The sequence below is a fragment of the Pituophis catenifer genome, unplaced genomic scaffold (genome assembly GCF_029215685.1).
Source record: "Pituophis catenifer annectens isolate HBS135680 unplaced genomic scaffold, rPitCat1.0.hap2 SCAF_2, whole genome shotgun sequence".
Taxonomy (NCBI): Eukaryota; Metazoa; Chordata; class Lepidosauria; order Squamata; family Colubridae; genus Pituophis; species Pituophis catenifer.
Genome location: NW_027256882.1, coordinates 131024621 through 131145094, shown reverse-complemented (window position 1 = coordinate 131145094; position 120474 = coordinate 131024621). Strand labels below are relative to the sequence as shown.

The 120474-nt window shown below is 41.7% G+C and overlaps 1 protein-coding gene, 1 long non-coding RNA gene and 1 other non-coding gene across 4 annotated transcripts; 2 read left to right on the top strand and 1 right to left on the bottom strand.

The window, feature by feature from the left end:
- Positions 1 to 54656: 54656 nt before the first annotated feature.
- LOC139310447 (uncharacterized) lies at positions 54657 to 59805 on the top strand. Its single transcript, XR_011599880.1, has 4 exons — positions 54657 to 54734; positions 54989 to 55137; positions 56516 to 56632; positions 58098 to 59805. It is a non-coding gene; the product is annotated as an uncharacterized lncRNA (long non-coding RNA).
- LOC139313481 (small nucleolar RNA R38) lies at positions 54835 to 54917 on the top strand. Its single transcript, XR_011600092.1, has one exon. It is a non-coding gene; the product is annotated as a small nucleolar RNA R38 (small nucleolar RNA).
- A 4477-nt stretch (positions 59806 to 64282) lies between the features above and the next one.
- ST6GALNAC2 (ST6 N-acetylgalactosaminide alpha-2,6-sialyltransferase 2) lies at positions 64283 to 120063 on the bottom strand. Of its 2 annotated transcripts, XM_070934602.1 has the most exons (10): positions 119865 to 120063; positions 78814 to 78906; positions 77027 to 77066; positions 74691 to 74865; positions 68914 to 69079; positions 68589 to 68727; positions 67724 to 67827; positions 66673 to 66756; positions 65372 to 65471; positions 64283 to 64988 (listed from the first exon to the last, which is right to left on the bottom strand). In XM_070934602.1, the coding sequence occupies exons 1-10, from the start codon at positions 119984 to 119986 to the stop codon at positions 64821 to 64823; spliced, it is 1191 nt and encodes a 396-aa protein (XP_070790703.1). In that variant the 5' UTR covers positions 119987 to 120063; the 3' UTR covers positions 64283 to 64820. The 2 variants fall into 2 exon arrangements, with proteins under 2 accessions (XP_070790703.1, XP_070790704.1); XM_070934603.1 differs by lacking the exon at positions 119865 to 120063 and having other exon boundaries at positions 74691 to 74860; positions 78814 to 78840.
- Between the last annotated feature and the right edge of the window lie 411 nt (positions 120064 to 120474).

The window sequence follows — 120474 nt, the reverse complement described above, 5'->3', positions numbered from 1 at the left end:
AGTCTCCATACAGGACATGCAACAAGATTTGTTGTTCCTTTCTTATCTTTGAATTCTACCACATCACTGCTGATTCCACTTGCAGGCCACACCCAAACTATATCTCTCGGTGTTTTTTCCTCCCTGTAACTTGGCCTAAGAAAATAACATATACCCTACTCCCCAGACTGAAGGGACTTCAGCATAACACTTCTACAGAGAAAACGGAGCAGTGAGAAGAAACGGTAAATTGTAGTGGACCCTTTCTCAGAAATTCTCTTCATCCACAAGCAAGATTTCCAGGCCACCAGCAAAAAGAGGACTTCTCCTCCTTTCTGTCCTCATTTCCTCCCATCTGGCAAGCATAGTCTTAACATCAAATCTTGTCTGGCTTTTTGCGTATCTACAAACGAACCTCTTCCTGAGCAGCTGTTCTCCACTGCTCAGGGCTTCCCTAATAAGGACTAACTGCTAATTAACAAGCTCTACTGGGTGACCTTGATTAGTACCCTGTCTGAAATTGACACAATCTTAATTAGTTACACTCTGAAGGCTTTTGCCTTCTAACTGCTGTAGCACATTCCTGTGATTGAAAAACCAATCTTTCTGATGCTGGAAAAAATAATTTCATATACATGTAGGGCCTATGTACTTTTTTTGCAATTTTTCACGGTAATTTATTACTTGCTGTTTATATGTACAGTGTGAGCTTATGCACCGGAGACAAATTCCTTGTGTGTCCGATCACTCATGGCTAATAAAGAATTCTATTCTATTCTATTCTATTCTATTCTATTCTATTCTATTCTATTCTATTCTATTCTATTCCATTCCATTCCATTCCATTCCATTCCATTCCATTCATTTTTATCGTGGATGCCAAGAAAGTTAAACAATTAGTGTGGCCTCCTTATCATACACACACACCCAAATTTGTACTCCTTTCCATGTCCTCCTTTGCCTGTCCAACTACCTGGTAATCCTATCCACAAGCTTTTTTAGCCAGCCAATTTACCTCACTTCAAGATACCAAGGATTGAAGTGCTTCTTGCTGAAAAGCAGAGGTTTAGAGCCCAGACTAAGGCCTTGAGTCCAGGACTGGAATCCTGGATGTCTGGTTTGCCTGGAGCATCAATCCATCAGCCAGACCATATTTGCTTTCTCTTCTATGAATAGAAGAATGTATGTTCGAGAGATATACTGAGATAACATTTTCTGTTTGCAATTATATTACATTTTCTTATATCTTCTTATTTTTGTTATCTTCTTTTAGTTATCATTTTGGTTTAATACAATATATTGCATCAGAAAAGATGAAATTACAAAGCTTTTGCCTAGAAATACATAATGTGATTTGCCAATTGAACTAGCAATTGCGAAGTCAAACAATATCCTTTAATAATTATCCTATGAGGGTATTTTTCAATGTCCAAAATAACTTAGTATTTAAAAACAACTCTGATAATGGAATGGACTTATCCTGGAACTATTTATGGGTTGTAACTCTGCACATTCTGTGAAATTACAGCTGAAATGAGCTTCTCTTAATATAAGGCTTTTAAATGTTAAATCTTGCTGATTGTTCATAATAAAGATAGACTTTCTTAAATTAGGTAAAAATTTATATGAATGAATTTGTTTATTCTGATTTGTGATGCTTGCTATATTTGTGGCTATTATTAACAGTAGACTTTAATAAAAAAATTGAACTAGGAGTATCTTTATATGTAGAATTAATCTAATATTACTTTGAAAACATGTATTTTTAGTTTATTCCTCTTTTTTCTTAGTTGCACTTTTAAAAAATTCTGTAAAATTGAAAAAAAAAAAGTCTATTCCATACAGTTGCATGCTAATAGCCTTCTATACAGGGGTGAAATCCAGCAGATTCTGACAGGTTCTGGAGAACTGGTAGTGGAAATTTTGAGCAGTTCTGAGAACCAGCAGCAGAAATTTTGAGTAGTTTGGAGAACTGGCAAATGCCAACTCTGGATGGCCCCAGAGTGGGGTGGGAATGGAGATTTTGTGATATCCTTCCCCCAGGAGTGGGGAGGGAATGGGGATTTTGCAGTATCCTTCCCCTGAAGTTGGATGGGAATGGAGATTTTGCAGTATCCTTCCCCTGCCACACCCACCAAGCCACACCATACCCACCAAGCCATGCCCACAGAACTGGTAGTAAAAAAATTTGGATTTCACCACTGCTTCTATATGATCAGTAGGATCATATGTTAAGATAGCCACATTTGGTATTTGACGAAACTCAACCAGTGTTGGTTTTATTTGTCAGATTTAGATCCTACTTTTCCTCCAGGAGCAAAAAGTGTCTTGTATAACACTACATTCTCCTGCTTTTCTGACAACAAGAACAACAAACACCCTTTGGACTGAGGCCCTGACCTGGCCCCACATTATCCAACCAAGCCTGCAGAGCTGACATTGCATTTGAGCCTGGGTTTCCTCAGACTCTACTCTAACCCTTTTACCACAATACCACACTCGGAAGGAATCTGCAGACAGAAAAAGTGAGGTAGATTAATCTACCAAGAGAGTTCCCTATCAAAAGAATGACTTTCACCAAAAACAACACGATAACGGACTTCATTTATATTACCTACGTAGGACTTTGACTTCAATTTTTTTAGCAAACGTTTTTTATTATTTTCAATGTGCAGTTCCAAAGAGAGAGGCTGCAAATTCAAAGCCACAATCTCATTTATCATGCTGGTGATTATACCTTGATCAGATGCTCAGTAGAGCACATTAATCCTCCCAGCGAGCTGTATGCAAAGGGCAAAGGTGAATTGTCCTGCCTTCCCACTTAACTTGTGGTGGGAGGGAAGGGGAGAGAACTGCCACAAAGCTTGAAGATTCAGCTTCATTTTTTAAGTTCACTGACGCAGGGGACAAATAAAAAGACTCCTCTGATTGAAGGTCACAGATATTGTCAGGTCTGATTCATCAGCCATTCCTTGAATGGGAAATTATGCAGAATATATGAGAAGACAATTGATCCAGCATTTGGAGTAAATGTTGTGAGGCTAGTAATATTCGATTTGTTGCTTGCTTTTTCTCCAAGAGTTCAATGCTGCTTCCATGGAAAGCATCTTTTGTTAATCCTCGCAACAACAACCCTAATGGGTAAATTGGCCAAGAGAGAGTAGTGTAAATTCATACTGGACTAAGCCTTTTTTTCTAGTTTCCTGGGTGGAGAGGAGGATGGGAAAGGTAATTAATTGCATGCCTTCCCTTTTAGTTGCTCAGAAAAAAACACAGGCAGGACCAAAAAGGATGAAATGCAACTGTGGGCGGAAGAAAACCAGCCATTGTAGACTAACACCAGGCTTCCAAACATTTTAACTATCCCATTTAATGCTATTTGTGCTTTAGTGGAGATGAACATGTTTATAGTAAATGAGAAACTCTAAATATTTAAGGATCATAGGACAACGTAAGGTTTATACGAGCTCTCATTTATGAGGATAGTTGGAGAAGCACAACCATGGACTCCAACAGCCATTAATGTCTTTTTTTTTCCTTTGCTCCAATTCCCATAAAAGTGTGAGTGGTCAGTGTTGATACAAAATCCCTAATGGATAGAATTACTGACAAGGCCTGGCAAGACAGGAAAGGAAATTGTTTCTGGGGAGGGATTATCTGAGGCTAGAAGTAAGACCAGAAAAACAAGACAGAATACGGATGTAGTTTAAGGGCTAAAGGGCAGGAATGAAGCAGAACAGACGGGGAAATTGCATTTGAATGAAAAGCATGCCCAGTCTATTGGAAATTGAGAGCCAGGAAGAATAAAGTTGTAGTCTACTCTGTGGCACGGGTCGATGTTGGCTATGATGAACAAGGTTTATTAAAATGAAGGACCTGCAGTGTGTTAGGGGAAAGAACATATAAATTCTGCCAAGGCTGAACATTACTGATGCAAATGATGCGCATAGTTCTTTGGAGAGAACTTTTAATGAGAAATCAGGGTAACAGTTACCTGTTCTCCTGCTCACTCAGCAATCCAGTGTAACGTTATAGACTACAGCCGTGATGGCGAATCTATGGCATGCGTGCCAGATGTGGCATTAAGAGCCCTCTCTGTGGGCATGCATACTATCGCCAGCTGCTCTTCTGGTTTCTGGTGCATGCACACCAGCCAGTTGGTCTTTGCAGGAGCCGGAGTGCCTGAAAATGCCCCAAAACCAGGCCATTTTTGGGGTCATTTTCAGGCCGTTTTTGGCCCGAAAAATGGCCTGAAAAACAGCCAGAAAAACAGGCATGTACACACCAGCCAGCTGGTCTTCGTGTTTCCAGTGCTCCGGCGTGCACTCATGTATGCACATGCACGTGCATTCTGATTTGGGCACTTGGTACCAAAAAGGTTTGCTATCACTGGACTAGAGAATAACCTTGGAAGATGGTGGGAAGAGATGCACACTGGGCAACCAGCGGATAAAAGATGTCTCGGTTCACAGAATGAGTGAGGGCATGGGGAATGTTTCAGAATGGACCCTCCCTAGTTTACCAGAGAATAAAAGAAGAGGGGGATACATACAGTCTTGCAAGATTCGGTTAATGTAATCTTAAAATAAAGATAGAGCAGAGTACACCTAGTTATGCTTCTTGTCTGGACTACCTTGTGGGGATAACATTCATTTAGAGCAGGGGTGTCAAACTCACGTCATCATGGCGGTATCACGTATCGGGACTTTTCCCCCCTTCGCTAAACCAGGCGTGGGTGTGGCCAGCACGTGATGCATCTGGTCCGTGGGCCACGAGTTTGACAGCCCCGATCTAGAGATACTTGTGCACTCCAACTGGCCACTGATGGTATTGCTTGTTATCCAGGGACTGAAGAAAGAGTTCTTTGGCCAGTTTGCTCCATTCACACAAAGTTTGTAAATGGAATAGGAAGATAGGGGCTTCCTTGCAAGATTGTATTGAGCACTGATTCCTGCAAACAGAGGATTTAACACATTAACATCCATTTCATGTAAAACATTACCCTGCAAATGAACTCTCATAAAATGAATCTGTACTAATAAGCCACCCAGGGCAGAATGTTAACCAGTGATGTCAGGAAGGATACAAAACTTGGGGAATTAGAGAGATTAGAGATATTGATGGAAGCTTCCATCAATTAAAATGAATATAACTGGATGTACTTTCCTGAAATGGAGGCTTATAAGAGCCAAGGGAGTAGCTCAAAGTGGAGGCTGTTGGATTTAGAGATCATTTAATAAAAATATTGATTTTGGCTGATACTTTACTTGGATATATTAATAAAACCAGAAGAACAATTTATGGGAAATGATTTTATATAAATTCCCAATGAAATGAAAAAGAGGAGCCCATAACACAGTATTTAGCCTCCTGTTTGAGAGACCCCTTACTTTGAAGGGTTATCCAAATCTGACTTAAACACAAAGTAAAGATAAAGAGAGCCAATTTGGTCGTTGTAAAGGCATCAAGCTAGAAACCAGGAAATGGTGAATTCAAATCCTGCCTTATGTACAAACTAGCTGGACGACCTTGGGTCAGTTACTGTCTTTCAGCCCCAGGAAGAAGATAATGGCAAGGCACTTCTGAAAAGCATTGCCAAGGAAACTGCAGGGACTTATCCAGACAGTCTTCAGGAGTCAACCCTGATTCAAAGGCACACATACACAAAGTAACCCTCAGGTCAAGCTTGACTCTTGGTAGTCATCTGAACACGTGCATATTTTTTAAAGTAACAATGTAGAGATTTTCTATTGCTTTCTTCCAGGATGTTTGTTGGATTTCATCTTGTCTAAGGCCTGAATTTCCCAGAGATCTTCCACGCAAACTATCCAGTTCCAACCTTGTTTAGCTTTTTTTTTGAACCAGGATCAGGTGGGCACTGCTACTTGCAGTCAGTTTAAATATAATGAAGTATTTAAAATGGAGTGCGAGGGCATTGCATAGTTCATTGTAAATTTGCAACTATTCCTATAAAATATGGGCAGTCCAAATCTTCCCTGCCTCAAGTGAATTGGAGAGGAAGGATGGGCATCCACGCATGAGTCTCACTGTCTAAGTAGGGATTAACTTGTCTCCATTAATTCAGGAAAATCAACAGGAAGAGCCTGGAGTCACTGAGATTGAGAAATCTGGGATCAGTGCCCTAAGAAGAAACACTGTCTTTAACTTGTCCCATTAGGAGTCTAGGCTAAACCACAGCATGGGTGTTCCGTCTGGTCAGCCATCCCAGCTGTTATCCAGAGGTTATTTCACTCACTAAAGAATTTCCCCATCATTCCAATTCACCACCCAAACACAATTCTAGGAACGTCTCCAGCTTGGTTGTTATCAAAAGTCATAACTTCCAATCTAAGCACATCTCGCTGAGCCGTGAGCATTGCATAACCAGGTTCCTTAGCATAATTTCCATTCTTCTGACGTTAGTAGCTGCTGCAAATCACCCTTGCCAGCACTTCATCTTGAGAAGACGCCTCATCGTCTCCTGGTGTTCTAAAAGCAACACAGATGATTACAGTTAACAAAGTTTAAGCAAGTCCCAGAAGTTGTAACAAGTTCTCGTTACAGAACCTGATATGTTCTGGATTACAAGGCCCTTGCCTTGTTCTGGATTGCAGGCCCTTGCCTTTGCTATGTTATCTGAAGCAGATGGGACCTGATACCCAAAATGTCTACGGATTTGTTTTTCAAATGTTAAAAAACAAAACAAAAAGGAACAGATTGAAAGTAGAGCCTTTCTCCACTGCTGAGTTAAAGTTCCATCCACCCATTTCCCACTCAGAAGAAAACGCTATTGGATGAAACTTCCCATTGTTGATTCCTCCTATCCCACATTTATTGGGGATCCCAATTGCTATAGTCACCTGACTTCCCTCTAGGTAGCGCAAGGTAAGGCAGGACAGTCTTCCTTTTTTGCTGTTAGTTGCGAAGTTGTGTCCGACCCATTGCGACCCCATGGACAACGTTCCTTCAGGCCTTCCTGTCCTCTACCATCCTCTGGAGTCCATTTAACCTCACGCCTACTGCTTCGGTGACTCCATCCAGCCACCTCGTTCTCTGTCGTCACCTTTTTCTTTTGCCTTCAATCTTTCCCAGCATTTATGCTCTTCTCCAGTGAGTCTAAGTAAAGTCTTCCTTTAGATGCTACCAAAATAAGAGGCGGGGTGGGCAGGTCAAGGCAGAAACATCACTTTAATCCTGTTTGTTTATTTATATCGAATTTATATACCGCCCTTCTCCCTGAGGACTCAGGGCGGTGTACAGCCAAAGTAAAAACATAAACCACAAACATTAAAATGCAATTAAAAAGATATATATATATTTGGCCCCATTATTAAAAGCAATGACAAACCAATTAAAAACATTTTTAAAAATGTTAGGCCAGCCCGGCTTGCTGAAAAAAGAAAGTTTTAAGGGCACGATGGAAGGCACCGAGGTCTTGGATTCTCCTTATCTCTGCGGGCAGCTGGTTCGAGAGGGTAGGTGCCCCCACAGAGAAGGCCCTCCCCCTGGGGGTCACCAGCCTACACTGTTTGGCTGATGGCACCCCGAGGAGGCCCTCTCTGTGGGAGCGCACAGGTCGATGGGAGGCCGTCGGTAGCAGCAGGCGGTCTCGAAGATATCTAGGTCCTATGCCATGGAGCACTTTAAAGGTGATAACCAACACCTTGAAGCGCACCCGGAAGACCTCTGGGAGCCAGTGCAGCAGGAGAGGTGTTGTATGGGAGCGCCATGCAGCTCCCGTAACTATCCGCGCAGCCGCATTCTGGACCAGTTGGAGCCTCTGGGTGCCCTTCAAGGGGAACCCCATGTAGAGGGCATTGCAGTAGTCCAGGCGAGAGGTGATGAGGGCATGAGTGACTGTGCACAGGGAATCCCGATCAAGAAAGGGCCGCAACTGGCAGATAAGGCGAACCTGACAAAAAGTCCCCCTGGCTACAGCCGTCAGATATTCCTCCTGCTTAAGGAGGAGAACTTGTTTCCCTGAGCTAAGACAGGTTGAAAGGACAAAACAACAAACAAAAGATGTCAGGCTAGGTTTCCATCATGGCTGGGGTCAAGTGGGGAAAGGCCCACCACTTTCATAGAGAACAACTCCCAATATGCCATTCTCAGTTAATTCAGCAATTTGCCTTTTGATCGCTGAGTAAATATTTCCTTTGATTCATACCAGCCTGGCTTTGCATGGAGTGTATTCATTCATCCAAAACTGAATGAAATAGGCTGGGAGGATGAATCAGTTTGCAACGAATGTCTCTTCCCTCCCCTTGTCTATGAGCGTGTCAGGCTCCCGAGTCAATAAAGAAACATCTATTTCATACATATAGATTTTCAGCCATCAAAACTATAATGGCTTAGTGTAATGATCTTTGCTAGCTATTAGAAACCAATTACTTATACAAGTTACCTATTGTCCATAAGGGTAGCAAGTGCATTATGCCATCATAAACTTCAGTGTAACATACCTTCCTGTTATCCTTGGAAGAGTAAGCATTTCATCCATAGATTTCGGATCATAGAATAAATCCCTCCGGATTTATTAGTACTGGTATATATCTAGATATGGCTGGCCTACAACTTCCAGCATCCCCTTAGAAAATGTTATCTTAAAAGGATAGGTAGTCCTTGACTTACAACAGTTCATTTAGTGACTGTTTGAAGTTACAACGGCACTGAAAAAAGTGACTGAAAAAGATCACTTTGGCAAAAAAAAGGTCGTAAAATGGGGCAAAACTCAGTTAACAAATCTCTCACTTAGCAATAGAAATTTTGGCTTCAACTATGGTCGTAAGTCAAGGACTAACTGTACCAGATTGGGGAAAGTGATGTATCTGCACAACAGATTAAATAGCAAAATTATTTGTTCAGGCTTGGCACATGAACCTAGCCATCCTGTTATCGTGTCCTAATATGTACATCCTGGCTTGTTTAGCAAACCATGAATTTAAAAATCATCATTTATCATTATGTGCAAATGAAGCCATAAAGTGAGTCATAATAGTCAGCAAAGAGGGGCAAACTGTGTGACGATGTCATAATGCAATGCTGCGACTTTTGTTTTTGCATTAGACATTGTGACACAAATATTGTTGTGAATATAGCCACATGCCAGGCTTCAAGTTCAGACACATACAAAATATAACCCCACATGGGAGATATAGCTTCTAGGCACAGGTAAAATGAGACTGCCAGGCCTCCCCTTTTGTTAGATACAGAAAAGTAATTCTTTTTTTAAAAAACAAAGGTAGAATTCAGGAGAAGTCTTTAGATGGAGAGCGGGCAAAACTGGATTTTTTCATCTTTACAACAGTCTCTGAATCATAGCTAGAAAATTCCAGGAAACTGTAGAAGTCCAAGATGATTGAAGCACAGGCACATTTGCCTCTGAAAAGAACTGCTCTTTTTGTAGAAAAAAGTATAAAGCTGTATCCATGAGTTTGCACTACATTACTTCTTCTTGTTTTTTACGCTAAATTCTCACAATCTCTCTCTCTCTCTCTGCATATGCTTGTGATGGTATTAAATGTTTGGTATCCCTCTTGTATCTCGAGTTCTGTGCATGAGACCATATAATTTTTAGAGTTTGTATCAATAATGAAAATAATTTGAAAATTTTCCAGTATTTTTATGAATATTTTGGCAGGAAAAAAAACTTCCTCTGTAGCAGACCAACCTTTTCCTGCATTCCTTTTGGAGCATGGTGCTTTCTTCTAAATTTTTTAAAACAAAGTTTGCCAACTGTGTTTGGGGCAGTTCTACAATGTCACTGTTAACTCTGAATGTTAGTCTAATAAGATATAAAGTTGTAAAAGGTGTTCTACCTTGTAACTTTTGAAAAACTAAATTATATTTTATGTCCTGTGAGATACAATAGGTTTAATCTTCTAAGCAGGATAGGAAGGGCAAAATTCCCCAGCTGTTATGCCTGTAAGCTATATAAGCAAGAAGTGATATTACTGAAATATTTCAAAGTATATTGACTTCCCCCTGGAAAATAGATAGTGGCAGCAGAGGAACAATGAGGCCACTAACCCAAACCCAGGGGCGAAATGCTACCAGTTCGCTCCGGTTTGGGCAGACCGGTTGTAGTAAAAAAAAAGCTACTGGTTTGGGCAAACCAGTAGTTTAAAAAAGCTACCGGTTCCTCCGAACTGGTATTTCCGATGATCAGCTGTGAAGCGAGGTTTAGCTTTGCTAGAAAGCAGGAAATCCTGCTTTCTAGCAAAGCTAAATTGCGCACCACAGCTGATCCCACCCCTCACTTCTATTTACCTTCCCAAGCCTCCTTTTGGTACGCACTGTGCATGCGCATGCCGTGCGCGCTTGGCACGCAGGGCACATACACGGCCAGTTGAATCGGTAACAAACTGGATTTCACCACTGCCCAAACCTGACTAGGGTTCAAAAGATGCCCTAGGGCAGGGGTGGGCAAATGTGACCCTTTTACAACCTGTGGACTTCAACTCCCAGAATTCCTGAGACAGACTGGCTTGGCTGTCTCAGGAATTCTGGGAGTTGAAGTCCACAGGTTGTAAAAGGGCCACATTTGCCCACCCCTGCCCTAGGGTTTTTGGGACAGGAGATTTGGGACTTATCAGCTTTCAATCCTATGGCCTTAAGACATATACTTAAATATATAAAATCATGGCATTTGCTAAAAGCATCATTTGCAAGTATGTCATTAAATTGGTACTATAGCAGTTTATTATGCATGCCACCTCAGCAAAAGGAAAAATGAAACTAGGTGGAATATGAGTGGGAATTATTTTCTCAGAAGAACAGCCTCTAAATCTAGATGCTATTAACTAATCCTGATAGGAGACTTACTGCTGCTATAACTATATTATGGTCCATAAAGGCATGACACATGATAAAATTCAGATTTGCTATGGAGGTAGATGCAGAACAGTGCCCTCAGTATACACACTACAAAAAAACTGAAGGAATACTACTTACCAGATTGCTTCCATAATATTTCTTTTCTCATAAATTCTTGTGCTTATTTAATTACTTTTTACAGACAACCCAGACATTGCCAAACCAGTGAGGCTGGATGTTTTCTATGTTACGGTCCTGTTCTTTTTCAAACACGACTGTGGCACTTTTTATGAGAGAAGATAAATAAAACTTTCAGTAACTGAAGACAGGGCCATCGTGATCGCTATGGCCCAAATATGCTATTGAGAGGTTTAAAGGATGATTTCTCTGTATTTTTTTTTTAAAAGGAAGTTAATGATAAAAGAAACCCTCCCTTTCCAGTTTGATGAAGATGGGCTTTTCAATGGTAGTCAGGGGTGTAAGAAGGTCCTGGGCATGGGGTGGGGAGTCTTTTTGCAGGCTATCTGGATGAAGAGTTAGAATAGTGAGTGTTTGTGTCCATGGTGCAAATCATCAATGAAGAAGGCCTTTTTGAATAACTGACTTTGTGTTTCAGGCTGGGACATAATACTGAGATGGCATGGTTCACATTTAGAAGTTACTTTGGTTGGATCAGGATAAAGATAGTGCATTCATCTTAGTTCTCCTTGGTCTCCTGCCAATGGAGATGCACTCTACATGGGATTGCCTTTGATAATAAAAATTTCACAAACTGACTACCTACAAAACCATGACCTTGTTGCTAAGATCATTCACTGGAAATTGTGCCAGAAGTTTGGATTTGAGTACAGCAAAAACCACTGGGAACATCAGGTTGAGAAAGTTTTAGAGAATGAGAAACTCAAGATCTTTGGGACTTTAGGATTCAGACTGACAGGCACTTGGTCCACAACACACCTGACATAACAATAGTTGAAAAGAAAAAAGTATGGTTCATTGACATTGCAATACCTGGTGATGCACGGATTGAAGATCCCGATTGTAATTGGAGCCCTTGGAGCAATACCCAAAGGGCTACCCCGCTATTTAGAAATTCTAAATTTGCTGGACTTGAACATTTTGACTCTACAAAAAACCATCTTACTCAGAACAGCTTACATCCTCCGACGATACCTTAACAGTTCCTAGGTCCTTGGTTAGGACTCGAGCTGCTGAGCTATTAACCAGCCTCAAAGGCTGTGAATCTCACTAAAGATTAACTAATCTTTAATTAGTTATCTTTAATTAATCTTTAATTAACTAATCTTTAATTAAATAATAATAATAATAATAATAACAACAACAACAACAACAACAACTTTATTGTCATTGTACATGTATACACAGTATACCCATACAGCGAAATTCACTTAACACCCACAGACCAAGTCCAACACACAAAAAATCCCCAAATTCCCACCCAGCACAATTCCCAACCCCTAAACCACCCAAACATCCACACAACAGACCAAGTAATGCTATCCAACAGCTCACTGATGGTGGCCCTTTAGTTCATTGTTGAGTGCAATTATAGCTCTGGGATAAAAACTATTCAGAAAATGCATGGTCCGAGTTTTAATTGTTCTGTATCTTCTGCCAGAAGGCAACAGTCCAAAAAGATTGTAAGCAGGATGGGAAGAGTCTCTGAGAATGTTATGCAACTTTCTCAAACAGCGAGATTCGAAGATGTCATCCAGGGCTGGTAGCTGGAGTCCAATGATATTTTGGGCAGTTTTAATGATACTCTGTAGAGCTTTTTTGTCCACTACAGAGCTGCTCCCATACCATGCAAGAATGCCATATGTTAGGACACTCTCAATGGTGCTGCGATAGTAGGACAGAAGTAGATGCTGAGATAGATTTATCTTCCTGCGCATTCTCAAGAAGTACAACCACATGAAAGCTTCAATTGGTTCAGAATGTAGCAGTGCAAGGAGTCGTAGGCATACTGCAGTATGCCCATGTAACACTACTACTTTATGTGGTGCTCTAGCTCCCTGTAAGCTTCTAGATACAATTCAAGGTGCTTGTTAGAAGGCTTTTCATGGCACAGGTCGTAATTAATTGCAGGACCATCTATCTCTAATTATCTGCTCATTCCATAAGATCTGGCAGAGGGGACATGCTGAGGTTCCCTTCTAGAAAACAATGTTACCTGGTAGAATGCAGAAGACATGATTTCTCACCCCTCTGAAAAGCCCTGAAAACCAGGCATTGGGCCATGATATGGGATAAGCCCATCTAGAATGAAAGGTCTTGAATGAGACATGTGTTCGATGGCCTCAGTTACTTTATTATTAAATTATTCTGGATTTTTTTTTTCTGTTCCAGCTATTCATGATATTGTTTACTTCCTTGGGGTTTTTTTTGTTGTTGTTATGCTTCTGCAAACTGTAAGTTGCTCAGAACTGTTTTGCAAATTAGGTGGCTTTATGAATCAGTTGGATGGATAGATAGATAGATAGATAAATAGATAGATAGATAGATAGATAGATAGATAGATAGATAGATAGATAGATAGACCCAAGCAATACTCCCTATAGTTTTATTTACCCTGTGATCTTAATAAACTGCAACAGAATTATATAAGCATATTCCGAACACCTCATTGGGAATGAGGAGCACAGAAAGGGAGATTGGGTGATATTGCACTATTTCCTGTATATTAAGTCACCCTCTTGGTTCTTATAACAAATTGTCCCCAAGACTCCCTCCTGTTGTAATGAGAAACTGCTGTCAAATTCCATCAGTTGTATCTGTGTTTTCATTCCCAAATGGAAATTCTGGAAGGATGTATGGTATCTCCTACAGTTCTTTTAACTGTAGCAAATGCTGATCTGTGCTTTCAGAAGTAATGCCTCCTTGTTTAATGGTGAATAAGACATTATCATTTGTTCTGGTTATGGTGAGCCCCTTAAGAGGATTTTCCTGCCCATTTCCCTTCTTTTTAATTCCCAGGTACTTCAATTCAATGCTCCTTGTAGGAACTGTCTTTAACTTCCTTCAGACTTTCTACCGCTCATTCTTTCCTTATCATTAATTCAGGCACTTCTAATTTACTCATCCTGACAAGGCAGAGGAAATAATGGGCTAAAGTCTAGTACCCAGGGTACTAGACTAATCCTAACCCTAAATCTAACCCTAGAACCCTATATGGGTCATGTTGTCAGATGTATTTTATATACCAGGTAGAAATGGGCCTGTCATACTTGAATTGATAGCAGCTCAAGAGGTAAGAGAAATGCCTCCCTCCCCCATCAGCTATCATGAACCAAATGCCGTGGATGATGGGCAATGTAACCATAATATTTGGATAGGAACAAGTTTCCTTTCCCTGGATTAGATTCCTGGATGAGGATTGCTTGCTTTAAAAAATGATACCGGTAGATGGGAGCAATGGCCCTAATTACAATTCCTGATGTAACTAAAAACATCATTAAATGTTAGTTTAGGCAGGAGACACAGGTCTTCCTTCTGGAGTCATACCCAATGTTGCTTCCAAATAAGCCTACACACAATGTCCATGGAATGCATAACATGGGAACTATAAGGAGAAAGATAAGATGAGAAACCCTGGTAGAAAAGAGGAATGGTGAATACTGGGCAGAAGTTTTCAGATTTATCCTAACGTTTTTGCTGCGTGCATCTCCTTATATACAGAACAGAACAAAATAACAGAGTTGGAAGGGACTTTGGAAGTCTTCTAGTCCCAACCCCCTGCTCTAGAGGCAGAACCTATACCATTTCAGACAGGTGGCTGTCCAGTTTCTTCTTCAAAACCTCCAATCATGGCGCATCCAGACCTTCTGAAGGCAAGCTGCTCTGCTCGTTAATTGTTCTCACTGTTAGGAAAGTTCTCTTAAGAAAAGGAAATTTTATACAATAGATGAGAAAGTCAAATTACGGGGAGCTTCCAGCACTACCACCATTATGCCACTGTATACTTCTGGATTCTCACCTAACCACCCTGAGAGTAGTAAGTGTGGTCTGAACTAGAAAAGGCTGTTGAGAAAACTTTGCCCATGACTTGCCTAACCCTGCCTCCTTGTCCTTTTTTTTAGTGCTAAAGTAGAAGGGGCTCAGTCTGGCATTTGTTTAAGTTAGGCTAGCCAGGATGCTTCTGTTGATGACTCTGTTGTGGTGAATAAGGGATTACGAAAACAGAAAGGTGTATGGACTTCGATAGACAAAAACTGGGGGGCTGTTATCATGAGAAGAAGGGTGGATGATCAGCCTCAGAAAGAGTGATTTATATGATTTAATGATAAACTTAGGAATAGCCACATACTGTACTGTGTATGTGGAAAGTGAGATAGCAAATATCTAATGTTCTTACAAAAAGGTAGCTGTGTTTCCTCTCTCCAGCTGATTTGAACAGCATTGCATTGGTATGAGGTTGGGAGGAAACAACACCCAATATCTCCTCCAAACTGCTAGCAGCAACAGGTTAAGACCTCGCTGGAAGCAACTGTCTGGGATCCATTTATCACCTCCACAATCCCTCACATGCATGGGAAGGCCTTGGTCCCACTCTCCTCCCTTTGGTCCGACTTGTCCTGTGGCCTCTTCCCCTTCTTCCCCTCTTTACCCGCTATGCAGGACTTTGAAATCCTTTGGCTTTCTTTTCCCAGCCTTGCTCTTCAAATAAATAGAAATTGAGAAGCCTCTCAGCATGGTAGCCTATAAATCACAGCTGCCACTTTTGATTTGGGGAGAGATGCAGGGAGAGATGATGCTAGGAACTGAGGTTACTGAGGAGAAGAGGCCGAGTTAGAAGTGAAGAGAAAATGTAGCCTTATGCAGGCTCTCCAAATGTATAAAACTAGGGAGGGTGAGAAGGAAAAGTGAGGAATGAGGGTAAAGCCAGCCAGATTGTCAAAAGCTGCTTGAATAGGTCAAGTCCTACGGATTTTTTTTTTATTATTTGATTTATATGCCGCCCTTCTCTGGAGCCTCAGGGCGGCTTACAGTGCATTAAGCAATAGATTTATAGAGTAGAATAGAATTTTTTATTGGCCAAATGTGATTGGACACACAAGGAATTTGTCTCCGGTTCATAAGCTGTCAGTGTAGTGCATACAAGCAACAAGTGATAAATCATGATCATAATCATCATAAAATATATTCATAATCATAAGTGATAGTCATAGGATATCAAATAAACAATCAACATAAATCATGCTAGGATACTAAATAAAACAATATAAATCATAAGATACAAGCAACAAAGTTACAGTCATAAGAAAATAAAGAAATAAGTAAGAGAAAGAATGAGAAGGATAATAGTAATACAGCTCTACTAGATAGTTTGATAGTGTTGTGAGAATTAGTTTTTTAACAGAGTGTTGGAATGGGGGGGGGACAGTCCTTATTTCTGGTTGTTTTGGTGTGCAATGCCCTATAGCCGTGATGGCGAACCTATGGCACAGGTGCCACAGGTGGCACGCGGAACCATATTGGTGGGCACACGAGTGTTGCCCGAGCTCAGCTCCAGCATGCGTGCGCATACCGGCCAACTGATTTTCAGGCCTTCTGGTCCCACTGGAAGTCGGGAAACTGACTGTTTCCGGCCTCCAGAAAGCCTCCGGGGGGATGGGGAAAGCTGTTTTTGCCCTCCCCAGGCTCCTAGAAAGCCTCTGGAGCCTGGGGAGGTGGAAAAATGGGCCTACCGGGCCCTCTGTGCCATCGCATGCCAAAAGCAGGGGGAAGTGTGGGGGGGGGGTCACGTGTGCATGCGCTGGAGGGTGGGGCGCATTGAATTATGGATGTGGGCACACACACCCATGACCCATCCCGCTCCCCCCGCTTTTGGCACACGACGGCAAAAATAGCGCAGCCCTATAGTGTCGTCTTGAGGGGAGAAGACACAGTTTACGTCCAGAATGTGAGGGGTCTATAGATATTTTCACAGCCCTCTTTCTGGCTCATGCAGGATACAGGCCCTCATTGGAAGACAGGCTGGTTGTGATTGTTTTTCCTGAAGTTCTAACTATCTGTTGAAGTCTGTGTCTGTCTTGTTTGTTATCTAGTAAGCTTGCCCAGTGGGGAAAGATGTGCATCAGACGAACCACAGTAGGCATTGCCCACATCTTGTCAAAGGATGCAAAGGGCAGTTTCTGCAGATTTATCCACATGCCTCTTCTCTAGAGATACCGTAACTTCTAAGCAGTGTTTGTAACTTTGACAACCTTAAGATGTGTGGAGTTCAATTCCCAGGATCCCACAACCAGCATTGAAGTCCACACATCTTAAGGTTGAGGAACACTGTTCTAAGGAGAAAGACAGGTTACAGTGAAGTGGACCAAATCTCACCAGCACAGACCAAATGAACTTGTGCTGACCAGCAATGGTGGGCACTATTCCCACAGGCTGGATATCCTAATTGAAGAGGTTGAATTAGACATCCACTCCTGGCATTTCTTAATTGTGAATGTAATCACAGAGTAGCAAACAAGACTGACGTGAGATGGAACTAAGAAGTAACAATATTATATAAAATAGGAGGAGGAAAAGATTTTGATTATGACTCTGTGAAGCGATTAAGTTTTAGGTTTTGTTAAATTGTAAGTTTTAACTGACAGATCTCCTGGTTGTTCTACTACATTCCTCTTTAGCATCTGGCTCTGGCAATGCCAGTCATAGCTGGATTTAGGAGAATATTTGTAGCTCAGGGTAGAAATGAAGGGTTCTTGGTGCTCTGTGAACTTGGTTGTTTTATTGCAGTTATTTATTTCATTACCAAACGAGGTAACATCATCAGCACTAGTAAGGAGTAGGGTTTGCTAACAGTAAATAGCCAACCAAAGAACCTTCAAGACCACTCCCACCAACACTGATAGGGCAAGCCACTAGAATATAAACTGAGAATAAACCCCACTCCTTACTAGCACGGATGATGAGAGAGTACTAAGGATCCTTCAGAGCTGAAATTAAAGGAAAACAACTTTAATAGCAATAGCACTTAGACTTATATACCGCTTCACAGTGCTTTTACAGCCCTCTCTAAGTGGTTTATAGAGTCAGCATATTGCCCCCAACAATCCGGGTCCTCATTTTATTGACCTCGGAAGGATGGAAGGCTGAGTCAACCTTGAACCAGTGAGAATCAATCTGCTGAACTGTTGGCAGCTGGTAGTCAGCAGAAGTAGCCTGCAGTACTGCATTCTAACCAATGCACCATGGCGGTTCTTAATCATTTTTTTTAAAACAAGTTTTATTGGTTCCCCCCACATTTGCCCACATTTTTTCTGAACAGAGTATTGGCTATATCTTATACAATTAATCAAATTCAAATACATTTTACTCAATTACAGTTTTTGCCAAAATCTCCCCCCCCCTTTTTTTTTATCATGTCTCAATATTTCTATGCTTGCTTACATAAACAACATCTTCATTTGCCCTTAAATTCTAATTATTGCTATTTATTCATATTTGTTCTCTTTTATTCTTTAAACAATTCATTCTTTATCTTAATATCTTTATATTTGTTCGGGATTGCCTTTCTTCCATTTCATCTTTTTTATTGTACAGCAATCTTTCTCCTCAAACCTACCACCTCTCTCTTTTCTTTCCTTCTTACTTTCTTTTCCCCTCCTCTTCTTCTCCTCCCTACTTCCCCTTCCTTTCTCCTTCTCCTCCTCTCTTCCTCCCTCTCTTACCCTCACTCCTACTCTAATTTCCCTTCCCTTCCTTCCTCCCTTCCCTCTCTCTCCTTCCTTCTCTCTTCCATCTCTCTTCTCCTTCCTTCATCCCTCTCTATTGCTGTATTCATTTTCAATTATGAAGGACTTGGTTAGTTCTTGGCATCTCTAGGTAAGGCTGCAAAAGTCCCCATAAAAAATCTGAACTGGTAACTGCCAATCTCTGTTAATAATATTTTGCAGACAGACAATTACAATCAGTATTTGTTTGTTTGTTTCTATTTCATATTTCTTAACCATTCATCTCCCTGGCAGGGAGAGCTTCTCATGTCCTTAATTAGTTCAAAGCAGCTTGACTGTAGAGAGCTTTTGTCTTGTCCTGAGGATTGCACATCAATCTTGAAGGATGCAGGAGTAATCAAGAGCTGTTGTTTGGCTACATGCTTCCTCTAATTCTTCTGTTTCTGTGCCTGTGGTACCTTTTAGCTAAACTACAGTATATAAGAAGAGAGACTGTGAGAGCTGGGCTGGGCGATGTAGCTGGATGGTCCTAGCCAATTTCTTTCCAGCAGATGCAACAGCAGAACTGCTTGAAATACAACTCCTGAGTCAAGTCCCCTTAAAGCTTAATTGGTATGTTCTTAAAAGCAATGATGGGCAGTCAGCAAAATTGCTGTTTCTGGGAAACAACCATGTGTCTGTGTTGGGGGTGGGAAATGAAGCTATCCACTCTTTGAAGCAAGCAGCTGAAACATCAGAAAGTTGCTTTGCTAGCAGACTTCATTTAGCCAAGGCGGTTTTACTAGGAGGGAGAAATTGCAATTACAGAAGACAATGCTGAGCTGATGTATGGAAAAGTAGACCGCTGGCTTAGACTGTGGCCTCCATCATTCATTTTTGCCCTCATTGTGTGTGTTTAAGAGAAGGGGTTATGGAACTCTCTCGAGTGTTGTCAGTTCTGTTTTTGGGATGTGAGCAAAGTTGGAGCTCCACAAAACAATCATCAATTGAATAGTTGTGTGGAACAAGGAAAAGCCTTCTGCTCCATCAGTTTCTCAGAAAGCAGTTGTGTATGATGTAAAACACATGTGTATGATGTAAAACACAAAAAGAGCCTTGGTACTACAGTGGTTTAAAGCACCCTGTTATTAACACAGCTGCCTGCAATTTACTGCTGGTTCGAATCTCTCCAAGGCTCAAGGTTGACTCAGCCTTCCATCCTTTCTAAGGTAGGTTAAATGAGGACCCAGTTTGTGGGGGCAATAAGCTGACTTTGTATAAATATACAAAAGTATGAAGGCTATTGCTTAACGCACTGTAAGCCGCCCTGAGTCTCCGGAGAAGGGCGGCATATAAATCAAATTTAAAAAACAAAACAAAAAAACAAAACAAAATGTTTTTATTGAAGAGAAGGGAAAGCTCAAGAATGTACAAACCCTACGTTCAGAACAGGCCTCTGTTTTCAGATCTCTGAGAAATGGAAATTACATAATTCTAGTTACAAGTTTTAATCATTTGCAGTTGATGGTGGGAAAGGATAGTGGTGAAAACTGAACCTAAGATGTGGCTACCAAATGAATTCCCTGAATACTCACAGAAAGAAGGACAAAAATAACTTAATTTATCTCTCCTTTTAGATCAAGGAATGGGGAATGTATGGTCTACTAGATATTGTTGATCATCAGTTCCATCTTAACAGAATAACAGAGTTGGAAGTGACATTGGAGATTTTCTAGTCCAACCCTCTGCTCAAGCAGGAAACCCCAGACAAATAGTTGTCAACTCTCTTCTTAAAAACTTCCAGTGTTGGAGCATTTATAACTTCTGGAGACAAGTTATTCCACTCATTAATTGTTCTAACTGTCAGGAAATTTCTCCTTAGTTCTAGGTTGCTTCTCTCCTTGATTAGTTTCCATCCATTGCTTCCTGTTCTGCCTTCAGGTGCTTTGGGGAATAGGTTGATTCTTTCTTCTTTGTGGCAGCCCCTTAGATATTAGAACATTGCTATCATGTCACCCCAGTCCTTCTTTTCATTAAAGTAAGCATACCCAATTCCTGCAATCTTTCCTGGTTATGTGCATGCTATGTGGTTGCTGGAAGGTATAGTCTTCTATAGCAATGTTTGCATTATATATGAAAGTACTTTGAAGGCTTTTTGAGAGGAATGGATAGGACTCATCATGAAGCTAGAACTGGGATTACCTCCATGGCCCCATCTCAGCAATCTTACAGGTTATGCATTTGACCAGTTAATTCTTTCCTTTAATCCAATTCCCTCAATTTGCAGCTCTTCAGATGTGTTGAATGTCAGTTTCTACAATACCCCAATCAGCAAAGCCAAAAGTTGAGAAAGTTTCCTTTAATAGTCTCCCAGAAACATTTAAATACAAAGAGCTGAAAGCTCAGAAGCCCCTGCCACCACAATGCTGTCTTTCATGTTTCCTGACACCATCAAGATGTTCCCTTCACTTTTGTTTTCCAAAACTGTCACTGCTTGTCACATTCTCCTGCTCGCACCCTTGATCTAAAAACCTTTCTGAACCTGAAGGAAGACTACGCTGCCTCATTCTTCTGTTAGTTGTCATCTTATCTCTTCAGTTATTAAATTATTGTTATTGTATTCTTACTGCCACAGAGGAAGGAAAACTCTCTGACATAAGGCTAAAACTGAATTCAGAATCCTGAAAACAAAAGGCTTCAGACCACCTGGGATGGTCAGACACAGAAGTCATCTGCTTCCTCTTCCCCAAGGTGCTTTTTTCAAAAGTTCTCCTCCAAGAAGCTTCTTCAATTCAGAAGTGTACTTCTTCAGAACTGAAGAAGCTTCTTGGATGAGAAGCAAAACTTCTCCGGATTTTTCGTCGGGCCCTGAAAACCTATTTATTTCAACTAGCTGGGCTGGCTTGAGTTAAATTTTAAATTGATTTTAAATTGGGTTGTTTTAATTTACGGCCAAAATATCTAATTATTTTAAATTGTTTTTAAATTTTGTATGTCCTGTTTTTTACTTTGGCTGTTCACCGCCCTGAGTCCTATTTGGAGAAGGGCGGTATAGAAATTGAAACAAACAAACAAACAAACAAATAAACAAACAAACAAACAAACAAATAAATAAATAAATAAAAGCAAAGAAAGTCCAGTTGTCTTTTGAAAAAGTACCTTCTGGATAATCATGACCTGGATGACTGAGAATCTCCATAGACATCCACCTCCTGCTTACAGATTTTCCACCATTCCCTCCAGGAATGTGATAAAATTCTGCTCAATTGCTGCTGCCTCAGTAAGTACTGAGTCTGGCCACAATTTACCTTAAGGGTTACCTCCAACAGCTTAACAGTCTGCCTTCAATTTGCCTCGCTATTTGCTTTATACAGGACCTTGTAATACGACTGTATTTTAATTTAGGACTCAGACCAGTGGTGAAATGTAAAATTTGTTACTACCGGTTCTGTGGGCGTGGCTTGGTGGTGGTGGTGGGGTAATGTGACTGAGTGGGCGTGGCCAACTTTTTTAAAAAAAACTTTTAAAACCATTTTTAAATGGTTTGCTCGCGCTGCGAGATGCCCCCCTCTCGCGGCAATGGCCTTCCACTCTATCGAAGGCCTACCTTAAGGACGGGCTTTGGAGCCCCGAGAGGTGGCATGTTTTAAAGCGGGGATTGAGGGGTTTTTTAATTAGGGTTTTTAATAATCTTTTAAGGGGAACTGGGAGGGCGACCAAAGGGGATGGGGGGGGTAATCCACCTAGGTCAGGGCCTAGCCCGGCACAGGGTAACGGCGCAGGACGAGGGATTGGGAATATCATCAGCACGGTGGAGGGGAGGGGCAGATATGGTGGGAGCAGAGGACCTTATCTTGTGCCGGGGGTGCGCACTCGCTACTTGAGAGCGATTGCGCGCCCCGGTCCTCAAGGCTCCCCTCGGATACTAGGTGGCTCAGATACTCAGGACCTGGGCCTCCGGCTGATGCTATGCAACGCTAGGTCCGTGGTAAATAAGGCCCCCCTCATTTGCGATCTTATTCAAGAGGGGGGAGCGGACCTGGTGGGTATCACGGAGACCTGGTTGGGCCCGGAGGGAGGGGTCCCTCTGGTTGAGATGTGCCCACCAGGCTTCAGAGCATTCCATCAGCCGAGGGCCCAGGGGAGGGGCGGGGGGGTGGCGGTTATTCTTAACGAAGGTCTTGGTCCGAGGGAGACCACTGTGCCACAGATTGCCGGATGTGAGTCCCTCTTTGTGAGATGGGGTCATGGGGCTCAGATGGGCTTGCTGCTTACGTACCTGGCTCCCTGCCGCATGGCAACGGCCCTGCCCGAGCTACTCGACGTGATAGCCACGGTGGCAGTTGATACACCCAGGCTTATGGTCATGGGTGATTTCAACCTGCCATCCGTTGGTGAAATGTCGGAGATGGCTCGGGAGTTCATGGATTCCATGACGGCCATGGACCTGACCCAGTTAGTTCATGGCGCCACTCACAGGGGGGGACACACGCTGGACCTGATTTTTGTCTCTGGCCAGTGGTTGAGTGGTCTTATTATAGGGGATATAGACATGAAACCCTTGTCATGGTCAGATCACTCACTCCTTCGTCTGGACCTTCGAACCGCTACACCCCGCCGCAGGGAGGCGGACCCAATTAGATGGGTCCGCCCCAGGCACCTGATGGATCCTGATAGGTTCCAGACGGAGCTTGGGCCAATTCCTGAAGATCTGGCACACGACTCGGCCGAGGACTTGGTAGCTGCCTGGGATCGGGCGGCTGGTGGGGCCTTGGATCGAGTCGTGCCTTTGCGGCCTCTGACCCGGTGTCGATCCCTCGCAGCTCCTTGGTTCACCGAGGAGCTGAGGGAGATGAAACGCCGGAAAAGACGCCTTGAGAGCGGTTGGAGGGCCAGTCTCGCTGAATCTGACCGAACACTGGTAAGGTCGCATATTAAGACCTACCTAGTGGCGATAAAGACGGCAAAGTTTAATTACTTTTCCGCCTCTATTGCGTCATCAGGAAATCGTCCGGCCGCCCTGTTCAGGGTAACCCGCTCCCTGCTCCATCCGGGAGCGCGGGAGGATCCCTTGGAAGGCAGGGCGGAGGATTTCGGATAATACCTGTATGACAAAATCGCTCAGATCCGGGGGGATTTGGACTCTGACTGGGTAGATCGGGGCAGGGTGACGAGGAATAGTCTTGAGAATGTTACCTGGGAGGAGTTTGATGCTATGACTCCCGATGATGTGGACAGGATTTTGGGGAGACTTAGTGCGGCCACATGTTTACTGGACCCGTGTCCCTCCTGGTTGGTACTGGCCTCCCGGGAGGTTACACGAGGCTGGCTCCAGGGTGTTATCAACGCTTCGTTGAGTGAGGGTCACTTCCCCACCGCCTTGAAAGAGGCGGTGGTGAGGCCTCTCCTCAAGAAGCCGTCCCTGGATCCGGCAATATTGGCCAACTATCGTCCTGTCTCCAACCTTCGCTTCTTGGCGAAGGTTGTTGAGAGTGTGGTCGCGCGACAGTTTCCGCAATTCCTGGAGGAAACATCCTATCTAGATCCGTTCCAGTCGGGTTTCAGGCCTGGGCACAGCACGGAAACGGCATTGGTCGCGTTGGTTGATGATCTCTGGAGGGCTCGGGACAGGGGTTGCTCCTCTGTTCTGGTCCTGTTAAACCTCTCAGCGGCTTTTGATACCATCGACCATGGTATCATGCTGCACCGGTTGGAAGAGTTGGGGATGGGGGGCACCGTATTACGGTGGTTCTCCTCCTTTCTCTCCGACCGGTCGCAGTTCGTGTTGGCAGGGGGGCAGAGGTCGACCTCAAGGCCTCTTATATGTGGAGTGCCTCAGGGGTCGGTCCTCTCGCCCCTCCTGTTCAACATTTATGTGAAGCCGCTGGGCGAGATCATCCGTGGCTTTGGGGTGAGATACCACCAGTACGCTGATGACACCCAGCTGTACATCTCCACCCCAGGCCACCCCAACGATGCCCTTGAAGTGATGTCCCAGTGCCTGGAGGCTGTGCGGATTTGGATGGGGAGGAACAAGCTCAGGCTCAACCCTTCCAAGACTGAGTGGCTGTGGCTCCCGGCATCCCGATATAGTCAGTTGACTCCATCACTGACTATTGGGGGCGAGTCGTTGGCCCCCACTGAGAGGGCTCGCAATCTGGGAGTCCTCCTGGATTCGCAGCTGTCCTTGGAGGAACATCTGACGGCTGTAACCAGGGGGACCTTTTGTCAGGTTCGCCTGATTCGCCAGTTGCGGCCCTTTCTTGATCGGGATTCCCTGTGCACAGTCACTCATGCCCTCGTCACCTCTCGCCTTGACTACTGCAACGCTCTCTACATGGGGCTCCCCTTGAAGAGCACCCGGAGGCTCCAACTGGTCCAGAACGCAGCAGCGTGGGTAGTGACGGGAGCAGCATGGCGCTCCCATGTAACACCGCTCCTGCGCGAGCTGCACTGGCTCCCGGTGGTCTTCCGGGTGTGCTTCAAGGTGTTGGTTATCACCTTTAAAGCGCTCCATGGCATAGGGCCTAGCTATCTTCGAGACCGCCTGCTGCCACCGACGACCTCCCATCGACCCGTGCGCTCCCACAGAGAGGGCCTCCTCAGGGTGCCATCAGCCAAACAGTGTAGGCTGGTGACCCCCAGGGGGAGGGCCTTCTCTGTGGGGGCACCTACCCTCTGGAATCAACTGCCTCCAGAGATCAGGGGAATCCAAGACCTCAGTGCCTTCCGCCGTGCCCTTAAAACCTTCCTTTTCCAGCAAGCCGGGCTGGCCTAATTTTTTAAGTGTTTTTAAGTGTTTTGTTTATTGTTTTTAATTAACAGGGCCAAATTTATATATGTATATTTTAACTGTATTTTAATATTTGTATTTGATGTTTTTACTTGGCTGTTCACCGCCCTGAGTCCTCAGGGAGAAGGGCGGTATACAAATTCAAAATAAATTAAATTAAATTAAATTAAATTTTTCTACAACCTCTTCGGCCGAAGAGGTTGTAAAAAAAAAATGCTTTGAAAAGCCTCTGACGATCCCGGCTGAGTTGCCTAATCGGCAGAGGCTTTTCAAAGCATTTTTTTTTTTGCAGAAAAAATGCTTTGAAAAGTTAAAAAAAAAAGTTGGCCACGCCCACCGTCACATTACCACCACCACCACCACCACCAAGCCACGCCCACTGAACCGGTAGTAACAAATTTTACATTTCACCCCTGGATTATAGGGTTGTACAACTGGGACTGTAAACTTAAGTATCTACATGCAAGATCAAGAATGTAGCTTCGGACTTCTAGAACAAATTTTAGGATTTTACAAGAGTCTCTGAACCATATTCAGCAGCAATTACTAGTCCTTATAACACTCAGTAACATTTTAAAGACTAGGCACCAACCTAGAAAAAGAACCTTCCCTTATCAGTAAACCTTAGTGAAATCTAGCTCATGCTCTGTGGCTAAAATAAATAATGCCTTGTTCTCATTCCCTCCCCACTGCTCTCTGTGCTCTGCAGCTGGATGATGTTTTGCAGGATGAAAAGCAGTGGGCTAAAACTGTGTAAATCATGGTTGGGATGAGGCAAGGCCAGTATCCATGTGACAAGGGACAAAAGTGACTTTTTCCAGGGTATTCCACTCATGCTATAAATAACCAATAAACAGAGCTTAATGAATAGTAAATAAATCTTCTTGTGTGGGCTGATGGCAGCACTTCACTTCTGTTTGTTTGGCCCTACGAAGTGTCTCTGTTGACCCTTGTATCCTGGCTAAGACTAATTTTATGTGCACATGCTGTGTAGTAGCCTTTCCCTTCTATCTCTTCATTTTTCTTGTGTAATATTCAAGTCGGCCTATGATTTTTGTTTCAGCTACATTTGGCAACCAGCAGCCCCATTGGTGTGGTTTTTTGTTTTTTTTTTAATTGGAAGCATTGGACTGATTCTACTTTCCTTGCTCATGTTCATACCACATGTAGACCAAACAATATACTGTTTTAATGTCGGCACACATGAGGCCAGGAGAAGCTAGCTCCAGGGAAGACAGTTGAAATTATCAGAAAGAACACCGAATGGGTGCCCAACCTTTTTCTTGCCTGCCTCTTGCCCTCTATAAATTCCCTTCCCTCCAAACAGATTTTCAAACAGAGGGGATAGCCCTTTCTCCCCTTTCCCTGGGGCTCCTTAAGACCCACCTGTCTTGAGAGAAAGCAGCAGAATTACCAGCTCTTAAAGGGACTGTTCTTGTCGTTTGTAACTTGTCTATTTGCTCTAATATTAAATTGTGAACCACAACAAAGGCTTTGACAGAAAGGCAGTATGAAATCTCAGAAATAATGTGAACCAGCAAAAAATTGGTTACACACTAGGCTGTTTTTTGTTTTCAGAGTGACAGTACAGGTGGACAGATAAGGCCAGTGTCAGTGCAAGCTGTTTAAGTTTGGCTTTGGAATTGTTTGTAGTTGCATGCTGCTGCACGGAGATAGGATTATTCATTTGGTCAGTCCAGGCACCTGGTGGACTCTTCAAACTTTAGAGGGAGCATTGTCAGATGTAAATGCCTTGTTCTCTAATGTGTAAATAATGTATATATGGAACATCAGGGGTTAACTTATTCTTTGGACTTTAATGTATTCATAATTTACCACTCCCATTTCTGGCTCCACCCCTTGTATATATAAGGAGCCACCCTCACCTTTTTGCTTTGCTTCTATCTTGAATATTCAGCGAATATAGAATGCCTACTATGATTAAAGAGAAATATATTTAAACCTCTAACTCCTATTATCTTTATTGAGTCTGATCCTAAAAATATTGCAACAAGCTGGTAGCAGAGGATGGTTTATTGACTCAATAAGTAATTAAAAATGTCCAAGAAAGATAGGCCCAACACCAGGGCCTACAGCAAAGAAATAGAAACTGATCAAGAGATGATCAACGAATCCACTAACGCGATTTCGAGAGAATCCGAAGAATACACCACTGAAGAAGAAGAATTGATGAGTGAAAATAATGACCAGGAAGAAATCAAAATAGAAAATAACGAACTCAGGTCAGAGATATTAAAGATATTAAAAAGCCAGAAAAATGATGAAAGCCTCATCGCGGACCTCCAGGAGATGCTGAGGAACAGCGGAGCAGCGAGAGAGAAAAACGTCATTAAAGAAAAACCCAAAGATCAAAAAACTGTGAGTGAAATGACTACTGAGAAAATCGTTGTAAAAAAGAAAAGATATGATCCCGCGCGAAATTTTGAATGGCAGCCATCTTGGTTTCAACGAACTTCAAAAGAGAGTGAAGCAGAGCCAATCAAAACGCTCAGTTCAAAATTTCTGGCGCGAAAAACGCTATCAGACGAAGAAAGTGAAAAAGAAGTCTCAAACTCTTCAGATGAAACAAAATCAGAAAGTGAAGACGATTTAACAAAATCTCAAGTAAAGTCAGCAATGAAAACGCTTTTTGCTGCTTTTGGGCCAAGATTAAAAATTTCCAAGACATCAACGAAGAAGCAAGAAATCAAACCAACAACTCAAGACCTGCACGCTCCCATTCTGACTTCGAAAGCGACGACACCCGAGCCCAGAGAGCCATGCCGATTCCGTCCTACACCGCAGACAGGATCGAGTGCCAACGCACACAAAAGAAAGAAAAGAACCGTCGCCACCATCAGAACCCCAAAAACCGAGCCAGAGACCGACTCATCTGAAGAGGAGCGGATCGAGAGAGCTGAAATGCAGAGAACCTTCCACGACGACGCCAAGGAAGAAATGAGCAACGCGCATGTGCAAAACTACGCAGACGGCCCCGAAAGACTTGAACTGACCAGAGAACCGCGCAGACTCGTTGCAAGCATCCCAATGCCGTTCTGTAATTTCCTGCACTTGAGAGACCACGGACTGCCTCAGGTTGTAAGTAATGGACAAAATAATGTGGGGAACTTACCCAGTGACTTCCCAAAACTTAGAGTTGATGGCATTAATTTACAAGAGTGGTATCAACAGCTTCAGGTTGTTTTTATGAAAGAAAATTTACTATTCTTTATAACTAGTCCTCCAAGAAGACCTTGGACTTTAAATATAGATTGTTTACATCATAGAGCATTTTTCATAATAATATCTAGCGTGTCTCCTGCAATGTATCATAGCATCAAACCAAACCTAACTGTATCAGAAATAATTCAATGCATGTTTAATCTATTTCACAGCGATAGCGTAGCTACAACTACAAGAATGTCTAAGGATTTCTTTTCTTCTAGAGTGAAACCAGGGGTTTCTATAAGTGAGCATTTGATAAATCTAAACAAAATAAGAGCTGAGCTGCAATTAAGGGGGGAAGTGATCTCAGATCAAACAATGAAAAGTGTTATTATCAATTCACTTGACCCATCATGGGATAGCTTTATGTCACACTTAGATACCATTAATTTGGGATATTTATCCATAGAAAGTCTATCTAACAAATTGATAGCAGAAGACAATTCAAGAAAAAATCGTTCCAGTAACCAAACAGAACACAAACCTTTTAGGAAAGTAGTCTTTCAAGATAAATATAATGAGGCCTTTAGATGCCACAATTGTGGATCCAGGGAACACAGTAGAAGAGACTGCCCCAAAGTCTCAAGAGAGAGACATAGGCCAGAATATAGGAGCAAATATAATTACAGACAGTCCTCCACAGATAGACACAAATATAGAAGTCCACCAAATTACAGAGAAAGTAGAGGGGGTAGAGAAAATTCAAAAGAGAGAAAATCTGGGTCACTAAATGGACTAAATAAACAAGACAGCACCAGAACACAACAAGATGAGAACAATAATTGGCTTATTGATTCTGGTGCAACAAACCACACCACTAACAACAAAAGTATATTATCTTCATTTAAAGAAGATAAGTTTGTGATAAAGGTAGCTAATCAAGAAAAAGTTCAAGTATTAGGCAGAGGAAATGTGACCTTGCCTGGTTTAGGGAAAATAGAGGGGGTATTATTAATTCCAGAAATACCTCACAACATACTGAGTGCTATAAAACTAAGCAGAGAATCTGACATCAATATAGTTTTCTCAAAGGGGAAAGCAACTATAGAGAAGAACAAAACAAATGTAGGCACTGTGATGATAAAAGGAGGTCTACCCTATCTGATAACTAAAGAAAGATGGTTACATAACATTGATTCAAATATGGAAGGTTGTAGTGAAGCAGATGATGAAAATGTCAGTAACAGTGACAATGATGAATGTAAAATAACTCATGATCACAAAAATACACACAATGAGAAGAAACCAAAAATAGGTAAACCAATTCATGATGAGTGTGCTCACATCTTACATAGGAAGTTAGGACATGCAAGCTTTCCTGTAGTACAAAAAATGACTGAACACGCAGAAGGTGTCAAAATAAAAAATTGTGAAAATTATTTGGAATGCTCAGTATGTAAATCCACCAAACTAAAAACAAGTCCCAGACCAAAAAAATCTAACAGATCAACTAACAATATTTTTGATTTAGTACATATGGACTTAGTTGGTCCATTAACTCCATCAATTACCTATAGAAAACGTTACTTTCTAACAATAGTGGATGATTACAGTCGCTATGGTTTTGTTTACACATTAAAGCACAAGGATGAAACATTTCAGAAATTTAAGGAATTCTACAAATGCATAGAAACACAACATAATATCAGAATAAAACAAATTATGACAGATAGGGGATGTGAATTCATGTCTAAAGAATTCTCCCAATGGTTAAAGGATAGAGGAATGCTACATTTCACGTCCAATCCATTTTCTGCATTTCAAAATGGAATTGCAGAGAGAAAGAATTCCACACTACAAACCATGATTAGATGCACATTAGAGGATGCTGGTTTAGGCAAACAATTTTGGTCAGAAGCCTTACATTATTCAAATTACACTCAAAATAGAACCTGGTCCAGTATTGTGAATAAGACACCATATGAGGTGATGTACAATAGGAAACCTAAATTAGCACACATGCACATATTTGGAGTCACTGCAGACGTACACATACCTAAACAGTTGAGGAGAAAGGGAGAAAACGTATCCAGAAGATTAAGATTCATGGGATACGAAACTGGAACCAAAGGGTACAGATTCATTGATAATAATAACAAATTTATAGTATCCAGAACAGCTGTGTTCCATGAGCAGGCCAATTGGTCTAAATTACACCTTAATGAAATATTCCCAAATAAATGCAAAGATACGATATCTTGCGAGGAAGAAACAACAGAAAATCAAAATACTAACAAAAATAAGAACAAAACCAAAACTTGGACAAATAGTCAGCATAAAATAAAGACAGACACATTAACAAAAAAGGAAGCTAGATATTTGCATGACAATCATAGCAAGCCTGGAAGATCTATTAGAAACAATAGAAACCAAATACCAAATAAATACAGAGATTACATAATGCATATGGATGGAGAACAAATAACACCTAACACATATGAGGAAGTATTGAAACTTCCCCGTGAAGAAAGAGAAAAATGGGAACTAGCTATGGAAAAAGAGATGGAAAGTTTGCAAGGATTAAATGTATTCACACCTGCGATCGCACCTAAGGATAAAACAATTATAGGTACCAGGTGGATTTATAAAATTAAGAACTTAGAAGGAGGCAATACCTTATACAAGGCTAGACTAGTTGCACAAGGTTATGCACAGAAATATCCAGAAGACTATACTGACACGTATTCACCCACAGTGAGAACAGAGAGTGTCAAAACAGCTCTTGTAATAGCATCTGCACTCAATCTGGACGTATTTCAATATGACATACAGACTGCGTATTTACACGCAAAATTAGATAAGGAAATATATGTAAGAGCACCACACAGCCAATACACTAATAAGAACGAAATTTGGTTATTAAATAAGAGTCTGTACGGATTAAAGCAATCTGGCAAAAGATGGTACGATTGCTTGGTAAAGGTACTTAAGACCATGGATTTCAACGCCACCACTGCTGATAACTGTTTCTTTGTAAAAAAGAGTAATGATCATATTGAATTTGTATTAATTTATGTGGATGATATTTTATATATTGGAAAACATAAAGAGAACAGGGAAATCTTTGTAAATAAGTTAAACGAACATTTCTCCTTAAAATCCCTGGGTAAAGTGAATAAATACCTTGGTGTACAAATTAACAAAACTAGAAGGGGATTCAAACTTACTCAGAAAGATAAAATCATTGAACTTCTAAACAAGTGTAACTTAAATAATGCCAAAACCTGTGACACCCCTATGCAAACTGATTTTCTTAGAAACACTGATGAATCTTCCCCTGAGTTTAAAGACAACACATTTTACAGATCAGTTATAGGTTCACTCCTTTATATATCTAATTGGACCAGGCCAGATATTGCATTACCTCTCAATTTATTGTCAAGATATGTTAGCAAACCAACCATGTATCATTGGGAAGCTGTCAAAAGAATTTTAAGATATCTGAAAAGTACATTAGATTTTTGTTTAGTATTAGAACCTAATAATGACAAAGAACCAAAAATTACTTGTTATGCTGATGCAGATTGGGCTGGTGATACAACATGCAGAAAGAGTACCTCTGGTTATGTTTTTCTATTGAATGATTGTCCAGTTTACTGGTATACTGGTAAACAAGAACTGGTAGCCACTTCTACCACAGAAGCGGAATATGTTTGTTTGTCCAAAGCTGCAAATAACCTTGTATGGTTCAACGATTTGATCACAGATGTTTGGAAAAAAACCTACTTTACCATTTATTATGCATGAAGACAATAAAGCGGCCATTGAAATATCCAGATCCGATGCAATTGGACAAAGGTCCAGGCATATTGATATAAAATTTAAGCACGTGAGACAACTATCTCAAGATGGATTCATCAAAGCAATACACTGCGACACTTCTGAACAATTAGCTGACATATTAACGAAGCCTTTGCCTTCTAAACAACACAAATATTTAACTTCTAAATTATATGTATTATATTGTCCTGAATCTGAATGTAATTGGTGTTGTATAACGAACCGGCATTTAGAGGGGGATTTGTCAGATGTAAATGCCTTGTTCTCTAATGTGTAAATAATGTATATATGGAACATCAGGGGTTAACTTATTCTTTGGACTTTAATGTATTCATAATTTACCACTCCCATTTCTGGCTCCACCCCTTGTATATATAAGGAGCCACCCTCACCTTTTTGCTTTGCTTCTATCTTGAATATTCAGCGAATATAGAATGCCTACTATGATTAAAGAGAAATATATTTAAACCTCTAACTCCTATTATCTTTATTGAGTCTGATCCTAAAAATATTGCAACAAGCATGTTGCTGTCTCCGGGATTCTGCTGCACAGTTCAACCTAGTCTTACAGGACACTTGGAATGAAAAGAGCCATAGATTGGATTATACCTGCATGAACTCTTTACGTTTCTTGATTGTGGAAGGCCACCTGGTTTTCAGAAGAACATCGGCTGATGAAACAGCACAAGAGATGCCTAACACAACATTGGAGGAAGATAAAAAGAAATCTGACCAAGTAAAAGTTAGAGCCTTTCCTAAGGATTACACTGCTGTAATAGGGATGGCAAAACAATTACCGGTATTTTTTTGTGGAATCCTGGGGAGTGGCTGTTTTTCAGTAACCTCGGAATGGGACAACCCACTGCAGTCAACTTGCTGTGGCCGACTGATCACATCCAACTCGCTGTGGCTAGCTCACCATGGCCAACTGGCCACGGGAAAACTCACTGCAGAACAATTTTATAATTCAATTTAATTATTTAAATAAATAAACATTATTTTAATTTTTGTCATTCACATTTCATTCGTTCTCTCTTTTTTCATCCTTTCTTTAATGATTCTATTCCACCATTTTTTTATTTTTATTTTTGATATTAGTGTAACTCTTATCCTGCAGCAAGTTGTCCTGCAATCACTTGGCCGTGGTGAGTTGGCTGTGGCAAATTGTCGTAAACCCCAGTAACTTGGTCCCTTAAAACAGACATCAATATTTACAAGGCCAATGTGAGAACTAGTTTAAGCAGCTGTTGGATAAAGTCACCCATACTTGTTGTAGCCTGAAGGAGCTGAAGTCTAAACGTCTAGATCCAAAGTAGCTGCTTGAGGCACAAATTTGTCTGGAAGGAGCTTGATTTTGCTAATTTTGATAAAGCAAACAAGATACATAGAGTTCTGAGTTTTCCCATCTGTGTTTCAGATCCATGTTCCTCCTGGTTGATCAAGGCCTTCCAGGAAATGACTTGTAATTGGATCATTGTGGTGGATAATACTTCTTTGAGGGAGGATTTGGTTCTGCCTGCATTGAAATTGGTAGTGCTCTTCCCTCTTCTCAAGAAGCCACAAAATAACAGAACTGATTTTCATTTAGTCACCCTTTTTAGAGAAGATTGTTGAGGTTGGTGTGCAACTCCAAACAGCCTGAAGGGATGCATTAGCTGAACTCTTTTCAGTTGGGTTTAATATCTGGCTTTAACACTGAAATTGTATTGATCAGTGCTTGTTGATAATCTTTGGCAAGAGTAGGAAGATGATGGGGCATCCATCTGGCTCTCCATTTTGTAATGGGCATAAGTAATGCCATCCATCTTAGCATTTTTTTGAACTGGCTCAGAGGATTAAGAATGGAATGCATGTTGTTACAGTGGTTGTCTCCTATCTCCAGGGATAGTTCTAATTGCTATTGGGGGGGAGGGAGAATCTAGATCTAGACTTCTACTCTCTTGGTTGTTTCAAGTCTCTATTTAAGTATCTATATGAAGCCACAACAGTGTTCCGTGCGCCTTTGGCATTTAGTCATGCCGGCCACATGACCACGGAAATGTCTTTGGACAGTGCTGGCTCTGCAGTATTTGCCATTCTGGCACATGGCCTATTGATTGTTGTTATAATTTCCTTTTTCATTGTTTTGGATTGCTGCTATTTTTTGTTTTCATTTTATTGGCAGCTGCCCAGATTTGTACCAAGATAAGAAGTCATAAATCAAACACATAAATACACCCACCCATCTCTCACTCCTGATATTCTCCCAAAGTGATAGGTGTGTGTGTGTGTGTGTGTGTGTGTGTGTGTGTGTGTGTAATCATTGGGCCACAATTACATGTAGTTTGTGAGTCACTTCTTTCGAAAAGCCATTTGATTGCTTATATAAACAGGATAGTAGAGTATAAACTTAATAATAGCATTTATGTCTTGTAGCTGAAGTATAGACAACAATCATTAAATATACCATAAACAACAAATACTAAATTTGAGTTGCTATTCACAGCTTGATTTTTAAAAAGTAAGATGTGATAGGCAGGTGGAATGGATACGTTGCCTCTCCAATTTTTTGTTTAGTAGAATCCACATTCTACATTCTAACCAGAATAATCTCTGACTGTTCCTCTGAATCTGAGAGAGGGCCTTTTATATTTGGAGCATAATATGTTAATAGCATGTCTGGTTCTTGCAGTTATTCTTTTTAAAGTTTTGCTCATTCCTTGCTCACAAAAGACATTATGTTTTTACTCTGGTTCTGTTCCTGTTCCAAATGCATAAGGAGCTCCTTGGAGTGACCATAAGGCAATGCTGTGAGCACCATCTAGCAATCATTTTCCTTCCTATGAAAAAGTACTTTCATCTATCATCTCAGTATTTTTTTCAGCATTTTTTTTGGGCGGCATCTATGGCATTCCCTTGGAAAGGAAAGGGGAATCTGTGGGTTGGGTTTAATCATTGGAAATCACATTATTGATATGTTCTTGTTGCTTCTTGGCACACATAATTTGTTTGAATAACTAATACAAGTTATCCAATGACCATAAATATTTTCAATCAGCTTTTCATCTCAGAAAAACATAATTCATCTACTTTCTTATATCAACAAACTCCCAGTGGTTTCCTGACAATGTCTGGAACTTCAACTCCCAGAATTCCACATGCAAAAATACTAACACAGAATAAAACTGATTATGAAAATTTCAAATCACCATCTGGCAGTATACTAATAGAGAGTTTTACCATTAACATTGTGAAAAGCTCAATTTTCACTGCTTTCCTAAATTTTGGGAGGGATGGTATCATGTGGAATTTTGAGAGTGTCTTCCAGAAGGACCACCCCAGATAAGATTGACTTCTGGCTCCTCCCCCTGGATCTCCCCATGAAGAAAATACCATCATTCTCAACAGGGTGCATGAACCTCACAGATAAGTTTTATTTGAAGTAGTTGCTTCTGCAGGCACCTGAGCCAGTCATCAAGATGACTGGTGTTTTGTGAATTCAAGGGCAGACTATTGCACCGGTACTGTGTGTGGGATAGACAGCATCACCACCAGATGGATTTATAGCTGGCTGATCAACCATATTCAACATTTAGTCCTTAATGAACTGCATTTACATGGAGGGAAGTATGCAGTCAGGTACACCAAGGCTCTGTCTTAGGCCCAGTACTCTTCAATCAATGATTTAGATGAGGGGATAGAAGGGGAACTCATCAAATTTGCAGGTAACACTAAGCTGGCAGGAATAGCCAGTATCCCAGAAGATAAACTCAACATACAGAAGGATTTCAACAGAATTGAACACTGGGTCCTATCTAATAAAATGAAATTCATTGGTGAGAAATGTAAGGTTCTATATTTAGGCAATAAAAACCAAATGCACAGGTATAGAATAGGTCAATGATGGGTAACCTTTTTGGTGCTGAGTGCCCAAAGCGCATGTGCATGCATGTGAACACACACACATGTGCCCAAACCCCCAAAATGCAATGTGAGTGCCCCCGTGCATGCCCCCCTGCACATGCGCCCCAGGCTCCCCTGGGCCCCATTTTGGTCCTGCAAAGCCGCCTGCACCAACCTGCACCCTCCTGCACATGCACCCCACCCCCTGCACATGCGCACACCCATCCCTATATGCACCCCGCCCCCTGTGCATGTGCAGCAGAGACCCGAAGACCAGCTGGCCGGCAGGAGGTACACACGCATGCGCGGTGGAGCTGGACTGGAGCAACAGCTGGCGTGCCCTCAGAGAGGGCTCTGCGTCCCACCTGTGGCATGCGTGCCATAGGTTCACCATCACGGGAATAGGTTATACTTAGCTCAACATCAGTAAGTGTGAGTGAGAGGGAACTTAAGAGTCCTCATGGACAGTCACTATTGAGCTAGCAGTGTACTGCAGCTGCCAAAAAGCCAACTCAATCCTGGGCAGCATTGACAGAGGGATAGAATCAAAATCACATGAAGTGTTAGTACGACTTTAAAATGTCCTGATAAAACCACACTTGGAATATTGCATCCAGTTTTGGTTGCCAGAATATAAAAAAATGTCTAGAAATAGTGCTGAGAACAACGACAAAGATGATTAGAGGACTGGAAGCTAAAACATAAAGAATGGTTCCAGGAATTGGATATGTCTAGTTTAGTGGGAAAAAAAGGACTAGTGGGTGACATCATAGCAGTGTTCCAATATCTAAGGGGCTGCCACAAAGAAGTGGGGGTCAACCTATTCTCCAAAGCTTCTGAAGGCAGGACAAGAAGCAATGGCGGGAAACTAATAAAGGAAAGAACCAACCTGGAACTGAGGAGAAATTTCCTGATAGTTAGAACGATTAATCAGTGGAACAATTTGCCTCTAGAAGTTGTGGAAGTTTTAAAGAAATGGTTGGATAATAATTTGTCTGAAATGTTATAGGGCTTCCTGCTCAAGCAGAGGTTTGGTCAAAAGACCTCCAAGGTCCCTTCCAACTCTTGTTATTCTGGGATAATTTTGATGATGCTGTGATCCACCTTTTAAAGAAGGTAGCTTGCAACCATCTGTCACTGGGATACAGTATTATGGCACTGTCTGAAAATCATTCATTACTAGATGGTTCTGTAACAAGTGTGAAAATAAAAATATGTGTGTTTTTATTCAAAAATCTACCTGTGGCTCATACCACCTGTTCAAATCATTCACAACACTTCCCTAACTCCTATTGCTGCAAATGGCCCCAATCTTCATTTTGGGAAGAACATTTCTCTATTTGAAAACATCTGCATGGCTCAAGGGTCACAGTTTATGAAGAAGTTTAATGACAGGAAACAGAGGATGAGAGACAACAGAGGAGGAAACACTGGGCTTTCCAAACTTAAGCACCCAGTCAAAAGCAGAAGTCTCATTCAAAACCCTCAAGAGTGTTCCGTGATACAAACAGCACAGATGAGCAGAGCTGTTATCCCCAAATGGCTATGCTGCATGATGATTTCAGGACATTATCTCCTGGATAAGTATTGGAGGTGGGGAGGGAGGGGAGAGTTATTCCCCTCTCTCTCTCTCCTACACAAACGCATATGCCAGAAAAGATCAGCCATCTTGCATGAAGCATGCCTTCCCCTCCCTCCCACTCTGTCTTTGGCAGGGAGTCTCTTTCAGATGACAGCTGTGGGGAAAAAAGGAAAATGCTTTCAAATGTGGAAGGGTAGAAGCAAGGCAGATTGTTAAGCTACAGCGTACTTTCTGTCGCTGGGTCTGATTTCGCATAAAACAAGAGGACGGTACAGTAAGGCAGACATCTGTTGGCAGGAATGTTTGAAATTATCTGACTGACTGCCATAAAAGCAAAGCAAGCTAGATGTCTTTCCCTAGTCGGTGGCTTCTATGAGTGCTACTGAAAGGCCTGGTTGGGGCCTTTCACTTCCGAATTCTGTTTAGCCCAGAGGGCAGTAATGGGTTTCAATTTCAACCGTTACTGGTTTGTGACACTTCTGCACATGCGCAGAGATGTCCAGGCAGGTGGGCAGAGCCTCCCGCCGCCGCCACTAACGGTTCACCCGATCCGGGGCGAACCGGTAGCAACCCGCCAGGAGGGTGAAGGTTCATGAGCAGCATTCAGGAAGATTGTACTATATTTTAAAATGGTTGCTGTGGTAAATTAAACTCTGATTTTTAAAATGTTGCTTAACTTGTGAATTCGTTTTCCACCTTTTTTCTAAGTAGCGGTACAGGGGGGTTCTGTGAACCACCCACAAGTTTAAATGGTGGCTGTTACTTATTTTGGAAGGGTGACTAAATTAAAAAGAGTAAGGAAAAGGAAAAGAAAAAGAAAACAATTGCAAAAGAAAAAAAATAAGGGGAAAAAAGAGCAAAACCGCACAAAGTGATGTAAAAGCTTCTCAAGCATGCATGTATTTATTTATTTGTCTTCAGCATCTTCACCAGTGTTTGATCTTCTAATAGGTGCAGAGCTTGTCTCCCAGTTGATGTCAGGCTAGTTGAAGTCCCCCACTACTATTGTGGTGTGCTTCCTACATAGAGTACCCTAGCAAAAAGTCCACCCATTTCCTCTGTTCAGTTGGGTGGCCCGTAGTATACACCTATAGCAATGTCATTCTTTTTTCCCTTTTATATTGATCCAAATGAATTCAAGATGGTTTTCATCATTGTTCTGCTGTTATTTCTGAAGAGATGCAGTTATTTCTTATATATAGCGCAACTCCACCTCCTCTTTTATTAGGCCTGTTTCTTTTAAATAATTTAAATCCCTGTGACCTATAGCAATCTACCCACAATCTTTGGAATATCTGTAGAAATGTTAGTGAAGGAAAATATTTTTGCTATTTCAACAGATGCTAAACAGTTGCTGCACTAGCATTATCTTATTTGACATATAGATTTAAATTCATTTTTAATGTATAATTTTTTCCAAAATATATTTAATAAAAGTGGCATATTTATTACTTGCCCAAACCTAACTCCAGTGAAAATATATTTTTTTTATTCATGGAGACCGTTATCAAGGTTATCGGGTGTGGGGGAATTGTGATATGACAATATTTGAGATTTAATCCTTCCCTTTTTAGTGATGCAGAGAACATAGCCGTTTCTCCCAGTGTGTTGCTTTCCCAGTACATTGCGTCAACTCTTGGAATTTTCAAAAATGGCCATGCTGACAGGGAATTATGGAAGCAAATGTTTAATTGGTTTGGAAAGATCCTCCTCCAGTTCAACATACCCAATAAGAATAGGGTTTGTATTGCTTTTTCACAACAAACCTTGTCAAACCAGTTCATTCATGGCTTGCCTGTTGCTACCCCTTTAATCAATACCCTCATAAAATACAATCAGTGGATCAATTTTCTTCTGTCAAATGTAAGATGGTAAAAGGAAAGAAAAAGACTTTGCCAATTCCCACTTTTATGTTCTCACTATTTTCACACATACCCCACCTCTTATTTCTGGGGTATAGGTACAGCCCAGCGGTGAAATCCAGCTGGTTCTATCCGGCTCGCGCAAACTGGTAGTGCCGGTGGCGGGAGGCTCTGCCCACCCGCCGGCACGTCATTACGTCCCATTTTTTGACTCTCTGTGCATGTGCAGAAGAGGCACGTGCGCGCTCCCATTCCCGAACCAGTAGTGAAGGTAAGTGGATTTCACCGCTGGTACAGACCACCATTTTATTGTTCCATTGGTGAATCTGAACAAGAAAGAAAGGAAGAGTGTTTGTTTCTAAAACACAATTGTACCTTTATTTATTTCTTTCACTTGCATTTTAGGGTGAAATGTCAGTATTCTTGTCAATTTCATCTGGGAAGTAAAAAATGATCCACTAGTTTCATTTTTCCTTCACCGAACCTGCCCAATGTTTCACTTTCAATCAGTAAACTTTTTTTTTTCAAGGGTTTCTTATTTCATGAACAGAGTAGCCCTGGATGAAATTACGACACAAAACAGCTGTCAGTGATTGGGGTGGAGGAGGCATTCCTGCCACAGTGCCCAGTAGCCAATTAGAGTGGAGTGATTTGCTTAAACACAACAGATGTGAAATAAAACAGATAAACTAAATAAGGCTCCTGAATTGGATGTCAAAAAGCATTGTGTGGCAGAAAAGTATGGGTGCATACTGCCTTCCTTGTCGATTAAAGGTACCTAGAGGGTGACACTGTGTGTTTCTACAATTGAAAAATGGTCCCCACTTTCTCTGGAGCAAGCTGGTCATGTGGATAAGTCCTCTATCATAATTAATCTATACAGGTAGTCCTCGATTTAACAACAGTTTGTTTAGTAACCGTTTGAAATTACAATAGCACTGTAAAAAGTGACTTATGACCATTGTTCACACTTATGACCATTGCAGCATCCCCATGGCCATGTGATTTACATTTGGATGCTTGACAACTGGTTTATATTTATGACGGTTGCAATGTCCCGGGGTCATGTGACCATCTTTTGTGACCTTCCAACAAGCAAAGTCAAGAAAAGTCGTAAAATGGGACAAATCACATTTAACAAATTTCTCACTTAGCAACATAAATTCTGGGCTCCGTTGTGGATGTAACTCGTGGGCTACCTGTAACACCTACTGGATAGATTTTGAGCTACTTAGTCTTCTTTCCTACTGGACTCCAGGAACTTTTAAATGGAGAATTCTTAGCCTCTTGTATCCCACTTCTTGGGGAGACTTCAGATGCCTTGTATATTTAATCACTATAAAAAACAATTGGATGGACTGCATTTAATCTCTTTCTATCCCCAAACACATAATAGTTTTTTTCTTAGTATATTAAAATGTTTTCTTCTGTCTTTAAAAAGTAATGTCCAGGCAAAGCAAACAGAATCTTAGAAAATAAAGTTAAACAGTGACTCTGAAGGATCCACATTGTATTTTGTACAGATGTTTTGTCAACGACAGACAGAAGCTTGGATGGTAAGCTTCCAAATAATTATTTTCATGAAGCCGATTCTTCAGTGACGTTATGGCATATTAATTCACTCACTCATTCATTCATTTATTTATTGGATGCAGCAGGATTTCTGGCAAATACTTACTGGGACTCGTCCACATGGCTTGCAAGTCCCAACAATCCAGGGAACCTTATTCGGGAAATTACAATTAGGCTTCAGACCACATCAAAAGAGAATATTACAAAGATTCCAGAATTTTCTGCAAACGAAACAACTTCACTACATGATGAAATGCACACCTTGGGACCTCTTGTGGTCTATAGTAATGGTGGCGTATAAAATGCCTTGATTGCTGCCTGCACATAAATGGTTCATTTTAGATTGCATCTGGACAGAATCCTATAGCTTCGTACTGTTCCCAGAAGTTAAACAAATATATTTAATTGGCTGCATTCTGAATCCTATTAGTTTGTTTGCTTTCTTTTGTCTTTCCTAATCTTGGACACAAAGATGATTTGTGTACTACTGAGATAAAAGAGCTTGGAATGCTAAAATGGTTGGATTCAACTAGAAATAGTCCAGCTGGCCAACCAAAATGGCCCCATTTTGGCTTCATTGCTGGTGTCCCTGTCACATATTGTTTGAATTGCTGGAGCCCCTCGCCAGCTGTAATTGAGCAACCCATTATTTTCAGCCATGCAGTGAAAAGTGTGACGTAGTAAAGAATACAGTACTTCTGTGCCAATGTGTTGTAAGTCAAGGGGAGGGCTATGACAGCCCTGTTCACATCTGATGGGAGCTGTTCAATCCAGAGTGGGGAAGGCTCATATAGACTATCCCTTCAAAACTGGTTTACTTGTCAAAGCCATCAGAGAGGAAAGTTGGGGGCTGTGTATGAATGAGAAAGCTCCAAAATCTGTAGCTGCTTTGCCCAATTGCCCAATAGAGTTATAGTAATTGTTTAGGATCAAAGCTGTGGCAGACCGATTCACATTTCTAGCCCTTGGCTTTCTCATCAGAGTCCACAGTCCCAGAATCACCACATTTTTAAAAACTAGCAGAAAAGGTGGCAACCAAAAATACATGTCAAGATTTTGCTGTTGCTTTGCTGGGAAAAGAACTTAAAAGGGTGAACAAAGCACTGAATTATCTTGTTTTTTCCTTTCCCCACCCTCTGACCCAAGAGCCTGAACCACTGAGCTCCAGCTGAACATGTCACTGTTCACCTCAGCTGTAGGCTATGTAACTGTGATGCTCCAGTGCTTCTGTTTCCCCTGACCCTTCGGTCTGTTTTCGCCTGTGTGCACTGATGTCTGAAGGTGCTAATGCCACAAGGTCACTGAATTCATCACATGTCACTTATCCCTTGGTCTTGTGTTTCAGGAGATGACTCTCACAGCAGGAGAACTGTTCTGAAATGTTGCTTTGTAATTTCCAGGTCCCACACTGACCCACTGACTCAGTTTGGTGTAACAGTGAAAGTCCCTGAAAAGAAATGTTACATATAATTTCCATTGGAAATATATCTCAGGGCATAGTCAGATGCCTTTAAGCCCATCCTTGAGCCAGCAAAAAATATATAGAATTTACTCCCCTTTTCTGTCATAGTTACAAGATCAGTGACTGGTCCTGGGCTGCAATTTAAGTACAGTGGTACCTTGGTACTCATTGTTAATTGATTCCAGGAGGCGTGATGAGTTCCAAAAATGATGAGTACCAAACTAATTTTTCCCATAACTAATAATATAGTGAATCACAAGGCAGTCAACTGCAATAAGTTCTATCTTATGAGTCAAGTACCAAACAAACAATGAGTACCAGGATAAAATTTTTTTGTCAAAATGTGTTGGGTACCAAATTTGATGAGTGTCAAAACAGTTGAATATCAAGGCACCATTGTACAGGGGAAATTAAGGTTGTTTTGCCTGATTTCACTTCCTATTTTGGCAGGGGCAAAACTACTATCAACTTGTCTCTCCAATGGATGTGGGTAGCAGAAAATGCAGACAAGAGCTCGGAATAGTAGATTTGCCTCACTAACAGAGTATAGGCATGGAGGCACTCCAAACCAAGAAGTTTCTGAGCATGCAACCAACATTGTTATCAAAAAGTGCTAAACGTTGTCCAGAAATGGCCTGGCTGAGAGGTGACAAGACAGAGGAGGGGCACAGGGTGGAGCAAGAGGGAGCAGCTGATGGGCTCTGCCCATGACAAAGCTATAAAAGAATGGCAAAACTGTGAATTTAATATTAACTTTGTGGCTGGCCACACCTAGAAGTAGCCTATGGATGGCCGTGGAACTGGAATCAAGTACACAAACAGTATCTCCACCTTCAATAATAAAAACAGCAACAAAAAAAATAGTCACAGAAAACTCCTTGTAAGCAAAATAGAAAACTGTAATAAAAAGAACTGACCTTGAGCCAGACATCCTGGAATGTGAAGTCAACTTAGGAAGTCTGAGCAACAACAAAGCTAGTGGAGGTGACAGTATTTCACTGAACTATTCAAAATCGTAAACAACGATGCAGTAAAAGTGCTACACTCAATATGACAGCAAATTTGGAAGACTCAACAGTGGCCACAGAATTGGAAAAGGTCAGTTTACATTCCAATTCCAAAGGAGGGCAATGCCAAGGAATGCTCAAACTACCGCACCATTACACTTATTTCACCTGCTAGCAAAGTTATGCTCAAAATCCTACAAGCTAGGCTCCAGCAGTATGTGGACCGAGAACTACCAGAAGTGCAGGCAGGATTTCGAAGAGGCAGAGGAACTAGAGATCAAATTGCCAACATACGCTGGATCATGGAGAAAGCTAGGGTGTTTCAGAAAAACATCTACTTCTGCTTCATTGACCATGCTAAAGCCTTCGATTGTGTGGATAACAACAAATTGTGGAAAGTTTTCAAAGAGATAGGAGTACCAGACCATCTTATTTGTCTCTTGAGAAACCTTTATGTGGGTCAAGAAGCAACAGTGAGAACTGGACACGGAGCCACTGATTGGTTCAAAATTGAGAAAGGAGTTCGGCAAGGCTGTATACTGTCACCCTGCCTATTTAACTTATATGCAGAGCACATCATGAGAAAGGCGGGGGCTAGATGAATCACAAATTGGAATTAAGATTTCCATTAAGATATCAACCACCTCAGATATGCAGATGATACTACTCTAATGGCAGAAAGTGAAGAGGAACTAAAGAGCCTTCTGATGTGGGTGAAGGAGGAGAGTGCAAATGTTGGCTTGAAACTCAACATTAAGAAAACTAAGATCATGGCTTCCAGCCCTCTCAATTCCTGACAAGTAGATGAGGAAAAAATAGAGGTAGTGACAGATTTTATTTTCCTGGGCTCCAAGATCACTGCACATGGGGACTACAGCCAAGAAATTAAAAGACACTTGCTCCTGGGGAGGAAAGCTGTGGCAAGGTTAGACAGCACATTAAAAAGCAGAGACATCACCCTGCCAACAAAAGTGCGTATAGTCAAGGCTATGGTTTTCCCGGTTGGTTGTGAAAGTTGGACCATAAGGAAGGCTGAGCATCAAAGAATTGAGGCCTTTGAAGTATGGTGCTGGAGAAGACTCCTGCGAGTCCCTTGGACTGCAAGGCGAACAAACTAGTCAGTCCTAGAGGAGATCAACCCTGATTGCTCTTTAGAAGGCCAGATCCTGAAGATAAAACTGAAATACTTTGACCACTTAACGGGAAGGAAGGACTCACTGGAGAAGAGCCTAATGCTGGGAACTATTGAGGGCAAAAGAAGAACGAGGTGGCTGGATGGAGTCAGTGAAGCAGTTGGCGTGAGCTTAAATGGTCTCCAGGGAATGGTAGAGGACAGGAAGGCCTGGAGGAAAGTTGTCCATGGGGTCATGATAGGTCAGACATGACTTTGCAACTAACAACAAAATAAAAAGAACAAATCACACAGAGTTGGCAGGCCCACAGTTGCTGTTTAATTCAATTTCCCATGCAGCTCTTTTAAAAGAGCACAAAAATCATGTTTACACAGAAGCTGTGTAAGACTTGATGGCTGCCTTGGAAAGCATCAGTCTGACATTAGGCAGGCAGATGCTTCTATGGAAGCCATGAGTGCTTTTTGCATACAGGAAGATCTCAAGTTCAGTCCCTGACATCTTCAGTTTAAACAGATCAGATGCAATGTGAGAAGACCAGTGGCATGGTGCTTTGCCTGCTAACTTATCTCTATTGAAGAGAAGGAGGAATCATCCAATTAATTATTCCTCTATTCTAGTCTGGATTTCAGAAGGGAGCTGCAAAACTATTCAACTGACTTTCCTTTTAACAGACCTGCAGTTCAGGAGCCAGGAGGGTGAAAGGAAGAATTCCTCATGAAGAGAAAAGCAAGACCAAAAGCAGATGAACAAATGAACGAACAAAGTCAGTTTTGCTGCTGTTTCAACTACACCTGAAACAAATGAGCTCAACTTATAATTGCTCAGATGTCTGTGTATTGACCATCCATGTATTGAAATATCTGTGTATTGACCTGTTCCAAATGGAGACAGAATCCTTATGTGGAAGCATTTGTAGACATATTTCTATTACTGAACAGTTTGAGGGGGAAAGTAGGAATAACCCCCAATTGTGAAGCTATTTTCAGTCTTCATGATACTGTAACACCATAAGACTGATATGTGGGTGTTTTTCTCAGTAAAAGTAAGGGCTGCAGACAAATTATGATACAAGCAGTAAATATTTGTGTTTCTAAACTTAGTTATCTTCCTTCCCTGTCTTTGTTTTAAACAAAATTGTTGAAAATGCAACACTTGAGTAGGGCTGCTGAAGAAATTTACAAAAATTTTAAACTTAACAAAAATAAGATATTTCTGTATGCTAATCCCTCAGTTAGATTATCAATGTTGAAAACAGACCCAGATTTAAATGATTTTAGATAACTAGGGGCCATTGCTTCCCCACCCAAGTGGACATTTTATCGCATCTACACACAAAACACTTTTGTCTTAGATATCATATTTGTACATTACTTTTTAGTAACTGTTCACCAAAAGGTGTGCAATACAAGTTTAAGACATAATAATAAAACAAGGTGATATCTGGGATATTGTTCATTCAATTAAACAGATGTGATTCCCTACCTCACCTTCCATATTTGGAGGAATGAGGGACGTAATAAAGCTGAATTGGCGTGTATTCCATGGAACAAAATTGGGTATATATGGAGTTGGAAAGACTGATGAAAACACGTTGCATAGCTCACTATATACAGTTGGAAACAACTGAAATACATATAATACATCCACCAAAATATGTTTCATATAGAAACTTTATTATCTCCAAAAATTCTGCACTATGCTTGTTTTGATGTGCTTGTATTTTGATTGTTGGCCAACATGCAACTTGTAATTTGCCACATGCTTTCTAAACATTATTACATTTGCCTCACCAGTGTCACCTGCCAATAGATATCTACTGAACTTTAACAAAGGGACATTCTTGTGCACAAAGGAATATAGGAGCAGATTAATCTGTTTTGAGATTTCACTGGGGCAAGATAGGAGATGCACAGAAGAAGACTTCATTTGCTTTAAAACAATAGCCATCCCTTGGGCAACCCTGGCAAATTGCTTGCCTCAGACCAAACCAGGGATGGGTTCTACTTACCTTTACCACTGGTTCACAAAGGGATTGCGTGTGCTTCGCTTGTGCGCGCGTCTTGCTTCTGCACATGTGCAGAAGCTTCTGCGCATGCACAGATTGCTGATGATGACATCCGGGGTGGTCGGCGGGGCCTCCCACCAGTTTTACTACCTGTTCTTGTGAACTGGTCCGAACCAGGGGCAACCCACCATATCAAGTCTAGAAAATGCCTCGGCTGTCTCCAGCTTGTGTGATCTCACATCATCTTGAATGAAGACACAAAGCAATCCAATTAAAAAGTACCGTATTTTTCGGAGTATAAGACGTACCTTAGTTTTTGGGGAGGAAAATAAGAAAAAAGATGATTGGCAGTGGATCAGCCTCCCAGATTACCCCCAATCAGCTGTTCCCAGAGATGAATTTTAGCAACAGGTTCCTTGGTTGTGAGCTCTGTGCCTTGCTTTTTTTTCTGCCTCTGAAACTTCTGAAACAGAGCTTCAGAAAAAAAGCCTCTGAGGCTTTTTTTCTGTAGCTCTGTTTCGGAGGCTTTTTTTCTGAAGCTTCTTTCAGAGGCTTTTTTTCTGAAGCTTCTTTCAGAGACTTTTTTCAGCCTCTGAAATCTCCGTTTAAGGGGCTGGGCAGGGCTACATTCAGAGTATAAGATGCACCGGAGTCTTATACTCTGAAAAATACAGTATATGTTCTCTAAAAATTTGACTATCTAACCTTTAAGCCGTCAGTTATTTGAAAAATGGTGTGAGTGAGAATTGCTATAATTTGCCTAGTTTCTATTGTATTTATTATATATCACATTTGCATAGCCATCCGTCTCACCTAGTGACTCTGGGCAGCATAGATAACAAAACAAAAAGTATAAAAACCATTAAAGCTACAATTTAAAGTAAAAGGCAAGAGAAAAGAATGACGACAAAGAATACGGAGAGTGACCTACCATACAAGCACCTAATGGGCTAAGCTCTATGATGGGATTCCCCAAGTTTGTTGGCAAAACCCTGTTTTGAAGGCCTTCAAGGTGAATAGGCTTGGGGCCAGCCTCACCTCTGGGGAATGATGTTCCACAGACTGGGGACAGAGGCAATTCATGCCATGATGACACTGCTCTTCACTGAGGAATAGAGGCAGTAAGCAGGGGTGAAATCCAGCAGGTTCTGGAGAACCAGTAGCGGAAATTTTGAGTAGTTTGGAGAACCGGCAAATACCACCTCTGGCTGGCCCCAGAGTGGGGTGGGAATGGAGATTTTTCCATATCCTTCCTCCAGGAGTGGGGAGGGAATGGGGATTTTGTAGTATCCTTCCCCTGGAGTGGGGTGGGAATGGAGATTTTGCAGTATCCTTCCCCTGCCATGCCCACCAAGCCACGCCCACCAAGCCACACCATGCCCACCAGGCCACGCCCACAGAACCAGTAGTAAAAAAATTGGATTTCACCACTGGCAGTATGATATGTACGACTTCTGTCATTCAGAGCACATTCAGCAACCAATTATAACCCTTAGGTTCCTTCCCATGTGTAGTACAAGCATAGGAGCCTCTGCTGGGTGCCTCAGAAGCAAAAGGAAGCCAGACAAAGCAGTGCAACTCCTTTGCTTTTAAAAGTCAGGACCATCATACTTCAAAAAGCAGCTTCCAAGGGGCGAGTTTGAAGTGCAGCGCCTTTCCAGGTTTGCATTGCCCAAAAGCAACAAAGAGAACAGGATTTGCATTCAGATAAAGGTGACCAAAGCACCAATTCAGATGGAAGATGCGTGGAAGTAAGGGAGATTTAAGGTCTGAAGTTTCGGAGTTTTTTTGGCTCCTGCAATATTTCCATTGCTTAGGCTACGGGAGCCCATGGGGAACAAAAGGGAGGGACAAAAACAGTGCAAATCAGGACAGTGAGATGCCAATGGCATTCAGAGCAGCGCTTCTGATTGAAAATCTAGGCCTCAGGAGGACATGGGAGCAGCAGCTGTATCAGAGAGCCACTGTGCAAAGAATTCAGACTAGCTATCAGGAGCAGAAAATGTGAAGGGTATTATCAGAACTACAGGAGATGTATAAATGTCATGCTATTTTCTATGTTTTTCTTAACTTTGTCTTTCTATGTATAAACACAAAATAATATGGCATGGAGATATCTTCTGTCAATTGGAAAATATCAGCTATATTTTCATTTCTGATATCTTCTGTCAATTGGAAAATATCAGCTATATTTTCATTTCTGATATATATACCAACACAGAGAGACACAAACACATAACCTAAGCATACTGAGTTTCTCTGAATCTATTATTGATATTAGTTTTCTACTCCAAATACATGGAAGCCTAGCCCTAACCCTAGGTGGATTTTCATCCCAATAGGATTTTCTCATTTATTTATCCAAAAAATGAAAATGTTAAGAGCCTCTTAACCATAGCGAGCCTCTCCGAATGCATTGGTGATATTTGTTTTCCTCTCTGAATTCATAGACACCTAACCTTAAGGAGAGATGTATTTGTATGAGCTCTCCTAAGCAGTGTGTGCCACTATGAATTTTTTTGTGAAGTTCATTTCCTGTTCCAAATTCATGGAAGCCACACATGTACACGTGTTTATAGAACATACAGAATTTCCATATACTAATGAGCTGTTCAAATCTTCAGAACAGATGGGATGAAATGAAAAGCCAGTATCTCTCCTGTTATTTTCAATAATGAGTGAACATTATGGAATTTTATTTGGATTTTTCTCTTCTGTTTGTGATTTTGAAACAGCTAATTAACTTTACTCATGGCAGTACAAATATTTGCAGTGCATCAAATTTTTTACAAATGAGCTGTTTCTTTCAGTTCTTCTGATACTGCAAATCAAATCACTGGATTTTTTGTTTACAAATTCTTCTTGTATCACATTTCAATCCAAATCTTGGGATAAATACTTAATGCTGTTACTACTTCGTACATGTCCTAATTTGTAGAGAATTTTCTGTTTTGTTATTCACAAATAATTGTCAGATAAGTGTCAGATAAAAGTGAAACAGCTTATTCTTCAATTTTATGCATATGCTTTTGAAGATAATTATGCTAAATCCATGTCAGCGTGTTATACAACATGCAACGTTTGTTAGCTTTTTCCTATTTGCCAAGTAGTAATGAGCTGATAAGGAATCTTACCTGCAGTTCTTATTTAAAAACAAACATATAACTGATTTGGGGGATTATGTTGTAGCAGGACAAACCTGCTAATTTCTATGATATAATGCAAAAGCCATCAGAACAAGTAAAATGAAACTGTTAGAAATCTGGGTGTGACAGTACTGCACCCTAGTGGTAAAATGTATAAAAAATGAAAAAAGCAAAATGTGAGTATTCTACATTAATAATAATCTAGGGGTCAGCAACCTTAAACACTCAAAGAGCCATTTGGACCCATTTCCCACAGAAAACACCGGGAGCCACAAAACCCTTTTGACATCTAAAGTGAAGATAACACTGCATATCTTTTTTACCTTTATGCTATGTATTTAAAAACTATTGGCATACTGGGGGTTGAAAAGCTCAATAAATTGTGTGCCGGTGAGTGTCGCTCATTGGCGGTTGTGAAGCATATTTTGAGCACCAGGGAGCTGCAGCAGAGGGATGAAGGAGCCACATATGGCTCCAGAGCCGTGAGTTGCTGACCCCTGATCTAGGGCAGTGATGGTTAACTTTTTCTGGACCAAGTGCCCAAAGTGCGCGCATGTGCACCCAAACCGCCAAATGCAATGTGCGCACAGCCCCCGCACATACGCCCCACCATGCATGCATGTGTGGCCCCCACCCCCCACATGCATCTGCACCCTACCCCACTCCCTGCGCATGCACACGCACGCCCCCACATGTGGCCCCTGCATGTATTCGTGGCACCCCGCATACGCGCCAGTGGTGGGTTGCCCCCGGTTTGGACTGGTTCTATAGAACTGGTAGTAAAACCAGTGGGAGGCTCCGCCCACTGACCCTGATGTCATCAGAAGTGATCTGCGCATGCGCAGAAGCAAGGCCTGAGCGTGAGCGAAGTGAGCGCGTGCGATCCCGTTGCGAACCGGTAGTAAAGGTAAGTAGAACCCACCCCTGTGCCCCACCCCCCATGCATGTGCGGCAGAGACCTGAAGATGACCGATATGTGCAACAGAGCTGAACTGGAGCGATGGCTTGCATGCCATCAGAGAGGTCACTGCTTGCCACCTCTGGCACGCGTGCCATAGGGTCGCCATCACGGATCTAGGGCCATGTTTCTTAAACATTTTCCCCTTAGGATTTTTCCCACATTTATAAACAATGGACAATCCCCAAAGAAGTTTTTATGGGTTATATGTATTAATATTTACTATATTAAAAATAAAAAATCGATATATTTAGTCCTGCTAGCATTTCTCACGATTGCTTGATGGGATTTTAATATTGTATTATTTTTCAACATAAGCAGGCAAATAATTTTTGTTTGTGATGGAATGACTCTTGGTAGTTTATAAGATTAAAAACATATACACTCTCCCACAGTGGTGCCCAAAGAATAATTATAAACTCTGCATAGTAGAAGATATCATCCTGCCTGGCCTCCTACACTTGGAGGGATCTGGGGAGGGGTTAGCAGCGGGGGCAGCAGGAGCCATCTTCCCACTGGATAGATGTTGCCACTAAGAAATCCAACAAGATTATTTGATAGAAGAGATCCAGGGCATGACTTCTCTCCTAGAATTTGGTGAGGCAAATTCTGCCTAGAAGAAAGGCAATCCTGCAAATAGGAAGGAATAACATGAAAACTACAGTACAATCTACAACATGCTTTTCAGAAAGAAAGAAAAAAAACCCTGAAAACATAACTATATCCCCCAAATCCATCTATTTTCTGGCCTTCAAGAATGTTATAAGAATACACTTGGACATCTAGTGTCCCTCACTGTACGCATTCTGTGTCTCCAAATTTCATATACTTTGGAATTGGTCACTCTTGCTGAGAGACTTCTATAAACATAATACTAGTCCTCAATTTATGACCACAATTGAACCCAAAAAATTTTTGTTAAGTGAGACAGTTGAGTTTTCTCCATTTTATGACTTTTCTTGCTACAGTTGTTAAGTGAATCACTGCACTTGATAAGTTAGTAACATAGTTGTGAATCTGGCTTCCCCACTGATATTGTTGTCAAAAGGTTGCAAAAGGTGATCACATGACCTTGGGACACAGTAACGGTCATAAGTATGAACCAGTTGCCAAGCATCTGAATTTTGATCACATGATCATGGGGATGCCTCAAAGGTTGTGTGAAAAATAGTCACTTTTTTCAGTGCAGTTGTAACTTTGAATGGTCACTAAATGAACCCTTGTAAGTCGAGGACTATCTGTAATAGCCTATTTACCAGTCAGAGAAGTCGGTTTCCTTCCATAAAGCAGATTAAAGGATTAACAGAGGGCTCAATTTGAACTAGATCTTAATTTTTAGCTACAACTGCATTCCAACTTTGTCTCTGTTTACTGTACATGTGAACTTGCCTGGATATTGAGATCATCTCAGGGGTGAAATCCAGCAGGTTCTGACAGGTTCTGGAGAAATTTCAAGTAGTTCAGAGAACCGGTAGCAGAAATTTTGAGTAGTTAACCTCTGGTTGGCTGCAGAGTGGGGTGGGAATGGGGATTTTGCAGTAGCCTCCCCCCAGGAGTGGGGAGGGAATGGGGATTTTGCAGCAGCCTTCCCGCAGGAGTGGGGAGGGAATGGGGATTTTGCAATATCCTTCCCCCAGGAGTGGGGAGGGAATGGGGATTTTGCAGTAGCCTTCCCCTGCCATGCCCACAGAACTGGTATTTTAAAAAATTGGATTTCACCACTGGATCATCTCCACTGGATCACTTTAAAAAGAATTTGAAGCAGAAAATAGGAATAAATCGACAACTCTTGCAATGAACCTATAAACACAGTACAGCCTTTCAAGAATCTGCATTGAGAAGAGTTATGAACATATTTATAAATGATCTGGAATTTTCAGTTTGAGATGGGTTGTTTTCCACCTTATTTAGGGAATTTAAAAATAGGGATTAGAAAAGAATTCCAAATGATCTGCTTAAGAGTGGAAAATATGCAATACAATTAAAATGTAGCTCTTGTTATTAAAGCAGATATAAAGTGACTGCATTGTGGAAAGGCAACTAAAGTTCACTTAAACTGCTGGATCAGAGCAAAAAGAGGGCTTGAGAACTGCATGGATTCTTGTAAAAATGTCAGTTTGTCACAACTATGAAAAAAAAAAATGATCTCCTCACTAGGAAACCATTAGAAACTCTTCCCCCGATTCAGATGTGAATGCATGACATGTCCGTATTTAGATCGGGGGTGGGGGGTGGGGGGGAAAGGAGGTGGAAGTGTTAGTAATCTGCTTTGAGATCCCCAAGAATATGTTGGATATAACATATCAACATAACAAATTAAAATTTATTTAAAAAGATGCTTGGATCCTATTTCTAATGCAGAGTGCCTTGCAGGATTAAATAAACCGCGATCCGGGGGGGGGGAAAAACCTCTTGATGTCACAATAAACAAACTTTTATGATATCTCCAGGTTCTGGGGGGGATGTTTGCAACGTATTAACAGAACCCACCTGGCAAATCTTAAAGAACATGCGCTACTCTAAACAGAGGAACGTCTGCCGAAGACGAAGCAACCATATTCCTGCAGCAAGCTCCTACATTTACAAAGGCCCGCCTTCCAAGGTTTGCAGATCACTAAACATTCCCTCTTATCGAAATACCCCTCCCAATGAGCCACGCGCTTGCCGGGAGTTTTTGGAGTCGCGCGAGAGACCACGAGACTTCCATCCCGGGCGGAGGAAGTAAAAATCCATTTTGCGCAGGCGCGAGTTCATTTCTTTGAGCGGCGCGGCGCGATGGTGGGTAAGACGTTGACTTCTTGCGGGAATCCAATGCAATCCTTCGCGGAGTTTTTTTTCTAAGAGGATGCGGGGCCGAAGTAAGGACGGGGGGTGGGTGGGGAGGGAAGCGAGAGAGAAGATGAATCGGTTGACAGGCTTCGTCTGCCGTTTCGTTATTTTTAAGGTTAGAAGACTTTGGCTTCTAGGAGCTGGAAAACTCGTGCGGGCGGGCGTTTTCTGATGGTGCATGCGGCGGTCAGGGTAACACATCTAGATTGCAAAGATCCCGACGATCATTAGACAGCAGCAGTCAGAGATGGAATGCTCTTTGCTGCTGATGCTGCGGGATCGTCCTGCGAAATGGAGGGCAGACCTCTGCTTTAGTAAAACGCAAACTTAATTGTTTCTTTAACTTGGGGGCGGGGGGGGGGGCGAGGAATCCACTGATTATGTTTTTATTCTGTAATTATGGACCTTCCTTTAATTGAGATCAGTATTTTTGGAAAGTTACCATTCCACAAAGATTAAAGAATATGATGGGGGTTTTTTTAAGAAAAAAAGAGAGGATTACACAGAACAATAGGTGACCAGAAATAGTTTTATCATTTGTACATTTTTGTGGATTCTTCAGTTCAACTCTATCCCCACCCCTTGTGTGATAAGACTGCAATTCCATAATTTTTATGTACCTGGAGGGAATTAATTTGGAAAAGCTTTGTTAAGAGGTTGTGTGCTCCCCAGCATGTGTTGGGTGTCTGTTCACGAGTATGCGTAATAATATAATTTATCCCACATGGTGTGGGATGATTGGTACAGGTGGATTGATAACCGAATAAAGAATAGATAAAAGTTAATACAAATTTTAAGATGCATATAGGAATTTGGAATGATGAAATGTAAAGGAAGAATCAATCCAACTTGTGTAGAAAAATAACACTGTCTGACTGATTGTATTGTATTATAATAAATTTCAATAAAAAATTAAAAAATAATAATATAATTTATTTCCTAACATAGCATATCATACAGCATGGAAGTATCTCAAGTCTCTGTGGATTGGAGGACATAACTCTCCATCAGCTTGCATGCATAAGGTATGTTTAAAATTCACTAGGGGTCAGTATTAGGATTTGTTTGCTGCTCAAAAGACAAGATTTGGATTGGTTTAGTAACTTTCATCAAAGTTATAAAGAACTGAGCTACTGATGATTCAGAGTTATCCCTGTCTGAAAAGAGAATGTCATTCTTTTTGTGGAATTGTGGATTCTGAAGCTCAGTCCTGGAAAATTTAAAAGCAAATGACGTAAAAATAAAGCTGCTTCTGATAATATGTGTAACTGATCCTCAGGTTTGCAAGGATGCAGGTATTGGTCATGGGAGTCAACCCAGGCAGGAATGCAGATGTCACATAACTTCATTGTAAGCTCTAAACCCAAGAAAATCCCTTTTTGGAGAAAAGAGTGTTAGTGATGCATCTCTTCTGATCTACATTCCAAGGTATGTGTGTGCTTGGATGCACTTGAGGGTTGCAGTTATGAAAGTCAGATACTGTTAAAGCAGAGAATTGCCATTTTCAAATATTTGAAAAATGTGAGTGCTGCTCCATGTTTCTGGGGAAAAAACCCAAATGGCCAACTGCTCCAAACAGATTTTCTTTTTTGGCCTGACATGTAAAAATTTAGTCTGAGCTCAGTGGTCAAGAGAACTCTTGAACTTTTCCACTTAGTCAATTACCCAGTAATCTTTCCATTTTAAAACTTTGTAGGCATTCTGAAGATAACAAAATTTAGAGTATTAATCAGAAACAGGAAATAATGCTTCTATGTTTGTAACTTGCTGGAATACTCTAAACACATCCAATGGGATGCATTCTTTTTGTTTGGAGAGTCAAGGTGTACATATTATTGTGCTGCTTGAGGATTAAGAACTCTTACTTTACTCCAAATTACACTTGCATAATCTTGGGTGACTGATTGGTAGCTTGCTGGCAGCTTGTTCAGGGCCATGTATATTAGTCAGGTTAGTTGACCAAATTGAATTGTGGTAGGTTTCCACAATCCTTATAATTTGTAAACCAAGTGGTAGGGTTTAAATATTGCGTTGAGACAAAACAAAAGGCATAACTTTGGGGTTTTCTGGTCCCTCATGCAAATACAGGCAGTCCTCATTTAACAACCACTTGTTCAGTGACTATTCAAAGCTAATGATGTGCTGAACGAGTGGGATTTACAACCCAAGCTCATAGTTGCAGCCATTCCAGGGTCAGCATGATCCTGTGATTGTGATTCAGGCATGTGGCAACTGGCTTTGCAATTAATGATATTAATTGCACATGATCACCATATTTAACCTTCACTGCCAGCTTCCAACAAGCAAAGTCAAAAGAGGAAGCTGGAAGGAGTTCACAAATGGCAATCATGTAACTCGGAGACACTGTCACTAAATGGAATTCACCTAATAGCAACTGGACTGCTGGAATGGTTATCATAAGTCTGTGGTAATGTGACATCATGCTTTATGACCATCCGACTTAGCAGGGAAGTTTCTGGTTCCAGGTACTGTTGGTAAATGTCCTCACTTGTTTGCACTAAATCCACCCTGCCTTAGTTTTTCGAGATCAGTCAGTGTTAACTTAAGAGTTCTCATTTCTCCAGCTGGATTTTAACTGCTTTTCAGTTCTTTTGGCACTTGTTCACTCAAGCCTGTGATGTGATGTTATCCCTGTCTGAAAATTCAGCCGTGAGGGAAAATTAATATCAGCTGAGGCTATCCACCAGGGAGTGGTCTTCTGTAGCAATTGCTTTGCAAATGATTAAATTGACTTCTCGAGATAGTTACAACTTAAAGGCAGCAATTGTATCTTTTTCCCCTTTAGAACAATGTCAGCATTTGATGGTAACAAAAGCAGCCCAACCCACCTCTGAAACTTTTCCTGGAAGCAGAGTTCCATGTAAGCCTGCTGGGAATGGGACAGACAAGATTACATCTGGATGTGAGTAGCACTTTGACATGGACTGGGTTTCAAAGACTCATTACACTAAATTGTGGTTGACTAGCTCGAGGACCAGTGTCTTGTATGAATTCAGACAATTGAATAATCCAGTTCGTGGGGGTTAGCATGAATATGGCAATAATGTCATTTGATTGTACATTGCCAGTCATTGAAATAAAGGAAGACGTTTATGCTTAGGGTCCTTCTAAAATGTGAAAATGTGGAGTTAAATTTGGTAAGGAAGATTGCAATTATCTGTGTGTCAGCAAGGATCACACTCTAAAACCAGAGCAAGCCAAATTTGGTGTCTGGAACCGGCAGGGAAAAGAAAAATTGGATTTAACAATAGATCCAGTCTAGCTAGGGGCTGTGGAGAAAACCAAATGCATCCTGATGGAAGAAGTCATTGGAAGCAGCGGCTTGGAATGTTGTCAACTCTTCCATTCTAAGGCCTTTCCATCTTGGTCATGTGACCCAGAGTGGAACATAGATTTCCCAGAGCATCTGTTTGCGCAAACACATTATTTGATTACAAAGAAACTCTCCATACTTTTCTCTACCTTGTAATTCTTTCCACCCCAATGGGACATAGGAAATAAATGTGGTAAAGGGTCTTTCAAGGCTCGCTCTGTCAGTTGAATAATTCCAAAACAGAACAGGATCACTTTAGGAGTGACAGTCGCAGTTAGCATCAGAAAAAAACTGGGAATGGGCCAAATCTGGGCTGGGTCTGTGAAGAAGAACATTTCTAAAACAAGTTTTCTTAAGTGTATTTCAGTTGGGAGTTGGGCAGTAGCTCAGAATGCCACTGGCCACTCCAGTTTATGCCTCCCTCAGTCAAATGATCAAGGTCAAAATTCGTGCTGCCAGTCCTGTGTTCCCCATGCACATGTACAGGCAAGCATAGCTGTAATACAAGAGGAGTACACATACATATCCAGAGGAAGTATTTAGGTAGCCATTTGACTCAGAGGGAGACAATTTACCCAGTCTGAGGCCAGTGCAACATGATGACAATCTGCCAGTATTTGAGCCCTCCAGAGAAAAGGAGCTTAAACGAAACAGACAAAGATGCTGCAATGCACCAGTCAGGCACAGACAATGATAATGATCCAGATTTTGAACTGAGTATGTGTGGTGAGCCTCATCTCATAGCACAATCAGAATTAAATGATCTGGTCAGAGAACGTAGATTTGTCAAAACCAAAGTGGACATGTTCCATGTCTTCCCTACTTTCCAAAATGATGGGAAAAGAAGGCATGGCCACTCCCCCCCCAATCAAAAAGTCATTTCCTCAAGCTTCATATGGAACATTAAAAAAAATGAGTGTGTAGAATTCTGCTTCCCTGCGTACGTATGTGCCTAAATGTATACATTTTCCCAGCAAATATTGTGAAAATGAATTCCATGTTTGATACACATATCTTGCAAGGACCATAATTGCTTTTGTTGCATTGTCTGTAGGTGTTTTAAATGCCACGGCATTTAAAATCTGGAGGGAGCTGAAGGTTCGAGCTACTAAACGTCGGCCTCGAAACCTTAATGACTTGGAGAGGTTCTACAAAGAGGAGTGGGACAAAATCCCTCCTGAGATCCGGAGAACTACAAGACACATCTGACTTCTGATTGCTCACAAGGGTTTTGCTACCAAGTACTAAGTCATGTTTTGCGAAGGGGTGAAATACTTATTTCACTCATTAAAATGCAAGTCAATTTATAACTTTTGAAATGTGGGTTTTTTTTGGGAGGGGGGGGTTGGTTCTATTTCACTGTTAAAACAAGCCTACCATTAAAATTACAGACATCATTTCTTTGTCAGTGAACAAACATACAAAATCAGCAGGGGATCAGATACTTTTTTGAAAATGTGTATACATTTTCAAAGCAAATGTGTAAGCAAATTACATGTTTGATGCACATATCGTGCAAGAACCATAATTGCTTTTGTTGCATTGTCTGTAGGTGTTTTAAATGCCACGGCATTTTTCAAGACAAAACTAAAGGTTATGCCAGCGAATACAATGTAGGTTCTTAATTTGTGATTCTGAGGTTTGGGGATCCTCTGGAGATGAGCATTCGGGGTCTGCAAGATCACACGAAAGGGAAACTCCAGTACTAACTAATTCTGTTCCCAAACTGCTGGCTATCAAGATTTTATCAGCAGCACTTGCCTTGGTTTTATATTCCAGGGTGTCAGCCTCACTTTGCATTTGTATAGTTAGCAAGGGGTAGCTTGGTAGTGTTAGAGCATCCAGCCACACTGAGTTGGTAACGTGTTCTCATGTCAAAGAGTGGGTGATCGAGTGAAATTCATGTGTTAATAGTATTTTTCCCCCTTAATTTCTTATAGCTTAGGTATAAATTGCCCGTTTAAAGAAACAGAAAGGTGAATATGATTTTGGAGCGGATAACACAGGTGTACCTGGAAGGCAAAATTGCGAAACTGTCTCTCACTTACTTTGGTCATGTCATCCAGGGGAATTCACTGGAGAAAGTAGTTATGTTTGGAAGAATTAGAAGTAAAAGGAAATCAGGCCACCAAAGAACACTGGCTGGATACCGTTAAGGCTGACAGCAAGCAGAGCAGAATTGGATGATGTGGAGAGAGGCCTGGCCCATAGAATCACCAAGGATCTGACACGATTGAATGGATAACAATGTGTGAACCAAGGTTGGAACCAGTAATTTCCTCGCTGAAGTCTCAGTCTCTAAACAATGCCTGAGGGTCTTCAGGCCAAGCTTATCATGAGAACTCTTGTGTTTGTGATAATGAGGACAGTGGTTGTGGTATTCTGTGCTGGCTTGAAAATGCTCCCTTTATTGCACACTTCCTTTTATCACCAACAGTTCTATAAGGTTTTAGTATGTTTATTAAACATACTGCCCTGTGGAACGAACTGCCCCCGGAAATACACAAGATCTCCGACCTCCATGTGTTTCGCTGTGCCCTTAAGACCTTGCTGTTCCGCCAGGCAGGGCTATCTATGTAAATGATTTTTAATTGGGTGTTTTAAATTGGGTTTTAAATTTGGGCCGAAATTAATACTTTTAACTATTTTAAAACTGTTGTTTGAACCTTGTGTTTTTAATTGGCTGTACACCGCCCAGAGTCCTTCGGGAGAAGGGCGGTATATAAATTAAATTATAAATAAATAAAAAATAAATAAAAAGGATTGGGGGAAGGTTTTAATAAAATGTTATATGTACATTTTTTTAATGGGTATAATCAGAATACAGCAGGAATACATTTCAGCAATATTTGTTGGTTTTGAAAACGGCTGAATCCTTTTCTCTGTTGAAGAAAGGATGTTTCAAGTCTTTAAGCTGGCTGGAGGCCATTAAAAGATTACACAAGATCTCTCATCCTGTAGTTTGTTACCAGTCCAGTCCATCAAGGAAGCCCTCAAGAAGAGCCCTTACTATTGCTCTGCCACTTCATGTTCTCAGATAACTAGGATTCAAGAGATGTGCTACCCCTGATCTGGAGATGAGGTAGCCAAGTGAATTAGTGTCACATCCCATTGTTCAGTGTTTCACATAATTAATTTTAGGCAATGGCCATTATTTCAATAATTGCTTTATTCAATGCTTGCCATCCGTGTTACATAATCAGCAGAAAGAGTCTGGACACTTTCATAATGGAATTCTGGAGCATACTGGGCATTAGCCATGTTGAGCCTTCCATAAAACAACACCCTTGGATATGTGTGCTATTCTACCTAAGCTTTCTGCAAGTTGAATATTTTTGTATTGCAGACTGGAGGGGGCAATGGGTTGTTACATGTGCGAACCAAGGTTGGAACCAGTAATTTCCTCGCTGAAGTCTCAGTCTCTAAACAATGCCTGAGGGTCTTCAGGCCAAGCTTATCATGAGAACTCTTGTGTTTGTGATAATGAGGACAGTGGTTGTGGTATTCTGTGCTGGCTTGAAAATGTTCCCTTTATTGCACGCTTCCTTTTATCTTAGTAGGACTCACAGAAAATAGCTAATGGGCAGGACTGAATGCCTTTTCTGAGTAGGGTATGCTCATTCATTTTACAATAATGAGCGGAAAGCACATGTTTTTCTCCTCTTTTCCTCCCCTTCTTCAGCTAGGCCTTCTTTTTGATTTAATTTATTCAGTCAGAAGGACAGAATTTTCTACTCTTCTCTCCCACCCTCCACCCCATGAAAAGAAACAAAAGCACAAAGATCATTCAACATTTATGCAATTATACAAAGTGGGAAAACGTTTCAGGTTACATCTATTCCCCTTATGTGCTTGCAACCCTCTGTCACTAGCCATTACTTTTCAGCAGAACAAAGACATGATTCTGATCTTCTCGTTGCTATTTACACTTATCATACAAACACCAGTGTGAGGTGTTCGCAAGGTTACTTGTGTCAACAACATCCCATTTGCTTCTTGGAACCTAGTGGTTGTTTAATTAGCTTGACAGGAAATTTTGGCCCATGTGGACCGCAGTTAGAGTTACTCTTCCCCTCTCATTAGGTACATTCCCCCCCTCCCCATTAACTGCAATGTTTTCTCGCTCATTTAATATGACTGCATTTCTAGATGAAGTTGTGCGCCCTATGAAACAAAGCATGCACCCTGTAGAAGGGCAGAGGGATGACATAGCTCAGATTGCATAATGCACCTGGGTAGCGCTAGATTTTTTTTCCCCTTCTCCATTTTTTTTTAAAAAACCTATTCAGTGACCCATGTTTCTCACCACACATTCTGTTATGGCATCTGGGCTGATGCCTCCAAAACGTTTCCAAAAGTAGCAATTGAATTTTTATTTTTTAACCTGAGAGCAGGCGAATATGATTATATAGGAAATGGTAAGACAAGTAAATTTCAATAATTGTTAATAAAATTTTTATAATTTTATTTTAAATTATATTGCTCTGCCCATTTTGGGGGATTCCATTCCCACTTTGGATGAGATCAACTCCAGTTTGTTATTCACAGGCCTTGAAGCTTCATCCTAGGAAAAAAAAGTTTTACCTTCCTGATTAAAAAAATACTGTTGGCTCTGACCCTATGCCAGCCTTTTAAACAAATATAATCACACATGTGAAAATGACTTATATTGAGTTTTGATTAAATCAATAAGTGGGTTGAAGTAAGACAGATCATTATGAAATCAAAGTTTCAAACTTGATATAAAGACAGCATGTTGTAATAATCATTCCGATTTTTTAGAGATGTTATTTAAAATATGGAGAAGACAAAGACTGGGAAAGCAGTAAAGGAAAGCATCATAAAGAACTGAAGATCCCACTAATGTCAGTTTGCAATTTGAATGTGTTTTATAGCCTCTTGTTCCTTAATGTGAAGCCTTGAAATTCCTAAGTTTAAAAGTTTGGAATTCAGAATCTGCAGCCAGTTCTATGCACAATTGGGGGTGGGGGGGGGGGAATGGTCTCCGCATCCTGAAATTGTGTGGTGCTACATTGCAGGGACAGGGTCAATTTTGAATCCTCTACATGCAATAACAAGGAGGAAATTATATAGCAGAAGGGTTTTAAGACTTTGTGGTTGTTTCATGTCTCAATGCAGCTGTAAAAGCAGGCAGGCAATCAATTTTGACCAAATGGGACCCTAATGCTAGCAGCAAACACCCAAGCAAACAAAAGCAAACCCAGTTCTCCATTTGCTTCCAAAAGAGAGGAGATGCAATGGAGTGGCATATGTCTAGCTATTGACCCACCTATAGTACAAATGATAGGAATCCTTTAACAAATTCTAGAATTCTTGGACTGGAACAACTGGGTTCAGAACAATGAGAACAAATGAAGGATTGATTACAGAAGTTATATCACAATGGTTGGCAATTTGCAATCCCAGCCTCCCAATCCATCCTTACGCAACCTTGGGTCTCCAAATTGAGATTGTGTGAAATCGGCAACAGTATTAACTGCCATTTCATGGCAAGGAACACTTAAGGCAAAATACAAAATCCTAACTGCTGTCAAAAATTTAGTGAAGAAAACATAAATCCTAGTTTCGCTAGAACATGCTTAATTCTCATGAAGTGACTTAAGTGCATTGTAAGCAGGAGTCCACAACTCAGGCTGTTGGGAACCGGGCTGTACAAGTGGAAGGGGAGCATATGAAACTTCATTTGCACATGGGCAGGATTACGTTATGTGTGCAAAACCATTTCTGCTGGTGGTCCGGAGAACCGCTGTATTATACTATTCTAGATCTGAGCTAGTTGACCCAGCCAATTGACCTTATCAGACCTGGTCTTCTGGGAACGTAACTCCACCCAGTCAGTCAGCTCCTTTCTATTGTCATCTCCCTTCTTTGAGGGTTCCCATTAGGCTTTCAAAGATTTTCATCTGAGATGGAGTCCCGGTCTGGTCTTATTTTCACCCCTATGGGTGCAAGAATTGGAAACAAGAGCGATACTGAAACTTGTAATGGGCAGTAGGAATAATACTGAGGAATAGGAGAAAGCCACAGCCAAGGCCAGTCAGATAAATGAAATCTTGAGTTTAGGGTAATTTGAGAAAGCATTTCAGGTATCTCTGGTTCTCATTGAAGAAAACGGGGGAGGGGAGGCACATCCAGACTTGCAAGATTCTATTATCTTATAATACTGTAATAGTAATATGGGCATTCCTAACATGGATCAGCTGAAGGGCTGATAGGTGCCAACCTCCAAAGGGAGGAAAAATTAAAGACCAGAAAAGTGAGAAGCTTCCAACTTCCTTTACAATATCTGGTAGGGCTAGTTATAATGGCCAATGGAAACCTCTCATGCTGCCATTTAACAAGGAGTAGGTTGTTTGGAACAAAGGATAACTGTAACAAGCTATATTGTGAGAACAATCATGTGCCACAGTCCCACGTTTTGCTTTAATACTCTGCCTCCTGATCCTTTAGCCTCTTGTTCATCCCTCGTTTTTTTCTTCCTAGTGTTTTTCCACAAGTGCAGTGTCTATTTTTTATTTTTTCAGATCATTGAGTGTTGATCCATCGATTATGACAGGAATTGATTGACCAGTTTGTTGCCCAAGTCTTGGTATTGTTGGTTGAGAGTGACTGGCCCAAGGTCACCCAGCTGGTTTTCATGATTAAGGTGGAACTAGAACTCGCAGCCTTCTGGTTTTAGCCTGGTGCCTTAATCACTAGATTAAACTGGCTGTTTTTATTTATTTATTGGGGGGCTATTTTGCTTTTTGATATTCCAGAGGTGTCAAAACATGTGTTCTCTAGCTCTTAAAGAAAACTGAATCATCTGAATAACAGTGACACTCTCAAATTTATTGCTACTTTATATATAAATACATTTAATAAGAACACTTGGTTAGGTTTGCATCTGCAAGTATCCCTTTTCCCAAGCCACAATTCGTCTTTAGAGAAATCCAGGCTACTGAAACATTTAGAGAAGTATTGCCCACAACTTTCTTAGCACAGATTGATTTTGAACGTTGTAGTCTTCAAGTCTTACCACATCCAGTTAGAAGGCCGATCTCTCCCACTGTGGAGGTGGAAGAATTACTCAGTACTATTGCAGCTGATTGTGAAAACAGAAGGGGGCCAATATTTGTACACCTCAAAGGATCCCTGAGTTCAAGTTTGTGATGGATGAGAGATCTATATAGTCCAAGACAGACTGGCGAAGATGTCCCTTCTTACTAGAAACAACTATTGGAATAGTATTCACTTTATTAGAACACATTAACCTTCAATAAAGCCATTTTCTCTGGATGCAGGCCATGCAGAGTTTGTGAATAGGAGCCCTGTTCTGATGGTTGTGGCCTTCTGCATTTAAGACTGTAAAATGATAGTTGTGAGCAAAGTTCTGTGGTCCTCAGCACCGATTAGCTGGACATGTCCTAAAGGGGGGACAGTGGAGTGACGCCCAAATCTGCATAATGTACGCAAGCATAGGAGAATGCTTGCCTACAATAAATAAAATAAAACTGTATTTGAGATTCTCCTGTACAGCAGTAATGTTGCTGCATCTCCTGGCTGCACCGTTGTTAACAGCAGATGGGTCTGTCTGTACCAAATCCAATGGGAATGATTCCCAGAGTCCTTGACTGTCCAATATGTTTGGAGTGCGCTGCTGATCAGTTTCATTTCTGGACAGACACAAAAAAAGGGCTCCTCTTCATGAGAAGAGCTCTCATACAAAGAGTCAAGGGAAGATGCACCCTTTTTCCCCCCCTTCTCCCCCGAATATTCATCGCTGATAGAGCTTTATGACGCCAACTCGATGTAAGCTCTTCCATAGCTCGGCTTCTAGTAACATATCATGATTGGCATAGAACACCAAGGGCTTTTTCTCCTGCTCGTAGTAATGATCCGAAAACAACTTGTAATTCTCCGTGATGAATCCATAGGCACTGACCTAACGAAGGAGAGGAAGTGAAAGGATGAGCGAGGGAGAGGCATGGAGCAAGAGATACAGTTTTTCATGCTGGCTGCTTACATGGCCAAGGAATTTCCTTGGAGAAACAAAGCTGCATCAGATGGAATGTCAGCCAGCATGAAGCAGATGCCCAAATGGCACATGGTTTGGAGTAACAAACAAAAAAGCAACATTCCCATTTCCTCCAAAGCACACAAGGGGAATTAGTGCACCTTGTAAGCAAAAGATAAGTCTCCCATTTGATGCCTCTCTCACTGTTTTTCGTAAGGTACCAATTCACCCCACCAGTAGTTTTAAATCTCCGCTGTCTGTTAAATCAGCTACCAAAAATTGGAAAACTACTACACTATGGGAATTATTACCTGATCACAAGTGTGTAGAGCTGTTAAAAGCATAAGTGCTCCAGTGCTGGGTATGTAGAGATGGCCAAACTGAGAATTAATCATTTCTGATTTTAAAAACCTGGGAAGAGAAAAAAGCAGGTTCAGCAGAATTTTTTATTGGAAAAATCAGAAAACTTTGCTCTCCCTTGGTTTCCATATGTTAGAAAGGTTTCACATGTCTCCTTGTCATGCTAGGTTTCCAAACTAACAAAATCTGATATGGAGTGTTTTCAAATGCCTGCTTTCATGTTTGTATTATTGGGGGGGGGGGGAAATCATTAAATATCATTAGGGTTTCCAGGTCAAAAAGAGTAGGAGTTTTGAACAAAACCCAAATATTGGGAACCCAAAAGATGAACTGGTATGTAATACATGCATCTATGCTGTTGTTTGCTTCTGTGCTACTGTTCATACCAGTCAACAAAATATTCAAATCCCCTTCTCAGCCTTGCCCCTGCCCCGTATGTGAAAAGTTATGTGAAAGGTACCATGGAGCTGAGGAGGCACAGTGGTTGGAGTGCCATACTGCAGGCTACTTCAGCTGACTGCTAGCTGCAGTTCGGCAGTTCAAATTTCACTGGCTCAAGGTTTACTTAGCATTCCATCTTTCCGAGGTGGGTAAAATGAGGACACAGATTGTTGGAGGCAATATGCTGACTCTGTAAACCACTTAGAGAGGGTTGTAAAAGCACTATGAAGCGGTATATAAGTCTAAGTCAGTGATGGCTAACCTTTTTGTCATCGCGTGCCAAAAGTGTGTGCACACACGTGCCGGCACCCAAATTGCAAAGTGCATGTGACACCCCCCTCCCCCAGCACGTGCGCGCGTGACAACCCCCCGCCGCATTTCCCCCATGCATGCACGCACGACCCCCCACCCCGTTTTGGTCCTAGTAGGCCTCCCTGCAGCTTCCTGGGACCAAAAATGGGCCATGGGGGGGTAGCACCCTTCCGTGCTCCCCCCGCAACCCCCCGGGCATGCACACGCATCTCCCGGATGCCCCCTGCCCCCTGCACATGCGCTGCAGAGCAGAGACACGAAAATCAGTTGGCTGGCGGGAGGCGCGCATGCATGCGGGGTGAAGCCAAGCTGGGCGACAGCTCACGTGCCCACAGAGAGGGCTCCATGTGCCACCTGTGGCACACGTGCCATTGGATTTGCCATCACAGATCTAAGTGCTACTGCTATTACTATTGATACATAAATGGCTATTCAGTGAATAATCAACTGCTCTTAACAGCAAGTTTTCTTGCAGCAATAAAAAACTCAAAAACATCACCTTTCTTTTAGATAATGCATAAATTCTGGGTGCAGCAACTTGAATTTCCCTGCAGATGTCTCAGATCCAAAATATTTCCAAGGGCTATGGAAAGAAACAAAAGGGGGGGGGGAAAGCTTTAGTAACACTTCTGTGATTAAGCAACTCAATTAACCCCACAACTGGAAAGAAATTTGAGAAATTAAACAATAGCACTCTTGGCAAGATCTGAAACAACAGTATTCACAGTGAAAAAAGAAACTCCAAATATTCAAGACATGATTTGGAGCCTAGTGTCAAGATGTCAAAGGGGACTTCCAATGCTGCCCATGGAAGCCTTCACTCTGACCCATCAGGATACCAAGCCTCCCTAATCCAGCTAAATTTTGCCATCAACTTCTTCAATAATCTTACTTTTTCCAGCTCAAGAGAGGCACAAGAGAGAGGATAGCGTGGCATGCAAGGAGAGTTATCCTCTTCCACCTTTCTTTCTATAACATGTGCTATCAACAGGACGATTTATAAGGGATGTAGGGGAGTTGTGCATGATGTTTTATGTTGATGTTGTATGTGCATGTAAGAGAAATACCCATTCCAGCAACAGTCTCTGTGATGCACTTTCCAGTTATGTTACCATATGTGACTCTGTGGTACAGAAAACACTCTATCTAAAGAAATGTACTGGGTTGCCCACAGTTTAATCTGCTTTATAAGTGGAAAGTTTTTAATATAGTGGATATTTCTGAAAAGAGAGAGGAACATAACACAGAATGCAGATTAGGATTAGTATAATCCAATCCCCAAAAGTGAGAGAAAGTGGTGTGGGTGAGGGTTCGTTCTCCGTGCTTGTGGATTGGTTTCTGAACATTTTGTTACCAGGCTAGGTAACATCTTCAGCGGAGTTTAGGGGATGTCAGTGTTCTTTTGTTTATAAGGGCTTCATGTGGTCAATAGATCTTGTGATGGTGAGGTCACATGCTGAACCAGAAGTTTAAAAACATTAAAATAACATTGTATATGGTACAAAACCATGAAGTATAGGAACAAGAATTGTGCAAGCAGAATTACTTACGTATCACCCTTGTCATAGCCCTCTGGGACAGGACTGCCCAAAATGGCAGACCGAAGCATGACGTAGTCTCGTACATTTGATGGAATGAAAATGTACTGTATGTCCTACAACCAACATAAAAGGAAATGTAAGCATGAGGTTTGACAAAGGAAAATATGTTGCAGTGAAGCATGTATAATTCCAGCCATTTATGTATAACTTTTCCCAGATAAACCATTTTGTATCTCTGTTCCCAGTTTTTACTCCTTCTACAATAAATATTTAGTGGGCATTGTATAGCCATGATTTGATAGTTTTTGAAAGCCTTCACATATGCTTAAATAGCTGATTTAGTTTAGGAAGTCTTCACACTGATGCTGTTTTAGCATCAAGCCTACCACTAAAAATCATACAAGATTTTAAAAAGTGAAGCTGGAAAAACTCTTATTGTTCAACTTTCCTGGACTGAAAAGTATTCTACAGGCAATAATCTGCAAAACCAGCTACCTACATTAGAGCAAATGTGACTGAAGTTAATAGTATCTTAGTCTAATCCTGCAATTAAGGAGAATATTTGTAGCTCAGGGTTAAAATTTAGGGGTCCTTGGTGCTCTGAGCGTGTTTGTTTTCTTGCAGATGTTTCATTGCAGAAACTGACAGAGCCATCAGTAAACAGCCCAACCCAAAAATCCCTAAGACCTCCCCCACCCACACAGACAGGCAAGTCACCAGAATATAAACTGATAGCAAACAGCACTCCTTACTAGCACTGATGATACTACCTTGTTAGGGTAATGAAATGTCTGCAAGAAAACAAGCAAGCTCAGCGAGCACCAAGGACTCCTCAATCCTGCAATTGAAAAGAAGAATGTAGTTGTGCTTTTACTTTTCCCTGAGGGATCTGTGTGAAGCCATATTCTGCATAAGCAACAAGGGAATTCTTCATAGTGTTCACTGTAAAGCCATAGAAGGAAGTCTTGGTCCCAACGTCTTCCTCAAAACCTTTGGTGACTGCCCCGTTAAGCCTGTAAGGAACAAAAGAAGCAAAGCCTCAAGAATATAGTTATCAACAAGGCACAACTAAGTAAATAACTTAAATGTCTGAGATTTTATTCTGAAAGTTTAAGAGCATGGATCTTGTGGGGGTTTTAAATATCCATAACCACCCAGAAATGATGCCTCTGTCCCTTTCAAAGGAAGAGGGTTTCTACCTGAAGACAAAGTCATGAGCATCTATCTTCTTCCCTTGGCGAGACCCATTCAAAATTCCTCCATTCCCAACTACCGCACAGGAGATGCAACAGTTAAGGAACCTGGTTTCATCGACTAGCTGGCTGTGGATAGACTCAGTGAGAAGCTGCACCGTGGATGCAATAACTGCAGATTAAGACAATGCAATGATGCAAGTTAGGAAAAAGTTCTAGCAACAACTCCAGCAAGACAATGAAAACACTATCTATAGATTCAAGGCGGCAAGAGAAATAAGCAGAGGGAATTACACTGAGATTAATTATCATGAGACAAGCAAAACACTCAATTCAATAGCTGAATACAAGCTCTTCAGAGGACCCCATACCTTTCATCTCATGTGGAAAAGGGGCATTTTAGGCTAAATCCAAGGGAGAAAAAGACCATTTTGTGGTTATGGACTGTGTTTAGCTCTATAAGGTAATCCTCGCTCTATGATCATTTATTCAGAAACCGTTTGAAATTACAATGGCATTGAACATTATAACTGGTCCTTGGAGTTCTGTCATCTCAGCATCCTCAATCATATGTTTGTGATTTGGGCATTTGGCAACCTGTTCCCACTTATGATCAGCTGTAGTGTTCTTCAATCATAGTTTGCAACCTTTCCTGCTGAATTCCACAGAAAGTCAAAGGGGAAGTCAGCAGGGAAGGTCACAAGTCACCGAGATAAGTCTTCTCCACTGCACACCCTCCACCAGTCCCTCTATGCTTGCACAACCAGCCACTCAGACACCCCCATGTACCTTCCCTGGCCTGTGCCACACCCTCACTGACCCTTGCACATCCTCTCCGATCCACACTGCATCTCTAGTGCTCCACCATGCTCCCTATCCCATCTAGAATTAGTCATTTATCTGCCTGCCAGCCTGGGACTTGGAACTTTCTGCTGGCTTGTCCACTGATTTGGTTGTAGGAAGCCGGCAGAAAATTGCCTTAGCTAGCCACAGGATTCGGTTAATCACAACAGCCAACACTTGCAGGGATTGATTGCTGTTGCTAAGCAAAGTAGTTGTGCTTTACAACTGCATTGATACAGCTAGAATGTAGTACTGCAGGCTAATGCAGTACCAGCAGTTCAATTCTCACCAGCTCAAAGTTGACTCAGCATTCCATCCTTCTGAGGTCAGTAAAATGATTGTTGAGGGCAATATGCTAACTCTGTAAACCGCTTAGAGAGGGCTGTAAAGCACTGGGAAGCAGTATATAACTTTAAGTGCTGTTACTTAATCACAGAAATTCCAGTCTCAATTGCCATTATAAATTGAGGACTACTTTTAGGTCAAAACCAGAACGTTGAATTGAGCCTTGAAATCAATTGCAACGAATGCCGTGTCTGCAAGATATGTTACTGCACGTAGAACTATCCCTCTCTGTTTGTAGGTGAGATTGTTGCATTCTGCATCAATGGTAGAATTGGAGTTGTTTTCAAGGCAAACTCATATAACATTATAACCAGAAGCCAACATGGATTTGTCAAAAATAGGTCATTGCAATCTTACTGCATTCTTTGACAAAATGACTAAATTAGTGGATCAGAGAAATGCTGTGGACATTGTATACTTGGATTTCAGTAAGGTATTCAACTAAGTAGATCACAACCTAATTCTTGATAAGATAGAAAAAGGTGGGATAAATAGCATCACCACCAGATGGATTCATAACTGGCTGACAAACCACATTCATCATGTAGTCTTTAATGGAACTACATCTACATGGAGGGAAATATGCAAAAAAGTAAGGTTTACGCTTAGGCAAGAAAAAACAAATGCCCAGATCCAAAATAGATGGTACCTGGCTCAATAGCAGTAATGGTGAAAGCAATCTAGGAGTCCTAATGAACAATCATTTCAATATGAGCTAACAGTGTGCTGCAGCCACCAAAAAACCCCAATATAATCCTAGGCTGTATTAACAGAGGGATAGAATCAAGATCACAGAAAGTGTTAATACCACTTTATAATGTCTTGGTAAGATCACATTTGGAATATTGCATCCAGTTTTGATCAACATAATACAAAAAAGATTTTGAGACTTAGAAAGAGTGCAGAGAAGAGCAACAGAGATGATTAGGGGGCTGGAGGCTAAAACAAAGGAAGAATGTTGCAGGAATTGGAAATGTCTAGTCTAGTGAAAAGAAGGAATAGGGGTGACATAGCAGTGTTCCAATATGTGAGGAGCTTCCACAAGAAGGGGGAAAGGGGGGACAACTTATTCTCCAAAGCACCTGAGGGTAGGACAAGAAGCAAATGATGGAAACTAATCAAGGAGAGAACCAATCTAGAACTAGAGAGAAATTTCCTGACAGAGCAGTTGATCAGTAGAATAGTTTGCCTCTAGAAATTGTGGGTGCCCCATCACTGGAGATTATTAAGAAGAGATTGATTGGACTGCCATTTGTCTGAAAGGGCATGGGGTCTCCTGCTCGAGCAGGGTTGGACTAGAAGACCTCCAAGGTCCCTTCCAACTCTCTTATATTGAAGTAGTTTAAGAATGATGGTGTGAGTCATAATTGAAACGAACACTTAATTCCTATGTGACCCTACGAGACATCCATGAATCTATACTATACAGATATATCTATGTTGTATACTGAAGAACACAGTTTGAGCATATTTAATGAAGGTAACACTATTTCTACTAAACAAAAGATATACTGATGTCCACTTTGAACAGTCTTTTTGTGTCAGAAATATTTTTAAGTCTGAGTAACAATCTTTGATGAATTATATGTCTCAAAAATGATTAATGGTTTCAGTCCTGCTTCTAAAATGTCAGACGCTGAACTTCAGCTTTACTGCCTTAATAATTCCTTTTGAATTAGCATGAGGTCCTGCAAGGAGTGGTGGTGAAAAGTATTTCTTTGTTCTTTCCTACTTTCTTGGCATTGGAGCTACCTCTTTTTCTTGTACATCAAATAACTTTTACACAAGAAATGTCACAAGAAACCTTGCGAATAATTCTTTACCAAGTTCTAGGTCTAGACACACTAGGGATTTTCACGTTTTCCCTAAAGTTCTCTACAGCTAGTTTAATCCTACGCTGCTTCACTTCTCCTTCATTCAAAGTGTGTCCCTTGCTCACTCCTGTCTAAGAGATGCAGGGCATCAGCCAGAGATATTTGGCAAGTAACTAAGAATGGGCATGGGGCAGGAAGCAAGATAATTCCCAGAAGTCACTGGGTAAAAAGCAACAATAGAGTGGGTTGTGTCAAAGCCTTTTTCTTCAAGTTAGTCATCAGAAAGACACTGGGACCTTTGATACAGACAAATGTCACAAGACATGGATAGTACCAGCATTTCCAATTACGATTTCTCCCCTCCCAGAACTCAGTCTTTAAAGAAAAACAACACGAACACTATAAAAAATGGTGCTAAGCAATCCAATATGTTAAAATGTTTGGATGCTGCAACTAGGTAGAGAAAGAGGTTTTTCCAGTCAAATGAATTTATAAAGAGTAATGTTATAAGCAAAGTATACTCCTTCTTGTGCCCAGAAACTACAGTGATCACATTCCAAAGGTATGGTGTATTCCTAACAATAGTGCTCCCCTTATCTATTCTAGGTCAAATTGGCATATCAGGACATTAGAAAATGACATTTTCTCTCATTGTATAGAATCAGACAACCATTTGCCTCTGATTGATCTATCTGTCTGTCTGTCTGTGGTGAAATCTAAAGTTTGCTACTACTGATTCTGTGGGCGTGGCTTGCTGGGGAGGGTAATGTGACTGGGTGGGCGTGGCCAATTTTTTTTTTTAACTTTTAAAACCATTTTTTCTACAACCTCTTTGGTGAAGAGGTTGTAAAAAAATGCTTTCAAAAGGCTCTGATGATCCCAGCTGAGTTGCCTGATTGGCAGAGGCTTTTTTTTCTTTTAAAAGTCTCTGCCGATCAGGCAACTCAGCTTGGATCGTCAGAGGCTTTTAAAACCATTTTTTCTACAAAAAAAAACGCTTGTAAAAGCCTTTGACGATCCCAGCTGAGCCGCGTGATCATCAGAGGCTTTTTTTTTACTTTTAAAAGCATTTTTTCGGCCGAAGAGGTTGTAGAAAAAATGCTTTTAAAAATAAAAAAAACTCCTCTGATGATTGCGCTGCTCAGCTGGGCATGGGGGGGGCAGGGATTTTTGCTACCGGTTCTCCGAACCACCCGCCTCCATCGCTACCGGATTAGGCAATCCGGTCCGAACCGGGAGCATTTCACCCGATACCTACATACAATCATACATATATACTTACGCATACATATAGTAAAATGCATCAAAGGGAGCCTGTTTATTTCTTGCCTAAGCCTAATAACAAGCTTTATTCATGTGAGACAGGTGTTGAACACATTATTTTCTCATTTTAGGAAATCATAAACATACAGTTTGAGTGTTTTCCCCAATGAGGGCCCAGTTTGTGGAGGCAATAAGCTGACTTTGTATAAAAAAGAACACCGCTTGGGTGGGGGGGCTGAAAGCCCTACTAAGCAGGTATATACAAAAGTATGAAGGCTATTGCTTAACGCATTGTAAGCCGTTCTGAGTCTCCGGAGAAGGGCGGCATATAAATCGAACCAATAAATAAATAAATTTCTTGTCTATGGATCTATAAGTAGCAGCATCCACAGGAGGATTAAAACAGGTAAGGGGATGCCCACGGCAGTGTGATCTAAGCACTAACCATCAACACATCAACATGTGTAAAAAAGGTGCAGGGGTTCAATTGCATGCTTACAAATCAGCCATCTGATTTGACAAGCCACATTCACCTACCCCAGACACTACTGTCTGCTATTCTACAATTCCCAGAATCCAATGGCCAATACATTAGCAGAGCTTAAGGTCGAGATATATTTGCCACATTCTTTTGATCCTTAGTTGGGGCATGAGCTGCAACTAGTATGAACACAAGTCTACCTTGCCCCACTACTGTTTAATCTACACGAAGTTCCACTGGATGTATAACTCACTGTTTGCAGGTGATTGAATCTGAATTTGTACATCACAGGATGCTAAATCTTATCCTTTATATTGCAGTCCTTATGGACTCAAGGTGCAAGTTTTCTTGAGAGAGAGATTTTTAGTTAGGGCAGCTGGGCAACATAAAGTGTTAACTACCTTTTCCTGCTGTCCTAATCATGGACCCCTGTGCAGTGTTTCTTGACATCTTTGAGATGTGATTAATGCTGACTGGTAAATTCTGGGAATTGTCATCCAGACAGCTTAAAATTGCCAAGGCTGAGAAACACTGCCCCTATGGCTTCTAGTTTAAGAGAAAACTACATCCATTTGCAAACACAGATGATGACAGACTTCATCTTTAACAGAAAGAGTGGTTTAAATCTTTAATATGATCTCTGATGCATGTTGGGGTAGAAGTCACCTGTGATCTATATCATTTCAAATAAAAATTTCAATTTTGATATGCATCAATTTTTTTAAGTCCATGGTTTTTCAAGAAGGCAAGGTGCTTCTGTGTCAAAATCAGTAAAAAGGAATGGAGGTGGCCTGAAGAAAATATATACCAATATGCAACTCCTGGCCCTGTGTCTTGTAAATTTGGAAAATTTAAAACTCTTGGAAAATGTATATGAATCATGAACACTGGTTTGTCTGCTAACTATTTTGACATCTGTTGCAGCAATGAGGTTAGGCCAACAATCAAACAATTTGGTCCAACTGCATGGATCCATCAAGACGCAGCGTTCATCAAAGCCCCATCTTCCACCACTGAAGTTCTCTATGGGTCTATACCTGGATATGGCACATCACGCCAACCATATGGAACGCTGCGGTCCTTCAATCTCCCCCAAGTCTCAGGAGTGAAGTGTTGCTCCCACAGAAACACAGGGATATCAAAATCAAACTGCTTCTCAAATGTGGGATTGTGCTTCACTCTAGATTTTAATGACGAGAGGCACGATCTAGACTGAGAGAGATTAGAAGTAAGTAAATTTGAAAGGCAGGAAAGGCAGAAAACTATCTATAGTTTTTTGAAAAGACTACTTTCACTGGCCATTCAAACTAATGTGCATCCAACAAGCCCAAATATAGCATAGATTATTCACAAAATACAAGTAGTCCTCGATTTACATGAGTTTGTTTAGTGACTGTTTAAAGTTACAATGGCATTGAAAAAAGAGACTTGTGACTGTTTTTCACACTTATGACCATTGCAGCATCCCCACAGCCATGTGATCAAAATTCGGACACTTGGCGACCAACTGATATTTATGACGGTTGCAGTGTGATTTATGTACCCTTTTACGACCTTCTGATAAGCAAAGTCAATTGGGAAACCAGATTCCCTTAGCAACTGTGTGACTAATTTAACAATGGCAGTAATTCACTTAACGAATGTGGCAAGAAAAGTCGTAAAATGGGGCAAAACTCACTTAATAAATGACTCACTTAGCAACATAAATTTGGGGCTCAATTCTGGTCATAACTTGAGGATTACCTGTACCCCAAATGTAATTTTTGTTGTAATTCGTAGAAAATCCAACTCTTGATTCAGAATAAAATAATTCAATTTTTAAAAGATAGATTCCACTTTGTCACATTCAGAGTATTTGAGATTGTCCAGAAGTTTGGTTTTTAATATCTGGAAATCCCCTACTGCACTTCAAAATAGGGTATACAGAAGCAGTACCAAGTGCTAGAATATTACGAATGTGTTTAAATCATGTAAACATGTACAGGAACAGTAGCACTGGTTTATTAACTGTTTGTCTAGACTCATTGTGCTGTAGTTGAACCATATTTTTTGAATAAATCACATTGGAAAGAGCATGCAACACAGAGTCATCATCCAACGAATGATTTCACTTTGGTATGAAGTTAAGAAGGTAGGTATCTACGGCTACTTGGAAAGTTTTCTTATATGTGAGAAGTAATCATTGGCCTTCACTGTTACAAGGGCAATAGTTGTCAAGTCTAGGCCAGGCCGTACCCATAAAGTTAATTAATCTGCTTAATTAACACACATATAAGACTGATATTATTCAACTGCAAACAAACTTAATCCCAGTTCCTTCGATCTTGAAATTACTGAATTAACTGTGGCAAAAAAACCCACACCTTTTTTTAAGCTTGACACCTTTATTCCCAAGAACTGGGAAATAACCAGTGTGACTTCGATTTTTGAAAAGGGATAGCTGTTAAAAGAACCATATAGGGCAATAAGCATCTCATCCATGTAAAATGGAGAAGAGTATCATTAAAGAACATACGAAAAAGCTAGCTGAAAATGAACTCTTGCCTTAAAATATTGTCACATTAAACTTTGGATATTAAAAATAAAGAACTCCTTGACTAATTCTCTTATGCAGGGATCCTGAACAAACTTAGCAGTATGAAGGTACATTCTGTCCCAGTGTCTATGGAGATTCTCAGTCATCCAGATCATAGTTGTCCCAAAGGTGCTTTTTCAAGAGGCAACTGGACTTTCTTGTTTTTTCTTTGAAGACGTTTCACTTCTCATCAAAGAAGCTTCTTCAGCTCTGACTGGATGGTGGGGAATGGAAGGATTTATACTCCTTGCAGACAGTCATTTGCATTCTTTTGGAGAGTCATTGAGGTTCCTTGGAGGTTTATCTGTGTTGTCAGTCTCACCTGAGTGGTGCAAATGGGTGTGGAGCCTTCTTGGAACTGTTGAAAGAACTGTGTGGTAGACTGGAGACAGATGATGTCATATCCCTCTCCCTCTCTGTTGAGAGGGGGCTAATCAGTTTTGGCATAGATGGCCTCTTTGACCCCTCTTTCAAACCAGCCATCCTTTCTGTCCAAAATATGGACTTTGCTGTCTTCAAAAGAATGGCCTTTATCTTTTAAATGCAGATGGACTGCTGAATCTTGTCCTGATGCATTTTTTAAAGTACAATTACATCTGTATGCAGCCCTATATATAAGGGTCTGAGAAGACCTAAGTCCTTCATTTCTTCAGTAAGTACTAGAGGTACATACTAAAGGAGGTATAGCAGAGAATCCAAAAAATGGTTACTAATGCATCAAAGTGGTCATTTGAGCATTATCACTGAAACAACAGACTGACAAATAAGATACTTAAATATGCATGATATGCTTGTTACCTTCTTCTTAGAGTTAGACACATCTTTGGTTGAATTTCTCCTGAAAATAAAGTAACAAAGAAAAGGAGTAAAACTTGCTTTTCATTGTTCAAAACTATGGATTCTGCATTCACAGACTAAACTCAATTGTAGAAAATACAACTTCAGCAACAGAGTGGTCAATGCCTGGAATGCTCTACCTGACTCCATTGTTACATCCTCAAACCCCCATAGCTTCAACCTTAAACTGTCTACCGTGGACCTCACCCCATTCCTAAGAGATCCGTAAGGGCACCAGCGTGCCTAATGTTCCTGTCCCACTGCCCCATTTATTTGTACTCATTACCTGTGCTCATGTCCATGTTTATATTTATTCCCGTTATCTTGTACATGTTTGACAAACCAAATAGACAAACAAACAAACAAACAATAACATTTTCTGAGGAACTTATACTTGCTACAATTCAAATCAAAAGACCTGCATGTAAACAGCAATATTAGATTTAACTCTCAGCCCTGTTACAAGCATTGGCTATAGACAGGCAATATGAAAATCCACCACATTGGTACATTTTGTTGCCTTTTCCTCCACAATGGTTAATTTTTAAGTAGACAATCAAATAAATTCAACATTTGCTTGCATTGTACTTGCGAATATGAAACCTGTGGTAATCTCAAACCGAGGCGAACAACCAGAACATTTAATCATTTAAGAATTAAGTCTAGTACAGCTGTCCCTCTAGTTCCTTCGTCTTTTGGGTGACAGAGCTGTCTACCAGATTCATCAGGAACCTGTTTGATCTCCCACTTGGTGCAGAGTTTGTCTCCCTATTGATGTCAGGATAGTTAAGAGTCTCCCATTATTATTATTATGGTATGCTTCCTGAACATCTAGCTAATTGATTAGCAGAAAGTTCATCTATTTTCTCTGTTTGGTTGGGTGGTTTGTGGTACACACTTAGGGCAATGTCATTCCTTTTATATTAACCCAGATGCATTCATGAAGGTTTTCATCCTTGTTTTTTATGCAGTTCTATAGCGGTATAGTTATTTCTTACATATAATGCAACTCCACCTCCTCTTTTTTTAGGTCTGTTTCTTCTGAACAATTTAAATCCTTCTAGCAGTACATTCCGGACATGGGTTTCACCTGTCCAAGTTTGGGTAATGGCAACAATGTCATATCTGACCTCATGTTCTAGGACTTCAAATTTGCCCTGTTTGTTCCTCATACTTTGAGCGTTAGTGGATAGGCATGAGTCCTTTTTGACTGACCCCTAGGTTTGCTTCCTACGTCTCCTGCTTTGTAGTGGAGTTCCCCTTCTAACCAGTTGGTTGATTGCCATGAGGTTTATTCTTTGGATTAGGTCCTAAAAATTGGCTTTCCTCCTCTTCCTCCAGTTTTAGTTTGTTTAGTTTAATTTAAACTGGAAAGTGGCCGGTGGCTTCAGCCTTTAAAAATGTCCAGAGCATTCTGAGAGTAAATATGAAATACATTGAGTAATTTAGCATAATACCGTAGATTTCTATCAGGTCAGCTATGGAGCACTGAAAGCATGCCTTGACTCCATAACGTATTTTGTGTATTTACTCCAGCAGAAACAATTGTTGATCACTGATTTCTAAGGGGAAACCTGGGTCACTCTTGGCAACAGGAACAGTAGCAGTTAACTGTGTACAAATTTAACATGCAAGGCTGATTTTAGCTAACAAGTCAGTTAGCTGCAGGCTCCTGCTATTTTGGGATAATGTTTGAAACACCAAGATATTTTATCAGAAGAAAACAACATTTCTATGAGAAGCCTAACCTCTTCATGATGGCTCTTCTGATCAAGTCCCGATTTCTTACATCTTGCAATATTTCTGTATCTTCTAGGTCCCATGTTTCTTGCTGCTGCGTTCTGGAAAATAACAGGCAAATGGATTAAGTAAAGCAATCCACAATGGCTTGTATGATGTTAGTAGTCATTTCACAACGAAGAACAATGGTGTATAGCTGTACCCCTTGTGATTGATATCTGGATTAAATTAATAGAGGCAGTAACATTAAAATAAAGACTGGATAAACATATTGTTTAAATTTCTAGAAAAATAGTCATGCTATTCTGTGGCTCCATGCATTTCTGACCTCACATTTTACAACCCCCATCTCAAATTTTGTTTCTGAATCTCCTTCCTCCAAACTATATGCAAATGCAATTTAGAACTACAATTAATCTGATACTGGCTAGCAACCCATGGAAATATATCAAAACCTACTTATCAGACTTTAAAAAACACTTTGTTAATATCTACCACACCTGGCTGTGTCAACTCCACCTTGACTTGTGGCTCCCTAAAGTCAGTTGATACTGTCTGTAAAGTGATTTGGCTAAGAGGGGAACTGAATTGGCCGGATCAAAACAAAATACAAGGCACTTCCATGCCAGTTCTTGTTGCAGTTCTTCAGATCCTCTGTTCCAGAGTTGTGTTTCCATGCTACTATCTCTGACCAGCAGCCAAGCTAATTAATTTTGGCTCAGCTACGGTGCAGCTGAAATCACTTCTCTCTTACCGATGCACTTTTCCACTTGTAACACTGAGGCTCTGCAGAATTTGTGAGCTCTTTGTTGTTCCCATTGGCAACTCTTCACCCACCCAGTTTCCGCACTGTCAACACAGGTACAGCATCCTGCAGAAAGTTCTGTAAAGGTTGCTCGATAGCTTCGCAAGTTTCCCTTCCTATTAATTTCTAAAATTTTTACTTTGGAAAGAATCAGGCAAGTGTAGACCATTCTTCTGGTTCCATATCAAAATACAGCCAGGATTGATTTTGGGTGCTTAACCCTTTGATAAGCCTTGCAACTGTTCCTCAATATGCCATTAGCCTATGTAAAGTTGGAATGAATTTTGCATGGGGTCTTTTTATACCCTCTTTGTCTCTGCCAGGGACCAGCTGATTGCACAGTCCCAAGTTGCCTTTAAAAACAAAAAAGGCGCAACTGCCTCACGTGTGGGATGTGTGTACGAACAATTCCTTCTGTATGGAGGGGATTTCAGTCTCTCCTATAGACTGTCTCTCCCACTCCCCAGCAATATTTGGCACCCTGTCTGTTGGCATTATTTAGACCAAGCGTGTCCAACCCACGGCCCACCATAGGTTGCCATGGACAGCCAGTAATGCGGCTCCACAAGAATGTAAACCTTTAACATTAATATGTGATTAATATACATTAACTACGTATTTTATATGTGGCCCAAGACAATTCCTCTTCATTCAACGTGGCCCAGGCAAGTTGAAAGGTTGCACATCCCTGATTTAGACTCTTATCTCCACTATAAAAAATGCAACCACTATTACAGTCACCGGGGAAAGCATTTGATTGTACAATTCCCAGCATACTCTCTTTCATCATCACAACTTCCAGTAAGCTTTTAAGCGCAACAAAGAATGGAAGCTTGATGGCCTCTCATTTATAGCAAGTGAACATAGACATTTGTAGACAAATGCACATAGTACATTTTGGACATATAAGAGCAACCAATTTATTCAATTTTCTTTCTAAGCGAAGCAGGGGAAAAAGGGATTGTGTTTTTGTTGCTCTGAGAACTGAACAGTTCGGGATGAGACATTCACCGATTAATGTTTCTGCAGTACCCTATTGGTGAGCTGGAAAGAGGCCACTGACTGCCTTGTGGCGTTGCTGGCCTACAGATAGTCTTCAATTTACAACCCAGGGATGAAATGCTCCCGGTTTGGACTGGATCACCCGATCTGGTAGCGATGGAGGCGAGTGGTTCAGAGAACCGGTAGCAAAAATCCCTGCCCCCCCCCCCCCGCCCAGCTGAGCCGCACGATCATCAGAGGCTTTTTTAAAAGAAATTTAAAAGCATTTTTTTACCACCTCTTCGGCCGAAAAAATGCTTTTAAAAGTTAAAAAAAAAAAGCCTCTGACGATTGCGTGGCTCAGCCCGAAGAGGTGATAGAAAAAATGCTTTTAAATTTAAAAAAAAAAAGTTGGCCACGCCCACTCAGTCACATCACCCCCACCAAGCCACGCCCACAGAACTGGTAGTAACAAATTTTATATTTCACCACTGTTACAACCATTCATTTAGTGACCATTCGAAGTTACAACAGCAGTGAACAAAGTGACATTATCACTGGTTCTCACACTTACAACTGTTGCAGCATCTCCATGGGCACGTGATCAAAATATAGGTGCTTAGCAACCGGCACTGCTAAGCAATTTGGTAGTTCAAATTTGACATTGCAATTTGGCAATTGAAATTCCACCAGGCTCAAGGTTGACTCAGCCTTCCATCCCTCCGAGGTGGGTAAAATGAGGGCTGTAAAGCACTGTAAAGCGGTATATAAGTCTAAGTGCTATTGCTATGTATTTGTGACAGTTGCTCTGTTCTGGGGTCATGTGATCAGCATTTGTAATCTTCCCAGCTGGCTTCTGACAATGTCAATGGGGTAAGCCAGATTTACTTAACAATTGCAGTGGTTTATTTAACAACTGTCTTGCTTAGGAAAAGAAATTTTGGGCTCAATTGCGGTCCATAAATTGAGGATTACCTGTAGTCTCATACTTCTGAGGACAGGAGATCGCCCACAAGTACTCTGGCTGCTCCTTGCAAGCAGACTACAGGAGAGCAGTTTTCTGTAGATTTGAGCACTGGGAGACGAAGGGATCAACCATCTTATTTATTTATGTCTCCAATTTATTGGCTGCCTATCTTACCACAGAATAACTCTTTCTCAATATACTTACTTGCAGCCACAGTAATGCCCTTTAAAGAACATTAAGTTTATAAGCCTCCCTTTCTAATCATGATTGGAACTTGCCAAGTACTCCCCAAGTTCACAAAAACTACATGCACAACCAGGGTGGATAAAAATCAATGATTTTTTTTTTTAATCAAAAAAATCAGATTTTTTTGATTTAAATCGGATTTTTTTGATTTTTATCGAATTTATTTTAATAAAAAAAATTTGGGGTAAAAATCTATCGTAAGATAGTTTTCTATTTAAGATACATAAATAATTTAGTTTATTCAGCATGAAATGGAGCTTAGTTATGTAGCATGAGGCTGTATATTCTGCAACACTGGGACTATCGGTGAGTCAACAGTGGGTCAAAGGAGTAGCAGAGATAGTTGCTCTTTAAAAATTATGATTTAAATCAAGTTGATTTAAATCAAGCCTTTTTACTAGTGATTTAAATTATGACTTAAATTGTGATTTAAATCAACTCGATTTAAATCAAATCCACCCTGTGCACAACTGTTGAGAAACAATCTGAAACACATCAATTTTTTAATCATCTCAACAATTTACGTTCAAATTTAAATCTCCCTGATGTTGCAGATATGACAGGAAAGAAGCATGTTATTGATTTTTTTTTGACAAAAGTATTTATATGCTGCTTCTCATAGCACACATTCCTAAAGTGGTTTATAAAAGCAGTATTATGGAATTTAAAAAAATAATTAAATCCATCTCTTAAAAGGTATGTCGTACGAAAATTACCATGGGAGACTAACTTATAAGAGAGGTGTAGAATGTCAGTGTAGTCCAGTCACCACAAAAAGTCATTCTTTATGCCATCAGCCCCAAGTGAAATTTGCAAGCCATGTCTATCAAATCATAGCTAACCAAGTTTTCTGCCCTGCACAATCACCTACTAATATGGGATAGTACACATAAGTTGCAGAATTAAAAGCCTTGCACAACTTTTCACTCTTCGTCATGTTGAAAAGGCTAGAAACGAAGGGGAGATGTGGATCCTGATTCAGGAAGTTTTACACCCCACCACTGCTCCCCATCACCCAAATAATTAATATTCTCAGCTCAGGCATCATTGATTGCCTGTAGGAGAAGAACCCCTTAGACACAGAACTGGCAAAGTCGATAACTCTGTCTGGTAGCACTATTGTGACACACAAACTCAACACTCTGAGAAGCAAGTCAGGTTTTCTGGATCCGAGATTTTGCATTCAGCAGAAACACTAAACCACAATGTATGTGAACAGAATTCTTATGTCCAGCTGCACAGCATTTCTAACTATAGTATTAGCCTGAAATAGTGTGTTTTAGCATTCAAATCCTTTTCAGCTTTGGTGAGACTTGATTGCTAATAACAATGTTAATTTATTATTCAATAGCCCATTCCCTGATTACGGACATCAGAGCCAGGGGCATCAGTAGAGAAAATCGACTGTGTCAAAGTGATTGGTAGAACCAAGTGATCAAAGCCCTGCTCCTTTTTTAATGTGTGTTGCATGCATACCATACAAAGAGGCAAGGCTTTGATAACCCCAGTTATGCCTACCAGTTTGTCACCATCGATTACCCCCCCCGCCTCCACTGATGCCCCCATTCAGAGCTTACCAGCCAGCAACAAAATCTACAATCCAGGTGGCTCATGCCTGATTAGGTGGCTCAGTGGCTAAGAAACTGAGCTTGTCGATCAGAAAGGTCGGCAGTTCGGCGGTTCGAGGAGACCCTAGAGGAGGCCTCCTGCGTGAGCAGGGGGTTGGACTAAATGACCTCCAAGGTCCCTTCCAACTCCGTTACTGTTACATTCATGTATTGCCACATGAAAGCTGTAAAATCATTGTGCTTTAAAGATTTGATATGAATAATAAAAAATAAAGGGCATTTTAAAAATAATTTTCTCCACCAATATTTTACACTATTACAGAATCATAAAATTACAGGTAGTCCTCAACTTACAACCACAATTCAGGCCAGAATTTATGTTGCTGAGAAATTTGTTAAGTGAGTGTTGCTCCATTTTACGACTTTTCTTGACACATTTGTTAAGTGAATCGGTGCCGCTGTTAAATTAGTAACCCAGTGGTTAAGTGAATCTGGCTTCCCCATTGGCTTTGCTTGTCAGAAGGTCGCAAAAGATGATCACATGACCCCAGGACACTGCAACCGTCATAAATATGAACTAGTTGCTAAGCATCCGAATGTAAATCACGTGACCATGGGGATGCTACAACATTCATAAGTATGAAAAATGGTTATGTCATTTTTTTCAGTGCCATTATAACTTGGAACGGTCACTAAATGAACTGTTTTAAGTTGAGGACTACCTCTAATGAATGAATAAAATAATATTTCATTTGGCAAGCAGATAGAAGCTTCTGCCTTTCAAAACACTGACCCGTGAGAGTTGGCTTCATCTATGATACTGTTCTGCCCCAGCTACGGACCCCAAAGAATGCAGCACACACAAGGTCTATACAAACCTTAGTTTACTAAATTTAAATCAGTCTTTTTCAAACACAGGCTGTTAATTAACTTAACAGCCTACAAGAATCCAAAGAATAAATAATCGTAATCTTACTATGGTTGGCAGAAAGCCCAGAAGCAATTTGCAGGAAACTGATAAGAGAACGAAGATCCAGACACGAAGAAGAGTGAACAAAGTTGTTCCTCGCAATTTGCTTCAGTCGTCGTCCTTCCTTAAATAAGCTAAGGGAGTGGCCAATTAGCCCCAAGCCTTACTCTCGAGGAGACATCCTCCTGAGGAGCCACTCCTGCCTTTTGGCAGCTCTGCGCGCCCATGCCTTGAGAAGCCTCTTCACTTATAGGAGCTTCTGGAGGATCTGAAGGCCCTGGCTGAATCCTCGCCTCTGGCACATCTTCTCCAGCCTCCTCATTGTCTGACTCAAGTGCCAGCTGCACAGGCTGCTGGCGCAGCACAGCAGCCTCCTCACTGTCGGAATCAGCTACTAGCTGCACAGGCCACTGACGGGCCATAACAGATACTAACCAAGGGTGGGTTCTACTTACCTTTACTACTGGTTCGCAATGGGACTGCACATGGTACACTCCCTGTACACTCTATCTCACTACTTTCTATTACATCCTGCTTACCATATCTTGGTTGAATACCTTCACTTTCTCTTTTCACTAGTTCAGTTTCCTCAGTTTGGTTTATCTGTCTGCCTGACATTATCTTTAACTTCTTCCATTTATCTTGTTTTTCCTTAGGCAATGACCATGACCATATTGGTACTTGGTACTTATGGGGTTCATTACGAATACTACCTACTCTAACCCCACTTGCAGTGAACCGCTCAGGAGGCATACCTTTATTACAACTTTCAGATCTCCTAAGTATAACTCTGTTTGTTTGCCTTGAGTTTTTCCTACTGTGAGAAGAGAAATATATCCACTGGAAAGTTGCAGGTAGTAAGGCCAAAGAGTAAGCTTGCAGCTTCACTGAACCAAAGTTTTAAACTAACATAATTGCAAAATGTACTAGACCTATTTCTAATGTGCTGACGTGTGTGCTGCATTTTGTGCAAAGTACGTGTTTTTGAGATATATTTGGAATCAGAACATTGAAACTGTGAGAAATAGGGAACTGAAAGTAGATGATGGATAGAGGTTTGAGATGTACACGGGTGTTTGCAGACAGTGACGGTCAGTAAGAATGTAAGAAAGAACAAGGAAGTGAAATTATGGAATGCGTATGTCAGTAAAAAAAAAAGGTATAAGAAATGTGGCTTGAGATGAGAATGGTGTCCTTTGTCCAATAGCAGTCCTTGTAGGACTTGTTATGTGTCATTGGACCCCATTGCAATGGTTTAATAATGTATGTTTTGTTGTGGAATTGCATTGCTATGATAGCTGTTCATGTCCCAAATTGCTCATGAATAAACCTCTGAATCTTAAAGTAAGATTTATTCCTTGTGGTTTCTTCTTTGGGTTATTTATTGGGGTATTTTTACAACACTACTCACAGGATACACCCTGGATTTTGCCTCTTTACAAACAGCGCAATCTAAGTTCATCTTGCACTGCTTTGGCTTTGGCTTCCGCCTCTCAGCTATGTCTGGCATCTTCTGCAGTACTCTGCAACTCTCATGCCCCAATCTCCTGTGCCATACATGTACACAGCTGTCATGTGTGTGTGTGTTCATAAGTGTTTGTGCACAACCATTCTCCTGCCTTTATAGAATGCACAGACCATCCTTCTTAACCCTTCATGCACGAATTCTTCCACCTTTCCTGATGGACTACTGTCCTCCTGCAAACAGTATTTCATACCCTTGACTGTCTAACTTGGAAACACTCAACGGATTATGATCTAGGTCAGGTACATATAAGACAGTGTCTAATGTTTCTCCTATCTCAGGTACATAGGACCTTCCCCTTTAACAGCAGATCCTTGACTATTGGCCAAACTAAGAAATGTTTGCTTAGCTGGTCTCAAGCCAGAAAATGCTCGTGGATTAATAGCAGCAAGGAATATTTGTTGCTAGGGAATATTTGTGCCATAAGTAGGAGCCAGCAGTAAATGGTTCTAAGAGAAAAATTTCTACATCCTAACACAACTGAGCTAGTTTATAAGCCTGTGTATCCTGGTTAACTGCTTTGGTGTTTTGACCTCAGTGATCTGGCAGCTGCCTTTCACACAAAAAAATAAGCCTAGCTGGGTAATTGCATGGATTCTTCATATAAAGTTTCATATATAGTTAAGTTTGCATTTTAAGCCTTTAGTGCAGAAGCCCATGCAAATATATTTATTTTTTTGTTTCTTAATGTACAATTATGTACAATAATGTACACATTTCCATCTGGCCATCACAAAGGTTTTCTATACAACTTGGTCTAGCTCTAGCCACACAAACATTGACATATGGTCAAGTCCTTAAGCTGTAACAATTAGAATGGATTTCAAGAAACCCATTTCCACAGGTCTAGATATTATAAATATATAAAAATTGAGAATAATTTCAAGTTAAGGATAAATTAAAATTTGTTAGTCCCCTAGACCTAAGCAAGGTAAATCCAAGTGGATGAAAAATGGAAGAATCGAGACTATAAACTAGGCTGTGAAGTTAAAAATATCCCACAGAAAGGGAGTGCCAAATCACATTCATGTGTAGCCCACTAGAAGTTGATCTCAGCTAGAGGGAATATTTAAATGTTTTCGCTCTGGAATACAAATTCACTCTATTATCGCTTAGATGGTAATTACAATCTCAGAACAGCAGCAAAATTTATCCCGGAGATAAAACACAAAACAGACATGCAACCTATTAACAGATAATGGGTGAACCTGCAATAATTTTTAGTTGGCTTATTTACTAGCAAATCCCGCTACCTTGTATATAACAACAGGCTGCTTAATTGAGAGAAAATAAAGAATGCAAATAACTCATATGAATATCCAGAAAGAGACCATTAAAAAGGCAACACACACACATATATATATATATCACAGCTTAAGACAATACAGCCAACCATTTCCAGGATTCCAGAATCACAAGGGGAAATTGGTTCATTAAAAAGGGAATAATTAAATCTATTATCAAATAGTTGAGTAATTGGCAATGAAATAAAGAAATAAAATAAATGGCAGTATATTAAAACATGCTCCCTGCAAAGGTTTCCTAGTATCTGTGCTTTCAAGTCAGTGTTGTCTTCCCTGTAATTTTCTTGGCAAGATTTAGGAAATAGTTTGTCCTTGTTTGCTATCTAGGACTCAAAGAAAGACCCTAACTATTAGACTACACTGGCTCCCTTTCTAGTATCTAGGCCAGGGGTCAGCAACCCGTGCCTCTGGAGCCATGTGTGGGTCTTTCATCCCTCTGCTGCTGCTCCCTGTCACCACCACAATTTTGAGAGGAGCTTCTGGTTATAGGGAGGAAAAACACAGTGCACCAGGAAGAGACTCTATAGCAAAGGGTGGATTTTCCAGTCAGCTCCACAATTGATAGGGCTTTCAGTTAGGACAGATAGAGGAAAAAGGAAGCCGCGCTAGGAGGAGATTTTAGGGTGGGGAAACCAGACTTCCAGTCGGCTCCAGAATTGAATGGGGGGCTTCCGGTTAGGACCTTTGTGGCTCTTTGAGTGTTTAAGGTTGCAGACCCCTGATCTAGGCTCAATCAAAACAGGCAAGAGGCTGGTTCTCAGCTGGGATTGGACCTCCAAATTCTGGATTTGGACGAGGGGGGAGCTCTGCATAAATTACAATTTCTCAATCCGAAACCCAAGCATGTTTCTAGGCCAGTCATGGCTCACAGGTAGTAGGAGCTCTGGAGAACAAGCATACATATAGTTTCATTCAAGTTGACTATTACCAGTAAATACTAAAAAAGACAGACCAACTTAGATATCTGAACAGGCAAAGGAGGATATGGGCAATTGGAAAGGAGGACAAATGGTGAGAAGGTGGACACACTGTTTAAATTTTTTAGCATCCACAAAATACCCCTTTTTAAACTGCAATATTTTTCCAACAGGTCATAATTTTCAAGAACATAGGCTAGTGATAATATAGCGCCAACAATAAAATTTTCAAACTTGTCCATATAAACACAGGATGAGTAATGTGGTATAAAAATTAGAATGATCATAGATTTGAAGGGGATGGATTGAAGTTGACTGTTGGGAGTCAGGAAATGAATAACATAAATCTAGGCTGTCAAATCTGTCGACAGATGAGGAAAAGGAGCAATTAGAAAGTCACAATACTCCCAAAGTTTGAACAACTACTGTTATGAAAATAGTCCAATTATTATTATTATTTTTAAACTAAGATACTCAAAAGGCAGACAGCATTTGATATAAATTTAACCAGCCAGCCAAACTTGGGACAGGCAAGTTCAGCACTTCAGCTTCCAAGCACTTCAGCTTCAACAGGCAAGTTCAGCAACTTCTATCAGATAGAAGTCTGGGGTTTGAAGGAGAGCCCTTAGAAATTTAAATTGAACTCTCTTAAAGTTGGCAAAAGTGAAACATTGCTCTATCTGGAGTCCCCAAAGAAACTGAGCTAGTGATTTAGTCACAAACAACTTTATAGTGCTGGTAGAAAATCAACTCCTTTCAAGTGGAAAAAGTGCAAACAGCAGCTGACATCTCTTTGGCCAACAAGGTCACTTAATTGACTTGAGCTTTCTTGCTTCCTGCAGTATGAAATATTGCACCTGGGGGGTTTAAACATCTACCTAGATCAATAACCTTACCGTAAATACTGGGTTTGAATATCCTTGGTCTTTTAGCAAAGACCATTAATTTTTACCTTTTGATAACTAATTCAAAGGTGAGTGGCAGCACAATATTGTTTTAAGAGACCTTAAGGCTGTGATGGTGAACCTATGGCACACGTGCCACAGGTGGCACGCAAAGCCCTTTCTGCGGGCACACCAGCCATCGCCCCAGCCCAGCTCCACCACACATACACGCACCTCCCATCGGCCAGCTGGTCTTCGGGTCTCTGCCATGCATGCACGGGGGTGGGGCCTTCCCCGATCTCTGCACCCTCTGCAGGTGCCTCTCCGTGGCAGGAAGGCAAGAGAAAGCTAGGACGCGATGGGGAGAGAAACTGCAAAGATCGGAGGAGACACGGAAGGCAGGAGGCAGCTAGGATTTGATGGGGAAGAAACTTTGGAGATCATGGAAGGCAGGAGGCAGCTAGGATTCGATGGGGGAGAAATGAGATCGGAGAAGGCAGGAGGCAGCTAGGACTTGGTGGGGGGAGAAATTTTGGAGATCGTGGAAGGCAGGAGGCAGCTAGGATTCGATGGAGGAGAAACTTTGGAGATTGTGGGAGGCAGGAGGCAGCTAGCCCTCGGTGGGGGGAGAAACTTTGGAGATCGGAGAAGGTAGGAAGCAGCTAGCACTCGGTGGGGGGAGCAACTTTGGAGATCATGGAAGGCAGGAGACAGCTAGGACTTGGTGTGGGGGAGCAACTTTGGAGATCGTGGAAGGCAGGAGACAGCTAGGACTCGGTGGGGAGGGAAACTTTGGAGATCGGAGAAGGCAGGAGGCAGCTAGGATTCAATGGGGGAGAAACTGCAAAGATTGGAGAAGGCAAGAATGCAGGAGAAAGCTAGGACGCGATCTCCACAGTATCTCCCTCATCGAGTCCTAGCTGCCTCCTGCCTTCCGGGCCTTCTCCGATCTTTGCAGTTTCTACCCCCATCAAGTCCTAGCTGCTTCCCCCCCTCCCTGCACCCCATTTTGGGCCTGAAAAGCCTCCTGCACCAACCTGGAAGCCAAAACGGGGCCCAGGGTGCATGCGCAGGAGGGGTGCATGCGCAGGGAACATGCGTGCATGTGCAGGGGGCATGCACAGGGGGTACTTACATTGCATTTTGGGGTTTGTGGCACGCACATGTGCGCGCATGCTTTGGCACTCGGCACCAAAAAGGTTAACCATCACTGCTTTAAGGTTTTCTTAAGGCCTGGAAGATACTATGAGAGAACATAACCTCAAGAATATACAATGGGTGGACAGGCATTTCTCAATTAATTAAGGGTCTGTAAAGTCCAAAGATGCCTAATAAATAAAGAGAATTAATACACTAACCTATTTAGCTTTCTTCTATGCTGAAAACTGATTATGTAGCTGGTTTTGTGGGTCACATCAGAATTGTTGTATATTTCATATATGAAGAAGTACATTTTTCTCTTCAGATCAAATCCAAAGTTGTCATTGAAATCAACAGTCTATGAAATTCTGGGCTTGATGGAATGTTTTTACCCAGATCCAGTTCCCCAATCAATGGTGGTGGATTGATCAATTCTAAACCCAGCTTGCTTCTCTTCTATTTTCCTGATTCAATCCTGGAATTTCTAACTTAATTGTCTAGCATAATTATGTCCAAGAGATTAACGGGTCTATAGCTAGTGCTCAACACTGTCCCTTTTTTAAAAAAGAGGTAGCCATTTCCCGGAGAACTTGGCATTGTTGTCAAAATAAGCTAAAAGTGAAACAAAACACCCATTCCCACCAAAAAGCTTTAGTTTTAACTAATGGTGCTGGCGTATAATTATAACTTAGACCTTTACCTCCTTTCAATCGCTCAGTCCTTTCTTTTTCAGCGACTAAAGCTGACAGCAAACAGGTAATGAACCAAGTTTTTTAAAAATAATAATAATCACTATGTTGTGTTGCGATGATAAATAGGCTTCCACAACTTTCACAGGGATAAAACAGACCATCAGAGGCATGTCTAGGCCAAGATGACATGTGGCAATTGTCCAAAATTGGCTGTCTCCCTTAGTAACAGTCTGTTTTTGTCCTTCAAGAGAGTTGATATTATTTTAGATCCAGAAGCACCTGACTGGTACAGATGAGACACTTATAAAATGTATTGTTCTATATGTACAGTACAATAATTCTCCTAGATGCTGGCACATTTTGTAACATGGGTATTCATTTAGTTTTATGATATTTTTGTCAGAGTTGAAAATTCAGTTATTCATATCAAGCTTTTCCTTATTATGGTACCCACCAAGTATATTGAACTACAGCTATGACTACCAGATCTGGGCTGCAAAAATTCTGATCATAATTAGAAGAAAGCAAAGTCAAACAGGAAAACCATCTCCTTGGTTATTCAAAGATATGCTGGCCAATGCAGCTGAATGGCATTTGATTGCAGGATAGTACCCTTAATTAAGTTGTGCAATTCATTAGTATGAGACACAGTGATGGTCACTAAAACTTGGAGAACTATAAATTCACTGAGGATAGGTTATTAACGGCTGTCAGTCTTGGAAACAATGGAATCTCCAAATTCCAGTTAAGGGTATATCTCCATCTTTTGCTTGGAAAGCTCTCAAAAGACATATGATTGGCCCCGGGGAGAAATAAAATGCTAGAATAATACAGGCCTTTACCTAATGCAGCAAAGCTATTCTTAATATAATTCATATAACCAATACAAGACTCTGGATAAATTGTTAGGACCAGAAGAGTGATTGTTAGATATATTGGATAAACAACGAAATAGTCTGAATTTCCAAGCAACGCTTTCTAGCAGAGCCTCAATGACCATGGTACATATTATGTCCACAACTATCTTCTTTGAAGCCTGATAGCCCTATTTCACTTAACTTCATTGTTGTAAATATGTGTAAACATTTGAACATGTTAAAAATCAATTGGGACCACAAAGCAAAATACCCGCCTCTATGGTAACTTTAATTCCAAGAACATTTTTAAGTTCAACACAAACCCTTAAACTTGATTATAAAATAATAGTGGTGGTGGGTTTAGAAACAACTTCACTCAGTTTCCTGTCTGTGAAATCGGACGTTGCTTACCTGAACGTCCCTTCTCGACGCGCAGCTGGAGAATCCAAAGCTTCGGGTAGTTCAGTAGTTGAGTAGCCTACACTGAGTGTGTTCCTTTAAGAGATTTCTCTTCAGACACGCCCACTTGCTCAACAGAGTCCCAGTTTTGTTCATGAAGTAAGGAGCAGTAGAGCGTAAGGAAGAAGGTTCAGCAGACAGGCTGGGTGGGTTGGATTCTCCAGCTGCGTGTCGAGAAAGGAAGTTCAGGTAAGCAACGTCCGTTCTCCAACGCGCAGCTTGGAGAATCCAAAGCTTCGGGATTTACCCAAGCAAGTTCAGACAGGGAGGGAAACTGGCTGCTGCACGTCGTCTGAAGAGTTGCATACAGCTTGGAGCACCCGGCGGCCAAAGGATGCCTCCGCCGAGGCAAAAGAGTCCATCTTGTAGTGCCTGATGAAGGGATTAAAGGATGACCAGGTAGCCGCTCTGCAGATGTCGGAGACGGAGGCATTAGTGGCCCAGGCGGCCGTGGTGGCGGCGCTCCTGGTGGAGTGCGGAAGGATTCTTTGAGGAACCGATCTGTTCCGAGCTGAATAAGCCTTGGAGATGCAGGATTTAATCCATCTCCCAATTGTCGTGGAAGAGACCTTCCGGCCCATAGAGGCGGGCAGAAAGGAAATGAAAAGCGATTCAGATTTTCGGAAATGCTCCGTTCGTTTAATGTATCTGCGCAGGGCCTGGCGGACATCTAAGAGGTGCCAATTTGCTTCCCGAGGATGTCGAGGTTCCGGGCAGAAGTCCGGGAGAATCAATTCCTGGGCTCGATGGAAGGAGGAATTTACTTTAGGTAGAAAAGATGGGTCTAGTCTCAGTACGACACGATTGGTGTGAAAAACGCAGAGGTCGCTTCTCACCGACAAGGCCGCAAGTTCAGATATTCGGCGAGCCGAAGTAATTGCGACCAGAAACGCCACCTTAAGTGTCAGAAAACGGAGGCTGATGGAAGCGAGAGGCTCAAATGGAGGATGCATGAAGGCCTGAAGGACCAAAGTCAAATCCCAGGTCGGGTAGCGATGTATAACAGGTGGGCGCAGGTTGGTTGCCCCTCGAAGAAAGGCGCGAATCGTAGGGTCCTGCGAGAGAGGAAGCGTTGCGGAAGCAGAAAGGACTGTACTTAGTGCAGTGACCTGGCGACAAAGAGTGTTAGGCGCAAGGTGCTTGTCCATACCTTCCTGAAGGAATCCCAACACTTCAGGAACGGAAGCATATGTTGGGTCCAGGTGGGATTTAGCACACCAGGAACAGAAGGAGGTCCAAGTTGCATTGTAAATGCAGCACGTTGACGGCCGCCGTGATGCCTGAATTGTGGGAATCGCATTGCTAGGTACGTTGACTCTCCTTAGCAAGATCCTCTCAAGCGCCACGCAGTCAACTGCAACCACTGCGGATCTGGGTGCAGAATGACCCCCTGGCTGAGGACGACTCTGTCCCCTGGAATCCGCCACAGCCGTGTCACCGACAGGTCCATCAAATCCGCAAACCAGGACCTCTGGGGCCAGTGGGGTGCGACCAGAACGACGTCGGCCCTGTCTTGTATTATCCTGAGGATTAGACGAGGAAGGAGCGGCAGAGGGGGAAAGGCATAGAGGAGACCCGGGGGCCAGGGAGAGGCGAGGGCATCGACTCCCTCCGCCTGAGGACACTGGTACCGGGTGAAGAATCTGGGAAGGTGTGTGTTGTCGCGGCTGGCAAATAGATCGACCAGAGGCATGCCGAATCTGCGAACGATCTCGGCGAACAGATCCGGGTGAAGGCGCCACTCGGCGTGGTCCAGGTGTTGCCTGCTGAGCCTGTGACATTCCGCTGTGATGTTTGTGGTCCCGGCGATGTGCTCCGCTACTAGGGACAGGACATGTGCCTCTGCCCAGATCAGAAGCAGGGTCGTTTCCTCCATCAGTGGTCCCGAGCGGGTCTCCCCTTGGCGGTTCACGTGCGCCTTTGCTGTTACATTGTCCGTGAGTATCAGGACATTGTGCCCCAACACAATCCGTTGGAATCGCTGGAGGGAGAGTCGGATCGCCCGGAGCTCCAACCAGTTGATCCCTTTGCGACGATCCTCTGTTGACCACGTACCCTGGGCAACGTGAGCAAGAAGATGACCTCCCCATCCCGTCAGGCTGGCGTCCGTTGTCACTACCAGGCGCTGTAGATTCTGGAAGTAGCAGCCCTGCTGTAGACTCTGGGAAGACCAACAGAGGAGAGACCTTGAGACCTCCGGCAGGAGGGATACCTGTGCGGAAGAGTTGCTTCTTCTGGCCCTCTGAAAAGGGAGGAGGAACCATTGGAGCTGGCGGGAGTGAAACCTCGCCCAAGGGACGACGGACAGGCAGGATATCATTTTGCCTAGCAGGCGGGACAGGAGCAGCAAGGCCACCTTCCGAGAGGAAAGGACCTGGGATGTTAATGACTGGAGACTGGAGCGCCGGTCCGTTGACAGGAACACCCGGCCCTTTACTGAATCTATTACCGTCCCGAGGTGAAGAATTCGAGTAGTGGGCTGCAACTGGCTCTTCGGGATGTTGAGGGAGAAGCCATGATGACGAAGGCAGCGACACACCACTTCCAGGTCTTGAGAGGCCCGGGCCGGGGAGGGGGAGAGCACCAGGATATCGTCCAAGTAGCAGTGGAGCCGTACCGGATGTTGACATAGATGGGCCGCCACTGCTGCTAGGAGCTTCGTAAAGGTTCTGGGGGCGGAGGAGAGGCCGAAGGGCATTGCTCTGTATTGGTAATGCCTGTTGTTGTAGGCAAAGCGTAGAAAACGGCGATGGGATAGCCGTATGGGTACGTGGAGATACGCTTCTTTCAAATCGATAGAGGTCATCCAGTCCGTAGGTCGAATGGAAGCCAGAATCGAGCGGAGGGACTCCATTTTGAACTGATGGTATATGATAAATTCGTTCAGCCTCTTGAGGTCTAGGATGCCCCTGTGACCCCCCGACGCTTTGGGGACCAGGAAGAAAATTGAATAGAAGCCGGTCCCGTGAAGATGGGGGGGGGGACCGGTTCTATGGCTTGAATTCGGAGCAGGTGATGGATTTCTGCCTCCATTAGCTGGCGCTTGTCCAGGTTGGACGAAATAGGGCATTGGACAAAGTGTGAGGGAGGACGGGAGCGGAACTCCAGGGTAAGGCCCAGACGAATCGTCTGGAGCACCCAGGCGTCCGTTGTCGAGATCTCCCACTGGGGAAGAAAATGAGCCAGACGGCCGCCAATGGGAAGATGGATGCAGTCATTTCCCTCTTATGAAGGTACGGGATCCCATACCTCGAAAGGGCCGTTTGGATGCTGGAGCCTTTCGTCCACGGACTCTGAAGGAAGGTCTATCGAAGGAACGGTCGAATCCTTGAGAGTAGGCCCTGAAAGAGAAGGACCCCGAAGGTCCAGCATCGTTCCGAAAGGGCTGCCTGGTGGAGTAGGATGACGGTTTTCAGTCTGCTCTCTTGTAAGAGGATGGCATTACCTTCCGCTTATCCTTGTCCTCGACAAGGATGGGGTCTAAGGCTTCCCCAAAAAGATGGGAACCCTTATACGGAGTTGAAGCCAGGCGCCATCTACACTTGGCATCGGCTCTCCAATTCTTAAGCCATAATAAACGGACGACACCAGGGCGCGCGAAGCGAACTTCACAGCATTGAGCGAAGTGTCCGCCGTATATTCAGTAGCCACCAGTTTGTTGACATCCTGGCGGAGGCGTGAATCCGCAGGAGGGAGGCGCTCCTGGAGTTGGCGGAGCCATATTAAGGAGGCACGGCTGAAGAAGGAAGCCGAGGTAGCGGCCCTAACCACCCAGGCGGCCGCATTGTGTGTACGACGAAAGGTAAACTCAGGCTTCCGATCTTCGGAGCGCAAACCATCGGCGACATCGTTGGAAATTACGGAGGAAGCGGTCAGATTGGCCACTGGTGCGTCTACTGTTGGCAACTGAAGAAGGTCCTGGAGACTAGGCGCCGAACAGTAAAGTTTCTTGTCTAGCCCCGATGGGGCTGGTAAGGAGGAAGGCGTGGACCAGGATCGTTGGACCACCTCCGAAAAGAGCTGTGGGCACGGAATAAGTCCGCTTCCGGCTTGGGTGCCATAAACAAGGCCTCATGTTGTTGAGAGGGACCAGGCTGATCAACCTGTGGGGTTGGGTCTGCCATTTTCGTGGTCAACTTGGCCTTGTACAGAAGCGACTTGAATAACGAGGGTCTGAAGAGCCCAGAGAAGGCTGGCTTTTCGGGTGGCATATCGGCATCATCGGACAAATCCATATCCGAGGGGTCAGCCTCTCCCTCCTCCGAAGACGACTCCCCGCCGTGTCCATAGTCCGGATGAGGATCAGACCCATGAGCCATGGCCTGATACTGGATAGGGACCGGCTGCGAGTCCCGGGCCAGAGGTGGAGGAGGAGGAAATCGTGGTTGAGTCCAAGCCCCATATGGTGCTGCCTGTTGAGAACTTGCTGCCAGGGTCCGGGTAACAGTGTCAGATATGATCTGCTGAATGTCATACTGAAAAGGCGGGGGGGCGACTCCATGGCGCGTAATCCCGCAGCCGTGGGAGCAAAGGTCGCCTCCGGCTGAGACCGTCGAGAAAGAGAGGTGTGCACGAGAGGTCCACCAGTCCCATGCAGTAGGTCGGAGTCGCCTCAGGGAAACCTTTCATGGCCGGCGGTTGATACAACGGCTGTAGAGGTTGTTGAATAGCCTGATGGATGGGCTGGATAGTAGCTTCAGCCACAGGCGAGAGTGGAACTGGTAAGTGCGAGAATGCAGCCTGGCTTGACAGGCTGCGCGCCTTCTCAAATTGACGCTCCAGGGCTTTGTGCCTCCTGGAGGCGTCCTTGTCTGCAGCGGACGAATGTTTGGTCTTTTTAGGAAGTGGAGCGCCAGACGAAGCCGATGGTTGCGAAGAGCGTTTTCGGGACTTTTTACGCTGCTTGGTCTGTTCGCGAAGGCGCTCGGGGGAGCTGTTGTTGTCCTCTAGTTCTGATGAGAGATCACGTTCCGCCATGCTAGGACCTCTTGTTTTCTTTTTCTTTTCTTTTCTTTTTGTTTATGAAAGGATGAAGATGAATTTCAAGTAAGTATTTTATATTTTTATGGTTATGTAGATAGGAACATATATATATAGTTATTGATTTTTTTTTTTTACAGGAAATAGCTGAGGATTAACAGTAGCGAATATACAGATCCAAAAAGGCTAGCAGGTAAGTCCAGGAGGAGAGGAGGGGGAGGCGGGAGGAGGAGTACTGAAAACTAGCCGATTGCTCCACAGAGGCAACCTAGTGAAAACAGCAAATGCCAGCAGAGGGGAAGATTGGCCTCTAGGAGTCAATTGCGCATGCGCGAAAGCAGTTGCTAGGCAGAAAATCACAACCATTGCATCCACTTTCCCTTAGGGCAAAGAGAATGGCACCAGGCAAGGCTGCAGGCCGAGGGCAACAGGTTCAGCTGGAAGGCTCCTCCTTTAAATCTCCCCTGAAGGACAGTAGAACCCAGCTGGGCAAGGGAAAGTCCAATCTGTGAGGGAGGCTTCGTGGGGGAGGGTGTAGATAAGCGCGAGCTGCCGCTAAGCGCAGCTCCCAGTGCTGAGGCGGTTAAAAATGGCGCACAACTATCAAACTGTCCAAGCGCCGCCGCCGAAAAACCCCCGTGGAATGCGGAATGCAGCCAATGCTCAAGGAAGTCAGCAGAAGCCTCAGAAGCGCTTCCCGGGCTGTGCAGAGACAGGAGGGCGGTCCGGCGATCAAGGGACGCTCGAGGGGCGCTCCGGTGCTTGAGGGGCACTCCGGCGACCGAAAAGACTGCAGGAGGAGGCTACGCCGGTATCTCTGCGATAGCAAAGCATGCAATCACTCAGAAGTGATCCTGACGCTTGTCCAGTCACAAACAATGATAGAGAGAGAGACGCCGCTGAGAGCAGGGCATCAATCTCAAGCCGCCAAATTCAAACTGAAGTCCAAACGGCGAGGGCGGTATTGCCGGCAGGCCGGGGAACCTACCCACACGCCTGCGGCTATTAAGCGACATTGAGGGACAGATAATTAGCCGCGCTTCAGAGGAAGAGAAAAGTCACTGACAGCCTGCCTGAGGCAGCAGGCAGACTCACCCCCGGCAGAAATTAACGAAGAGAAGAGAACTGATGAAATAATGTGGGAAACTCTTGAAGAATCCAAAGCTTCAGGAACAAAGTATAGTAGGATAGCAGAGAAATTTTCAGACAGTGTCACAGGCTCAACTGAGTGAACTAAACTGGGACTCTGTTGAGCAAGTGAGCGTGTCTGAAGAGAAATCTCTTAAAGGAACACACTCAGTGTAGGCTACTCAACTACTGAACTACCCGAAGCTTTGGATTCTCCAAGCTGTGCATTGGAGAATAAACTTTTTTCCCCCAGATTAATTACACCCACTCTGGCAGCCATCTTCAGAAACTAGCCTATAGTATACTTTCAAAATTTCAAATCTATGTATTAACACAAAAATACTCTCTAGATTTTAGGTAAGGAACCTGTAGCTTTCCAAATGCTATTGGCCAGTAATATGTGCCCATAAGGCTTGAGGCTGTTGCAAGTTTGGAATTCATCACCTGGGAGGTCAGATATTGCTTAGCCATTTTGTTACTTGCTTGCTTGCTTATTTAAAATATTTATATAGTTGCTATCTTATAATCAACTCTGGTTGGCTCCCAATCAACATTAAGGGAAATTGTGGATTTTCTCTTATTTCTAAAATATCTGATTTTTGAGAACTAACTACTCTGAGCCCATGTTTCATGCCGAGTTATTCAAAGGTGATGAATGACCCTCCAGCTTCTTGCATATGTGATATGGTTATTTCATGAAGGGTTGAATGGTACAGAGAAAGCGCCAGCCAAAGTAAACAATGAAGTTGTTCCTTGATGTATATTTTCATCTGCTTCTACGGCATGCATCGTTTTTCTGCAAATGTATAAGGAAAAATGTTAATTGCAACTAGTTGAAATATACAAATTGGAGCACAGCTTCTGGATATTATGTGTTGCCAATGATTCTCAGAGTTGATCAAGTTCTTTTTCCTGGAGGAAAAAAAGTGAAGAAAGTCTTACTGCATAAGGGAATGTTTGAGAAATTTATTTAGGCTAGCAAACAGAGTTTAATATAATTTGACTTGCTCAAGCATCTTCCATATTATTTCCATGCTTTTAGAGGGAACTTAAAACTAACAAAAACTAAAATATAAGGTTTTAGCAGAATTTCCATTAAGAAAAAACGTCCGCTGATGTCTTAAAACTTGGCTTAGACTTATTTCTTGGCTGCATATGTTGTTCTTAGCCTTTCCAAGAATATATGCTTTGAATTAATATTTAATGAGACACATATTCTACTTTAAGTTGCTGACTTATTGTAATGAGCACATTTGCAAAAATCACTCTGAATGAACTACTAAACTTTGATATAAATGCTTAGATCAACGTTTATTGTAAAGAGAGATAAGATTCTGGGCAGATGGAAGGTTGATATTCCTAATTAGGTTTGCTCCATCACAAACATTCTTAGAATTACACAGCAAATACAGACCAGGGATAAAATGATTGGTGATAAGCAGTATATCTGAAAACTCTTAACTTTTTCATATTTTTTGTAGTCAGAAACAGGCTTAGCAGCTCCTAAAATGAAGATGGGCAAAAATGGTAATCTAATTAGTTAATTATAGTGGGCCATCATTTCACAACATGGTACTCTCCAAGTAATCTGCATCTTCAGCTAGTATATGGAAGCTTTTTCTCTTGCAGTGTGACACAAAAAAGGAGTCATTTGTGTTGTAAATCACATCAGTTTAATTGGACAATAAAATAAAACCCAAAACACTCAGGCAAAAATTACTGAGGAATTAATAATTTCCAGCCCCTGAAGACAAAGAAAAGGGGGTCAATCTATTTTTCCAAAGAACCTGAAGCCAGGACAAGAAGCAATGGGTGGAAATTAATCAAGGAGAGAAGCAACCTAGAACTAAGGAGAAAATTCCTGACAGTTAGGACAATTAACCAATGGAACGGCTTTCCTCCAGAAGTTATGGGATGCTCCAATGGTGAAGATTTTAAAGATTGGACAACCATTTGTCTGAAATAGTATGGAGTTTCCTGCCTGAGCAAGGGATCGAGGTAGAAGACCTCCAGGGCCCCTTCCAATCTATTATTCTGTTATTCCCCCATCTGCTCCACTGAAGCCTTGGTAGAAATCTTAATCTACTCCTCCCAAAACCTGAGAGAGTGGAATCTATGGAAATATTTCTCTCACTAGATTATTGTTATGCTCCAGGGAACACAGATATTTCTTCCTGTAAGCAGAGAGCAAATATAATACAGGTGTTACAACCATTTGTTTAGTGGCCAAAGATACAATGGCAGTGAAAAAAGTGACTTGGAACCAGTCCTTGCATTTACACCCAGTCTTTGCACTTACAACTGTCATAGCATCCTACAGTCACATAATCAAAATTTGGGCACTTGGCAACCAGCATTAATTTACAATGGCTGCTATGTCCCTGGGTCATGTAATCACCATTTGCAATCTTCTCAAAAGCAAAGCTTTTGAAAAGCAAAGTCAATGGGGGGAACCTTGGATTTCCTTAATAAATCTGTGATTCACTTAACAACAGTGGCAAAAAAGTTGTAAAATTGGGAACGACTCATTTAATAATTGCCTTGCTTAGTAAGAGATATTCTGATCCCAACTGTGGTCATAAATCAAGTACTATCTATAATGCAAGCAGGGGAGAAAGGTATCATATCTCTTCCTCCATGACTTCCTCTTCCTGGATTTCTTTCTGTATGAATGAAGGCGAATATATGTGTCCCAGGATAATGTTGCAGGATCCAATCTGGGTTGGTCCCCGGGATCAGAGATTTTGTCTTCCAAGCTTTTGGACTCGTGTTGGAACCCATCCTCTCTCTAGTTTCCCTGAGGATGGGCTCCAGCACGAGTCCAAAAGCTTGAAAGACAAAAACTCTGGTTCCGGTGTCTGAGCCAGATTGGATTCTTTCTGTATTCTTCAAAGAAGAGTCCCATGCCTACATGTACTGCAAGGTAAAGCTGAATGGTGTGTAAGTGAATGAAGGTGATTGAGCCCTACCTACTATGAGTTATGGACTTGGGCCACTAAATGATGCACTTCAGGGCACAACTCTTCATGTGTGCCATGCAGCATGTAATCAAATCTTCTGTAATGTGTTGAAGCTGTCCAGCAGGTAAGTATGAGAACCAAGTAGAACCAACATGAAAACTTCAGTAATTGCTGGTGAAATATATAGTGCACAACATACACATAGAGAACTTGATAATCACCAAAATGCAAAAAATCTGGTTTCTAGCTGACAGGAAGAAAGAGCAATTTGAAACCAACAGTTTGGCTTGCAGTAATTAAGAAGTATAAACATGTGATTCCCAGATTAGGAAATGTAGACAAAAGTTCCATTCCCAATTTAAATGGACCTCTTAAATTGACAGAGCAAGAGATCCATTTAAATTAGACTGTGGAACTTCTGTCTATATAGTCTAATGATTGGATTAGAGAAAGACATTTTCAAAAATGGTCACTCTACATGTTGGGTAATCTAGACAAGGGAAAAGATGCTGGAAATTGAAGGAAAGATCAGTGAAGGGCAAGTAGTAGTCCAAATCATCTGAGGACATTAGCTTGAAGAATGCTGGTATAAATTTCAGCACCAAGAAAAAAGACTTTTAACTCTCTAAGTACCACAGGGCTTCTATTATTACGCTGCAAGAGACTAAAGATACTCGGATACCATGGCCAAAGGGGATTCTACAGTTCTTAACACTCTTCATTTTGGCTGTCAATGTTTCAGAGACACATTTAAATGACTCATAAGAAGATAAGAAGCACCAAAGCCACATCAAAGGCATTTAAAACTTTTAAGAAACATTCTAGTCTCCATTCTACTCTCAACACACCAGAAGCACATTTGTGGATGTTTTAATACTACCCTATTTTAGTTTGAATTCCCTCCCGGCACCTTATGTACCTCAGATCAAAAGATTGCCCTAAAGTGTACACTTCAATTATTACTTTAAAAATGGTTGTTTTTCATGAAACCATGAGACCAAAAATTACTTGGTCTCATGGTTTCTTCATAAGAAGAAACCATGAGACCAAGAAACAAGAAGTACCTCATTCATACACTTAGCTTATGTACACACACACACACAGCTTTGCATCTTTAAAATTCAGTCTAAATACTTAACTATTTTTTCTTTTTTAAAAAAATAAGTTTTATCAAGTATTACAACAATTTTTTCCCATCCCTCCTCCCCTCTCTCCTCCACCCCCCCCATCCCTCATCCCCCCTCTCCCTCCAACCCCCCTCCCCCCACCCATCCACCCCGGACTTCCCAGAGCAAATACAAGATATAACATTTAACAAACATAAACTAAAAAATGCTAACTTTCTGTAGGCTCCAAACTCCCTCTTGCTCTTTAACTCCCCTTTCAACTAACAAAACATAATTCAAAAAGAAAATGTTGGTTTCATTCATAAGCTATTTGAAACTTTTTAGTCCGATATTTGTTTTGAATATAGTCAATCCATCTTCTCCATTCCGATATATATCTTTCATTTGAATGGTCCTTCAAGTATGCCGAAATTTTTGCCATCTCTGCTAAATTCACTACTTTTAATGTCCATTCTTTAATAGTAGTTAAGTCTTCCTTCTTCCATTACTGCGCCACCAAAAGTCTGGCTGCTGTTATTAAATTTAAAATCAATTTAGTCTCTATAACCGTACAATCTCTAATTATACCTAACAAAAAGAACTGTGGAGTAAATTTTATCTTCTTTTTGAGAATGTTTTGGATGATCCACCATATTTTTATCCAAAATGCCTTAATTTTTTTTTATATGTCCACCATATATGATAATATGTGGCATTATCACATTCACATCTCCAACACTTAGATTGCAAACTTGGATACATACAGGCTAGCTTTTTAGATCTAGATGCCATCTATAAAACATTTTATAAAAATTCTCTCTTAAGTTTTGGGCTTGAGTAAATTTTACATTTCTAACCCATATTTTTTCCCACGTTTCCATCATTATTGGTTCTTCAATATTTTATGCCCATTTTATCATACAATCCTTAACTAGCTCTGTTTCTGAATCTATTTCTACCAATGCATTATACAACCTTTTTATATGCATTTGACTTTGGTCTCTAATTTGTTTTACCAAGTTCTCCTCCATTTTGCGAGATACCAATTTTCTGATCTTCTCTCCATCTAGCTTGCAGCTGTCCATACTGAAACCGGACATTGTGTTCCTGAACGTCCATTTTCAGGGCGCTGCGACGCCTATCCATGGACGGGTAGTATCTCCTAGTTGCTGGGCAGAACTGAGTGCTAAACCTTCCAATTGTTAGGCCACGCCCACCTCCACCAATCAGCTTCAGTCTTTCCTCACGAAGGCGCAGGAAGATAGTCAATCAGAGACCCCAAAACACAGTAAACAAGATACCAAATAGAACAGGAAGCCGAATGGGTGGGTATGGATTGGAGTCGCAGCGCCCTGAAAATGGACGTTGTGTATTCTGGGACGTGGCGAAGAGGTCCACCAGAGGACGGCCAAAATGGCTCACAATCTGATCGAAGAGGGCAGGCCTGAGAGACCACTCTGCAGGGTCCAAGTGCTCCCTGCTGAGCCAGTCCGCCATGATGTTGTCCTGCCCCGAGATGTGGTCCGCCACCAGAGATGCAGTGTGTCGCTCCGCCCAAGCCAACAAGCTCTCCGACTCCAACATCAGGGACCTGGAGCGTGTGACTCCCTCCCGATTTATGTGTGCCTTGGTGGTGACATTGTCCGTCCGGACCAACACATGTCGCCCCTCCAAGGCATGGACAAAGTGGCGCAATGCGAGCCGAACAGCCCTCAACTCCAGCAAATTGATGCTGTTCGCCCTCTCCGCTGGAGACCACTGACCTTGGATCACGGCATTCTGCAGATGCGCTCCCCAGCCCGAAAGACTGGCGTCGGTAACCAGAACGACCCGTTCTGGTTCGAGAAAAACACAACCTCTTTGTAGTGCGGGGGATCTCCACCACGTGAGTGATAGTCGAGTTTGGGGAGGTAGGACAATCGGATGTGTCGACGAACTGCGTTTCGCCTTCTGGAAGGGAAGCAACAGCCACTGAAGCGGGCGGGAATGTCTGCGTGCCCACGGAACGACGTGGATACAGGATATTAACTTCCCCAACAATTGATTCAAGTGGAGCAGAGGCACCTTCCTCATGGACTGAACGTGCCGCACCATAGTCTCGATGTCTCGAATGCGATCTGGGGAGAGAAACACCTGACCTAACTGAGAATCGATCACCGCACCCAGGTGCTGGAGCCGCGTCGTAGGCGTTAGATGGCTTTTCTGCCAGTTGATGGAGAAACCGTGGTTCTGGAACGCCTGGAGGACCACCTCCATGTCTTTCCGCGCCTGTGACGGGGACGCTGACATCACCAGCAAATCGTCGAGGTAACAGCTGAGACGTATGGAGCGAGATCGGATGGAAGCCGCTACCACCGTCACTAACTTCGTGAAGGTCCTGGGAGCCGAGGACAGACCGAAAGGCATCGCACGATATTGAAAATGCATGTTGTTGTATTCGAAGCGAAGATAGCGACGATGCAATGGGCGGATGGGAACATGCAGGTATGCTTCTCGCAGATCTACAGATTGAAGATAGTCCCCTTGCCTGATGGATGCCAGAATTGACCTGAGCGAGTGCATCTTGAACCTGCGATACAGAATGTACTGATTGAGTCGTTTTAGGTTCAAGATGCCCCTGTGGCCCCCCGATGACTTGGGCACCAGAAACAAGGTAGCGTAGAATCCAGTTCTCTCCTGGCCCTGTGGCACCGGCTCCACGGCGTTGATGGAGAGGAGGTGTGAGATCTCCGCTTCCATGAGCTCCCTCTGGACCTTGCACCGAGAGATGGGGCAACGACGAAAGGTGTTGGGTGGTAGAGTGTGGAACTCGAGGCGAAGCCCCTGTTGGATGGTCGAGCGGATCCAAGCGTCGGTTGTTGAAAGGTCCCACTGGAGGTAGAATTGCTGGAGTCGACCTCCGATAGGACCCGGAATAAACGAGTCAGTTCCCTCTGCCCGGAGGCCGGTAAGAGGAACCTCTGAAGGGACGCTTCACCTGGGATTGGTTCCTGGTTCTGTCACGAAATGGCTGTCTGTCTGATGCCCGGTCAGACATTTGGGCATAAGAGCGCTGGTAGTATGGGCCTCCTGACCCCGAGGAGGATCGAAAGGACTGGCGCTGTGTATAAGGGGTGTATCTCCGCTCCGAACGGCGGAATGAGGATGGCAGCACTTCGCGCTTGTCTTTATCTTCTATTAAGATAGGTTCCAGACAAGGATCGAATAGTGACGGGGCAGTAAATGGAGCTGATGCCAATTTCCACTTAGCCTTGTTGTCTGCGCGCCAATTTCGTAGCCAGAAAAGACGTCTGTTGGTAACCGTTGCCACCATAGCTCGCGAGGCAAATTTTGTCACTGTCAAAGATGCATCTGCAGAGTATTCCGTTGCTGCCACCAGTTTATTAATGTCCTGGTGCAGCCTGGTATCAGTGGGGGGCAACCACTCCTGAAGCTGGCGTAGCCAGATCAGAGAAGCCCTATTGAAAAATGACGTAGCAGTGGCTGCCTTGATAGCCCAGGCCACTGCTTGGTGCGCTTTATGGAACCCCATTTCCATCTTGCGGTCCTCCGCCTTGAGGCCATCCACAACATCTGAAGTCAGCATCGAAGAGGTAGACAAGGCAGCGACCGGGGGGTCAACAGAGGGTACTGCAAGTAGCTCCTCCAGCTGTGACTCAGCAGAATATAGACGTTTGTCCAGGCCACTCGGTGTAGTCAGGGAACCTGGTTGGCCAAAGGCTGATGTAATGACATTGGAAAACAAGGGAGGACAAGGAATCACGTCCTGATCTTGCTTAGAAACGTGGAATAGAGCATCGTGCGGGTGTTGAGATTCCGAAGATCTCTCAGCGGTCCCTTCTGCAATACCAAATTTAGTAGCAACCTTGGCTTTATGAAGTAGGGATTTGAAGACAGAGGGCCGGAACAAGTTTGTGAAGGTGGGCTTCTCTGGAGGAAGATCCTCATCTTCCGAGAATTCGACATCCTCCGGACAAATTTCCCCTTCTTCAGACTCCTCTGAAGAAGATTCAACAGGACGCTGCCGACTGGTACTCAGAACTGGTTCATTAACAGGGGCCGGAGCTGGAGAAGGCTGACAGGTGTTAACTGGCCGAGCTACATCTTGTTGTATCCCGGCTGCTAAGATCTTCGCCAGCGCATCTGACAACATAGATTGAAAACTCACAGGTGTGTCAGGAACCTCTGGGCGGAGCCCCGCCGCAGTAGGTGTAAATGTAGCCTCAGGCAAACGTCTAGAGCCCAAAGAAGCGACAGATTGGTTGGAAACATCAGGCAATGACATTGAAACTCCCTTGGAGCGCTGTAAGTTGGAAGCAGCGAGCCTGGTAGAAGAGACGGATGAGGATCCGGCTTGCAAATTTCCAGAATGATCCTCCCAGTCCTCAGAAGCAGAAAACTGTCTTGACAGAGTCGCCTGTTGTTGTTGGGCCCTCTCAAATTGTTTCTCTAAGGCCTCGTGTCGCCTCTGTCAGGTTTCGGTGTTATCTTAAATAAGTTTCATTTTCAAGCGCAATCTCTCTAATGAATCATTTTTATTTAAGAACATAAAAAGCCGACATTCCTGACTTCATTTTTGCAGCCAAACTGGCCCCTCCTTCCAACCCCCTCCTCTTCCGCTCTCCAACCCCAATGTCCCATTGGCCATCATGCAGATCCATCTCTACCTCCCGGCACGTTCTTTTCACAGGAATGTAGCCCCCACCCTCGTCTCCCAGGAAACACTATCTGTACATACAAAACTAGGTAAAAGTTCATCTTGTTATGTCAGCACTGGAAGAGAGCCTAATTTGGAACGCTGACAGCCTCTGCTCAGCCTTATTCGTAGTGGATGCTTTAGAGGCTGATTTGGATTTGCGAGGCTTGGATTTTGATTTCTTACTGCCCGACTTGGGTTGGAGGGCAGGGTAATCACAGGCGCCCTCTGAATCAGAAGATAAGGCAATGTCTGCCATGGTGAATGGATGGCAGTATAGTGTTAGTGGTAGGCCAAGACCACCAGGGATCAGCACCGAGGCTCCACTCAAGGAAAGCCCACAGTGAAGAAACAGTTGAGCAGGGGCAATGGAAGGCTCAGAAGCCGCTGAGCTCAAACCCCCCCCCCCCAATGTAAATACAGTCAATTCAATGAGGCAAGGGAGGGATCAAGATGAAAGGCTCTGTCCGAAGTTAGGGGCACCAGTCAATCAGGGTGGTAATTAAGGACCAAGTTGCACCCCACCGTTAGCAGGCCAATGTCTCTCAATCATCCCCTTCTTCTTCTTCTTTTTTTTTTTTTTGAGTTTAATTAGTCTCCAAAATGGCGGCCGCCAAGCTGGCAAAGTCCTGAAACAAAATGGCGGCCATCACTCAGCAGATTACCTTCTGCGACGTGGAGCTTGCTTTTGAGGAAAACGGCACCTCCGAAGCCCAACCGAAGCCCAACCGAAGCTGTTTGATCTTTGGGCGCCACCACTCAGACTGAAAACGGCGCCGAAGGTGTCTGACGGTCAGCACTCGCCTCCCTCAGCGCCGCGCTCCCAGCGCTCTCCAGAAAGACGGCGCCGAAGGCGTCCGTCAGTCAGCGCTTACCTCTTTTAGCGCCGCACACTCTTAGCGCTCTACAGCTGATCCAGAATCATTGGAGGCCGCCCGATGAGAAGGCAGGCACTCCGGAGCCGCTTGATGGACGGAGCTGAGGCGAGGGCAGCTCTAATGCTTCAGCGGTAGGCTAGCCCTTCGCCAGCGGCCAGAGAAGCACAGATCCGCCCAGCCGGGTCGGAATCTGGCGTGCTGCAGCCCTGATTGGAGGGGAGATAGGCCAGGCGGCTTGGAGCCCCAAGCTCGCCTGAGGCACGCAGCAATAAGGAATTACCCACGTGGCAGCTCCTCAGCAATTTTAAAAGTGATAAAACAAAAATAAGAAGTTAAAATAACAAAGAAATACTAAGGAAGGTAATTATAATTAGAGAGCACTCAAATTGCCAAGTTCTCACAGCAACTGAGTGAGAAAGACTGAAGCTGATTGGTGGAGGTGGGCGTGGCCTAACAATTGGAAGGTTTAGCACTCAGTTCTGCCCAACAACTAGGAGATACTACCCGTCCATGGATTGGAGGAGCAGCGCAGTGGAAAACATGTTTGAATTTTTCTTTCTTCTCTTAATTGATTCAAAGATTTTAGTTGTAATATACCTCCTTCCTTACTAAGAAGCTCTCTATAAGTAATCACATCTTGTGGGTATTGCCCACATTGGTAACCTATCGTTTAATTTATACTGATACTTTTTCCAGACACGCAGTAAAGCATTTCTTAATATATGACTTTTAAAAATCTTGTCCACTTTCTTATCATATAATAAATAAGCATGCCAACCGTAAACCAAATCATATCCCTCAATATTCAATATTCTTTCTTCTGTTAAATTCATCCAGTCACTAATTGCTGACAGAATAGCTGCCTCATAATATAATCTTAAATTGGGCATTTTGAGACCTCCTCTTTCACGTATATCCTGCATTATTTTTTGTTTTATTCTCGGTCTCTTCCCTGCCCAGACAAAATTATTAATACCCTTCTGCCATATCTTCCAATTTTCATCTTTTTTAAATATTGGTATCATTTGAAAAAGAAACAAAAACTTAGGCAAAACATTCATTTTTACTGCTGCTATTCTTCCGAACAAAGATAATTGTAATTTTTTCCAATTTTCCATCTCTCTCTGTATTTTTTGCCACAACGGATCATAATTATGCTTAAATAATTTCGCATTTGATGTCATAATATAAACCCCTAAATACTTAACTTTTTTTACTATTTCAAATCCTGTTAGTCTTTCTAATTCATCTTTTTGATTTGTAGTCATGTTTTTAGTTATTATCTTCATTTTCCCCGCATTTATTTTAAATTCAGATACTTGTCCATATTGATTAATTATATCCATTAAACCTACAACCGACTGTAATGGCTGGGTTAAAGTAACAACCAAGTCGTCTGCAAATGCTCGTAATCTGTAGTCATACTGCCTAATTTTAATTCCATTTATTTTATCCGACCCACGTATCTTACTCAACAAAAATTCCAAAGTCAAGATAAACAATAATGGAGACAAAGAACATCCTTGTCTTGTTCCTTTTTCTATATTAAAAGTATCTGTTAAACTACCATTAATTATTATTTGCACTGTTTCTGATATATTGCCTTAATAGATTGTGTAAAATATTCTCCAAACTGCATCTTTTCTATTATTTTCAATAAGAAATGCCAATTCAATTGATCAAATGCTTTCTCCGCATCAAGAAATATTAGCACTGCAGGGATTTGGTTGTTCTTCCCCAAATACTCTAATAGGTTAACAACTTGCCTTACATTACTCTTCATTTGTCTACCATTTATAAAACCAGTTTGATCATTATGTATCATTTGTTGCATGACTGTCTTTAACCTATTTGCTAGTACTTTAGCAAAAATCTTGTAATCTGTATTTAAAAGTGATATAGGCCTATATTTTTTTGGCTGGGTGTGGTCTTGCTCCTCCTTTGGAATCAGAGAAATAAAAGCTGCCCTCCAGGATGGGGGTACATCTCCTCCAGATTGTATGTTAGTAAATAATTATTTGAGTGGTCCCACCATTTCTAACTACAAGTGTTTATAATAAGCAGCCATCAAACCATCCGTCCCAGGGGCTTTACCCACTTTCAACTGCTTAATTGCAAACATAATCTCCTCAGAAGTTATTGGTTGATTTAGACTCTCCCTTTGCTCTTTTGTAATTATAGGGATATTCTCTTTCTGTAAGTATCTATCTATATCTATATTTTGAATTTTATCACTAGCAAACAACCTCATATATAATTCTAAAAATGCTTTTTTAATCATATTTTGCTGATAAACCTCTTTACCTTTATATTCTATTTTTTCTATGGTCCGTGACTTTTGTTTTTTCCTTAACAGATATGCTAACCATCTCCCTGGTTTATTAGCATTGCAAAAAGTATTATATTTAGCATATTGCAAATTAGTTGCGACCTGATCTTCCATTAGCATATTAAATTGCCCTCGCAGTAAATTAATTGCCTCTTTTATTTTCTTGTCTGCTGGATTCAATATCAGAGCCTGTTCTTTTTTTTAAATTTCCTCTTCTAAGTCCTTCCTTTTTCTTTCCTGTTTACGTCTATGTTTATTATTCAAATATATCAAGATACCTCTCATGTATGCTTTACTTGCATCCCAAACCATTTCCATAGATGTACCCTTATGCATATTTATAATGAAAAATTCTTTCATAAATTTTTTACATTCTTTTACATTTTCCTCATATCTAAACAGATTTTCATTTAACCTCCAAGACTTCTTAAATCCCATTCCATACTCTAATTCCATCCAAACTGGACTATGATCCGTTAAAACTCTTGGGCAGATCTTCGTCTTCTTCACCCTAGAAAAAAGATCATTAGTAATTAATATGAAATCAATCCTAGAGAAAGATTGATGTCTATCGGAAAAAAAGGTAAAGTCTTTTTCTTCAGAGTTCCTCTCTTGCCAGATATCTCTCAACTCCATATCATCCATCCTTTCAAAAAACGATTTTGGCAATCTGGCACGCGTTGAGATACTTTGCAAGAGCCCCTTCTTATCTTTTTTAGTGTCCAAAACTCCATTCCAATCGCCCAATAAGATGCATGATTTATAATCCCATTGTAGTAACTTGGAATGTAAAAGCTTATAAAATTTTTCCTGTTGGTTCGGTGCATATACTCCAATTAAAAGTATTTTTTCTCCTTTTATTAAAAGTTCAATTGCTAAGAATCTTCCTTGATGATCTGCTTCAATTAATTTGGCAATTAAGTCTTTTTTTAGGTATATAACTATACCATTCTTCTTCTCGGGAGCAGATGCAACAAAATGTTTACCTAACCTTGCATTTATTAAATATTTTTGAACTTTCCTTCTAATACGAGTCTCTTGTAGACAGATTACATCATTTTTAAACTGTTTCAAATAATGAAATATTTTTCTCCTCTTTTGTGGTGAATTTAGGCCATTAACATTCCAAGTCAGAAATCTAGTTACCATTCTTGGCCCCCTGAAGCTTTTGGAGCATCTGCTGGAAATCTCCATGCATTTTGCTTTTTGGCCTTGCTCCTCCCACTGCTTCTGTTTTTGTAGTTTCTTGAATCATCTGAAGTTGCTGCACTCTTAATTCTTCTTGACGCTTGGCTGCCGCTCGGGTCTGTCTTTGATCCTTAGGTTCTTCTATTTTTTCGAATACCTCCAAGGCTTGAACAGAAGTCGAAAGTTGTATTAAATCTTCTTGAGTAATCAAAGCTCCCCTTTGGGCCTGTGCCAACAATTCTTCCTTCTCCCCCTTTCTTGCCCCCTCTGCTTCTGTCTTCCTTCTAGCTTCTGGGGACTGTGGGCATCCAGCCTTTAGTACATTGGTGTAGAAATCTCTTGCCTTCCACACTGAGTTAAGACGATATCTTTCTCCTGAATAGTTCACCACTAGTCCAACTGGAACCTCCCATCTGTACTGTATCTGACGGTTTCTCAGTTCTTCCACCAGAAAGGCATAATCCCTTCTGGCTCTCAACATTTTTGGGGGGGGGATTTCTTTCAGTATTAAAACTTCCTGCCCCTGCACTTGAAGTTTATTTTTAAAAGTGACTTGTAGGATTTCATTTGTGTTCTCCTTGTTGTAAAATAGACTACAATGTCTCTTGGTAGATGTTTCTATGTGGCAACCCATGAATTGACACGGTAAATTTTGTCAATTTGCCATTCAAGATTTACTTTTTGATCTCCCATTATCTGTGCAAATGCTTCTGAAAAAATCTCTCTCAAATTCTCTTGCTTATTTTCTTTGAGGCCTCTTATTCTCAAAGCAAATTCCATATCTCTATATTGTATCATTATCACATCGGCCTCTGCTCTTTCCATCTTATTCTGGACCTCTCCCATTTTATTTTCCAAATTTTCATTAGACTGCTTAATTTCTTCCACTTTTTCATCTATTGCTTCAATATGGCCTGCCAGACCTTGGACTGCCATGATAATATCTTCTCTAATTTCCTGATTTCGTTTTTGAATGAACTCTTTAATTTGAGGTATCTCCTCAGCAACATCTCGAATTTTATCCTCAAACACCGAAGTAATTTTTTTTCTATAACAGAGGCTTGTGTTTTAAGGGCTTCCTGTAACATTTCAAGTGTTAATATTGGTGGTTCCATTGGAACAGAGAGAGATTGCAATTTGGACGTTTGAGCTGGGGAACTCCCAGCACTTTTAGGAACAATAGTCTTTATTTGTTTTGAAGCCATTTTTAGTTTCCAACTTAAATTTATTCAGCAACCAGAACAACAAATCCACCAAATCCAGAAATTTCCAGTCTTTAAATAATATCAATCCTTTTTTAAAAAAAACACTGCTATAGTCTTTTTAGCCTTTAATCTTCTTTCTTTCCAAGCAAAGATCTCTAATTTTAGACCGGGGCTGCCAGCGCTAAACAAAACTTTCCTTTTTAACTTTCACTTTCATGCCCCATTAAAGCTCAATCGCCATCTTGGTTTCACTTTCTCCCCTTAGTAATTCAGAAGGAAGTAATACATATTTGGAGTTAAAGTTTAGTACTTGCAAATCTGATCTCTCCTGAGTTTGCTCAGCCTGCTTCCGAATGATGTTTTATTCCAAGTCTTGTTTGCAGGGGTGGTCGCGGCGTCTTCTTGCTTAAAGCAGAAACGTCCTGGATCCGGAGCTGTCGGGCTTCCAGAATTGTTCCTGAGGCTTCTTGGGGAGCTCTATTTGCACCCGTCTGCTCTCTTCCTCCCCTTTTCCCAGGGAGAAAATTTTCAAGCCGCTAGACAGCTGATTTGCACTGTTCTAGTGGCTTTACGCGATCACGGGGCTGGCGCTCACAAAAGGAGTGTCTTCGGCACCTACAGTGCCACCAGAAGTCCCCACTGTTGTTTTTCTTGAGAACTGATTGTATCACTGCAAGCAGGTAGAAATTATGAATTTTGGTGATGCCAGATAATAAAATGAAGGCCGTGAAATAAATTTGTAAATAAGATATGCTAGAGATGTTGCCTATTATTCTCTACAAAATATAGTAGCTGAGAAAAATCCCTGATTTAAAGGGCCTGGAAGTGTCCTTTGACAGCACATTTCCAAATGTGACTAAGTAAGGAGACACTTTGCTTTGTTACTTGAAGTACAACTCATTCCTGAACAGATGCAATATGGTCAGTTAGTTCAGATAAGAAGAATGTTACATGAGTCTGTAATTTAACTAGTTCTTGCCATATATCTTTAGCAAAATCAGAAAACCAGTATTTATTCAAATTTCATCTAGGAGGGTCTGGATGTTTCATCTTGCAGTCTACAGTCCTCCTATAGCCAATGAACTATGAACTCATCATCTTTAAATCCAAAACATGAAAGCCTTTCATTTCCTTTCCCTCCTCTCTCAATGACCACCATTCATAGCCCTACATTTTCACTGGGAAAAGCATTACATTTACTATTCTTGCTGTCATAAAAGTATTATCTTTAACAGAAATATTATCTTTTTAAGTTCAATGTCTTCCTCACTTCTCCAACCCCACTTCTCTATCAGTGTTTATCAACAGTTGAGCCAAAGGAAGCCAAACTAAAACCTCTTTCATTTTTTCCATTAACCATTAGTTGTGAATTCATTAAGCATTATACACACTTTCTTTTAAAGAATGGTGGCAGGGATGCTTCAAAGTGAAAGGTTGACATCTAGCCACCTGTTATTTTACTCTCCAGATGGAACCAGAAGGCCATTTTAGAAGCAAAGATGGTAGGTATCTGGAGGTGAGGATTTGTTCTGAAGCATTTTCAGACATGCAAAAAAGAAAGGAAAAGCTGGACAGGCAGATCTCATTACCACTACCTAATAAGGAAAGGCTTTGAGAATGGCAGTGAGGCAAGCAGAAGAGGTGGGGATGACTTGAGGGAATGGAAAAAGTAAGCTGGGAGACCAAGATAGAGCTGCAATAGCTCAGGGAGTCTGCAAAAGCAATAGATAAGGAAAGGCAAGCCTGGCAAAAGGCCATGTGCTTGCTTCTGGACATAGGGAAGTTTTAAACCAAGTTTAAAAGTGAAAGGGGGGGGGGAAATCAAAGAATGGGATGGCTGGATCTAGTAAACTAGATGAAAGAGAGACAAAGAGTGGGAGCCTAAGTAGCGATGCATGAGTGAGAGAAAGGACTATGTATTTAAAACAGTGAGATGTGTGCTTAGCCAATGCCTTTAGCAATGCACTAGAGAGTTGGGGAAAATTGCTTATTAATTTAAATCATTTATCTTTCTGCGAAAAGGGCTTCTGTAGGAGTATTTTTCTACTTCAAATCCCCTCTTCCTGTGGCTTCCTTTTGCTTTTGTAAGATTCTTTGTACTTTTACCTATAGAACTCCATGGGGAGGGGATGTTAAGAAAAAATTGAAGCTGATCTTCCTCTCGGTAATTCCTCCAATAATTTAACTGCAATACAGCATCAGCCCATCTAATCTAGGATTCTGTATCATACAATTGCCAACCAGATGCTTTTAAGAAGCTCACACGCAGGAACTGCTACTGAAGAGTTTGTTCTACAGTAGAAGTAGCGGATCATTCTTCCTTGATTTGTCCTACTATTTTTAAAGCTATTTTGACTGGTCATCACCCCACATCTGATATCAATGATTTCTACATTTTAAGTATGCATTGTACAATGAAAAACACTTTTTTTGGAACTAAGATGAAAAACAGAGCTTTTGTCAGCAAAGTGGAGAATTACTAATAAATCACTTCTTTAGCAGACCTCAGGCAATTCTGAATTTCTGAGCCAAATTTACTTCATCCAACATAAATAGTTTATAGTAAAAAAAAAAAAGTCAGAAGGCTTTAGGAAAGCCCTGAAAGACCTAGCAAATCTGTATGCCTTCTTCAGTTTAAAAATTCAGATTAAAAAGAAAAAAGGCAAAAAACAGTTGATTGTTTTTTTCCCAATTCTTAACTTCACTATAAACTCTTAAACTTCACTATAACATAACACAACTGAAGTCAAATATATTTTACTGTAATCTTTTCAGGAATAGATTTTTAATATTACACTGAAAGATAGAGAGGTAATAAGAGTAATTTATTTTATATATGACACATATGGGTGACATATAATAGAATTAGAACAACTCATGGGATGTGTGCTGACTCCCTGTATAAATGGGGAAAGACACCTTCAGCACAATGTGATTGCGGGGCCCCGCGACAGACTATCCAGCATATAGTGAGGGAATGCCCTAACAGAAGGTATCCAGGAGATTCTAGGGACTTCCTCTGCATAACAACGGCAGCTACTGACTGGATCTCCAAACTCGACATTAAACTTTGAAATGTTATTTCTGTTTTCCTTTTAGGTTTCTTACTGTTTTTTTATTGTTTTAATTGTTTTTAACCTGTAAAAATGAAGTGTTTTAATACTGTGTGTGACCAACCATACGCTAAATAAATAAATAAATTTTATATATTCTAATTATTAATTGAAATGACACTCACCAAATAACTCTAGGAAGTTACAAGAAAGGCTTTAAAAAGGCGGAGTCCTTGGTACTCTCTGTACGTGGTTGTTTCCTTGCAGACATTTGAATACCCAACTAAGCAACATCATCAGTACTAGTAAGTATGGGATTTGCTCCCTGTTTATATACAGTGGCTTGCCTTGCCAGCATTAGTAGGGGTGTAGTCTTCTCCTTGGTAGTTCCTTGATTAGGGTATTGTTTTCTGCTTGATTGTCTGTCTGGTGTTAATCCCTGCTTATTTATCTGCTTATCTATTAACCTGTTTATTTAAAATAAGTCCCATTAGGTGACACTGTTACATCGATGGACCTCGAACACACCAACCCTGCTAAACCTTGTAGGATGGGCAGAGATAACTGGAGACAGATAGTCCTGTAAATATATCCAGGTCCTCTGTCATGTAAGATTGGGAATAAGATGAGGAAGGTCCAAGTCCATACTTAACTAGGGAAAGTCAGTGGTGAGTTTGAGCCAGTCACTATCATTCAGCCTGATTTATTTTGCAAGTTGTTTTAGTGGAATTAAGATTATAATCCAAAAATGACAATTACTATGAACACTAACAAAATGAGAAGACTATTAAATTAAGTAGGGCTTGAACATGGAATATTTAGCAGCATTTCAGCCCTATAAAAGAACCTGCCTGCGCAATTTGCATTTCATATGTAATGTTCCCACTTTATATGCTGGATTAGTTGTCCAGCCTTACTCTTAGCTTCAAGTTTTTCATTTTCCTGGAGAAAATAAACAAGCATTAGTCTTGCAGCAGATTCTAACAGAGATCTGCAAACTATCATTTTCTCTCATTTTCCCACATTTAAAGAAGCATACTTTAAGCTTAATAAAAGCAAGGTTGCTCATAAATACTGTGTCTGACTTTACCACTGTTCTGAGACATGTGATGAGGCTTCTTTGTAACTTTTTGATAAGGAGATTATGTAATACAGCCTTGAATTCCCATATTCCCCCAATAGCTTGTTTACTATTAAAAGTTAAGAACAGTTTTTAAAAATGGAATGGTAGAAGAGTGAACCATAGCTTCCAATATATTATGAACTTGTATGACCTTTTAAACTATAACTTTCATTTTACATTGAAAAAAGAATCATGAATTCCTTTCGGTTCTATCAAACTATGATGATCTAGATAAAGAAACAATTTCTTCATTCCCTTCAGTTTCACAGAGTTTATATAGTATAGTCAATTCATGTCTGATCCATTCAGACAAGATTATAAAGTATTTTTTGATACTACAGATTCTGTATACAATCATTATCAAAGTATTAATGGAATAATGTTTCCTAGTATGACTTTTTGAGTTTTTCTAGAATACACACATCTTTCCTAGATGTAATTGAACAGCCAGTAAATCTCCAAAATTCTTTTGAAGTCCTGCAAAAGTGCACTTCATTTTACATTCTTATTAGAATCAGTAATCCATACCCATTAGCATATACAATATAAAAAGTTACATTTATGATAACCAGGGTCACATTATTTGATGACTTCTTGATTGCTTCCACAGAAAATTTGACCACAATTACAGATGCTATCATTAGAATCAGAACATAGAACTGGTGTGTGCCAAAGATCTGTCTATCTGGGATGTTGTTGCAAGATAGGTAAAATAAATTGGTTCCTTAAATACCTATAAAAGTTACAACATTACATGAATGATTTCAATTTCTTCTGAACCACAAGGATAAGTCCATTCAAGTAAGGAGACAACAGTGTTCTTTAAGACAAAAGACTTTATGGTGGACATTTATCAAGGACAGATGCAACCTAGAACTAAGGAGAAATTTCCTGAGTGGGACTGCTTGCCTCCAAAAGTTCTGGGTGCTCCATCATTAGATATTTTTAAAAAGAAACTGGGCTGCCATTTCTCTGGAACAGTATAAGATCTCCTGCTTGACAGGGCGGTTGGACTAGAAAATCTGCAAGGTCCCTCCAAACTGTTATCCTGTATTTTATGACAAGGGTTATAAAATGAGGGACTTATCATGTATAGTCTCCAATGGGAGACTGTACATAATAAGCATGACAAAGTCTGAAAGTTCAATTGCTCTCAAAGGTAGATGTTTCCCAGCTATCTTTAGGCCTATATAAAACTACACTAACTGATTTTCTCATATACAGCTCATGCATTTTTCATTCAGAATCCACTCAGAGATACTGTTTTGCAAGTTTTTCTAGGATTAGATTGTTTTGTGCTATTGTGGTTTTTGTAGTTATTTCCTTCTATTAGATAGGTTGAAACCAATATGAGCAATTGGCACAATTGGAGTACAGCCAGGATGGATCTGAGATAGGTTATGCTATAAGCATATTTTGTAAGAATGGGAACATTCTTTCCTCTCTGAATCTATTTTCAGGAGCCACCAAACAAGTGCAGAAAGCTTTTCTGAGATCTAGGAAATAAAAGGCTCAATGAAGGTTTACTTGTGGTTTTATTCATTTATGTATATAGTGCCTATCAGAGCAAGCAAGAACTTTTCATTTTTAAAAATAACACTTCAGAATTATATCCTTCTTTAAAATGTCGTAAGAAACAGAGTGGACACAGCTCCCAAATGCTATCTTGGCAGGAAAGAAGGAAGTATAAGTTCATACATCTTTATGTGGATATAACATTTTAATCATTTCTTAATTTCGCAAAAAAAAAAAAATTGAGTGTGTGTGATATGGAGAATAGGTAAAGAAATGGCCACTGTCATTTACAAAGTTTAAAAAACCCAACTGACATGACTATATTGTCCACAAGGAACCTTCACAGACCATTCAGGCTTTTTTTTTTCCCTTAATGATCTCCAAATATGCTGGATCAACTATTTCATTCATTTTAAAACTCCAAAAGCTCAAAATCTAGGAAGGCACGTATAAAGAGGATACACAATGCAATAATCTTAGAGGAAACGGAACCTTCCCAAACATTTTCTTTCATTACCCGAAACTCCTTATCAGAAAGTCCTTTTTACCCAATGTAGGCAAAACACTTTAAGGCCATTTAAATATCCCTGTTGTGATTGGTTAATGGGTTTGTGTGTCATTACCCAAAAGCACACACCTCTTTTACCCAATTTGGGGTAATTTATCCAGGTTTGGGAAGCACTGAACTAAATGTTTAAACTCTTCTTGGTTTATAAAATAGGCACCCTTCCCCCAAAAGTGTATGTCTAAAATAATCGATAATACACTGTGTGATTTCTCCTTGACCATCTCTTTTGAAATATCATGAGCCACATCCTATTAAATTTCTGCATCTTTTTCCCAATACCGAAGTGAAGGTTTTTTTTTAGTGTTAAGTTCATTTGCAACTTCTCTACCTACATGGATTCTTGATTACAAGCAAAGAAACCATAGAATGTACTACTTGCTCAAGGCTAGACCACAAATATGAGGTAATACGATTCTAACCCTTACCACAGCTTTCCTTTACCTGCTGCTCCCAGATATGTTGGGATTACAGTTGCTAGCCAGCATGGGCTGTTAACCACGGTGGCTGGGCATTCTGGGAGCTGTAATCCACACAAATCTACAGGACGCAGAGTTAGGGGAAAGCCGATTACCGTTACAATATATTCAAAACCCTTCGGCTTAAAAGAAAAATACGAAACGGGTCCTCTGAATTATGGGTCTGCCTACTTTGAAACTTTTTAACACCTTTCTTGGGAGGCTGGTGAAGAACATGGTGAAGTAGTAGCTCCACCGCCTTTCTGGCTGCTTTGAGCGCTTTGTTCTTCCACAGGGTTGCAAAGTGTTACTTCAATGGCACGCTTGTGCATTTGTTGGTTTTCACCCAAAAAAAAGGTAAAAAAATAAAAATGAATTACATTTTGTCTCCCCACCGTCACTCATCTTATCCAGCACAAGGGTGGCTACCCAGGTTTCCGAGCAAGTCTCCTATTCCTAGCCACCAACAGCGTTAAGAGTCCGTCCCCGTCCCCCGTCCCCACCGCCAAGCCTTTGATTTTGAAAGATTCCCTTTCGAGCCTGTCCCCAAGTCTTCTTACCTGGCCGCAGTCCCGGCGCAGAGGGGCGAATCCGCCGTGTAGTAATGTCCGAGGAAAATGACAGAGAGCCCTAATCCTACCAGGAACAAAAGGCAGAGCCTCTTCCTCCGCGGAGACCCCATTCAGGAAAAGGAGGGCGCGCTGAGGGGAAACGCGCCGCCAGCGCCACGGGGACTCCTCTTACTAGCTAGGCTGGAGCACCCTAACTCTGACTAGGGAAGAAATCAAATCACCTCCACTCTCCAGCGACGCCTTCTCTCTTCCCCCCCCCCCAAAGCTTTAAACAGCGGAGGCTTTATCTCCTCCTCCCTCCTCCCTCTCGCTCTTTGGAAAAGTTACGGAGCTCAGAGCAGAAAGGTCTTCCTCCAGAGCCCGGGTGTTGTGCCTTGCCGCGCCGCAATAAAGACTTTGGGCTCGCCTGGTTTCTCCCTGCTTTTCCATCTGTTGCTCGCTGCTTGACGCACCTTCAGCCGGTTAGCTAAGAGAGCAAGAAAATGGGGGGCGGAGGATGGTGGTGGTGGTGGTGGGGGAGAGAAACGCCGCGCCAGGGTAACTGGTTCGGACTCGTTTGCAATGGTGGAGGGGGGCGACGCTTCTCGGAGCTGCCTTA

What these genes read in the sequence shown, in the direction of transcription:
- ST6GALNAC2 (XM_070934602.1), bottom strand. Translation starts at nt 119,986, where the DNA reads ATGGGGTCTCCGCGGAGGAAGAGGCTCTGCCTTTTGTTCCTGGTAGGA. An exon ending in AGAAGAGCCATCATGAAGAG is followed by an intron (nt 77,067 to 78,813) that starts GTTAGGCTTCTC and finishes CTTTATTTTCAG; the next exon opens with GAGAAATTCAACCAAAGATG. An exon ending in GCTCATGACTTTGTCTTCAG is followed by an intron (nt 68,728 to 68,913) that starts GTAGAAACCCTC and finishes TGTTCCTTACAG; the next exon opens with GCTTAACGGGGCAGTCACCA.